This window comes from Convolutriloba macropyga, chromosome 13, assembly GCF_964194025.1.
Source record: "Convolutriloba macropyga chromosome 13, txConMacr16.3, whole genome shotgun sequence".
NCBI classification, from domain to species: Eukaryota; Metazoa; Xenacoelomorpha; order Acoela; family Convolutidae; genus Convolutriloba; species Convolutriloba macropyga.
This window is the reverse complement of record NC_134480.1, coordinates 37,253,055-37,376,244: the sequence shown is the minus strand read 5'-3', so window position 1 is coordinate 37,376,244 and position 123,190 is coordinate 37,253,055. Positions and strand designations below refer to the sequence as shown.

Genomic DNA, 123,190 nt, shown 5'->3' with positions numbered 1-123,190 from the left:
TTATTTTGCACGACGATTCGAGTCGTTTCCGGTATTCTACCGGCTATGTTTTTTTTATGCGATTTTTCGCTTGACCAATTTTTCGTCTGACGCTTTTGACTTTTCGTCCTCAAAAACGGGATAAACAGGTAGCGCCCAGCGGGCATTATGTGCTCTTAGAGCCTTTCATGTCTGTTTCAGCTCAAACTGTCTTGGAGACTTATACTTATACTTATGGTGTGAGGGGCGGTTCTTAGAGGTTGACACCCCCCCCCCCCTTGTTGACCCCCCCCCCACCCCCACTATTGGCTCCACCCCCCACCGCGCTTTTGCCCCCCCCCCACCCAGTGCTGCCCCCATCAGCCCCCGGTGCAACCCCCCCCCGTGGCTAGCTACTGACCAAGCCAACCGCTCGCCGGTCGTTTGAGAGCAATTCGCCCGACGTTAGTCGGTTATGTTTTTTACTGTTTTTTCGATTTTTTGGATCGGATTTTTTTCTAAATAGTTTTCCCAATCCATTCACAATTCATTCTGGACCTAGTTTTTGGTTAGAATCAAAATTACATATCTCACTAGTGGTTTTTGTTCTCCCTAGCAGCATTTTGACATTGATTTTCTGTTTTTTTTGTTTTTTTTCATCTGATTTTTTTTTAGAAATGGTTTTCCCAATTCACTCATTGTCCGTTCTAGGTCTATTTGTTTGATAGGTCAGTGAAAATTCTTTGAATTGTACGTCAGGACTTGTTCTGCTATGTTTTTTTTTAAGATCTGTTCACACATTTTCATGATTTTTGAAGTCAAATTGGAGTGGTGATTTTGGTCACGCCGAAACAGGAAATAGAGCGAAAAAGCGAGTGGTTTTGCGGCGTGAATTTTTTCGCTCTAATTTTAAAGTAGAGTGAGGAAATGGTGTTTGAACAAAAATTCGATTTCTCGGTGGTGGTTTTTTGTTCACATGCGTTAATTCCACTCTGATTTTTACTGTTTTTTCGATTTTTTGGATCGGATTTTCTTCTAAATGGTTTTTCCAATCCATTCATAGTTCATTCTAGGCCTTTTTTTTTCTTTGAATTGAATTTTCATTTCTCGCTAGTGGTTTTTTGTTCACATGCGGCATTTTGACATTGGTTTTCTGTTTTTTTTTCTATTTTTTTATCTGATTTTTTTAAAAATGGTTTTCTCAATTCACTCATAGTCCATTCCTGGTCTAGTTTTTCTGTTTAGTTAATGAAAATTCTTTGAATTGTACGTCAGGACTTGTCCTGCTATGTTTTTTTGTTTCGTCGTCTGACGCTCTTTTTTCGTTTTACATTTGTTCACACAGCAAAGCTGAAAAAGTCAAATTTTCTGAATGACTTCTTCCTCTCACTAACGGCATTTGCGCGCGTGACGTCATTTCTCACTCGCTTTAGCGAAAGTTTTTAGGTTATTTGCGTGATTAGATTTTGATCATACGTGACTTACCTCACTCAATAAAATGACTTTTGCACTTTAAAACTTAGGTTTAATTTGAATTTGTTTAAGGTCAAACGAACTCATTTGTGTAGTAAAGGACCCTAATAAGAGGCTTCTGTGGAATGAATTTTAACAACCTTTATTGATTTATCGCTGAATGTTTTTTAGCCTAGTTTTTTGAGTGGCGTCAATTTTTTTTTCAATTTAGATCTGTATCTGTTTCTATCTCTATTATTTGGCACGCAAGTCTATTCTTTCGCAGCTATTCCGCCAATCTGCCGGCTATGTTATAGAAAATTTTGCTTAAATTTTCGATTGACTTCCACATCCTTGAGTTTCTGAGCTTTGCCCTGTCTGATTTGTTCTCATTCGCAATTTTTTAATGCTTAGCTGAAATAATGGCCGTTTTTAACTGCAGGTCCAATATGGAGTGCGTCGAAATTGTTTTCGATTTAAATCTTACTATTGTCTATGATAACCGCCATCTGAAGAAATTGAGTGAATTGTTTGAAGCAGGTTACAATAGAATTGAGCTCCCGTCAGACGTTGGAAATCAATTCGACCGAGGTTTGTCGGTTATGTCTAAAAACTCAGTTTTCCTATTGGGTCTGCATAAGTATTGCATCTGATTTGCTAATTGTTCCGAAAATTTGCACTCTTTCCGCGGTTAAAATGTGCACAACCTACTTTTTTAATTTGTGATGAAATTTTCATAATTTTCTTGTTTATCTCATTCCATGTAAGCATTCTTTATTATCCGGTCTACGTAACTACAGAAATTATTTTGCTCGAAATTTTTTTGCTCACTGTTCAAAAATTGGCTTTGACGATTGAGGTAGACTTTAAACGTTTTAATAGTGTTCTTTATGGCTACTTTAAGTGGCTAGCAAGTTTATTGGCTTTCGTTCTACTAATTTTTAAGTGCTCTTTTATTAATTGAACTGAGAAGAGTGTAGAGCTGGATCGAACCTCGTTGTAACTAATCAATTGACTAAGAAAATTCATGATAGAGTGTAGTTTGAAGCGATCAGTTGAAACGATTAGTTTGAAGCGATTTCATTTTGGCCGGTAGGTTAAAGTACTTAAATTGTTTTTAAAAAATTTGCAATTTTTATTGATTATTTTGGTCTATTAAATGAGATTAATAGTCCGTTTAATATGTCTGCTGTCTGTGTGTAATTCCCTTTTTGGAACGACAATCAGCTAACTGCTTAACTGCCATATGATGCGGGACAACTAAAAAGTCCAAATATCATGTATTAAGTTTTTTTTCGATGACCGGCCTGATTTCAAATTCATGCGATTGCGTCAATGTAACCATCGTTGGAAACTTTGAAATGCCAACGCAAAAAGAAGTAAATATCTGTAGTTTCTTCCAAAATCTTTTGTCGGTTTCTTTGGCAGTGGGAGGTTGAATGGTCGAGAGGTTATTGGAGATATAAACAGAAAGGACTAAAACTCATCAATTCAACCATGACACACCCTAGGTAGACTATGACCCTCTATTTTTGATAAAATGTTCAATGTAAATTGCAATGAATAGCCATCTCTTGTTCTGCTATACAAGCCTATCATTGCAAAAGCAAGCCTTAGTTAAAAACATGGCAATGAAACCAACAATTTATTCATTGAAGTAAAGGAAAACGCTCGATCATTTCTGGTGAATGTTCAGTTAAATAATTACAAAAGAAATTGAAAAATTGACTGTTCAGAAATACGCAAATGGGAAAGTGGCAGTGAAGGGCGTCACTGTGAAGATGTTCGAGGGACAGACTACTGCATTTTTGGGTCACAATGGAGCTGGAAAAACGTCTACAATATCAATGCTGACGGGTACCTACAAGCTTTGTTAATGAAATTAAGAAAAGCACAGACTGTTAACTAAATTGAAGCATCTGCTCCAACAATTCAAACTTGTACCGTTGGAAAGGAACGTTGGTGGCTTCAAAAGTTATTTTTACCTTTAAAAAAAAACAAAAACGGAACCACTAATTTTGATTTTTAACATTGTACTAATTTTGTATATAACATTTTGAACTTGTAATATTTAACCCCTGGGTTATATTTTCAATTTACTTGTTTAAAAAAATTCAGATTAACTGGACTATTTGGAGTTGATGTTTTGAAAACTATTTTATTAAGCACGAAATTAAAAATATTCAACTGTTGATCTGTTAGCATCCAGGTATTAACTGGCCTACTTATTTTCAAATCATTAATTTCGTTTGTGTTTGATCCGCATGAAATTTATCGTTAATTTCATGCAATTGATTGATTGCCAAATTGTAGGTTTGTACGAGCCCACAGCTGGGACTGCCTTGATAAACGGACTGGACATTCGGGATGATATGGAGAGTATTCGGGAGAGTCTGGGAATTTGTCCACAGCATGATGTGTTGTATGACAATCTGACAGTATATGAACACTTGAAACTGTTTTGTCAATTGAAGGGAATGGAAGATAACAAGAAAATTCAGGCAGAGATAACTTCACTCTTAGATGATTTGAAGTTTGCAAGCAAGAGGAATGCGAAGGCTTCTGCGTTGTCGGGAGGCATGAAGCGGAAATTGAGTGTCGCGATGGCTTTTTGCGGAGGGTCCAAGGTAATGTCTCGTATGATATTCGGATACGAGATCTTAATCATTATTAATGGGTCAAATTCGCACCGAGAATAGTTACTAATATTTTGTGATAGTGAAGCTGTTATCAGCGACTGCTAATTCGAAGAGGTACGAAGTACACGAGTTTTGTATCTCCTAATATGGATAGCAATTGGAGCGAAAGTACCCATTGACGTTATTCTACTTCGCACAATCAGACTACTGCTTTTTGATAGCTCCATTTTGCTGGTGTCTCTCTGTGGCCTTGTTGCAATCGAGTCAATGCTTCATACAATTAAAAACATTAAGTTAATTAATTTGACTCTGTTTAAAGTACATAGGGAAACTGAATATAATTTTGTTGGCCTGGTTGCAGGTTGTAATATTGGACGAGCCCACAAGTGGAATGGATCCATCTGCTCGCAGAGTGACGTGGGATTTGATCCAGAAATACAGAAGAGGCAGGACTATCATCCTCACCACCCATTACATGGACGAGGCGGACTTCCTGGGTGATCGTATTGCCATTATGTCTAGTGGGCAACTTGTCTGTGCTGGAACGTCTCTCTTCCTCAAGAATAGATATGGTTAGTTTTTCCTCAATTTCTAGAAAGATACGGAACAATTTTAACCAACTGTAGCTTTGAGCATAATGATTTTGATTAAAAGAAGCAAATTGCAAACAGTCTGGTTATTACCGCATTTTTGCTCCAGAACGCAGCGCCCCTCGTTGAATAAAATAAAAAATCAAAGAACCTTACAACAGTGATCAAAGATTGGCGGATTTCAATTTCATAATCTAATAAGGATATTCGAAAGCTATTGCTGAGCGTGCTATGATTAGCTTCATCATTTTTTTATCTGCAAAAAGAGTTACATTGAACCGAGGTCATTAAGTGACTGAGAAGTCCTCTACGTGCGTTGGTGTTCTTTAAATTTGCGATTCACCGAAGCTGCTGTGTAAACATAAATTCACGATGTGTGCTGGGGAGTTCTTCAAAATTTCAGACCTCCCATTTTAGTGTGTAGGCGTGAATTCACGGTTTGAAGGGCATTTTTTTAGCTTTGATTCCCGTCCTTTACCTCATACACCTCAGCTCTTCTCGACTTCCCCGTTTCTCGACTGCCCCTGACTCTCACCTCAGCTAGTGAAGATAGGCTCATTCGGCAAAGTTACCGGTCACCAAAGCCAAGCGTTGGGCAGTTGTTGGAGGGCGATAGAATGTTTTTATTCGCTCTATACCATAGTTTGTAGCAATTACTTTTTAGTCCTGTTGGTTTTTTATATGCAATTTTTTATAGAGCGATTTTCCATCTGTCGAAAAAATTTGTGACGCCCATTTTTACCCCTCACTGTTTGGCCCAACATCTATTGCGGCTAGTGTTTTGAAGCTTACCCAGTCTACTATTAAAGCACTTTCGGCATAATTAAGACGTTTATCTCTCTTGACTTCTTATGTTTTGGCGTGATCATAATGGCTCCCTCATTCACAGTTTAGAGCAGCTGAACTCAAATGGCGACAAGTTACTGCTAAAAATCAAATGCGAAGTGGTTCAAAGTTTGTCCCATTTATTAAAGTTTGAGTTAGAATTTAATAGAATTAAGCATAAATTTATTAGTATTCGAGTGTACACCGAACATCTCTTATTGTCTCTTTTTATGTCGTGCTCTAAAACCCGGTGGACCCAGTCTGCCTAAATTTGAGTCAGCGACAACCAAAGGCAGCCCTGGGCAGTTGTTCGCGAGTGGTTTTCCTGCAGCAAATTTTTATGAAGACCTGTTGTACATAATGTTTCTTCTTTCTATTTTTTGTTAAGGGTTTTGATAGTGACTCAAGTTATTTCGTTTTTCGTCTCATACTACAGTCAGAAGAAATACCACAAGAAGTATAGAAATCAACGTGTTATTTGCAAAAAATATGAAGATGTTTAATAGCCGCGTCCTCAATTCTAGGCGGCTATTATAGCGCTCCTAATTTTTTTTTTACTTTAACAGATTTTTGTTTCGTCTTACCGTGACTACTTGGAATTGACTTTCCCAATGACCTACCTCACTCAAAAAAATGACTTCTGAGCTCACTTTATGAACATTTACTTATTAAAGGTCAATAGTGTGCATCTAAGTAGTGCCAAACATATGCCCTAAGTCTTGAGTTTTTGATTTCGAATATTAATTTTGGGATCTTTTCCGTTTGTGCCCCCCACCCAAATATTGCCTGTGCATCTGGGGGGTGCAAATAATATGCGCCCACTAAGCTGAGGGGGCACAAACGGAAAAGATCCTAATTTTGAAAAGCACTATTATGGATTTCTCCTTATAGAGCTTATGTATCTCATAAAAATGACAGTCCGAAGCTAACCCAAAAAGTCTAGTGGTCTATTAAAGGACTGGTGGTCGATCTGTCTATTTTATTTCTATAGTTGTTTCAGTTCATGTAACGCCACAAGCGTCTATCGTGGCTATTTTCCGGCAATCTGCCGGCTATGCTTTTTATTTTTTCAATTGCTCTCGAACGAAGTTTGAAGCATTTATTGTAAAATTGTCTTTTAAGGCAAAATTTTTGCTTGACCGTTCTCTTCTGAATTTTTCTCTCAATTTTACTTCCCGAGGAACTTTTAAACTTTGCTTCTTGGTTTATGAGTGATTTGAATTGCGCACATTCAGAAGTTAAGTCTGTTGTGAGAGATGACTGTACATAGAGCCCCGGATCTCACTCGAGAGGTCCCGAGTTTGAACCCCTTCATAGTCATTAGCTTTTGCAACATCCTCCTAAACGTGTCCGGACAAAGTGTCAGGCAAAGCAAACCCAGACAAAACAGTCCCAAAGGGCAAAATATTCCCCGGCAAAATAGTGCCGGATAAATACCAAATCAATTGTAAAGATAATCTACAAACAATTAACAAGCATAATCTATGAGTTAAGCATCTGAATGCATTGTTTTTAATTCATATGAATTAATATTAAACCAAAATTTGTTTCAAAATACATTTTTTGGCGAAATTTATGTTGTGATCAGGTTAATATTTGTTCAATGAACAACAGTCATATGAATAACTTTGTTAATTGGTGTGTATATTTTAATCTCTGTTTAGTTCAGACTATTTTGTCTGGGTCTGTTTTTCTGCTTCCTTGGGACTATTTTGTCTTGGACTGTTTGGTCTGTGAATATTTTGCTATTCGGGACTGTTTTGCCCGGGAATGTTTTGTCTGTATACCTTCTTAAATTGTCTGCCAATCGAGAGAACTTCATCTGACGTTAGTCGGATTATGGTTCCTTTGCGTAAACCAGATTTCATGGCTTTTTTTATAGAAGCGCTGAACACTTATCGGCAACTAGCTTTGAATTGTCGTCACGCTTTTGATCAGCACTAAATGTAAAACGTTACCAACAATCTGTTTTGCTAGCTTTTTTGCCATTGATAAAGAATTTGACGTGAATGTGACGAGTTAAGGGTCATTGGAAAGCAATTTTTGGATTACGTATTAATAGCCGCCCTCATCTTCTCAGCCGGCTATTATTGCGCTCGTATTTTTTTTTTTTACTTCGTCAAACTTTTTTTCGCTTTACCATTTTGCCGCTTTTTCGACATTTTGCGTGCAATCGTTTTGACTTCTCTAGGCTAGTTTCTCTCTTCTCTCATTCTGCTAAAAGTGAATTTGAACATCAGTTGCTAAGCAAAGCAATTCAAAATGAACAGAGTCAGTATAAAAAATTGAATTCAGAAATAGAAACGGGATAAACCCATAAAGCCCAATTTTAGATGCCCGCTATTTGAACGTCGTTCCTATAAGTCTTAGTTACCACCTCTAATGCTTATTGGTGTTGATAGTAGCCCCTGTAGCCTCTCTCTAAGAAACAGAAGTATGTTCAACTACGAAATGCCATCAAAATAAATCGGACTTAAAAAAATATTTTTGTACAAAAATCTTTTTTTTTTCAATATATTCTATTCGTTCAATCCCAATCATGCTTATTGGAATCAACGGCGGCTATTTTCCGGCAATCTGCCGGGTATGTTTTCTGATACTAACTGGGTATTTAGTATAAAACCTCGTGGCAATTATGTAATCCAAGCTAGAGGGAGAACTAAAAATCTGATTTAAATACTGTCGTTATCCGTCCCCTCGTAATACATTATTTTGGATGTCAATTTTTGGTGCTGTTAAAAGTTTCCGGTACTGCATGTTTGAAAAGTTGAACCAGTTGCTGGTACTGGAGTTGAACCAGTTGCTATCAACTTGAAAGCCTAGTGTTCTAAACCATAACAACTAAGTGTAGGCTTTGCCACCTCGTTCTTTTTTGTTTGCGACCCTGTTCCTTGAAGAAACATCTCTTAGGCCATGGTTGCTTTGTACAAACGGATTCTCTGTTGTGAGCTATGTCAAGTTTATCATTTGCACAATTTTATATTTGGTTGTACTTTTATTTTTGGCAATGTTATAGGTGTTGGTTACCACATGGTGGCTGAAAAAGTACCTGGCTGCAACCCGGAAGCTGTGCTTTCTTTCCTCTCCCGGTATGTGCCAGGAGTGGAGAAGGAGTCGGACATTGGGGCGGAACTCACTTTTCGACTGCCACAGGAATCTTCGCCGAACTTCCCCAGTGCGTATTTTAAGTTTGCAAGCTTTACATTCAAGACGCCTTCATCGCATCGCTTTGATAGTATATGAAAGACAACAGTTTATTTTCCATGACAGTGGAAACATGTATCTCCACAGAAACAAAGAAGTAAAGCTTTTTAATTTCTGCTCAAAGAATGCTATCTTGCAATTATTTGTTTAATAGCCGCGAAGCGATAGCGGCTATTATTGGGGACATCATGGTTTATCTAATTCGTCGTCTCCATTGATGATTCTTACGACCTCATTTCTTGGAATTTACTTTTCAATTTCAGTGATTTCTACTGCTATGTTCCTAATATCTGCTGTCATCGTCTCAGCTGGCTATTATTGCTCTCCCAGTTTACGACTCGATGGGGAATATTGGTAGAGCGTCTTTTCTTTCGGTCGACAATTTTGCTTGAACTCATTTGAAACAGCACGTGGAAACTAACTGCTGTGGTTAAGTTGCTGAAAATAATTGAATAACGTAGTGAAGAGAGCAGATTTTTTTCAAACGCATTTTTAAGAGTGAGCACAAAAAGTATGTCAAAAATTTTTCGCTGAGCGAGAAAATTTTTGTTCATGGTTGGGAGTTTTCAAAGCTGCTTTTTTAAATCAATTTTTCTATCCAAAACGTTTCTGCTAGGCTGCATCATAGTTTCTCAAGGTATGTTCAAAACGTTATGAGCATTTTAGGTAAAAAGTAGGGTTTTTTCCGATGAAATTTACCGTTTTTGAATGATAACGTTTTTTCAATTTTTGGCCAAAAATCAAATTAGGATCAAGTGGCAACGATATTTGTTTCAAGTAGGTTTCGGGATTGTTGTCATTTTCGAGGAAACGATCGCCGTCAGCTCATTTCATATGCTCTGATTTTTTTAAACAGTAGTAGTACGTGACGTAATAGGTGTGCTCAGCTTTCTACTTCAAGTCATTTCCGGAATTCTTCTGGCTGCTTTTTTTACTTAGTGAGCTTTTTGGCGTCTCCAGGCTAGTATACTATTGCTATTGATAATAATCCCTGTTTCCTTTCATTGAGAAACAGGATTGTGCTTAGCCTCAAAACTAAATCGAATAGCCCAATTTTGTTATTTTGTGTAAAAAAAAATTATTTTCCGTTATTGTTTCAAACCCCAATCGGGGGTCATAGGAATCAATGGCGGATTTTTTCAGCAACATTAATTGTGTGTTCTTCATTTGTGAGCTGTCACATGTTGCCATAGAATTTAAATTCTGCAATTTTTAGCTGAAGCAGCTTCTAAATTTTTTATTCTAATTCCTTGATCAGGGTGAAAATTAATAAAGTATTGTTATAAAGCATGATGATTTTCAAGGTAATGTGACTGCTTGGAAGTATTGTAATTTATTTCAGATCTTTTCGATGAGTTGGACAAGGATAAAGATAAGCTCGGTGTTGCTAGCTACGGAGTGTCAGTGACTACCCTTGAAGAAGTGTTCATGCGGTTAGTTGGCACGATATTCTTGGAAAAGTTGGAACTGTTTCATGCCCAGACCTATAATTGATATCCTACTTCCTATTAAGTTGCACGAGCCATTCGTTATGAGAGCATATGTGCCCACATGCATGGGTTTGAGAAAAGAAAAATATTCCTCCGGGAAGGTGCAGAGATCAGGGGTGCCCGAGTGAAAACGGAAGATATTGATGATCTCTTGCTTTGTAGTATTGATTTTCTGGAGTAATAGTCAAGTGAAAATGACTTGTAACTTAAAATGGTTCCGTTTAATTCATTTAAAAGAGATGAATTTATTAGAAAGGGGGTCTATAGTTCATTGGGGTAGTAAAATTTAAATACGCTCTAGGTAGAGAATGAAACCTGACACTCAGACAAATTTTTCTCTTGTTTCCATGCATGCATTCATTATATTTATAACAATGTGCGTCATTAATGCAGCATGTTTTAATTTAAATAATTTCGTGTATCGTTCTCTCACTCCAGCCCTTTATGAGGCTAAATGCTTGGCCAGTGATCGTGTCTAAAATCGAGGCCTGATAATCGGATGACTATTAATTTTTTTGTGATTCAGGGTTGGTCATTTGAACGAAGATGCTGAAATGGGCAGAGAGGGAGGAGGTGATGGCGAGGAACCGCCTCCCAGTTATTCTGCAGCCAATACTAACCAGGCAACACCAAGGTATAAATTCACTTTGAGCCAATTTTTAGCAATTGATAATGTAGATGAGTTGTTCAGAGACTCTATTCATGCCTATACCTTCTACTTAAAGTAAAACCAAACAGTTGTAAAAAATGGCGTTCACCCTATTCAAATTGATGCTGTTTAAAATAAGATTGAGTAGTTTTATTCAACACTGAAGTTAAGGCAAGACATTTTTTTTTACAAATATCCATTCCCATTTTTTGGTGGCTTTACATCATTTTAAGCTAATCTGTTCATTGTCATGCACTGTCAGTAATGTGTCGACGACGTTTTCAATAAGCTTGAGCTGGCAGCTGTGAAAACCAACTCCACGCCTGTTGTTTGAAAGCAGTTCTTCAGGCGTAGTCAGTTATGCTTGTTATAGCTCCGAAACTTGAATTGTATTCAAGCGTCGTATTCTTACCACTCGAAGAGGGTTAAAGGCGAGCTATTGTTTTTGTTGACATTACCGGATGTCAGTCAAATTAGTCAGTCTGTTTCACGCAAATCGAAAAAAAAATAATTCGCTTTTTGTTCATATATAATTTGGAGAGCGAGAGCGTGAGCGAGGGCGCGCGCGCGCGCGCGCGAGAGAGAGAGAGAGAGAGAGAGAGAGAGAGAGAGGGAGGGAGGGAAGGAGGGAGGGAGGGAGGGAGGGAGGGAGGGAGGGAGGGAGGGAGGGGGAGAGAGAGAGAGAGAGAGAGAGAGAGAAAGAGAGAGAGAGAGAGAGAGAGTAGCAAAGTAGGTGCGAAACTCTCTAAGAGCCTTACGTCCTAGGTCTCTTGAATATGAGAGATTGACCGAAACCTTTTTTCATGACAATGTCTTGGTCTGAATGGCAGTTCTTAATCTGAAAAGGTTGACCCCCTCGGTCATCCCACCCCACCCATCCACCCAAACCCACCCCCCCCCCCCCGACACCTCTCCCGTCCATCGTCCTCTAGTTGACGATTTGAACCCCCTCGTCCAGTGCTTCCACCACTTCCCTCCACGCTTCAACCCCCTCAACCCACCCCCACTCCGCACATACCTCCCATAAGGCTAGCATCACTAAGCTCAGCTGGCTACTACCGAAGTCAGCAGCTCGACGTTTGTGAACAATTAGCGCGACATTAGTCTATTCGAAGAGTATTTGGGTCACATGTGTGATAAGATTTTGTTTTTGAAACCATTTCTAGCTTTTCTCAGTTTGATATTTTTAATTTCTCTTGAACGAAGTTCATAGCAATTATTGTAAACGTGTGTGTCTTTTTTATGCAAAATTTTTCGCTTGACAATTTTGAGTTGTCGAGTGACTTTTACGCCCTTGACTTTTTTCCGTTTCGCGTCATCTAGAATTCTCTCTCAATCATAATTTCAAAGCAGCTAAAATCACAATTTAATACCCAAAGTCAAATGAAAAGTGCGCCGAAACTGGCGCCATTTTTTACCTTAAATCCTTATAGTAGTATATGTTAACCTCTAATGTGGTTATTTGAAGCCCACTATTGAACTTCCTAGTCCCATTTAGGCTCCTCCTCTCCTCCTCCTCCTCCTCCTCCTCCTCCTCCTCCTCCTCCTCCTCCTCCTCCTCCTCCTCCTCCTCCTCCTCCTCCTCCTCCTCCTCCTCCTCCTCATCATCCTCCTCCTCCTCCTCCTCCCCCTCCCCCCGACTGAAGCAGGCTGCAATTGATTAGAGCTCACACTAGTCGTTCGAGAGCAATTCTTCCGATGTTTTGTCGGCTGTGTTTTAATGGTTTTCCTGACGTTAATTAATAGCCGCGTCCTCAATTACAGGCGGCTATTATAGCGCTCCTAATTTTTTACAATGCAAAGAATTTGAATTGTATTGGTGCGCTGTGTTTTTTTTAAGATGTGTTCACACATTTTTCAATGACTTTGATCTTCCAATACTGGATAAACAGGTAAAGCCCAGCGGGCATTAAGTTTCATTAGAGGCCCAAAGTGGGCTTTAGTAGTCCTCCAAGTGCTTATAGTGGGTGGTGTAGCTGCTGGGATGGCCTTAATTTAAGGTTAAAAGGTCATTTTTAGGAGTTTTTGGGCTCAAAATGGTGCAATTTTTCATGTTGTTTGTTGAGGTTTTTTGTTTGATTTTGTCTCAGGTTGAAATTTTTAAAAGTTGATAAAAACTTTTTGCGAGACAAAATTGCTTGTTATGACCATTTTATGAGCTATATGTTTTGGTACTACAAACACAAACACGAAAAATGATCCTAATTTTCGCAATTTTCAGGTTTTTTGAAAATGTTTGTCATAATTTGAGTTTTTAAGACCTAGGTGTCAAGAAACCTCATCTAGAGTTTGATAATGGGTTTGATGATAGATTACTGCTTAGTTTCCAGTGGTAATGGAATGTTTTTCCACTTTTTGCCATCATGACTTTTAGCATTCTTTGACAAAACTTGCTATTTTTTCATAGTTTTTGACATTTATTGTCATTATTCAAGTTGTTTGAGTCCCAGGGGCAAGAAAACCTAATCAGTAGTTGGATAATAAGTTACTGAAAAGTTTTTAGTTGTCATGGAATAGGTTTTAATTTTTGAATATTTTTAGCGATTTTTTTTCGACAAAATTCGCATTTTTTCAGGTTTTTGAAAATTTTGGTTATTTTTCAGTTTTTCCAGCTTCAGGGACCAGGCAATCTCTTTTGAGGCTTGTTAATAGGGCACTGCATAGTTTCTAGTAACATTAGAATGATTTTTAACATTTTATTAACATTTTAATGTCTCCAATTTTAGCATTTTTTAATGAAATCTGAATTTTTTTAAGGTTTCCTCAAGTTTTTGTCAGTTTTTGATATTCGTCTATTCTCAAGTGCGAGAAAACATATTCCGCGTTCTAATAAAATTTTACTGCATGGGTTTTAGTTTCAATGGATTTGTTTTCAACAATTTAACCTTTCGACTTTTAGAAGTTTTTTTGATAAAATTTGCAATTTTTTCAATTTTTTTCAAAATATCTGTATTTTATTTATTTTTTCTTGCCTCAGTAGCCAGGTAACTTCATCCAGTGTTTGATAGTATCTTATTAAATAGTTGCTAGGGGGCAATTGAATGGCTTTCATTCTTTTAATAGAACGAATTTCTATTTTTTGAAAGTTGAAATTTTAGAAATTATTTTCTATCGATCTATGAGCCTATGAGTTTAAAGTTTGGAATTGGGTTACTGGATAGCCTCTAGAGACACAGAAATGATTCTGAAGATATTTATATCACGATTTTCAGCAACATTTCCTTATAATTTGCAATTGATTTCTTTTTTTATTTTTTTGGTCATTTTCGAGTTAATCGATCTTCAAGGGCCAATGAATATTTTTCAGGTCTTGCTAATATAATACTGGAACGATTTCAGGAACAAAAATTGGTTTTTAACATGTTTTTGGAATAGGTTTTTTTAAAGGAAAAACTTTTGCCTTAGGTTTAAAAGCTCAGAGTTTTAGCAATGAGTATATTTTTGTTGAGGTTCGATTCTTTTAGGTTCTCATTTTTATGAGATGATTTTGTTTGTGTTCTGGCTGAAATTGTTCAATTGATCTGCTGGTCAGGTAGAGTACGTCTGAGTTTTTTTCATTCAATTCTTTGAATTGTATTTCAGGATTGTCCTGCTGTGTTTTTTTACTTCGTCAAACAGATTTTTGTTTCGTCGACCACTTGGAATTGACTTTTCCAATGACCTACCTCACTCAAAAAAATGATTTCTGAACTCACTTATGGAACTTTAAATTTTATGAACATTTACTTATTAAAGGTCAATAGTGTGCATCTAAGTAGTGCCAAACATATATGCCCTAATTCTTGATTATTAGTCTTGAGTTTTTGATTTTGAATATTAATTTTGGGATCTTTTCCGTTTGTGCCCCCCCCCCCAAATATTGCACGTGCATCTCTGGGGTGCAACTAATATGCGCCCACTAAGCAGAGGGGCACAATCGGAAAAGATCCTAATTTTGAAAAGCCCTATTAGGGCTCTCTCCTTATAGAGCTTATGTGTCTCAGTCCGAAGCTAACCCAAAATGTCTAGTGGTCTATTAAAGGACTGGTGGTCGATCTGTCTATTATATTTCTATAGTTGTCTCAATTCATGTAACGCCACATGCGTCTATCGCGGCTATTTTCCGGCAATCTGCCGGCTATGTTGTTTTGTCGTCTGACGCTTTTTTTTTCGTTTTACAATTTGTTCCAGAACATTCTGCCGCTTCACGTTTTTAGTCACTCTTTCACGCTTGATTTCTTGCTTTTCGCGTGACCTAAATTGCTCGCAATCAAAATTTGTTCGTTGCTAAAACGAACTTGGTTGTAATATAAGACTGCATAAGGTTATTGTAGCCTAATGGTTAATGCAGCCGGTTCTTACGCCGGGGTTGATGGTTTGAACCTCTGCGTCGTCGAAAGTTTTTGCACCCAAAATTGTTTTGAAATGTACACCCCTTTGAATGAAATTTCGCCGCGATTTTTTGCCAAATATTTTTTATCTGTTTTTTACAGCACGCAAGTCTATTCTTTCGCAACTATTCGGGCAATCTGCTGGCTATGTTATCATAATTCTTGTCCTCCAATTTAGAGTATGAATTCAACTTATTTATCGAATCTAATGAAACTGATGGGCAAATTAGAATACTTTTTGACTTAAATGGCTGTCTATTATGCTCTTTTTTGTAACTGTTTTCATCCCAAAGCTGCTCTGTGGGGTCAGCAGTAGTTTTTGTTTGGCAATTTACCGGCATTATTTTAATGAAGTTTTATAGATGATGAATTTACTTTTTTTAACCTCTAAATCTCGGGTTCAAAATTTTGATCAATTGGACTCAAAGGTCTGCTCTAATTTTGATATTCAACTATTGTATTCTCAATCACTTGTGGACAAAAATTAGCAGTATATTTATTTGTTCTGCATAATTGTTTTGTGGGCAATTTGTCCAGGTAATTAATAGCCGCCGTCAGCCTCTCAAATGGCTATTATTTAGGCACTCTCCTTTCTTTTTGAATTCGCTTTACCTTTTTATTACGTTTTTCGTTTTCATAAGTCACGATTTCCTCACTCACTTGGCTTCTGACTTATTTCCTCACTCACTGTTTCAATTGAATGGACTTAAATTCTTTCACGTATTGAATAACGCAATGTGGTGAATACTGTCAATGTCAAAAAAAGCGAAATCAGAGAAACGGGATTAACATATAAAGCCTTAAGTCATAGTGCATTAGCTTATCAAAGTTCAATAAAGCGATTACTAGCTGGCTTTAGTATAAAGCTTAATTATTTTCAGCTGCGAAATATAGTTTTAGAATCTGACTGAAAGTACACATCGAATTAGAACACTTTTTGAAACTTAAGAGAAAATTCGGTCACTTTCTGTCACTTTTTCTTTTTCTGTTTCAATCCCGATGTGCATCAAGAGCGTCAACGACGGCTATTTTCCGGCAATCTTTCGGCTATGTTTTTTCAATAGCCGCCGTCAGCCACTCAAACGGCTATTATTTAGGCGCTATCCCTTTTTTAAATTTGCCTAACCTTTTGATCACGTTTTTCGTTTTACGTTTGTCACGATTTTCACGTTTGACTTCTGACTTACTTCATTCACTGTTTCAACTGAATTGATTTTAATTTCTTTCATGCATTGAATTACGCAATATTGTGAATATGGTCAAAGTCAAAAGAGCAAAATCAAAAGAGACGGGATAAAGCGAGAAAGCCTTGTCATTAAGTCCTTGGGAATTAGGTTATCAAAGTTCATTAGTGTTTGTTAGCTGATATCGGTATTAAGCTTATTAGCTTTCAATTTAGAAGCTGAATTACGTTTAGTTTTAGAATCTAACTAAAACTGCACGCCAAATTAGAACACTTTTTGAAACTGAAAAAAAACAACAAAATTCATCGAATTTGATTCTTCTTTTTTTCTTTTTCTGTTGCAATCCCGATGTGCATCACGCCTTCTAACGGCGGCTATTTTCCGGCAATCTGCCGGCTATGTTGTTTTGTGGTCTGACGCTTTTTTTCGTTTTACAACTTGTTCCCGAACATTCTGTCGCTTCACGTTTTTAGTCACTCTTTCACGCTTGATTTCTTGCTTTTCGCGTGACCTAAATTGCTCGCAATCAAAATTTGTTCGTTGCTAAAACGAACTTGGTTGTAATATAAGACTGCATAAGGTTATTGTAGCCTAGTGGTTAATGCAGCCGGTTCTTACGCCGGGGTTGATGGTTTGAACCTCTGCGTCGTCGAAAGTTTTTGCACCCAAAATTGTTTTAAAATGTACACCCCTTTGAATGAAATTTCGCCGCGATTTTTTGCCAAATTTTTTTATCTGTTTTTTACAGCACGCAAGTCTATTCTTTCGCAACTATTCGGGCAATCTGCTGGCTATGTTATCATAATTCTTGTCCTCCAATTTAGAGTATGAATTCAACTTATTTATCGAATCTAATGAAACTGATGGGCAAATTAGAATACTTTTTGACTAAAATGGCTGTCTATTATGCTCTTTTTTGTAACTGTTTTCATCCCAAACTGCTCTGTGGGGTCAGCAGTAGTTTTTGTTTGGCAATTTACCGGCATTATTTTGATGAAGTTTTACAGATGATGAATTTACTTTTTTTAACCTCTAAAGCTCGGGTTCAAAATTTTGATCAATTGGACTCAATGGTCTGCTCTAATTTTGATATTCAACTATTGTATTCTCAATCACTTGTGGACAAAAATTAGCAGTATATTTATTTGTTCTGCATAATTGTTTGGTGGGCAATTTGTTCAGGTAATTAATAGCCGCCGTCAGCCTCTCAAACGGCTATTATTTAGGCACTCTCCTTTCTTTTTGAATTCGCTTTACCTTTTTATTACGTTTTTCGTTTACATAAGTCACGATTTCCTCGCTCACTTGGCTTCTGACTTATTTCCTCACTCACTGTTTCAATTGAATGGACTTAAATTCTTTCACGTATTGAATAACGCAATGTGGTGAATACTGTCAATGTCAAAAAAAGCGAAATCAGAGAAACGGGATTAACATATAAAGCCTTAAGTCATAGTGCATTAGCTTATCAAAGTTCAATAAAGCGATTACTAGCTGGCTTTAGTATAAAGCTTAATTATTTTCAGCTGCGAAATATAGTTTTAGAATCTGACTGAAAGTACACATCGAATTAGAACACTTTTTGAAACTTAAGAGAAAATTCGGCCACTTTCTGTCACTTTTTCTTTTTCTGTTTCAATCCCGATGTGCATCAAGAGCGTCAACGACGGCTATTTTCCGGCAATCTTTCGGCTATGTTTTTTCAATAGCCGCCGTCAGCCACTCAAACGGCTATTATTTAGGCGCTATCCCTTTTTTAAATTTGCCTAACCTTTTGATCACGTTTTTCGTTTTACGTTTGTCACGATTTTCACGTTTGACTTCTGACTGACTTCATTCACTGTTTCAACTGAATTGATTTTAATTTCTTTCATGCATTGAATTACGCAATATTGTGAATATGGTCAAAGTCAAAAGAGCAAAATCAAAAGAGACGGGATAAAGCGAGAAAGCCTTGTCATTAAGTCCTTGGGAATTAGGTTATCAAAGTTCATTAGTGTTTGTTAGCTGATATCGGTATTAAGTATATTAGCTTTCGGTTTAGAAGCTGAATTACGTTTAGTTTTAGAATCTAACTAAAACTGCACGCCAAATTAGAACACTTTTTGAAACTGAAAAAAAAACAGAACAAAATTCATCGAATTTGATTCTTCTTTTTTTCTTTTTCTGTTGCAATCCCGATGTGCATCACGCCTTCTAACGGCGGCTATTTTCCGGCAATCTGCCGGCTATGTTTTTTCAAGCTAACTACGAAGTTAACAACTGTTTGGTCAGTGTATTTGTTAGATTTTTATCTGAAGAGATTTGGTAATGCAATCATTATTAGGTGAACAATTGCAACGATCAAGCTCTGAGGACTGAAATGGGTTAAGTATTGATTATTTTTCAATATATGACGTTATCTCCATGTAAGGTAATAAACAGTTAAAACTTTTTAATCATGAACTCTTGGTTTTCATCTTATTGTTTTCAACTTGGTATGGTTGTAGATTGATTTTAAATGTAAAAAAAAACATAATTGATGAATGACTGCTTTCAAGTACAGTATCTCATCATTAAACTGCTACCAGAAATTGTATTTCTTTTGTGTACGGAATGAAGTCATTATTTTAATAATTGTTTCGGGCCTCTAAATTTAAACTGCTATATCAGTAATTTTTTTGACGATGAACTCTGATCAAGTAGACAGGTTGATTATTCTACTGTTATCAGTAATTTGCATTTTATTTTGGGGAAGAAATTTCATGTTTGTTCTGACTGAGTTAATTAATTGTGATGTTTGTTGCTAGACACAATGGAGCGTACCAACAAGACTCGGTGGTAAATGCACCTCATGTAAATGAGAAAGGCAATGACGTAAGAGATGCTAATGGCAACAGACCTCAAGAGACCGCCAACGGACATGGGACTGGTAGCAATAATAATGGTTCTGCTACAACAACAGCAGTACAATATAATGGACAGGAAGTGGTTATAACTTCCACATACGAGCCCCAACGACGTTAGTTTTCAGCCTGCGTCACTTGTTGCCGCTTTTAAACTTGTTTGTGAGGATTTCTCCCGGGAAACAGATAAAGAAACTATTGTTTTAAATGTGTTCAACAAAATTTCATGGAAAAAACTAATGGATAATACCCTTTTGTTTGGGTTAGCTTTTCCCCGGTAAAAGACCTAATTAATTTTTTTAAAAAAGTGGTACAAACTTGCTTTATTGTCATGTGAAAAAATTTCGCAATTGATAAAACTGTTTTTTTCAGAGCTCAAAGTTGACCTTTAGTATTGTAATTGGTTATTTTGTCCACCATGTCGAGTCGTCTTTGAGGAGAAAGTATAGAAAGTTCATCCGTTTTCTGTCCAGAGCATACAACATTGTTGCGTCGATTATGTTTTTGTCGGACTATCGAACATTTCTCACTTTTTTGTCTCTTTCTCTCTCGTAACGGTAGTGATTCATTTTGAAACTTCGAACTAAAAAGAAATATTTAGTCCGTGTAAAGGAGGAAAAATTATGATTAGAAATATTATTTTTTGTCGAATGAAGCTTCCTGGTTACTTGACGTTATGCGTTACAGGAAATTAGTTTCATAAATGGAATGGCTTCACAACCCAATGTGTGTATTGTGGCAAGAAGCATCCGCTTTAGGAAAGGCTTAGCTTAATTAGACATAGGCAAAATTTACCTACTATATTTAAGGGTTCGAATTTGAAGCTTTCCTCTGTTAAAAACGGGAAACTACCGTTTTTATGCTGCCATGCACTTAAATGAACCGTATGCATGGCTGATTTGCATTTTGAAATGATGCACTTGTTAAGAGATATTTGATATGCGAAATAGATGAAGGGTATTTTTTAACCTCTTTTCACTTCAAATATACATACGTTTTTTTAATATTCTTCTGATCTTTTACAAAGCAAGAAATTGATATACATGCGTCTCGGAATCAATGGAAATCGCTTTTTATTTAGAGCACCATTGTTAATGTTTTCCAAAAATTTGATTTTAAAAAAAGATACAAATTCTATTTTTTGTGAATATTTTAAAATTTTTGCATTAATGCTGTAGTCTTCGACGCAGAATCGTTAAGCTGAGATTTAATTGACGTGGGTACAGAAAGCTGAAGAATGTGTAATAAAAAATATGCAACGCTTGAAATGTTTTCAAAAGTGAGCGGATTCACAATGCCGATTTTTGTCGCATTGTCTTGATGATGTTAGATGTAAACGTTCTTCTTGAAAGTAATTTCTGCAGATAATCTGTTCGGCCAAATGAATTGAAAGCAGTAATTGTATGCATAAATGCGCAAGGAAATATTCAGCAAAAACTATGAGAGGTAATATTAGGAAGCGCATGACCAAATAGGAACGTCAATAGATTTTTCATGTTCCGTTTTCAATGTTTTCCGAATTTGCTCCGTTGTCAGGAAATAATACAAAACTTCTGCTGTAGAATTTTCTTCGACGGTTGTTTACTTTTTTAGGGCCGGCTTCAAAAGTGGCACAATAATAATAATGAGAACCAATTACATTAACCAGTTTCAAAGGCTCATAATTTTTGTTTAATGAAAAACTTGGTGGCAGGGTCATAAAAACGTCGGTTGAGGCACCAAACCAGTAGATTACTTTACTAGAAACTGTATGTGAACTAGCATTTATGAGACTAAATTATAAATTGAGAGAAAAAAAAAGTGAAAAATTCAAAATTGACTTGTTATTTATGAAAGAAATATATTCAATGGCATTAAAACCATGAACTGTCAACTCAAGGAGACCTGTCATTATTCAGAATGTGTCAAACGACTACAACAAGATCATTGATTACAGGCAAAATTTGAAAACTAAGGAAAAAACGCGAGTGTCGAAGTCATTAAAACCGTACACTATCCACTGAAAATATTATATATGTGCAACTGAGCCGCATTTCGACAGCAACGGGAACTATGGTTTGTGTGATAATGTGACAAGTGAAAGAAAGGGAACCGCAAATTTGGACAGACAGTAAAAGGTTTTTGAATCATTATATAAACACTCAGTATCAAAATCAGAAAACCATTAGTTAAAGCATAAAGCGTTTTACATTATTTTTGCTTTACTCAAAATATGAACCATAAAAACCATGACCTTTACTCTGAAAAAATAATGTTTGTCCTTTGGGCCTCAATTAAACATAAATGAAAGCAAGCATGTCTGTAATTGGATTGTAAAAATTGCAAATGTTTTAAAAAAGACGGCGCCCGATTACAGTTGGAATTATTTTCATTGTAATAATCCTCGAAAAGACCAAAACTGGCCTTGCTATTGCTGCGCGGCAGATAAATAACGTAATGGTTACTAATAGATAATTTTTTGCGTAACAGATAATTTGGCATACGAAGTTCTTAATATATCAAAAAGAAATGACGCATTTTTAATTGCTCTCAAACGAAGTTTGTAGCAATCATATTAGTCCTGTCGGTCTTTTTTACGCGATTTTTCGCTTGACCGATTTTTCGTCTGACGCTTTTGACTTTTCGTCCTCAAAAACGGGATAAACAGGTAGCGCCCGGCGGGCATTAAATGCTCTTAGAGCCCTTCAGCTCTGTTTCAGCTCAAACTGTTTTGGAGACTTATACTTATACTTTTGGTGTGAAGGGCTGTTCTTAGAGGTTGATACCCCCACCCCACTTTTGCCTCCACCCCCACCGCGCAGTTGCCCCCAACCCAGTGTTGCCCTCCATCAGACCCCGGTGCCCCCCCCCCGTGGCTAGCTACTGACGAAGCCAACCGCTATCAAACTTATACTTATAGTGTGAAGGGCTGTTCTTAGAGGTTGAAGACACTCCCACTGTTGACCCCCCCATTTTGCCCCCCACCGTGCTGTTGCCCCCACCCCAGTGTTGCCTCCCCAATCAGTTCCCGGTGCACCCCCCCCCCCCCCCCCCTCCCATGGCTAGCTACTGGCGAACAACCGCTTGCTAAAAACTAAAAACGCAAATTTATACCATTTCGCAATTTTTTCATGCTTTTGAAAATTTTTGAAATTTTTTGTTTTATCAGCCCTAGGCGTCAAGAAACCTCCTCTGGGGTTTGATAATAGGTTACTGCATTGTTTCTAGTGGTAATGGAATGTTTTCAACATTTTAACACCACGAATTTTACCAATTTTTTGACAGAACGTGCAATTTTTTCAATTTTTTTCCACTTATTCAGGTCTTTCCAGACGCAGGGGCCACAAAACATCATATGGGGTTGGATAATAAGTTACTGACGAAATTTTAACAGTCATGGAATAGTTTTTCAACTTTTTAATGTCGCAAATTTTAACAATTTTTTGATAAAACATGCTTTCAAGTTTTTTCGAAATTTTTTGTCGGTTTTTAGATTTTTTAACCTTAAGAGCCAAGGAACCTCCTCTAGAGTTTAAAGATAGGTTACTGAATAGTTTCTAGATTAAACGGAATGTCTTGCAAGATTTAACATCACGAATTTTAGCATATTTATGTTATTTTTTGCCTTTTTCCAATTTTTTAACATAGTTATTATTCAGATTTTTTGAGCCTCAAGCGTCAAAAAAGCCTCGTTGGGGTTTGATAATAAATTACTGGAAAATTTTTCTTGGTCATGAATTAATTTTCAGCTTTTTAATATCACAATTTTTAGCGTTTTTTAAAAATAAAACTTGCCATTTTAAAGTTTTTGAAAGCTTTTGTCATTTCTTATTTTTCTTTAGCCTCACGAACCACAGAATTTCCTCTAGGGTTTGATAATATGTTACTGCATAGTTTATAGATTTAATGGAATGTTCTTCAAGATTTTAATATCACGATTTTAAGCAGTTTTGAAAATTATTTGCAGTTTTTCGTGTTTTTGATTTTTTTTTCCGGCAAAAGAGGCACTGGGGCCTCCTCCAAGGTTTGATAATAAGCTGCTGAATTGAGTTAATGGGAATGTGATCAACATTTTTTAATCCAGTTTTTGACTCAAATGGTTTTGTCTTTTTTTTGCGAAGTTGAAAATTTTTTAATTTTTCCTTTTTCAGTTTTATGATTTATTTATTAACAAGGTTAGAAAACTAGAAGTGGCAGTGTCGTATCCAATCATAGAATATATTCCGGTCTCCTTCTCTCTCTTTCGTTTGGGGTTCCTTTCCTTTTCTTTCTCGTTCACGTTTTATCTCTCACACACTCTCTCTCTCTCTCTCTCTCTCTTTCTCTCTTTGTTGGTTCTGCACTTCATGTACTGTTATGTGGCGTTATGTCGCCATCTCTGATCCTCATTATCAATGAGTTATAGTGGAAATGTTTTTTATCAAAAATGATCTGACAGGCACTTTTAGGAAACCGTTGTTAATTGCTCTCAAAAGCAATTTGTAACAAATATGTTAATCCTGTTTGTCTTTTTATGCAATTTTTCGCTTGGCCGATTTTTCGTCTGACTCATTTGACTTTCGTATTCAGAAACGGGATAAACAGGTAGCGACCTGAGGTCACTAAGCCGTGGCTAGCTGTTGACAAAGCCAAACGCTCGCCGGTCGTTTGAGAGCAATTCGCCCGATGTTAGTCGGTTATGTTTGATAAACCTGGTTTTAAATTAGCGAAAGGCCGTCAAATTGTTAGTTCCAGAACATTTTTTAGAGGCCGGTTGTAAAGATAGCCCTCATCTCGTTATACAAAGATTTTTTGGCACTTTTTAATTCTGTACTGCGGGAAATGTTTGAAAAGTGGGCAAAGGCAGCATATTTGTTCCTATTTTTTTAAATGAAAAATGGTGAAATTTCAAAAATTTATTGAATATTTATTGAGTTTGTTTACAATTCAGCAAGTTTTTTTGTCTTTTTATGTTAAACCAATAACACTATCGTTAACAATTTTTCAAATATTTACCAAAATTGATCAAAATTTGACCAAAAATTACGAAAGATGTGAATTCAACGAAAGTGTTGCTAATGTTCACAAAATTTAAACATCGATAGTTGATTGAAATAAGCAAAATGCGAAACTCTTTTTCATTCGATGCTCTATACTTGACAAGCCTTCTAATGATACCACTCACAACTCTGTGCGATGATTATATCGATCGGCGAAAATTGTTAAATGACTGGAATAATGACTGAATTATCTATGGCTTAGCTAAAAATCTCAAATTTGCTAGAAAACAAACATTTTTTGACCAGCTAACAATAACCGCCTTTTGACCATTCAAATCCAAACAAAGGCAGGACAGTAAGAAAGAATCGCAAATAGCTTAAGCTGACACCTACAAGCTAAACAGAGACCAGCTGCAAAAACCAGCGTAGAGACTGCCCCGCAACAACTTAAGGACATTAGGTTTCAGGAATCTACCGTCTAACAGTTTCGTTAGAAAAATGTTTCAACAGTTTTTACTGAAAGATTGAAAAAATTTATTCAAACATTTAAACTTAAACAGCAAAAGTTTCAATTCGAAAGTGAATAAAAAGCGCATAGCTGGATGTTGAGTTGCGGAAGAATGAAGCGGAGGAACTGTTCGTCTTCTATTTAAGCTAAGAGAAGTCAACTAAAATAAGTATCCCCGGTTGACGAAAACCATACACTCGAATATCTTGCGAGCATACAAAAATCTTGAGATCGTACAAGGTCATGAATGACTCCCGGTAATAATTTCAGGTCATAAATGATTTCTATGATTTACTAGTAACTATATTAAAAACTCATTGGTAGACAAAAACCGGAAATGTAGAGCTCCTCTGACCTGAAATAAGGTAGAAACGTGTTTGGCCATTTTTTCCAAACCAAATTAGTGATCATGGTGTACTTACTGCTCTCAAACGAAATTTAAAGCAATTATTGTAAACGTGTCTTCTATCTGCAAAGATTTTGCTGAGGCAGTTTTGCACTTTTGTCCTAAAGTATTCGTTGAATTTAATTTCTCAAGTTACTTTTTCACGCTTGATTTCATTTTTGCGTGATCTAAGATGCTCCTATTCAGAATTTGAGGTTGTTGCTAAGATAAAACCGATTTTAAGATAATGCTTTCCAAACGATTGATCGTCGAGTGGTTAATGCTTCAGTCTACCTCATCGGAAGTTAGTGCGCCTATAAAAATTAAGCCCGATTACAGCACCCTCTAAATTAAATTGCCCCGCCTGTCGTTCGAGAGTCAGTTTTTACGAAATTTGTAGCAATCATATTAGTCCTGTCGGTCTTTTTTATGCGATTTTTCGCTTGACCGATTTTTCGTCTGACGCTTTTGACTTTTCGTCCTCAAAAACGGGATAAACAGGTAGCGCCCGGCGGGCATTAAATGCTCTTAGAGCCTTTCAGCTCTGTTTCAGCTCAAACTGTTTTGGAGACTTATACTTATACTTTTGGTGTGAAGGGCTGTTCTTAGAGGTTGAGATACCCCCACCCCACTTTTGCCTCCACCCCCACCGCGCTGTTGCCCCCAACCCAGTGTTGCCCTCCATCAGCCCCCGGTGCCCCCCCCCCGTGGCTAGCTACTGACGAAGCCAACCGCTAGCCGGTCGTTTGAGAGCAATTCGCCCGACGTTAGTCGGTTATGTTTGTAAACATGTGTGTCTTTTTTATCCAAAATTTAGCTTGCTGGTTTTGACTTTTCGAGCGACTTTTACGCCCTTGACTTTCTGCGTTATGTGTGATCTAAAAATCTCTCATTCACAATTTCCAGCAGCTGAACTCAATTGGCGACAATTTAATACTAAAAGTCAAGTGATAAGTCCGCCGAAACTGGTGCCAGTTTTTCCCTTTAAATCTTAATGGTGGTACATATTTGAAGCCCCTACCGCTTTTCTTAGTCCCACTAGCCGTTCGAGAGCGATTCTTCCGACGCTGGTTGTTTTTTTTTATTTTCTGGTTTTCTTTTAATGTCAGTAATGACGGTTGTCATAGTGTTTTTTGAAAAAAAAAAAACATTTAAACTACTATTTCATGGTTTAAGCTTATAGATATACTTCTATCGATATTTGCTATCCAGAAGTAGCAGTTTTTTTAGTTATGACCGTACTTGTTAATCAATCTGTTTCGCAGTGTCTTAATCTGGCATATCTAGCGAGATTGAATCTGTTTAAAAGTTGCACTTTTTAGATAATGAAGTCATTAGTGCTAAAAAATAAGATTTCAGTGATTTTTGTTGTTGCCTTGTTCATACAACATTTTATGTATTTTCTATTGAGCAGTTTTTTATAATCTAAGGATTGGAAACAATAGTCAGGTATTATAATGAATTCTATGCCACTTGAGTTTTGTCTCCGAATTTGCTCTGTTTTTCTTTTCATGTTTAAAGACTCGGTGCATTAGGTTATTAAAGTTCCTTAGAATATAGTTTTAATTGCTATACCTCAAAATACTTGGTATAATACCTATAAATGTTCTTATTACTTGCTCTCAAACGAAGTTTGTAGCAATTGTATTAGTCCTGTCGGTCTTTTTTTTTATGCGATTTTCCGCTTGATCGATTTTTCGTCTGACGCTTTAGACTTTTCGTCCTCAAAAACGTGATAAACAGGTAGTGCCCTTTTGTCAAAATTTTGAGTTTTGTCAACCCTAGATGTCAAGGAACTCCTTCTATGGTTTGATAATAGGTTATTGCACAGTTTCTAGTTGTAATAGAATGGTTTCAATATTTCAACTTCGCGAATTTTTGCAATTTTTTGAAAAAACTTCAAGAGCCAAGGAGCCTCATCTAGGGTTTGATGATAGGATACTGTATAGTTTCTAGACGTAATGGAATTTTTTTCAAGATTTTAACATCACGATTTTTAGCATTTTTTTGAAAAAAAAACAGCATTTTTGAAAAAATTAGACTTCTTAATTTTTTTAACATTTATTGTCATTATTCAAGATTTTTCATCCTCAGGGTTCAGAAAGCCTGCTTATGGGTTTGATAATATGTGGCTGCATAGTTTTTAGTGGTAATGGAACGGTTTTCAACTTTTTAATATCACAAATTTTTATCGATTTATTTTTATAAAACTTGCAATTTTTTGACAATTTTTCTCATTTTATAGGTTTATCTAGCCTCAAGAGCCATGGAACCTCCTCTAGAGTTTGATAACAAGTTATTGTATAGTTTCTAGATGCAATGGAGTGTTTTTTAAAGATTTTAACATTAACGAGTTTTAGCATTTTTTTGAAAAGTTTTTGGCAATCTTCATATTATTTTGACATTTGTTGTCATTTTTTAAGGTTTTTCCTGCCTCAAGAGCCAAGAAGCCTCCTTCGAGGTTTGATACTAAGCTGCTGCTTAGTTTCTAGAGTTAATGGAATGGTTTTCATTATTTTAATGACTCGAGTTTTAGAAATTTTTTGATAAATTTTAATTTGAAAAATTTTTGAAATTTTTTTTTATCATGTTCCAAGTGTATGGATCTTTATGAGCCAGTGACACTGGTTAAGGCTTGAAATAGGCATACTAGATCTCTGAGACAATGGAATGGTGTTCTGAAGATATAAATATCACGAATTTTAGCAAGATTTTGTTAAAATTTGCAATTATTTTTAAATAAAATTTTTGAATATTTTTGTCCTTTTCTGAGTTTAACGATCATTACTGGCCAACGAAGCTTTTTGTGTCTTGCAGATGGGTTACATGACAAAAATCCAGAGACAAAACATGTTTTTGAACATTTTCTTTACTGCGAAATGTGGAAACTTTTCTTTGGAATTTTTCACTTTCAGTTACTTTCTATATGATTTAGTTACTAACAAGTTTAGAAAACTTGAAGTTAAAGAGTCGAATCTCATCATGGAAAAAATTCCTAGCTCTCTCTCTCTCTCTCTGTGTGTGTTGGCTGGCGTTCGTTTCCTTCTCCTCGCTCACGTTTAATTCTCTCTCTCTCTCTCTCTCTCCCCAGCACTTCAGCGGCTGTTATGTAGCGTGATGTCATCGTCTATTACCCTAATTTCAGGCCCCTTCAATCAAGCTAAAGCTTACCTTGCTAAACAGTGGCTAGGTACTGGCGAAGCCAACCGCTCGCCGGTCGTTTGAGAGCAATGTTAATAATTCTTTTCAAGTGATCTGGGCGAATATAAACTGAGCGATACCAAATGAAGACTGATTTGTTAATCCAAAATAGAAAATGTATTATATTGGCTCAAAATATTCGAGCGCTTGAAATTTGCTTTGTCATAGCCTCCGCTAAATTTGAGGCTGTTATTTTCAGAATTCACTGAGGTGAAGCGGAACACGTCAATTGTTCTCTTTGGACAACAGATGCAGGCTTTGTTCATAAAACGGCTCCTCAACACCTGGCGATCTGTGGCGCTCTCAATTGCACAGATCCTGGTGCCAGTGTTTTTCACCACTCTCGCTCTCAGTTTTACGGTAATACTTTTCTCCACCTAACTCGATTACGTACTCTTAAACATTTTCATATATCTTTGTCATTAGGCACCATGTAATGATACCTCTACCAAGTTTCAACGAAATTTCTGTTTTCATGATAAAACACATAATGATAATGATGGCTGTCGTCATTTTTAGTTTTTCACAAATAACTGATTTTGAACTGCTCTTCAATTCGCATAACCATTCAACCAGATTTGCAAATTCTGTCGTTAGAGAGCAATTTGTCTCAAATCAATTTCTCATTTTTGCTTCTTATTTGCAGAAAATCATATCGGATCGCGAGGAGTTGCCACCGTACACCTTCAGTCTGGAAAACTATGGCTCTGAGGCTCTCAAAGTGACTATTGATGGACCCGATGACCAATTCGAATCTCTCAAAATCAGCTATCGGCAGGCGCTTGGTGTGTATTAATGCATAGTCCTTTCACGTAGTCTGAAGTTGCGTCTCTTGCTAAAGTAGCATATTAATCAATATTAGTCAAAAGGTAAAAGTAGATTATATATTAATTACAATTAATCAGAAAGTAAAAGTATCCTATTAGGTGAAAAGTTGCTAGGAAAAAATTTTCTCAATGAAGAAATGATGCTATAGAAATAAATCAATGAAACACTGGAGCATTACACAATATTAATTGCTCTCAAACGAAGTATGTAGCAATTATGTTAGTCCTGCAGCAGTTTTTGGCTTGACCTATTTTTTTATCTGACCCTTTTAACTTTTCGTTCTCAGAAACATGATAAATAGGTAACGCCTGGAGGGCATTAAGATCTCTTAGAGCCTTACGGCTAACTATTCTCTAAGTATAAGATTCACTGTACCTGTTCTTCACCGAAAGGCAGTATGCGGTTGAGCAGCTCTCTTAGAGCCTTACGATTACTAGTCTCTAAATATGTGATTCACCAAAACTGTTGACGAGAGATGAATTCATAGTGTGAAGGGTGGTTTTTAATCTTAGGAGATTGACCCCGCAGTCAACCCCCATGCCTCCTCACGTATCCACTCTCCTCCCCCCACTCACGGCCCGCAGTCACTCCCACCCCCTCACTCCCTCTTGTCCTGCCCCCCATGCTTGCTAGCATTCCTAAGCCCCTGATGAGTGCTTCTAAGTCAACCGCTCGACGGTGGTTTGAGAGCAATTCCCCCGACGTTAGTGGGTTATGTTAGTGTATGCTGCGATCTTTGACTCATCCGACTTATTTTAGAAAATCTAGAGGGTTTTGTTGTTCTAGGTGGAACTTACCATATCAACAATGTGAGTGAGTCAGATATGGTGTCTTACTATGGAGAGAACGGCAGGAACAAAGTGGACGAGTTCAATCAGAATTGGGTAGTTGGTGAGTTTTATCTATTAATGTCCTCATTCGTGCTGCTAATTTTTTTAAATTTGAAGAAAACCTGATTGGCTGAACGAGTCTTATTTATTATTATTTGTTCTTAACAGTTTCTTGTAAACAATTTATACGCTGTTATTTTTTTCAATCGATGAGTACAATGAGTAATTAGTTGCTCTCGAATTCATTATTTGAAGATATTATTGCAAGCGTGAGCGGGACGGTTTTCGACCATGCTGCTTCCCAATATTTACTCCCATCCCTTCCCTTTATCTTCACCCTGTGCGGCTAGGCTTCATTGGCTAAGGCTAGCTGCAACCCTCCTTTAGCCTCTAATTCGAGAGCAATTTTTTAGGGGGTAGTCGGCTTATTAATAGCCGCGAAGCGATAGCGGCTATTATTGAGGACATCGTGTTTTTTTATTCGTCGTCTCCATCGACAATTCTTGCAACCTGACTTCTTGGAGTTGACTTTCAGTGATTTCTACTGCTTTGCAGTTAAAATTTGTGTGCCTGACGTCATTTGTTCTGCTTTCAATTGCGTGACTTACCTCACTAAAAAGATGGCTTCTGCACTCGCTTAATGAACTTTAAATTTTATGAACATTTACTTGTTAAAGGTCAATAGTGTGCATCTAACTAGTGGCAAACCTATATGCCCTAATTCTTGAGTATTAGAGTTTTTTATTGCTAATATTAATTTTGAAAAAGCTCCATTAGGGTTTTTCGTTATAGAGCGAATGTGTCTCATAAAAATGACAGTCCGAATCTAACCAAAAAGTTTAGTGGTCTATTAAAGGACTGGTGATCAATCTGTCTATCTTATTTCTGTAGTTGTCTACAAGCGTACAAGCGTCTATCGTGGCTATTTTGCGGCAATCTGCCGGCTATGTTGTTATGTTTTGTAGCTTCGAGAACCTAGTTTTGATTAATGAAAGAAGTTGCACTCAAACGACTTATGAGCAATTAGGTTCCTGAGTAGATAGCTGGGGCTCAGGGAGGTTAGCTTAAGTTTGTCTAATAGAGTGAGCTGAAAACGGAAAGGCTGAACTGGGAGGAATTGGCCGATTGGAGTGAGAGGTGTCGAAACGGCACCTTTCACTTACAATAACTGCCCCTCAGTTAACAGTTCTGTATCTCAGCAGTTTCTGCGATATCTACAATTAGAGACTAGCAGGGTTCTTAGGGAACTGCTTAGTTACTTAGTGCCCTCTGGGTTGTACCTGTTATCTTGTTTTTGTGGACAAATCATCAGATTAAAACTATCTATCAGACAAAAAGTCGCTTGTACGAAAAATTGCATAAAAATACCTACAGGACTAATATAATTGGTACAAAGTTCGTTTGAGAGCAATTGAAAATACCCGTTTTATAGCAATTTAAAAACTATCAAATATCCAGAAGGAAATATAGAAAGGAGCTGTACATTTGTAATTTGACACAAGAATTTGTAAGGCGAACCAAGTCCTTTATATGTTGAGGAGAAATGTGCATGCGAAAGTCAGAATGATCGTAAAATTGGGTCTCTATAAATCACTCGTTCGTCCGGTTCTACTGTACGGCTTTAACTGTGTCGCCGTCACGCAGAGATCTCAATGAACTTGAAAGATTTCGAAGAAAGGTATTGAAATGGATCACCGGAAAGAGAGAACTGAACTATATCAACCAATTGAGACTGTTATTCTTCCAATGCCCATGTTTCTTGAACTGTCTGACGTATTGCTACTTGTGAAGCTAGTAAAAGATAGTAGCTGCGATCTGGTTCTGCCAGAGATTGGACGAGGAGAGTCGACAGCACGAGATTTTCAAATTGCCGAAGAGACGAACAGAGCACGAAACGATTTTGTGTTTAGAACGTGCCCAGTCAGCAGTCGATTAGCCAAGTACACAGACGTTCGCTAGTCTGCAGGACTAAAAAGTCGCATGTGAAACAAACATCTGCACGTGGCATATCGGCTGCGACTGCTCAACGTGTAGAAACAACCGGACAATGTTTTAGTTAAGACGACAGGGACCAGGTCCCCTCAGCCGTGGCTGAAAATCCCCAACAACAACAAAATTGAGGTGACTAATTGCTCTCAAGCGAATTTTGTTGCAGTTATTTTATCCCCTTTGTCATTTTTATGCGATTTTCAGTACTACCAGGTTTTCGACTGAAAACACATTTCGTGCGTATTTGTCTTGCGAAACAGGATAAAGTGGAAAAGTTCGAGGGTATGAAGTTGCTGAGCAGTTCTCTAAGAGCCTGGATCCAACGAAATTATCGTTCAATGAAACTACTGTGTAGGCGTAATTTCACCTTGTAAAGGCTAAAACGGGCAATTTTTTGGATTCACCTCTCAGCCCATAGCCCTGCACTAATTCTTTCACCCACCCCCTTGTTGCTCACCACAAACCTCCTCCAGTGAATTGGTACACGTTAGCTAAAATTAAGTGACCGCCATAGCCACCAACCTCTCGACAGTTTCGCTCCGCTTTATTCAGTTAAAATTTTTACTTAGAAAACCGAGTACGAATGTCTTTAATTGCTAAGTATATATGTAAATGTGGACCTGACAAAAGTTCTAATTGAAAACTCTAAAAACTGCACAATTTGTCGAACAAAAAACGGTAACAAGTTTCAAAACAAATATTTACTGTCTGACGAAAAAAACTGCTGAAACGGAGTAACCAAATAAATGCTTAAAATTTGTTTTAAGAGCAATCAAAGTGCATAAAATTTTCCAGGAATTGTTTTGAAGAAAGTTGTGGTTGTCTTGATAGTTTTTGATCAATAAAACGAAACTAATTTCTTAAGTAAAATCTTTCGATAAGCAAAACTTTCTAGCATTATTTTCTTATGAGTTAAGAAACGTTCGAACATTACGTACTATGCACAGTCCCACATGAGTGCGCCTGATGTGCTTAACAGTTTTTAGCAGATAGCCGTAAAGTAGTTGTCATGATTTCTTTTCTGGCATTTCCTTGGCCCGAGTTTACGACGGCTTAGAGTTTTCACTTTTCAGGATCAATCAACAATATGATCAACTATTAATGGATTAGTTTTCTAGTTGCTGGGAAAAAAATTTTGAAAGGGAAAGACTTTTAATAGCCGCATCAGCTTCTCAGCGGGCTATTATTGTGCTCCCATTTTTATATTAGAATTCGATTTATATAAGAATTTGATTTGTATTGGGGCGCTGTCTTAAGATCTGTTCACACATTTTCATGATTTTTGAAGTCAAATTGAAGAAGTGATTTGGGTCACGCTGAAACCGGAAGTGGAGCGAAAAAACTAGTGGTTTTGTTGCGTGAAATTGTTTGCTCTTTTTGAAGTAGAGCGAGAAAATGGTGTTTGAACAAAAATTTCACATAAATTCATGCGATTTTTACTTCGATGTTTACTGTTTTTTCAATTTTTTGTATGTTTTAATAAGTACATCTGAGATCTTTAACAATCGTTTATTTCACTTGCTATTTTTCAAAATTTTCTTTCCTAAACTTTTTGGATTATTTAACGGCTCCTTGCTAATGTTTGTTTCGTTTAAGGGGTTTCCTTCGAAACCACAGGAGGTGGAGCCGAAAAGTACACAGTTTGGTTCAATGGTCAACCACTTCATTCGGCGCCACTCGCATTGCAGTTACTGATGAATGCTTTGGTCAAAGATAGAGTGACCGATGGACCAATGGTTACAGTTGTAAACAACCCTCTGCCTCAAACCATTGCGGAAAAAGAAGAGGAGGCGGAGGAACCGTTAGTCTTTTATTTAACTAAACACTAGTGAACTAAAATAAGGAACCCAGGATGACGAAAATCATACAGACGGATCATTCAGCGGTTCATTCAAAAATCTTGGAAATCATACCAGGTCATGTACATGTATGACTCCCGGTAATGATTCTAGGTCATAAATAACTTGTATGATTTCCGGGTAACCGTAGAAGGAATTTTTATAGATGTTCAATGAACCTCAAATATAAAGCTCTTCTGGCCTGAACTAAGTTAGATGCGAGTTTGGGGTCTAATTTTTCCCAACCGAAATAGTGTTAGTGGCGAATTTTGATAATGGTTGTATTTTGCTTATGAAAATGGGACATTTCGAATAGTAAAAGCATGAAGTCGCTGCTCTGAGTGAGTTTCAATCGTCTGTGAAGAGCACGTGCACTAAAAGTCATTGCAAGGCATAAATTTATCCTGTAAGGAAAAGTTTTGCATTCTACATTTTTTAACATCCTCCCGTTAATTTTATTCAACATCCTTCTGTTGTAGGTTTGAACATTATCTATTCATTGGAGGATGTACACTTCAAGTTTTTTTAAACGCTGAACGATCAACTAGGAATTCCTGTGGTCTCCAGTTTAAGCAAATTGGGGGCCATAGAATCGAAATAACCATTGCAGAGAATGAAAATAAAGCATTTGCAGTAAAACCGATACTTTCTCATTTTTTTCGGGTCTCGTTCTTTTTAATAGCCGCACAGCGATAGCTGAGGCTATTATTGGCCTTCTCTTGGTTTTTTTACGACTCGAAGAGGAGTATTGGTTTTCTTAAGGTTTTTTTTTTACCGGAAGTACTATTCGTTCAGACGATGTTTTGACCTAAAAGCGAAAGCGAGTAAAATTGCAGTGTGAACTAATTTTTTCTGAGCGAGAGAAGTTTTTTGATCATGCGCTGCGTTTAGTGAATGACTTTTTGACATTGAAAAGTAGTTTTTGACTGAATGGCACATATAGATAACCGTTTTTAGCCGTTTTTTCGTCTAAGTGGCCAAGTTTTTTTGCTTGTAATTTGGTTTTTTGTAGAAATAATTTTTAATTGATGCTATGTTGAAATGTAAACGTCGGAAATTGATAGCACAGTATTTTGCAAAGCCTGAAATTGCGTTTCAAATGCGAAATTGGCTCATATTTCTTGATTTTTTAGTTAATTTTTGTTTTTCTATTAATTTCTTCATCTTTGGACCTTTTAGCTGTTTTTTGTCAAAAATCAGTTGATATGGCAACTTCCCTTTGATAATTCATATACTCAATGCCTCTTTCTACCTCGATGTAATTTTGTTTCATAAAATTGTACATTTGCTAATCCGATTTTCGTAGTTTTTTGCCAATTTTTTTCAGTTTTTTGTTTGTATTTTGCTTTTAATTACTAGAAATAGTATTTTGGGGAACATGAGGAACTTTAATTTCGTTTCAAAAAAAATTCAATTATTTTTTGGTGTTAAGTTTTTGAAAAAAAAAACAGATAATTTTTTTCATAAATGCAGTCTTAAATATTTTTTGACCACTTTTTTGCAAAATGTTTCATTGTTTCGTATGTCTGAATTCTGCTTTTTCTTGTTTTATTCTGTTAAGCAAGTTGGATTTTTGTCTCGAATGACTCGTTGTCTTTTCTATGTCTCGAATGGTGATCAATGAAATGTACTCGTTTTTCTTGATTTTTTTAAATTTGATTTTTAACTTTCAAAAATCAAGAATTGGTCTTTTTGTTACGGTGTTCCTAACATTGTGTCCATATTCTTCACATTCTCGTTTGTATCATTCTGGTTTTGTCCTGGCACCTACTTTTATACTCGTTATATTGATTTTTTCAGTTGTTAAAATATTGAATGAATTCGGCTTTTTCTTAGATCTTGGTATCTTCGGTTTGCAATTGATTTAATTCAAAATAAGGCAGTACTGGGACTTTGCTAGAAAGTATTTTCCAACATTTCTATTTATTACTATTCATTGCAATTTTCTTCCGGGCTTGGTATTGTTTCTAGACGATTTTTTGCCTTTGAATATTATTCTGTTGCTTTTGTTTTTCTATGATTAATTTAATTTTTGAATTAGCATGAAATCATGTTGTCTTGCATATATACAACAAGGAAGAATCATGTATTATTTTTATCTTAATTGCCGTGATTAGAAATCTAATTGTATTGGTTCTCTGATTCTTAAGTTTGAGCACTCTTTTTTGAATAATTTTGACTTTCCTGTCGTTTTGAAAAGTTTTTATCTGCCGTTTGCTTTCGCGATCTTTTTGAGATTAGAATCATTAATTATCTGAGGGCAATTGATGGCCCTGTCAGATTTGGCAGGCTATCAGTTTTTTAAACTTTTTAACGTTACCAAACGTTTTCAATAATAAAATTTTGCTGCATTTTCTTTCTCTTGGTGACAGTGGTTTAAATTTCACCGATTTTTAGATCAGACCCGGGGAGGTAATGAGTTAATGGTTTAATACAAAAGGTATTGGCTTCAGCTTTTCGTGAAGTTTTGGTGCTTCGAGTCGCTTCCGGAAATCTTCCGGCTATGTTTTTTATTTCGTCATGATTTTTGTTACGACCATATGACGTCACAGCCACTTTTTGTTCATTCGTTCATGCAATTTCAACTGAATGGCATGTGTGACGTCATTTTTCGCTCTTAGTGGAGCGAGTTTTTTTGTTCATGTGCGTGATTAAATTTTGGTCACACTTGACTTACCTCACTCTCAAAAATGACTTCCTCACTTTAAAATTGACTTTTATTTACTTTAATTCAAAGAGATAAGGTCAAATGGGTGTGTGTCACTCTAAATGAAGGTTATTTGAGATCAGCTAATAGAGGCAGCAATAACTTATACAGATTTTTAATCAAAATATAACAGAATTTTTTGGTCTGTCTTTTTTACCGTCTTTTTTAAACTGCCGATCTACGAATCTATTGCGGCTATTTTCTGGCAATCTGCCAGCTATGTTCATTGATATTTTGAGACTACATATCTACAAACCGATTGCGGCAGTTTTCTGACAATCTGGTGCCTTCTAGAACGTTTGTTATCTCTCGAGCGACTTTACGTCTTCAAATGCAAAATTGGGATAAATTGGTAAAGCCTGAGGGCACCATGTTTACTTTTAGCTCTCTTAGCGCTTCAGCAATTTTGAAATAATCAAGGCTTCGGACTCCTCTTCCCCGCCCAATTTCTGCTATACCTCCCGCAGACCACTGCAGCTGGGTCTAAGCGTACGCTAGCTACAACCAAACAAGCCAACCCCTCGTGTTTTTCTCGTTGTCAATGCGTACGACAGTAGTAGGTTTTGTTTATTCCAAACTTTATGTAGTAGGTTAAGGGTAAATTTTATATTGTTTTCTATAAATTTTGAATAGCCGCCGTCATCTCAAATGGCCATTATTTAGGCAGTCTTTTTTAATAGGATTTTTGCCTGGTTTATGTTTTCCGTTTTACGCAAGTCGTTTTAGTGTTACTTCTGATTTACTTGATCCACTGGGTCATATGAATGGATTTTTATTAATAGCCGCGTCAGCAATTCCAGGCGGCTATTATTGCGCTCCTAATTTTTTTATTTCGTCTAAGATTTTTGTCTTACCCTGACTTTTTCAATGACTTCAGTGACTTCTGCTTTGCAGTTAAAATTTGTCTGCGTGACGTCATTTCTCCTTTTAGGTTGATTGCATGACTTACCTCACTCAAAAAAATGACTTCTGAACTCACTTATGGAACTTTATTTTATGAAAATTTACTAGTTAAAGATCAATAGTGTGAATCTAAGTTGTGCCTAATTTATATGCACTAATTCTTGAGTATTAGTCTTGAGTTTTTGATTTCGAAAATCAATTTTGAAAAAGCTTTTTTAGGGCTTTTTCGTTATAGACCATATGTGTATCATAAAAATGACAGTATCTAACCCCAAAAGTCTAGTGGTCTATTAAGGGACTGGAGGTCAATCTGCCTATCTTGTTTCCCTAGTTGTTTCAATTCATGGAAGGCCACAAGCGTCTATTGCGGCTATTTTCCCCCAATCTGCCGGCTACGTTTTAATAAGCTCACCTAATCAGGCAATGAGCAGTTAGAAATAAGTCCGAAATTCGCAAGTTTCTGAATTTTCTTGCAACCTTCTGCTCTTTTTTTTTTTGCTAATTTTCGATGCTTTTTCTGCTGAATTTCGTACCTAATTTTTTTATTCCTGCTATGTTAGTTAGAGTTTTAATTGCGCGATTCGTCTTTCAATTCGAAATATTCTCAATAAACAACTGAGTTTTCATAGCTACCATCGTCCTCTCGAAGGCTATTTGTGTGCTCTCCTTTTTTGTATAATTTAATGTTGCTGTCAAATGTTTGTAGTCAAGTCATAAGGCCATTCAATTGGGTTGTATTGGGGACTTCTCTTGTTGTTTTTTCTGTTTCGTCTGACGCTCTTTCTCGTTTTATACTGAGCGACAGAAGTAAGTTAGCATCCCCAGTTCTAAAAACAACATTTTTTGAGGCAGTATTACTGCAATTTAGATTCAATTAGAAGACGTTTTTATACCATTGATCCCCTGCACTAGTCTCGTCTACCTACGAAATTCAGATAAAATGCAACTTTCACATACCAGAAATCCAGTGTAAAGCTGATTAGCTCCACTCAAGTGTCATAGTAAAAAGAAGGATGTCACAAGATATGATATCAGATTTGCATAACTATAGCTAAGTTTGACTTTGTTCAAAATGTGAATAAATTATAATCGTGTAACAGTCTTTTACTTTCTGTAACAGGATTTTCTGGTAAGTGAATGTTGCATTTCATCTGAATTTCATAGGTAGACGAGAGGACTAAAGTAGGGGATCAATGGTGTAAAATCAGCTTGAGCAATACGATTACAATATGATTCGAGTAATAATGCCTCCAAAATCGAATTGTCATGTAAAACTAGGAGTTGCTGACTTACTTTCTCGTTCAATATAAATTTGATCGCACAGCAAAGCTGAAAATATTCTGAATGATTTCTGCCCCTTACTAACGGCATTTGCGCGCAACGTCATACCTCACTCTCTCTAGTAAAAGTTTTTTTTGGTCATTTGCGTTATAAGATTTTAAACTTAATTTTTGCTTTTCCTTTCGTTCAATTTCCTGTTTTTTCTGCGTTCTTCTTTCTTTTCTGTCTCTAAGTAATGAAGATGACTTGTAATCTTGATTTTTGCATAAGTTATGTGTGAGAGTTTTTGTTGGATATTTGTTCGGAATTGAGTGTCTTATCAACAGTGAACTTCAATTTTCAATTTGTTTTTGCTGAATTGTTTACCGACGTTTCATCAAAATTACCTTATGCTGAGTTGCTAGTTAAGCTTTTTGTCCTGATTTCAGATTCAAAAAAAGTGACGCAATTTTGCGAATTCGGTCAAGAGCAACATCAAAAACGGCGTAGACCTATAAAGCTCACTCATTGTAATAATGTATTAGAGCTCAAGATGGCAATTCGTAGCTGGCACTAGTATTGTACTTTATAGCCCTCAGTTAAGGGAGGAGCCGAATAAAGGTTTTTAACACTTACAAAAAAGCCTGTCTCTCAGATGTTTCATCCCGGATGGGCATCAAAAGGGTCTGCGACGGCCATTTGCCGGCAATCTGCTGGCTATGCTTCAAATAGGCTCATTGATAGTTCATCAACAACTCCAACAGTTCAGATTTTTAATCTGCGAAGCTCTATGTTGAGCGAAGGCATATTGCGGGGCTCCTGGTTTTTCCATTTTAAAGAAATTGAATTGTATTAGTGCTCTAATTAATTGCTATCAAACGAAGTTTAACAATTATATTAGTCCTGTCGGTCTTTTTTAATGCGATGTTTGTTTCTCTTGACCGATTTTTCGTCTGACCCATTTGACTTTTCGTCCTCAAAAACGGTATTAACAGGTAGCGCCCAGCGGGCACTAAGTGCTATTAGTGCTTTTCAACTCCGTTATTTCCGAGTAGGTGATTCTCAGAAACTGTTCTGACAAATTATACTTGTGGTGTGAATTATACTTCATCAAAATATAACGTCTCCGCTTTTTAAAAAAACGTATCTGTTCGTTCTTTCTTTTACTATCGTTTTGAGAATGCAGATCTAAGAAGCTATTGCGGCTATTTTCTGGCAATCTGCCTGCTGTTTTCTGATTTACCACTTAATGTCATTATTAATAAGTTGTTTTTGTTTTCTAATCTAATTAAGGACACGTCTAACTGACCGCTAAGGGGGACTTAGTCTTTTGATGTAATTGTTTCGTTTCAAGGATAAAGCTTTCCCTGACTTTGACACTAATTGTTTTCGAGAACTATTCTCGCATTTTTGTTTTGGGAGTTTTTGTTGTACTTAAAGTTGTCTTATCATTTAAATCTCATTATTGACAGGTTGCCGATGAGGCTTAAAATAATCGATTTAGCCTTCTCAGTTAATAGCTAATGCTATCTTTGACTTGTAAGCTGTTCATTTGCAAGAAATATTTTACCAAATGGCGAGTTTTTCTGGTAATTATTGTACTTATTGCTCTCTTGTCACACAATCTAGGTAATGATAGGTATCATCGGTTGTTCATTAGAATTTCAATTGGAATAATTGTTTTAGTTCTTAGAAAATGCTTTCTGTAATATGTAACGTTTCAAAAAGTATCTAATTTTTTTTTCTCGATAATTTGTATTTTCTGTTGTCTTATCACTATCTCATCGATTAGTTTTCTTCGGCTGTAAGTGAGATAGTAAAGCTAAGTATCTGATTGAGGTCCTAGCAGTCGTTTTTTGATTTTGGCACTTTTTTCTCCAAAATTTGATTTATTATTCTTCGTAGATTTTTGTTCTTGTGATCTTATCGCTTATTCTCAAAAATATCAGACCTCATGTTCGCGTAACCTTATGATGCGGGAAAGTTTTCAGTTTATTGGCTTTAACTTCTACTGATGTTGTCATTGAGTGAGATACGTTTGTTTTCTAAATGCTAAAGTGATTTTGTGAATCTTGCTTTCTTTTGTAGTTCTATTAGTAGTAGAACTGGCTTATATTTTCAAAACGTCTAATTTTTTCAATAGCCGCCTCAGCTTCTCAGCCGGCTATTATAGCACTCCTCTTTTTTTTTTACTTCGAATAAAAATTTTTTGCTTTACCTCAATTTGCCGACTTTTCGACATTTTGCGTGAAATCTTTTTGACTTCTCTAGACTAGTTTCACTCTTCTCTCATTCTGCTAAAAGAGTTTTTAGACAACAGTTGCTCAGCAAAGCAATTCAAAATGAACAAAGTCAGTTTAAAAAAACGAAATCAGAAATGGAAACCGGATAAACCCATAAAGCCCAATTTTAGATGCCCGTTACTCGAACTTTGTTCTTTCTTTCCATCTCTAATGCTTATTGGTTTTGATACTAGCCCCTGTGTGGTCTCATTACAAAACAGGAGTACGTTCAGCTCGAAAATGAAATCAAAATAGTTCGCACTTTAAAATTGTTTGTACAAAAATCATTTTTTCACTAGTTTTTTCTCTTCTTTCAATCCGAATCTTGGTTATGGGAATCAACGGCGGCTTTTTTCTTTTTTTCCGGCAATCTGCCGGGTATGTTTTGAATGCTAAGTTATTAAGGAGAACACTATTTTTGGAGAACACTGACTTCCAAGTTTTCACTTTGTCACTTAGTCAGTTTTTGACGTTTTCGGTTTTCTGACATTGTTTCGCACAATCGTTTTGTATCGCGTACTCTCTGAAAGTATATTGAGCCAATATTGTCATAAAGTATCATTGGTTTTTCTTTGCGAGGACGTTTTTAATTGCTTTATTTTTTTGTTCAGTGTTGCGCAAATAGGCTATTGGGCTTTGTTGACTGTTTTACTTTGATGTTGCTGTCCAGATGTTAATTGTCCGGTCATTAAGCCATTAAATTCTTTTGATTTTAGTTCATGACTAGTGCTGCTGTTTTTTTTCGTCTGACACCCTTTTTCATTTTATACTGAGCTACAAATGTAAGTTAGCACCCCTAGCTTTACAAGTAAAAGTTCGATTTTTGAAGCAGTATTTATCAATGTTAGATTCATTTAGAAAACATTTTCCCCTTCGCGATGTCATTGATCCCCTTCACTAGTGTTCTTGTCTACCTGTGAAATTGAGATAAAATGCAACGTTCACTTGCCAAATGTCTGAGAGTCAAGTTTATTAGCTCAATTTAAGTTTCACAGTAAAAAGAAAGATTTGACAAGATGTAATATGTTTTCAAGTGTGTTCAATTATGGCTAAGTTTGCAATTGTGTTAAACATTGGAGAGAAAAATGCGAATATGGTGTGATCTTGTAACAGCAATTTTTCACTGTAAAGCATGGGGTGCTTATCACCTTCACATTGGTATTTCTGGTACGGGAACGTTGCATTTGATCTGAATTCAACAGTTAGACGAGAAGACTAGTGTAGGAGTCAATGTTGTAGAAACAGTTTTTGAAATATGAGTTTTAGGTTTTAAGGTGGAGTAATATTGCCTCACAAGATGAGTTTTTACTTCTTAAAACTAGGGGGTGTTACTTAATTTTGTCGTTTATTATTTGTTCGCATAGCAAAGCTGAAAACGTCCAATTGTCTGAATGACTTCTTCCTCTCACTATCGGCATTTTCGCATTAGGTCATACCTCGCTCTCAAGTAAAAGTTCTTAGGTTTTTTGCGTGATCAGATTTCTTCGAGTGGATTATAACAATCCTTAATAATGAATCTCTGAATGTTTTTTACATATTTTAATTGAGCGCCGTCGATAACTTTTTCAACTTATATCTGTATCTGTTTCTATCTTTATTATTTGGTACGCAAGTCTATTTCTCAGCTATTTGGACAATCTGTGGGCTATGTTTTTAACATGAAAGGGGGTAACAGTTGATTTAATTTTGAAACTTTAAAAAATTGCCTTTAAAGAGGTTGCACTGTTTGGGTTTTCTTGTTCTTTTCTAACGCGATTTTGCTGGATAGTTTTTTTTCGTCCTACGTATTTGACTTTTTGGCGAGAGACACCGGATGAACTAGTGAAGCCCGACTAAGTGGAGTTGTCTTAGAGTTTATATAATCTCGTAACTCCATAGACGGCGTAATTTCATAGTGTAAAGGACTCTTGGTAGGTTTGGAGCATCCACAAATCACCGAGGAGCGCTCCTCTCACCCCGTGAAAAAAAGTTTAAGCTAATTGAACTAAAGCAGTCACAAACCAGACGTTTTGAAGCATCTTGCCCGTTATTAGTTCGTTACGTTATTATCAGGAGTGCTCTTTATAGATGTTATATTTATCGTTCCTTTTACAGGTCGGCTGATGCGTTCCTTCTTGCCTTCTATATGGCTGGCATGGGCCTGGGTTTCCTGATGGGTAGCTTTGTGGTATTCCTGGTTAGGGAGCGCGCAGTGAAATCCAAACACATCCAGATGGTGAGTGGGGTTAACACGTTTACTTACTGGCTCTCCACTTTCCTCTGGGACTTCAGCAACTATCTCATCACCGCTATTCTGTTGATTATACTGATTGTGGCTTTTCAATTGGAAGGATGGAAGGACGAATTGATGGGTAAGAAAAGATTGATTTTTTGAAGATTGCAATCACTTGGCGAAGTTTGTTTGTTTTTTGGCATTTTGAACTCTCATGCTAAACTCTACACCAGTAACTGTAAAATAATTTGTTACTTTTTTTTTGAGAAATACTTTTTTAATTCCTCAGCAGTTAAAAGGCAAAAGTTTCCCCTTTAAACAGATCTGATTCCGAATTAGACGAGAACATCTCGTCTAAAACGGAACCTATTTCAATGCCCACTGCATGGAGCAAAATTTATTAAAAAGCTATGCTCAATCGTATAGCCTCTTACTTTAATGATTTTTCTTGCTTTATCGCAAGAAATTTTGGTTTTTGCAGCAAACACAGTACCTTTGATGCGCTTATTGAATTTACTGAAAAAATTAGGTTTTACTTGGATAGTAAAAGTTCAATTGCTCTCAAACTAAGTTTTTTTTAGCAATTATATTAGTCCTGTGATCCCTCCTTTCGCGATTTTTCGCTTGACTGACCTTTAGAATTTTTCGTCCTCTAAAAAGGATAAACCAGTGAGGCCTGAAGAGCAGTTCTCTTAGACTATTACTAGCAATTGCTAGTCTCTTATTATTTTCTTTGATTTAAACAATCTTCAGACACAAAATCTTCATCGACCAGAGGTTGCTGACTAACAAGTTGATTTGTTTTGGTATCAGGGGAACCAGTTTGAGATTGTTTGAATGCTATCTTTGAAAACGAGTGCAATGTGTTCTTCTGAACGGTGATTGATCTAGTTGGGAAACAAACACGTGTGCGGCCCACGCCACGACTATTTATCTTCGGACCACTTTTCTTTACTCTCTACAAATGATTTACCTTCAGCATGCAAAACGCTCGAAGTTGTTTCTTGTCGATGGCATGAAGCGAACGGTTGGCGGAAAACAAGAATATGACGTTCAGGAAGATCTGAACGTGAAGGAATTACTTCTTAATTTAATTGAATTGGTTCATAATTTGGATAAAGTCCAAATTAATAGCGCTTTTTTTAGATTCAAAAACCCTAAGAGAATCTGTTTATCATTATCTAGGATTACACTTTGAATGGAAACCCATGCTAATGCACATATTGAAGACGTAAGAAGAAATTAAGCAAACACTTAGGCATCGTCCAGACACTTGACTATATAGAATTTTCTGAAATTTTATAGCTTAGAAAATAATCAGACATTTGTGAAGACATTTTTCAAAAGCCCTCAATTTTTAAAGTTTACGACCTTCATGTGACCAACTACATATTTTTGAGGGCTCTCAGAAATCCTCATAGCAAAAACACCCTGCCAGCAAAATAAATATAAAACGTTGTTATATCGAATTTTGTGTAGCAAGTTTGTTAAAAGTGGACGTCAGCCTTTCGAACAATTTTTAGGTGCTCGGCTTTTTCAATTTTTTAAAAAAATTTTGTTATACATAAGTCACCGCTTTTTACTCTGAACTCAATTTTTCCACCGAATGGAATTGAGAGTTTATTCACCAAATTTACGTAGTTACGTTCCAGTTCAAAAAGCGGAATCATAAGAAGAGGGTTTAGAGTTTAGATGGCTAATTCTTGATTAATAGCCGCCTCAGCTTATCAGCTGGCTATAAAAGAATTTGAATTGTATTGAGGCGCTGTCTTTTTTAAAGATCTGTTTGCACATTTTCATGAATTTTGAAGTCAAATTGAGTTGTGATTTGGTCACGCTGAAACAGGAAGTGGAGCAAAAAAAGCGAGTGTTTTTGCCGCGTGAAATTTTTTGCTCTAATTTTAAAGTAGAGAGAACGGTGTTTGAACAAAAATTCGCTTTCTCGCTAGTGGCTTTTTGTTCACATGCGGCGATTTCTATTTGATTTTTACATTTTTTTTCGATTTTTTGGATCGGATTTTTTTCTAAATGGTTTTCCCAATTCAGTCATGGTTTATTCCAGGCTTAGTTTTTTTTTTGTTTGATCCAAATTTACATTTCTTGCTGGTGGTTTTTTTGTTCACATGCGGCATTTTGACGTTGATTTTCTGCTTTTTTTGTTTGCATCTGATTTTTTAAAAATGTTTTCTCAATTCACTCATAATCCGTTCTAGGTTTAGTTTTTTGTTTAGTCAATGAAAATTTTTTGAATTGTACGTCAGGACTTGTCCTGATATGTTTTTTACATGTCGAATTAAAATTTTTTGCTTTACCTTAGTTCACAGCTTGTTTAATATTTTGCTTGAAATCTTTTTGACTTCTCTAGGCTAGTTTCACTCTTCTCTCATTCTGCTAAAAGTGGATTTGACAGCAGTTGCTCAGCAAATCAATTAAAAATGAACAGAGTCAGTATCAAAAAACGAAATCCGAAATAGAAACGGGATAAACCCATAGAGCCTATTTTTAGATGCCCGTTTCTCGAACTTGGCTCTTATAAATCTTAGTTACCATCTCTAATGCTTATTGGTATTGATACTAGCGCCTGTAACGTCTCCCTATGAAACAGGAGTATGTTGAACTACAAAATAACATCAAAATAGTTCGCACTTTGAAATTGTTTGACTACAAATATCATTTTTTTTTCATTATTTTTTCTCTTCTTTCGATACCAATCGTGGTTATGGGAAGCAACGGCGGCTATTTTCCGACAATCTGCCGGGTATGTTTTTTATTGCATCTACTGAAACTGCAGACCGAGTGTTTGAATACTTTTGAAACTTAGAAAAAGTTTACGGGATGTCGTCAATTGATCTATTTTTCTCTAACTGTTTTAATCCCGGCATCGGTCGCTGAAGCAAACTGCTTCCGTTTTCCGGCATTCTGTCGGCCCTGTAATAAAAGTTGAATTTAAATGGAAATGATCCAGGAAATTATCAAAAATTTCGAATTTTTGCCATAATCTGGACCACTCTATTGTGGTTTCTTCACAATCTTGCAAAGTATTTGAATTTTTTATTTTATGTTTTTGTTTAATGTTTGCTTGTTTCAAAACGTCTACTTAAAAGTAGGAGGTTTCAGTTCAGAGGTTAATTACTTGTTTGTGATAATTTTTCGTTAACTTTTCTGAATCAAGCTCGAGAACATCTCAATAGCTATTATTTAGGCGGTCTCTTTTTTAAATCCGTTTTTCTTTTCGATCACATTTTTATTATTTATAGCAGTCACTATTGCACGACTTTCACTATTGACTTTGTCTCACCTCATAGAGTATGTTGAATCCCGTTAAAGTCAAATGAGGAAAATCAAAAGTAACGGGATCAACCCATAAAGCTAGATCAAAGTGCATTAAATTATTAAAGTTAAGAGTGTTTGCTAGGCTTCATTGGTAGTAAGAGCCATCATTTTAAAGCTAAATAAAATATATTTATATAATCTAACTGAAATTGCACTCACACAAAATTTCGACACATTTTCACACTTATAAAAAGGCTGTCCGTCTGTATCTTTTGCTCTGTTTCAATCCCGATGGCCGACAAGCGGGTCATCGAAAGCTATTTTCCGGCATTTTGCCGGCTGTGTTGTTTGTAATTTCATTAATCGGAGAAAGTGATTCTTTTTCCTCTTTATAATCTTTTAGCATTAAGTAGAATTTAGTTGTCATATACTCAACCATAGTAATTAAGCCAGAAATCAAATGTTCAAATTGAGGATTCTATTTTAAAATTTAATGCAGTTTTGCTTCGAATGAAGTTAGGCGAGAGAAGTATTTAACTCATGGAAACTAGGATGCCTGTAAATAGGGAAATGTGAAAATAATGTGCTAATTCTATATCCAAAGCAGAATATTGGGAAACAATCCATGGTTAGGTTACAATTAGAAGTGCTTTCCATGTTATTTTTTTAAAATATTATATGATTTAATAGACTTCAATAGCATTCAATTACTAGAGTATTCATTTGTAGCAACTAATTACGAGAGCATTCATCAAGGGTAACTACGATTCACTTTTATAATGGTCGTTTATTGCGCTTTCATTAAAATTGTTACCTCCTAGCATTTATTGCAAACTAAATGATGGCGAACATAGTTCAAATAGAAGGTTATAGGTCACAAGTCTTGTTGATTGTCTCAGTTGTATCCTTTCTAATCTTTCATTCTTAGCTCCAAAGAAAATTGACCATGAAATTTCCGTCGTTAAAAATAAACAAACAGTTTTTGTGACGCTGAAGTACGAGTCATTTTCCTTCAACGCAACGTTTTCATGGATATATAAGCGTTCTTCTAATGGAGAAATCTGTTCGAATTGGAGCAAATCTATTACGGGTTTTAAAATAGCTCTTTTTCCAAAAACTTAGTTTGCTCGTTTCAGGTGTGTTTATTGTGACTCTGATCATGTACGCGTGGGGGATGCTGCCAATGATGTATTTGTTGTCGATGGCAAGTACTGTTCCAGCTAATGGCTTCCTGGTCCTGGCTCTTCTCAACATTGTAGGCACTATAGGTGAGTTCTTAAACGTTATAAACCTAGGCTGTTACTTCTGTTCAAAAAGAGAGAATAAAAATTTTAGGTTGTTACTGCGATTAAAACTGCTTAGTTGCCCTAAAATTAACTTTTTAGCAATTGTAATCATGCAATTAATGTTGGCTTCTGATTTGACTTATGTGCTAGAATGTTCGCAATGCTAATAAGGCTTGTCGGGTAAATCAAGAAATGCGCAATTACCGAGATTTAAATACGGCACTTGCTCAGGGCCAATTTGGTTCCTAATTATTTGCAGATCAAACAAAGATTTTTCAATGAATGTTCCTCATTCCTGAAATGCTATAATGCTGTTGTTTAGGGTGCTCCATAGCATACTACATAATGCAGGCCTTGGAGACTAGTGGCGTGAGTGTGATCCAAACAATAGCGGTCCTCTTTCCACAGGCAGCTATCGGCTGCTGCTTGATTGACGCCAACCTTGCATACAACAGGAACCAGTTCTTGAAGGAGAGAGGTAAGACCAAAGGTGTCAATAAGTAATCGCAGTTTTTCGGCATTGGTGCTTCGTTGTATAAATGCTGCTGAATGTATGTGGTTGATTTTATTGCAATTTTTTGTTACGTCTACTTACGACAGTTTAGTGCAGACCTGAAAACTAAGTTTTTGATTTGCAGATTGCAATTTTTCTTCCAATTAAGTTAGGCAGGAAAGCAGTTGATTTAAAACAAAGTTTTTTGCAATTATATTATTTCTGTGATTTTTGACTTGACCGAATTTTCATCTGATGCTTTAAATTTTTCATTCCCAAAAACGGGATAAAAAGATAAAGTCTGGAGGGCATTAAGTGGCCGAGAAGCTCTCTTAGAGGTTTATGCCTAGCCTTAATAGTCTTTAAAGTATGCGATTCACCACAACGGTTTTGAGGAGACAATTTTAGGGTGTTATGGAGTGGTTCTTAGTCTCAAAAGTTTGATCCCCTCGTTTGAGAGCAATTTGTACACCTTAGCCAGCCATTTTTTTCCACAATCAATTTCATTTTTGAATAGCTCTCAAACGAGTTATCTATTATCTTACTCCTAGGGTCTTTGTATGCAGTTTTTTCGTAACCGATTTTTTGGCTGAACCGTTTGACTTTTCCTCAACAAGGAGATAAACAGGTAGCGTCCAGAGGGCACTAAGGGTTCTTAGAGCCTCTTGTTAAATTCCAAGTATGCAATTCAACTAAGCTGTTAAATTCAGTGTGTGAAGAGAGGTTCTTGTAGTTTAACCCACCTCACTTCATCCACCGGCAGTTAAGCTAAAGCTAGCCTCATGAAAGCGTACCTAGCGAATGTTGAAGCTAAACGTTAGGCAGTCGTTTGAGAGCAGTTCGCGCGACGTCAGTCGGTCATGTTTGTTTTTCTGTTCCTACAATTTCAATCGGCCTAATGGGACGCTGTTTTCCGGCAATCTCCTGGGTATGTTTGATTAATTACCGAGAAGCGATAGTGGCTATTATTGGGGACATCGTGGTTTTTTTTAATTTGTTGTCTCCATCGATGACTCTTGCGTTCTGACTTCTTGGAGTTGACTTTTTCGATTTCAGTGACTTCTACTCCTTTGCAGTTAAAGTTTGTGTACGTGACGTCATTTTTTCTTAACGAAGGTCAATTTAGTGACTTACCTCAATAAAAAAGACTTCTGAACTCACGCAATGAACTTTAAATTTTATGAACATTTACTGGTTAAAGATCAATGGTGTGCACCAAAGTAGTGTCCAACGTATATGACCTAATTCGTGAGTATTAGTGTTTTTCAATCTGTCAGTTTTTTGTTTTTAATATTAATTTTTGAAAAAAACTCTATTAAGGCTTTTGCCTTATAGAGCGAGCGTATGTGTCTCATAAAAATGACCGTCCGAATCTAACCCAAAAAGTCTTGTGGTCTTTTAAAATAATACTGGTGTTCAATCTATCTTTTTTCTTTAGTTGTTTCAATTCCATGGAAGGCCACAGGCGTCTGTCGTGGCTGTTTCACGGCAATCTGCCGGCTGTGTTTGTTTTCTAAATGTCAGATTACAGCTTAAAGGCAGCACACCGCTATTTATATCTTGGAAGATTGATAAATTAACTATTGTTCTAGTGCATTGTGTGCTTGCATTCATCGCTGTCTCTAGGCTTCATAACTGAGCAGCCAATGTAGTTTGATTCCTCTTGCTATGAAGTAGTCAGCGTAAGAAAAACGTTACGTGCAGTTTTTTGACAATACGTGACGGCTCCTACAGACTCCCTAAGCAAGAACAGAAGGAAACTTACGCTTTCAAGAAATAAAAATGGTCCTTCTTTTTTGCTCCCAAACCAATTTAGTAGCAATTATGAATTGCCCTCAAACAAATTTTGTTGCAATAATATTAGTGCTGCGGTCTTGTTAATGCATTTTATCCTTGATCAATTTATGCTTGATTGTGTGACCCGTCTGACTTATCGTCCTCAAATACAGGATAAAGAAGCAAATCCCGGAGGGCATTAAGTTCTCACTCTGTGGCTCACTAAGTATGATATTGACTGAAGCAGTTTACCTGACATAAATTTATTATTAATAGCCGCGAGGCCATAGCGGCTATTGTTGGGGACATCGTGGTTTTTAATTCGTCGTCTCCATTTATGTATCTTGCGACCTGACTTCTTGGAATTGACTTTCAATCCAATTAGTTTCTACTGCTTTGCAGTTGAAGATTATGTGCGTGAAGTGCTTTGTTCTGCTTGTAGGTTAATTGCGTGGCTTACCTCACTCAAAAAATGACTTAATCAACTTAATGACTTAATTAACTTAATGTTTTAATGAAACCGCCTAATGAACTTTAAGTTTTGTGAACATTTACTAGTTAAAGATCAATAGTGTGCATATATGTAGTGCCAATCGTATATGCCCTAATTCTTGAGTGTTAGAGTGTTGAATTTTTGATTTCGAATGTTAATTTTGAAAAAGCTCTGTGTCTCATAAAAATCAGTCCGAATCTGACCCAAAAATTCTAGTGGTCAATTGAAGGACTGGTGATCAATCTGTCTATATTATTTCTTAAGTTGTTTCCTTTTATGGATTGTGCCAAGCGTCTATTGCGGCCATTTTCCGGCAATCTGCAGGCCTTGTTTGTTTTTTTAAATGGCATATTAGATTGAAGGCAACACTTAGCTATTTTTTTTACCTTGGAAAATGATAAACTATCTATTTTTCTAGTGCACTGTGTGCCTGCTTTCATAACAGTTTCTGGGCTTCACGTCTGAGCAGCCAGTGTAGTTTGGTTCCTTATGCTTTGAAGTAATTTGTGCGTAAGAAAAACGTTAAGTGCAGTTTTCTGGCAATACTTGACAGCTCTTGCAGTCTCCCTGAGGAAAGTCAAGTGGAAACTAAAAATGGTCGTTCTTTTTAAATAGCCGACCTTATCTTCTCAGCCGGCTATTATAGCGCTCCTAATCTTTTTTTACTTCGTCGAACAAAAAAATATTTCGCTTTACCTCATTTTGCCGCTTTTTCAACATTTTGCGTGAAATCTTTTTGACTTCTCGAGGCTAGTTTCTCTCTTCTCTCATTCTGCTAAAAATGTTTTTGAACATCAGTTGCTCAGCAAAGCAATTCAAAATGAACAGAGTCAGTATAAAAAATTGAATTCAGAAATAGAAACGGGATAAACCCATAAAGCCTTATTTTAGATGCCCGCTATTTGAACGTCGTTCCTACAAGTCTTAGTTACCATCTCTAATGCTTATTGGTATCGATAGTAGCCCTGTAGCCTCTCACTAAGAAACAGAAGTATGTTCAACTACGAATTGTCATCAAAATAAATCGGACTTAAAAATGGTTTTTTACAAAAAATCTTTTTTTTCAATATCTTCTATTCTTTCAATCCCAATGATGCTTTTTGGGATCAACGGCGGGCGGCTATTTTCCGGGAATCTGCTGGGTATGTTTGCTCTCAATCCAATTTGGTGGCAATTCTGAATTGCGCTCAACCAAATTTTGTTGCAATAATATTTGTGCTGCAGTCTTGTTAATGCAGTTTTATCCTTGATCAATTTATGCTTGGTTGTGCGACCCTTTTGACTTATCGTCCTCAAAAACAGAATAAACGAGTAATGCCCGGAGAACATTAGGTTCTAACCCTGTGGCTCACTATGATATTCACTGTAGCAGTTTACGTGACATAAATGTTTTTTAATAGCCTTGAAGCAAGCGGCTATAATTGGTGACATCGTAGTTTTAATTCGTCGTTTTCATCGATAATTCTTACGACCTGACTTCTTGGAATTGACCTTTTCAATTTAAGTGATTTCTACTGGTTTGCAATTAAAGTTTGTGTGCGTGACGTCATTTGTCCTGCTTTTAGGTCAATTGCTTGTCTTAACTCAGTCAAAAAATTGACTTCTGAACCAGCTGTTTTAAAAAATGGTATTTTTGTGTACTTTTCATGAAGGTTTCTGTGTGCTTCGGTTGAATAATTTTGGAGTTTCTTCATATATTGCGTAAATACAGCAGTGTCACCTACTCAGCAAACTATGTTGGGCTCCTATAATTTCTTAGCTGAGTTCGATTATTTGCACTTGCACAATTAATGGTGAAAAGCGATCAACAAGATAGGCGGTTTTTCCATTTCTGCCCCCAGGTTAATGAGTGTATACTATTTGCAACCCTCGAGCAAACTTAATTTTGTTTTGATTAACTGTGCTTCAACAACGGTTGAAGGAATTATAAATTGCTCTCAAACTAAGTTTGTAGCAATTATTGTCCTGCGGTCTTCATGCTATTTTTCGTTTGACCAATTTTTCATCTGACCCTTTTGACTTTTTGTCCTCAAAAACGGGATGAACAGGTAAAGCGCTGATGGCATTAAGTGGCTGAGCAGCGATCTGAGAGCCTTACGCTTTACAAGTCTCTTAGTATTCAGTTTATTAATAGCCACACAGCGATAGCTGGGGCTATTATTGGCCTTCTCTTGGTTTTTTTTACGACTCGAAGAGGAGTATTGGTTTTCTTAAGGTTTTTTTTTTACCGGAAGTACTATTCGTTCAGACGATGTTTTGACCTAAAAGCGAAAGCGAGTAAAATTGCAGTGTGAACTAATTTTTTCTGAGCGAGAGAAGTTTTTTGATCATGCGCTGCGTTTAGTGAATGACTTTTTGACATTGAAAAGTAGTTTTTGACTGAATGGCACATATAGATAACCGTTTTTAGCCGTTTTTTCGTCTAAGTGGCCAAGTTTTTTTGCTTGTAATTTGGTTTTTTGTAGAAATAATTTTTAATTGATGCTATGTTGAAATGTAAACGTCGGAAATTGATAGCACAGTATTTTGCAAAGCCTGAAATTGCGTTTCAAATGCGAAATTGGCTCATATTTCTTGATTTTTTAGTTAATTTTTGTTTTTCTATTAATTTCTTCATCTTTGGACCTTTTAGCTGTTTTTTGTCAAAAATCAGTTGATATGGCAACTTCCCTTTGATAATTCATATACTCAATGCCTCTTTCTACCTCGATGTAATTTTGTTTCATAAAATTGTACATTTGCTAATCCGATTTTCGTAGTTTTTTGCCAATTTTTTTCAGTTTTTTGTTTGTATTTTGCTTTTAATTACTAGAAATAGTATTTTGGGGAACATGAGGAACTTTAATTTCGTTTCAAAAAAATTCAATTATTTTTTGGTGTTAAGTTTTTGAAAAAAAAAACAGATAATTTTTTTCATAAATGCAGTCTTAAATATTTTTTGACCACTTTTTTGCAAAATGTTTCATTGTTTCGTATGTCTGAATTCTGCTTTTTCTTGTTTTATTCTGTTAAGCAAGTTGGATTTTTGTCTCGAATGACTCGTTGTCTTTTCTATGTCATTTTGGCTTTGGAGTCAGTTAATGTAGAATGACTGTTCTGTTTCGTTAACAAATCGAAGTGACATTATTAATAGGCGCCCTCATCTTCTCAGCCGGCTATTATAGCGCTCCTATTTTGTTTTTTACAATTCAAAGAATTTGAATTGTATTGGGGCGCTGTCTTTTTTTACAATTCAAAGAATTTGAATTGTATTGGGGCGCTGTCTTTTTTTAAGATCTCTTCACACATTTTCATGATTTTTGAAGTCAAATTGGAGTAGTGATTTTGGTCACGCCGAAACAGGAAACGAATCGAAAAAGCGAGTGGTTTTTGTGGCGTGATATTTTTCGCTCTAATTTTAAAGTAGAGTGAGAAATTGGGGTGTGAACAAAAATTCGAATTCGCTTTCTCGCTACTGGTTTTTTGTTCACATGCGGCAATTTCACTTTTTTTACTGTTTTTTCCAATTTTCGGGATTGGATTGTTTTCTAAATGGTTTTCCCAATCCATTCATAGTCCGTTCTAGGTCTAGTATTTTCGATTTTTTAATCGGATTTTTCTTCAATTGGTTTTGCCAATCCATTCCTTGTTGGCCTAGTTTTTTTTGAGAATCAGATTGACATTTCTCGCTAGTGGTTTTTTGTTCTCGCTAGCGGCATTGTGACATTTATTTTTGTTTTTTTTTTTGTTTTATCTGATTTTTTTTGAAATGGTTTTCCCAATTCACTCGTAGTCCGTTTTAGGTCTATTTTTTTTAGTCAATGAAAATTTTTGGAACTGTACGTCAGGACTTGTCCTGCGATGTTTTTTATTTCGTCTTTGCGATTTTTGACGACCATATGACGTCACAATTTCTTCAAATCTGTTTTCTGTTTATTCATTCATTCAATTTAAACTGAAGTGCGTGCGTGACGTCATTTTTCGCTCTTAGTGGAGCGAGTGTTTTTGTTCATTCACGTGATTAAATTTTGGTCACACGTGACTTACCTCACTCTCAAAAATGAGTTTCTGACTTTGAAATTGACTTTTATCTACTCTGATTCAAAGAGATAAGGTCAAATGGGTGTGTGTGTCACTCTAAATCTATATATTAATTCAATGTCGACATAAAAGGCATCATGTTTAAGCTCCTAATCTTTACATGTTTTAACAGCCCCTAAACATGCTTTTCGGCAAAAAGATACTGGCAACAGTCGGATTCGAACCGGGGTATGTGAGTTAAGAGTCAAAAGCGCAATGAATTGAGCTAAGAAACAGATGAGCCGCGTATTTATCGTGATTTTTGTCCATTAACGTCGCATCCGTTTCTACTTGCTCCTATTCCCTCCTTTTTTCACAGTTTTTTGTGCTCCATGCCTTTCCCTCACTATCTATCTTGTATCAATCTACATATTAAATATAATTCGAATACCTATACCACCATATTCAAGCTCCTAATTTTCACATGTTTTAAGGCCTCTTAAATATGCATCAAAGCGTTTTGATTCGCATGTATTTTGAAAAAGGTCGATGACCGAAAACTTGACCTTGCCAAAAAGTAAATGACCGAAAAGTTACCTATGCCGTAAAGGTCAATGACTGAATACTGAATGTAAAAATGGTTCATTGTTCGAAAAGGTGCCGATGACCGAAAAGCTGTCATCTATATCTATATATTATTTCAGTGTCGACATAAAAGGCACCATGTTTTAGCTCCTAATCTTAACATGTTTTAGCAGCCCCTAAACATGCTTTTAGGCAAAAAGTGACTGGCAACAGTCGGATTCGAACCGGGGTATGTGAGTTAAGAGTCAAAAGCGCAATGAGTTGAGCTAAGAAACAGATGAGCCGCGTATTTATCGGGATTTTTGTCCATTAACGTCGCATCCGTTTCTACTTTCTCCTATTCCCTCCTTTTTTCACAATTTTTTGTGCTGCATGCCTTTCTCTCACTATCTATCTTGTATCAATCTACATATTAAATATAATTCGAATACCTATACCACCATATTTAAGCTCCTAATTTTCACATGTTTTAAGGCCTCTTAAATATGCATCAAAGCGTTTTGATTCGCATGTATTTTGAAAAAGGTCAATGACCGAAAACTTGACCTTGCCAAAAAGTAAATGACCGAAAAGTTACCTATGCCGTAAAGGTCAATGACTGAATACAATGTAAAAATGGTTCATTGTTCGAAAAGGTGCCGATGACCGAAAAGCTGTCATCTATATCTATATATTAATTCAGTGTCGACATAAAAGGAACCATTTTAAGCTCCTAATCTTAACATGTTTTAACAGACCCTAAACATGCTTTCAGGCAAAAAGTGACTGGCAACAGTCGGATTCGAACCGGGGTATGTGAGTTAAGAGTCAAAAGCGCAATGAGTTGAGCTAAGAAACAGATGAGCCGCGTATTTATCGGGATTTTTGTCCATTAACGTCGCATCCGTTTCTACTTTCTCCAATTCCCTCCTTTTTTCACAAATTTTTGTGCTCCATGCCTTTCTGTTACTATCTATCTTGTATCAATCTACATATTAAATATAATTCGAATACCTATACCACCATATTTAAGCTCCTAATTTTCACATGTTTTAAGGCCTCTTAAATATGCATCCAAGCGTTTTGATTCGCATGTATTTTGAAAAAGGTCAATGACCGAAAACTTGACCTTGCCAAAAAGTAAATGACCGAAAAGTTACCTATGCCGTAAAGGTCAATGACTGAATACTGAATGTAAAAATGGTTCATTGTTCGAAAAGTTGCCGATGACCGAAAAGCTGTCATCTATATCTATATATTAATTCAGTGTCGACATAAAAGGCACCATGTTTAAGCTCCTAATCTTAACATGTTTTAACAGCCCCTAAACATGCTTTTAGGCAAAAAGTGACTGGCAACAGTCGGATTCGAACCGGGGTATGTGAGTTAAGAGTCAAAAGCGCAATGAGTTGAGCTAAGAAACAGATGAGCCGCGTATTTATCGGGATTTTTGTCCATTAACGTCGCATCCGTTTCTACTTTCTCCAATTCCCTCCTTTTTTCACAAATTTTTGTGCTCCATGCCTTTCTGTTACTATCTATCTTGTATCAATCTACATATTAAAAATAATTCGAATACCTATACCACCATATTTAAGCTCCTAATCTTCACATGTTTTAAGGCCTCTTAAATATACATCAAAGCGCTTTGATTCGCATGTATTTTGAAAAAGGTCAATGACCGAAAACTTGACCTTGCCAAAAAGTAAATGACCGAAAAGTTACCTATGCCGTAAAGGTCAATGACTGAATACTGAATGTAAAAATGGTTCATGGTTCGAAAAGGTGCCGATGACCGAAAAGCTGTCATCTATATCTATATATTAATTCAGTGTCGACATAAAAGGCACCATGTTTAAGCTCCTAATCTTAACATGTTTTTAGCAGCCCCTAAACATGCTTTTAGGCAAAAAGTGATTCGAACCGGGGTATGTGAGTTAAGAGTCAAAAGCGCAATGAGTTGAGCTAAGAAACAGATGAGCCGCGTATTTATCGGGATTTTTGTCCATTAACGTCGCATCCGTTTCTACTTTCTCCTATTCCCTCCTTTTTTCACAATTTTTTGTGCTCCATGCCTTTTTCTCACTATCTATCTTGTATCAATCTACATATTAAATATAATTCGAATACCTATACCACCATATTTAAGCTCCTAACTTTTGTATTTTGAAAAAGGTCAATGACCGAAAACTTGACCTTGCCAAAAAGTAAATGACCGAAAAGTTACCTATGCCGTAAAGGTCAATGACTGAATACTGAATGTAAAATGGTTCATTGTTCGAAAAGGTGCCGATGACCGAAAAGCTGTCATCTATATCTATATATTAATTCAGTGTCGACATAAAAGGCACCATGTTTAAGCTCCTAATCTTAACATGTTTTAGCAGCCCCTAAACATGCTTTTAGGCAAAAAGTGACTGGCAACAGTCGGATTCGAACCGGGGTATGTGAGTTAAGAGTCAAAAGCGCAATGAGTTGAGCTAAGAAACAGATGAGCCGCGTATTTATCGGGATTTTTGTCCATTAACGTCGCATCCGTTTCTACTTTCTGCTATTCCCTCCTTTTTTCACAATTTTTTGTGCTCCATGCCTTTCTCTCACTATCTATCTTGTATCAATTTGCATTTTAAATATAATTCGAATACCTATACCACCATATTTAAACTCCTAATTTTCACATGTTTTAAGGCCTCTTAAATATGCATCCAAGCGTTTTGATTCGCATGTATTTTGAAAAAGGTCAATGACCGAAAACTTGACCTTGCCAAAAAGTAAATGACCGAAAAGTTACCTATGCCGTAAAGGTCAATGACTGAATACTGAATGTAAAAATGGTTCATTGTTCGAAAAGTTGCCGATGACCGAAAAGCTGTCATCTATATCTATATATTAATTCAGTGTCGACATAAAAGGCACCATGTTTAAGCTCCTAATCTTAACATGTTTTAACAGCCCCTAAACATGCTTTTAGGCAAAAAGTGACTGGCAACAGTCGGATTCGAACCGGGGTATGTGAGTTAAGAGTCAAAAGCGCAATGAGTTGAGCTAAGAAACAGATGAGCCGCGTATTTATCGGGATTTTGTCCATTAACGTCGCATCCGTTTCTACTTTCTCCAATTCCCTCCTTTTTTCACAAGTTTTTGTGCTCCATGCTTTTCTGTTACTATCTATCTTGTATCAATCGACATATTAAAAATAATTCGAATACCTATACCACCATATTTAAGCTCCTAATCTTCACATGTTTTAAGGCCTCTTAAATATACATCAAAGCGCTTTGATTCGCATGTATTTTGAAAAAGGTCAATGACCGAAAACTTGACCTTGCCAACAAGTAAATGACCGAAAAGTTTTCTATGCCGTAAAGGTGAATGACTGAATACTGAATGTAAAAATGGTTCATTTTTGGAAAAGCTGCCTATGACCGAAAAGCTGTCATTGTCAAAAAGTCGGTGACCGAAACGTAATTTATGCAATAAAGGTCAATGACTGGATAGCCGCGGATGTTTTTAATCGGAACTTTTTACGCTGAATGTTTGCGTGACCAATTTTTAAACAATCTTTTTGCTTCTTTTGTTTTCAGTTTTGCTTGATCTCAGTCTCATAAATTTTTTGAACAACTGAAGTCTAATTAACTGAATCTTTTGTTGCCAGTTTTTTTTTTTCAAATGTTAGGCTGTAAATTTGGTCTATTTTTCTTTTTTACTTCCGAAGGAAGATCTTTTCTCTGCCGTTTCTTTCTTTCTTTGCTCTTCTTTTTTTATTTTCTCTTTCTTTTTTCCTTTGCTTATCTCTCCTTTTCTTTTGCTTTTCTCTCTTTTTTGTCGTTCTGCTTTTTTTCTGTCTTTTTCTGTACTTCTCAGCGTTTCTTTTCTCTTTTCTATTCTTTCTTTTCTCCTTTTAGTTTCTTAATGGTTTTTCTCTTTTTCGTTCCTCTCTTTAGCTTGTCGTTCTTTCCTCTTTCTTTTCTGTCTTACTGTACTCTTTCTTCTCTGCTTTTCTTTTCTCTTTGTTTTCTCTTTTCTGTTGTTTTCTGCCTTTTTTCTCATCCTTTCTCTCTTTTGTTCCTGTTTAGCTTCTCTCTTTATTGTCTCGCTCACATTTCTCTTTCTTTTCTCTTGCTTTTCTCTGTCTTTTCTTTCTTGGGTTTTTCTTTTCTCTCATTTCTTTCTAATAGTATTTTCTGCCTTTTTTCGTTTTTTGTTTTTCTTTTCTGTCTCGTTCTCTTTATTGCTCTGTTCTTTCTGCTTTCTTCTCTTTTTTGCTTTCTGGCGTTTTCCTTTTTCTTTTCTGTATTTCATTTCTCTCTTTTCTCTATTGTTTTTGTCTGTTTTTTTCTGTTGTTTTCGTGCCTTTATTTGTTTTCATTCGTTTTCTCTTTCGTTCCTCTGTCGTTTCTCTTTATTTTCTCGTTCTTTTCTCTTTCCTTTCTCTTTTTCTTTTTTCTACTGCTCTTTTGTGTTTTTTCTGTCTTTCTTTTTTCTCTTGATTTCTTTTTCTTTTATGTTGCGTTTCTCTTTCCTGTCTTTCAATTCTGTCTCTTTTCTCTCTTTCTTTTAACTCTTTCCTTTCTGTTCTTTTTTCCATTCTTTTCTCATTTGTTTCTTTCTGCTCCCTCTTTCTCTTCTTTCCTTTCGCATTTTCTCTCTCTCTCTCTCTCTCTCTCCTGTTTTTCTCTCTTCTCTCTTGCTTTTCTCTTTTCTTGCTTTTCTGTCTTTTGTCTCTTTCTTTTCTGTCTTTCGTTTCTCGATTTATTTTCTCTCTTTTGTTTGGCTTTCTTTTCTCTTTCTTTTCTGTCCTTTTTTTCTTTTCCCTCATTTCTCTCTTGCTCTTTTTTTCGTTTTTTTTCTTTCTCTGTTTCCTTTGCCTTTTTGACTTTTTCCTCTTTCGTCCACCCGTCTTTTCTCTTTTGTCTTTTTTTCGGTCATTTTTTCTCTCGTTTTATCTTGCTTTTCTCTCTTTCTCTTCCTTTCTTTTGTCTTTTTTCTCTTTCTTTTGTCTTTTCTGTCTTCTTTTCTCTCTTTTTCTGTTCTGTTTTGCTGCCCTTTTTCTTTTTTCTGTCTTTCCTTTGTCTTCTGTCTCGTTTCGCCCTTTCGTTTCTTTTCTCATTCCTTTCTGTCTTTCTTTTCTTTTTCTGTTTTCTCTCCCTCCATATCTTGTTTCTTCTCTTTTTTACGCTCCTTAAAAATGCAGCCTAACGTATTACATGCGTTACGCTACGACACCATGTAGAATTTCGTTATCTGTACAAGTCTTAGCGCTCCCTAATTATAAGGGTCAGCAAAGCCGAAAAAAGTTGAACACAAAATTGCTGGGACTTGGAGGTATTATACTAAACCAAACACATCGGTAACGTAACGTAATACCTACGGTTGTTGAACGAGGGGCATGTGTTCCAGCCCTGGGTGGTAGAAATACTTCTATTTTTCAAATGATCTTGTTATACTTTTGCGGGCCTGCTAGTGAAGGTTATTTGAGAGCAGCTAATAGAGCCCTCTCCATTCACACAATGCTAGAATCAACACCCCCACCACAAGCTACTGGAGCCCCTAGAAAATGAGCCACCGTCTTTAGAGATCACATATGCGGTTATTTTAAGCAATCATCGTCAGGTGTATGTTATAACAAAAATCTTAGTCGCCTGAGAGACTTATTGCCCTTACACGAGGACGCTTGCGCCCGTGTGCTGTGCACAAGGGGGCTAGGATTCATGTTATAAGGTATTTAGAAAATATACAGATAGGTTAAAGGTTAGGTTGTTTTGATCAACACTGTCAAATGTGAGATTTTGATGGTTCGACTAAGTAGATTTTGAGAGAGCAACTAAGTAGGACAAAAAATAGATTTAAGAGCGTAACTATAAGAGGAACTTTACTTTCTTTTCTAAAAACATTCTTTCCTAAAACTTGTGAATTAATGGACGAAACTTTGCAAATTAATGAGGTTTGATTGGTTAAAACCTTGTTAAAACCCTTGATTGGTTAAAAAAAATAGTCAAGCACTATTTAACGCTAACCCTAATTGGTGTCAGGCGCGGACCCACTGGTCCTCCCGTATAAAACCAGGCAAAGGCAAACTATCAATTGCATGTAGTGTTGGCGCCACTTCAAATCAGCTACAAAAGCCATCAGACAGCAAGAAATAACGTTTGAAACTGAAAAAACTTGAAATTTGTCAAAACTCAAAAATGGTCAAAACTGAAAATTTTTACAGGTTGGGACCGAAAATTTGTACACCCCCCCCCCCCCCGATTTTTGGAAGGCAAAACCCGAGCAACCCGAGGTTATAGCAGACGGCTAGGGTTACCTCTGAACTACTAATGGACCCAACGAACGTTATTGCATCAGACCTACAAGTGTGGCTATTAGCACTTATATGGTGCAAAATTGGCATTTTTCGATATTTTGTTATTTATTGTAAAATTTAAGTTCATTATTTTATGATACTTTAGGTGATCATTAAAGGTCAAATACCGTACATTTGAGGCATTTAGAGCCACGTAATAACCATCCGTGCTTATGTCAACAAAAGTAAATATTGCAGTAATTTGACATTTACTATGTAAACAATGACCTAAATCATTTTCTTGATTAACCAATTAGAAACAAGTAGCGATGTTATAAATGATAAATATTTGATTATTTACTTTAACCCAATTGTTTGTTTAGTGAAACCGAATTGTATTTATTACCATTAGAAACTGTTACCAAGAGCAGTTGGCTCTCAGATTAGACTAAAATTTGATTCTTTAACAAGTTCAAGTCTTTTTTGCTAAGTTTTGCTAGATCTTAAGATCTTGCGAGTTTTAAGTTAGTTGAGCTTACTTGACGAGAAGTTAGCAACAATACTAGCTACTGGCTGAAGCCTTACAAACTTCAGCACGAGATTGAACATAGATTATCACTTAGGATTTTCTTAACTTCAATCAACAGAATTAAAGTTACAGTCCTTTCAATACGTCCGAGCGACTAATTATTTCTGCAAGATTGTTAGTCAATCGAACCATGTGAAGTACCAGGCCGGCGTGAAACTCGAGAACCAGGCTGTGATATACCGGTTCCGCTGAGATTCTTGAGCAGCCGCAACACTTGGTCCGCCGACCCGGACATCAACAATAACACGAACAGCAACGAATCTTCGATTCATTTTGGTGGACCAGAACGAAACTTTACTTTGACTGGAAAAAGCCCCGATAGACATTGGAAAACGGCTGACTACAAGATGTCAGGCCAACTCAAGAAGCTAGAAAGTGAGCAAGCTGATTTGCTCAAAACATTTGACGGACACCTTGCTGATTTGAAAATTCAATTGGCTCAGAAGAAAACAGTATCTGCAGAAAGAGCATTTCAATGTTTCTTCGAAACTTACGATGATCTCGAGGAGAACAGAAAACAACAGAAGTTACTATTAAAACCAAAGTATTTTGAAATTTTGGACAGCGACACCAAGCGTATCTTAGAAGAAAAGAGTAAAGTTTTGCGATGGGTAGTTGAAAAAGTGCCATTTCTCCGAGACATTGAAAATTTGCGCACTGAAGTCTTTGACTGTCGGAAAGACACTTTGCGGCTCTACACAATGTTGAAAAAGGTGAATCGTTTAACAGAGAAGCAGCGAAATTGGGAGAGGATTTGGGATCAGAAAATTTAGACGACTCCCGCAAACAAGCTTTGCGCAGTAAACTGGAACAGCTTGTAACGAAACTAGACTCAAGTCACGCAGCAATTTTACAAATAGTGAAGTCAAAATTTGCTACGGATTGGTTGACAACTTTAAGCAATAATAAAAAATGTCAAGACCTACTAAAACAACTTCAGCCAACCGCAGAGAGTGGAAACCAAACATCGTTAGTTTAATGCACATCGGCTGGTGATAAAGACCCAAACGAGACTGTAATTGATACAGCAAATAGAGCACTAGAAAACTCTGAGGAGAACGTCGAAGTCTCTTCCAGGCATTCTGCTACACAAGGAAGCAGAAAACAATCAAGTATCGCTAACTCGCGATCATTGAGAAGACGACAGATCGAAGAAATGGAGCTCAAAAATTTAAGAGCTAAAAAAGAAACAGAGCAACGACTATGAGAGCGGCAGTTTGAGTTGGAGCATGAGCGTGAGGAAATAGAACTTCGTCATCAGCAAGAAGAATTACGTTTACAACAGCAACAACAACGAGAACAAGAGTTACAACAACAGCAACGAGAACAAGAGTTACGCTTACAACAACAACAACAAGAACAGGAGTTACGTCTAAAGATGCAACAAGACGAACTGCCCTTGAAAACGAAAGAAAGAAAGCAGAGGCCGAAGAAGAACAAAGACGTCTGAAACTTGAGCTGACCAAAGGAAGCTCAAGGGCATCTGGATCAGTGGCAGATGAGATAGAAAGTGTTGGATCAAGACGCAATCAATAAAGAACAGCAGGGTGGGCAGAATCAGTGGCTCAACAGTCTGTCCCTAGTCGGCCTCTATCTCCAAACGTTGTGATCGACCCTCCAACGAATGTCACACAGGACAGAGCTGACAAAAGTTTCAGGACCTACCCGAAAACTACCCCACTGTTCCAACCGGGTGAAGAAATTTTCTCAACGCAACTGACAGAACCGAGCATTCTCAAGAAACCGGAAATCCGTAAACCAATTAGAGTAACGGAACCAGCACCGCCGTTGACAAGGACGACGTTTCAGCTTCAGGGAACGTCAGCAGTTCAAGACAGAAACAGGAGTCAGAGTCCCATTAACAACTCTCGAAACAGGTCTGCCGAGAGCAGAAACAGGAGCACAATGAATCAAACCACTCCCCAAGTCATCGACCAACCAGTACCAAGCAGTGGTGCCAGTGGCTTGCCCAAACTAAAACTGACTGAGTTTTGAGGAGCTCCTCTGGAGTGGCCAGAGTGGTCAGGTCTTTTTGATGTTGTTCATCAAAAGCCAATCAGCGATACGGAAAACATGCAATACCTGAAGACGAGTCTCACGGGTCAAGCAAAAGCAGCAATATCGGGAATGGGATTCAGCTCACAATCATAATATCATGCTTGGGATATACTCTGTGAGAAGTATGGCAGATCAGATGTCATAGTCAATGCTCATTTCAAGAAAATACATACTCATTCTCCCGTTCGGCATGACGATTCTACGAGTATCGTTAAGTTTGCAAATGTGGTTACAATTGTGGTGAACACCTTGACTCAACTTGGATACACATCCGACCTAGAATCAGAACGAGGGCTAAGTTCAACAACGACAAAACTTTCTCCGCAACTGAGAGACCACTGGTTGCAGTATATGCAAGACCGTCGACTACTGAGAGGCAACCTGTTTGTTTTGAAAGAGTGGCTTGCCTCCAAAGCAGTAACTCCTGAGAACTTGTTAGCACAGACAAGCTCGTCGTTTGACAGAAATAAATTTCAAAGCCGTGATAAAACAAAGACGAGTACCTTTGCTTCAAACGCTGAAGAGTCAAGCAAACCCAAGAACTTTGAATGTCCCTTCAAAGACGGACAACACCCCATTTGGACGTGTGAAAATTTCAAATCAATGAAAGTAAATGAACGTCGAGAAAATGTCCAGAAGTTCCGACTGAGTTTCAATTGTTTGAGACCAGGTAACATGTCAAAGGACTGCTAAAGCAAGACATGTAGTGTACTCAGCTGTGGAAGGCGACACAACAGGCTTTTGCAAAGTGACCTACAGAAGAAGGAAACTACAAAGAATGTCTCAGATGCTACAACGGCAGTAGCAACTAACATCACCCAAGGAGGACTCCCAGTTGTACGAATCATGCTGACAGAGACCTAAGCCTAAATGTACTAGCAATGTGTGATTCAGGATCCTCAATCTCATTTGTGGACAAATCAGTGGTGTCAAAACTACAACTCTTAGGCCGAAAAGCATCTTTATCAGTAGCAGGGATCCATGGATCACAGGATGTAAAGACTGAAATGGTGCCGATAGCTGTTTCAGCGCATGAGAAGTCTCGACCATTGACAACAGTGCAATTCTACGTACACGAAAAACTGAATTTGGGTGACCAGACAGTAGAGGTGCAAGAGTTGAAAGATCGTTACTCACATCTGAGGAACTTGCCAAATCAGAGCTACAATCTAAACGATGTTCAAGTGATTCTTGGACAAGATTGTTACGACATTCACCACCCTTTTAAATTCAAGAAGTCAGAAGACAGAGCTGCACCATGGGCAGTGAAATCAAACATCGGCTGGGCCCTAAGTGGTCCGCTACCAGCGAAGCAGGCAGCAACTCTTGCCACAACAGCAACATCTATTGCAGATGACAAACTAGCAAACCAGTTGAGTAAGTGGTGGGATATCGAGTTCTACGCTTCCAACTGCGATGTCACCGGTCATTCGAAAGAGGATTAACGAGCAATCAAGACGTTGGAGCAAACAACGCGATTCAACGGTGAAAGATATGAAGTAGGACTTCTGTGGCGAGAGGACGAAGTGAAGTTACCGAACAACTTCTACTCTGGAATGGGGCAACTCAGGTCCCTAGAACGGCGCCTGCATAATGACGAAACCCTAAAGAAGCGCTACCAGGAAACCATTGACACAGATGTCAATGCTGGATACGTTCGGAAAGTTGATCTAGCTGAACTGAATGAAACAAAAGACAAACTGCAGTGGTATTTACCACATCATCCTGTCATAAACTCGCATAAACCCGAAAAAGTCAGAAGGTTATGCAACGCAGCAGCAAAGTATCAAAGCGTAGCCCTAAACGACAAACTTCTATCCGGCCCAGACCTGCTGCAGAGGCTGATCGGATTTATTTTTCGCTTCCGAGAACACCAAATAGCTCTATCAGCCGACATAGAAGCGATGTTTCTGCAAGCTGCTGTCCCAAACGAGGACAGCCGATGTTAACGATTTCTCTGGCGAGAATATCCAGAGCAGAGAATGGAAGTTTACGAGTACACACGACACGTTTTGCAAAAAGCTTGCCGACTTGTGCAAATTACTAAGTGGCGAGAGATAATGCAGTCAACGACGAAAGTATTGTCAGAACGGTTCAGCGAAACTTCTACGTGGACTTCCTAAAGTCAGTCAGAACCCTTAAAGAAGCAATTGAAATCTACTAGAAAGTCAGAGACATCCTCATAAAAGGTAGATTCAAATTGACGAAATGGATAACAAGTGACGATGAAGTCAAGTCACACATTCCAGAGACAGACAGGTCAACGAAAGTTGTGAAAAACTTTCGAAGCAGAACCACAATCATCTTCAATCCTAGGACTCAACTGGATTGTGGACACAGACAGTCTCATTGTCTGCCGTGGAACTGAGCAAGAAGTTCCGGCAAAAATAACTCAGAGAATTGTCCTATCCTTTGTCTCAGCAGTGTTCGACCCACTTGGGTTATGTTCATCCTTCACCATACGAATGCGGTTTCTACTCGAAAGCATTTGGGACAAGCATGGGACAAGGAGTTGTCAGCAGAACATCACAAACTGTTCATTGATTGGTGCTCTGAGTTGAGAGAAATAAGGACAATGTCAATAAATCGACTTGATTTCGAAAATAGATGTTCAAACCCAGACTTCATTTTCACTGACGCGTCAGAAGCAATGTGCATCGTGGCATATCTGCAAGACGAGGCGACGTTAAGACTCACCTATGTGATAGGGAAATTTCGCGTGGCACCCATCAGACGTATGAGGATACCGAAGTTAGAACTTCAAGCCGCAGTCTACGGAGTTCGTCTCAGAAGGAAGATACTCAATGAACATGTCAGAATTGAAAAACTCTATCATTGGATCGACTCATCAACAGCGCTACAGTGGCTACAAGCAGCCCACGAAAAGCAACAAGTGTTCGTTGCGAACAGAGCAGCGGAAATACTAGAAAACTCATCGATGGATCAATGGAGACACGTCAAAGGTGTCAAAACCCTGCCGACATCGTAACCCGAGGAATGTTTCTCGAAGGCCTCAAGGAGTCCGTATGGCTAAACGGGCCGGCATGGCTCCAGGCAGATGAAGAAAAGTGGCCAAAGCCGTGGTGCCAAGAGAACGAACTCGATCCCGAGCAAGCTACCAGTACTGTAGCCACAGAAAATAATCTAGAACAGCTATTTGACTGGAGACGATACAGTAGCTTCAATCGAATTAGAAACTTCATTGCCTACTGCATGAGGTTCAAGACGAAGCAAAGGGGCACCCTCAAAGCAGACGAAATTCATCAAGCAGAGCAAATACTGTTTCGAGTTGTTCAAAACGAAAGCTTCCCGAATGTTTCGAAGTCAATAGCAAACAGCAAAGAAATCTCAAAAACATTGAACATTGCCAAACTGTCACCATTCATAGAAGAAGATGGAACAATTAGAGTGAAAGACCGACTGAAGCATTCAAACCTAGATTACAATGCAAAACACCCAATATTATAAACCGCGAAACATCCTGTTGTACAACTTCTGTTGGAGAGAGAGCGCATCGAGACAACCTACATGAGGGCACAGAATACGTGAGAAACATGCTTCAACCAGAGTACCGGATCATTGGATTCAGAAACGAATTAAGGAAAATCAAGTCGAGATGTATCAAATGCAGACACAGGAACGCCAATCCAATTCACACACCGATGGCAAATATACCCCGAGAACGACTTGATGAACATGTGTTCCCATTCACCCATACCGGAGTCGACTACTTCGGACCCTTTAAAGTGAAGTTCCTACGACGTACCTTGAAGAGATGGTGCTGCCTCTTCACTTGCCTGACAACCAGAGCAGTACACATCGAAATCACACAGTCATTGGACACCGAGTCATGTCTAGCTGCAGTGACAAGATTCATTGCAAGACGTGGCTACCCGAACACCATCATCAGTGACAACGGAACAAACCTTGTTGGAGCAGCCAATGAGCTGGAAGCATTCATGAACGAGTGGGACAAAGCTAAGATTGAAAGTGACTTAGCACCGAAAAAGATTGTTTGGAAATTCAATCCTCCTGGAGCCCCACACTTTGGTGGAATCTGGGAAAGACTGGTTCAAAATTGCAAGAAGGTCATTATCGCAATCTTGGGCAACCGGAGCCTCACCGACGAGGTACTCAGCACAACAATTTGTCTTGTGGAACAAACACTCAAGGCAAGACCACTGACAGCAGTTAGTGATGACCCTGAAGATTTTACGGCACTCACACCAAATCATTTCTTGCTGGGACGAGAGAACGCGAGGAAACCATTCATGCCATCCAGTGAACGCTACAATGACCCGAAAAAATTTTTAAGAGCGGCTCAAGCATATGCCGACATGATCTGGAAAAGATGGAATATCTTCCACAATGGAACCAGAGATCGAAGTGGTCAAAAGAACATGTGCGAAACCTGAAAGAAGGCGAGTTAGTGTGGCTAGTGGATGACTCTTTGAAACGCTGCGAGTATAAACTGGGACGAATCATTGAGATCTTCCCTGGCAACGACGGAGTTGTGAGGTCAGCGAGAGTCAAAATTGCACATGGAGAGCTAAACCGGCCAGTCGTGGAGTGAGCGCCAGTATTCTACGATGGTGTTTCCGAGATCGAAAACAGGGCCGGCGATGTTTGCACCACTTCAAGTCAGCTACAAAAGCCATCAGACAGCAAGAAATAACGTTTGAAACTGAAAAAACTTGAAATTTGTCAAAACTCAAAAATGGTCAAAACTGAAAATTTTTACAAGTTGAGACCGAAAATCTATTCACCTCCCCGATTTTTGGAAGGCAAAACCCAAGCAACCAGAGGTTATAGCAGACGGCTATGGTTACCTCTGAACTACTAATGGACCCAACGAACGTTATTGCATCAGACCCACAAGTGTGGCTATTAGCACTTATATGGTGCAAAATTGGCATTTTTCGATATTTTGTTATTTATTGTTAAATTTCTTAAGTTCATTATTTTATGATACTTTAGGTGATCATTAAATGTCAAATACCGTACATTTGAGGCATTTAGAGCTACGTAATAACCATCCGTGCTTATGTCAACACAAGTGAATATTGCAGTAACTTGACATTTACTATGTAAACAATGACCTAAATCATTTTCTTGATTAACCAATCAGAAACAAGTAGCAATGATGTTATAAATGATAAATAATTGATTATTTACTTTAAGCCAATTGTTTGTTTAGTGAAATCGAATTGTATTTAGAACCATTAGAAACTTTTACCTAGAGCAGTTGGATCACAGATTAGACTAAAATTTGATTCTTTAACAACTCTGATCTTTTTTGCTAAGTTTTGCTAGGTCTTAAGATCTTGCGAGTTTTTTGTTAGTTGAGCTTATTTGACGAGAAGTTAGCAACAATACTAGCTACTGGCTGAAGCCTTACAAACTTCAGCACGATATTGAACATAGATTATCACATAGGATTTTCTTAACTTCAACAAAATTAAAGTTACAGTCCTTTTAATACGTCCGAGCGACTAATTATTTCTGCGAGATTGTTAGTCAATCGAACACTGTGAAGAACCAGGCCGGCGTAAAACTCGAGAACCAGGCTTTGATATATCGGTTCCGCTGAGATTCTTGAGCAGCCGCAACATGTTGTCTTTGCTAATTGTTCCGACCACTGTTGAGGGGGGAGGAGCTATATGCTAAATGGTTTTTTTTTGTTCAGACAATTTTCACCGATCGATATTCTATCGTAGAGTTGTGAGTAGTTTCGTTAAAAAGCCCCACCAGCGTAGAACATAGAACTAAAAAGGTTTTTTTTTAAATTTCGTATTCTACAGGGAGTTATCGAGGTTCGAAGTTTTGCGAATAGTAGACGGACTTCCGTTGTGTTTATTCACACTTTCCGGAGTTTCGCCTAAAATTTCCTCGATTTTGCTAAAATTGTTAACAATAGTTTTGATGATTTAGTTTAGCGAAAAAAAAGTATTGTTGACTGTTTTGATTTGATTTTTCTGGATAAAATATTGGCTGAATATTTCAAAATTCAGCCTTTTCAATCAAAAATTGCCCGAAATCAGCTTCTTTAGACCACTTTGATTAAATTTGCCGGAATTACATACCCAAAATCAAAAATACAATCTTTGTAAACTACAAAGGGATATAGTTGTACTTCCTCTTCCATTGAGAGAAGTCTGGAATCAAAGTTTTGAAGTTTTTTGCTAACTTTACTCTATGATTCTCAAAAACGCAGCTTTTATTTTTAATCTTTTAACTAACAATTTATCTAGATCTAAAGCATTCGAAACAATTGAGTGTTCTAATCTCTAATTTGACGAACATTAATAGCGGGGCTGGTTTTGGTCCAATCCTGGACTTAAAATCGAAAAATAATTCGGATTGTAATCAGTCGGTCTTTTTTAAAAAAAATTCGAGCTTTGTTATTTTAATTACAGAACAGAACAATTCACATCAAAGCTCACTGTTGATAGTTATAAATGGCTCCCTAAACAGTTCCAAATTAATCTGTTTGTTTTCTTTACTCCAAATGTTATTGTCTTTTTGACTTTTAAAAATGTTTGCTTTTTAAATAAACAATGGCTTATTGAACTTTGCCACTATTTATCTCTATATTTGGTCAACTTGTAACTTAGTGTCAGCAAAGAAAGAATGCGTCTTCTTTCTCTTCTCTCTACTGATTTAAATTTTAATCTTTTTTGCGGTTTTACGCGTTAAGTTACGGTTTTCTGGCTTTGATACTACTAGATGTCACATTTTTTTTGTTTTAGGTATTGCCCCCCTTTTTCACATTTTTGTTCTCGTTTTGTCACGTTATCACATTATTGGCGTTCGCAAAAAGGCGCAACTAAACATATAATAGTCTTAATAGTTTTTAAAGGCATAGATTATGGTTTTAACGGCTTCGACACCCCTTTCTCGAAGAAGTTAATTGAATTTGTTACAATTGTCTTTAACTGTGGTTTTTACTTTGTCTTTTTAGTCGTATGAAATTACCTGGATAGTGACAGGATTCATTGGCATTTTATGAAGGAATAAATGATTCTTTGTTTGGATTTGAGTAGATAGCTGAAGGCTTTCATGACTTTGAAAACAATTTTTTTCGAAAATAAAAAAAACTCTTTTAAATGTTGTTCAACTTCGCCTTTTTCTTTTTTCTCTATTTGTTACCCAGTCTCGTAAATTACAGGTCACATGTGACCTTATTGTTTTCGAAGGAAGGTGCAAGTGTGCAAAATGTAATGTTTTTAAGGAAGTCTTTATGAATTTACTGGCTTCGACACGGGTTTTAGCACAAAAAAGTAAACTATTTTTTTGTTTTTGTCTATTTTTAACGTCCTCGTTGTAGACGCAAGACATATTGTGAATAATAACAGGTCTCAAGCTCTTTCTTTGGACGAATAGGTGTACCTATTTAATTGGTTTTGTAGCTAATGCCTTTCATGACTTTGAAAATATTTCTTTTCGAAAAAAAGGGTTAATTGTTTTGGCCCCTTTTTCTCTTTTTTGGTCTGCTTGTTACCTATTCTCATTAATGAGAAGGTCTATATCATATTTTTGGTGTGCGAAGAAGGCTATTGAACTTTTTTGGGGGGTCAAATACGGCTTTACGGCTTCGAAAGCGTTTTCTCGCAAGTTTTAACTGAATTTTTTTGTTCTGTTTGTTGTTCTTTTTGTTACCGCATAAAAATTGATTAATGGCAGGTCTTAATGCCCTCTTATAGAAGCATATGTAATTATAGCTATATTTGATGTTTTCAATTGCCATCTAATGGTTTTCTTACTTTGAAACTAATGGTTTTTGAAAATGTTAAGCCACTTTTTTCATCTTAATTTTTACCGAGCCTTTTTATAGAGTGGTCCCATATCTTTTCTAGTGAAGCACAAGTTGTTTTGTTTGGTTTCAGGTTTATCCGACGCTATTTTGAGCTTGTTACTAAGTTTGTTTAAAGTGGACATTAAGATTTGGATGTAATTAATATTTGTTGTTATTGTTGTTTGATTTTGTTGCTGGTCTTGACTTGCTTTCTTAATAATGAATGATCTCATGAATCTAATGTGGCATTTTTTTTTTACTCCAGTGAGTTATTTGCGTTGGTGGCGATCTTTGTTCATACACATTTTTTGAAAAATATTTGAATTTTTGGGGTTTTCTATTTCCTCATTTGGTAGACATTATGCCAAAAATGTAGATGAGCGGGGTCGGAACTTTATGTGCGAACGCACATTACCGAGCCTCTTGTTCTTTTTACAGCTGCTAATGATAATATTTTTCTAAACAATTTCAATTAGGGACTCTGTTGCATTGACCGCTAGCGCCCGTTAGGGTCATCGAGTGAAACCCCCGTTTTTTGCTTCGGTCACTTGATAATACTCTGTATCATAATAGCTATTTATCATATCAAATGAGTTTGTTTCGCTGCTATATTCGGCTATCTTGTGACAATGTGTGCAGCTTGTTCTTCTATTTTGGCATTTATGCTTCTTGTAGGTTTAGAAGAACATGACTATCTCAAGACGGGTGATCCGGGAATTGGACGCTTTGTTGGCTACATGTTTTTGGATGGTTTCATCTACTGGTCAATACTCTTCATCATAGAATATGGAGCCATCAGTTTCCTTTTCTCCCTCTGCACAGCGGTACGTTCTTTTCTGCACCTGCGGAGTTTGAATTTCTGAACCAGCAGTAATGTCTGTGTTCATCGGTTTGAGATCAACCCCTCAAGGAGTGAACAGAGAAATTGTATCGTGTTTAATAGCCACGCAGCAGTTCCAGGCGGCTATTATTGCGCTCCTAATTCTCACAATTCAAAGAATTTGATTTGTATTGGGGCAATGTCTTTTTTATAAGATCTGTTCACACATTTTCATGATTTTTGAAGTCAAATTGAAGTAGTGATTTTGGTCACGCCGAAACAGGAAGTTGAGCGAAAAAGCGAGTGGTTTTGCGGCGTGAAACTTTTTTGCTCTACTTTTAAAGTAGAGTGAGAAAACGGCTTTTGGACAAAAATTCGCTCTCTCGCTAGTGGTTTTTTGTTCACATGCGGCAATTTCACTTTGATTTTTACTGGTTTTTCGAATTTCTTAATCGGATTTTTTTTCCAAATGGTTTTCCCAATCCATTCATAGTTCATTGTTGGCCTAGTTTTTTGTGAGAATCAGATTGACATTTCTCGCTAGTGGTTTTTTGTTCACATTCGGCATTTTGACATTCATTTTTAGTTTTTTTTTTAAATTTTGATTTTTAATAGCCGCCCTCTTCTCAGCCGGCTATTATAGCGCTCCTATTTTTTTTTTACTTCGTCGAATAAAAAAATGTTTTGCTTTACCTCATTTTCCCGCCTTTTCAACATTTTGCGTGAAATCTTTATGACTTCTCTAGGCTAGTTTCTCTCTTCTCTCATTCTGCTAAAAGTGATTTTGAACATCAGTTGCTCAGCAAAGCAATTCAAAATGACAGAGTCAGTATAAAAAATTGAAGTCAGAAATAGAAACGGGATAAACCCATAAAGCCCAATTTTAGATGCCCGCTATTTGAACGTCGTTCCTATAAGTCTTATTTACCATCTCTAATGCTTATTGTTATTGATGGTAGCCCCTGTAGCCTCTTTCTAAAACAGAAGTATGTTCAACCACGAAATGCCATCAAAATAAATCGGACTTAAAAAAATGTTTTTGTACAAAAATCTTTTTTTTCAATATCTTCTGTTATTTCAATCCCAATGATGCTTATTGGAATCAACGGCGGCTATTTTCCGGCAATCTGTCGGGTATGTTTTTATTTTCATGATTTTTGAAGTCAAATGGAGTAGTGATTTTGGTCACGCCGAAACAGGAAGTTGAGCGAAAAAGCGAGTGGTTTTGCGGCGTGAAACTTTTTTGCTCTACTTTTAAAGTAGAGTGAGAAAACGGCTTTTGGACAAAAATTCGCTTTCTCGCTAGTGGTTTTTTGTTCACATGCGGCAATTTCACTTTGATTTTTACTGGTTTTTCGAATTTCTTAATCGGATTTTTTTTCCAAATGGTTTTCCCAATCCATTCATAGTTCATTGTTGGCCTAGTTTTTTGTGAGAATCAGATTGACATTTCTCGCTAGTGGTTTTTTGTTCACATGCGGCATTTTGACATTAATTTTTAGTTTTTTTTTTTATTTTGATTTTTTTATTTTCATGATTTTTGAAGTCAAATGGAGTAGTGATTTTGGTCACGCCGAAACAGGAAGTGGAGCGAAAAAGCGGGTGGTTTTTCGGCGTGAAATTTTTTGCTCTAATTTTAAAGTAGAGTGAGAAAGCGGCTTTTGAACAAAAATTCGAATTCGCTTTCTCGCTAGTGGTTTTTTGTTCACATTCGGCAATTTCACTTTAATTTTTACTAAGTTTTTTTCAATTTTTTGGATTGGTTTATTTTCTAAATGGTTTTCCTAATCCTTTCATATTTCATTCTAGGCTTAGTGTTTTGTTTGAACCAAAGTTTTGTTTCTCGCTGGTGGTTTTTTGTTTTTATGCGGCATTTTTACGTCGATTTTTTAATTTTAAATTTCATCTGATTTTTTAGAAATGGCTTTCTGAATTCACTCATAGTCCGTTTTAGGTCTAGTTTTTTGTTTAGTCAATTAAAATTCTTTGAATTGTACGTGAGGACTTGTCCTGCTATGTTTTTTACGATCCAAAGAATTTGAATTGTATTGGGGCGCTGTCTTTTTTCTGTTCGCAATTTTTATGATTTTTGAAGTCAAATTGGAGTAGTAATTTTGGTCACACCGAAACAGGAAATGGAGCAAAAAAGCGAGTGCTTTTACGGCGTGAAATTTTTCCGCTCTAATTTTAAAGTAGAGTGAGAAAACGGTGTTTGAACAAAAATTCGCTTGCTCGCTAGTGATTTTTTGTTCACATGCGGCAATTTCACTTTCGTTTTTACTGTATCATCGATTTTTCGGATCGGATTTTCTTACTGGTTTCCCGAATCCGTTCATAGTTCATTCCAGGTCTAATTTTTTGTTTATTCAATGAAAATTCTTTGAATTGTACGTCAGGACTTGTCCTGCTATGTTTTTTACGATCCAAAGAATTTGAATTGTATTGGGGCGCTGTCTTTTTTCTGTTCGCAATTTTTATGATTTTTGAAGTCAAATTGGAGTAGTAATTTTGGTCACACCGAAACAGGAAATGGAGCAAAAAAGCGAGTGCTTTTACGGCGTGAAATTTTTCCGCTCTAATTTTAAAGTAGAGTGAGAAAACGGTGTTTGAACAAAAATTCGCTTGCTCGCTAGTGATTTTTTGTTCACATGCGGCAATTTCACTTTCGTTTTTACTGTATCATCGATTTTTCGGATCGGATTTTCTTACTGGTTTCCCGAATCCGTTCATAGTTCATTCCAGGTCTAATTTTTTGTTTATTCAATGAAAATTCTTTGAATTGTACGTCAGGACTTGTCCTGCTATGTTTTTTTACTTCGTCTAACAGATTTTTGTTTCGTCTTACCCTGCATCCCGCGTTTCTGTTTTTTAGGTCAATTGCGTGACTTACCACTCTCAATGAAATGACTTCTGGACTCAGTTATGGAACTTTGAATTTTAGAAACATTTACTAGATCAAGATCAACAATGTGCATCTAAGTAGTGCCAAACATATATGTCTTTTAAAGGACTGTTGGTCATAGCCACAAGCATCTATCACGGCTATTTTCCGGCAATATGCCGGCTATGTTTATAATTGACAGTCACGAAGCGATTGTCAAGGAAAGAATTCTCGAAGTTGAGAGATGCTTTATAAAAAGGCATTTTTTTGAGAATATAGCTGACTTTGCGGCCCTTTCCCCTGATGTTTTGTCGTGCTCTCTTTGAGTGGCTGTGTGGGGCATCAGGATCGTTCTTGTTAGGGGCATTTGAAACATATTTTGACTTCTCAATGGCACCTGTAAATAGTTTAATACGTGTGTTTTTGTGCAAACTTACTTCGCAGTTATTCGCAGAATTTTGGACTGTTGTTTCAGGGAAGAAAAGGCTCCGGTGATGTTTTGGGCAATCCAGTCTCCAATTGCTTCACGAATGACCAGGACGTGTTTGAGGAAAAAGAGCGACTGGTCAAGAATGAAGTTAGACCTAATGACGTAATGGTGGTTAAGGGAATTGAAAAGACTTACCGGACATTTTTCGGCGAAACTATTCACAAGGCTGTTCACGGGATATACACTGGAGTCGCCAAGGGAGAATGTTTCGGACTCTTGGGAGTGAACGGGGCAGGTTGGTTGATGAATTAGTAATTGCTCTCAAACATAATTTGTACCAATTATGTTAGTTCTGTTGGTTTTATGCAATTTTCTGTACTACCGATTTTACGCCTGACCATCAAATTTCCTGGCTCTTGTACTTGAGAAAAGAGATAAACATTAAGTCGCTGAGCAGTCCTGTAAGAGCCTGACCAGTCCCTTAGCTTAACAATTCACCGAATCTGCTCAGAAGCGAAAAATTTTTTGATAGCCAACCAGTCGCGTAGCTATCAACTACAGTCGCTTGAAAGCAAGAGCAAGTAGCCAGAACGTTAGTCCGATATGTTCACTAACATCGCAATTTTGAGGAGGAATTTCGGACGCAGCTGGAATTCAATCAATGATCAGGGACGAATTTGCTTGGAACTGTTTTCTCTTTTTCCAAAACTGAAAATGCAGATAATAGAATAATGTTTACTGTTATAGCCCTATGACGTAGTACCCTATAGGAAATAGTCTTCTAACAAAACTATTTAGTCTTAGCAGCTCGTTTATCAGTTAGTAAATCATCTTGTTTGTGATTTTTGATGAAGTAAATATTGTTAGGTCTTTTACGAATAGGCAAATTCTATAATTTGGCGTAGATTCTACTTTTTCTCTTAGGCAAGAGCACAACTTTCAACATGTTGACTGGAGACTTGTTGATTGATGCAGGATCTGCACACATCCAGGGCATCAACGTCGCCAAAAATGTCACCGCTGTTAGTTAACCTCAGTTGCCTCAGTTCGCCATTTTACTTGCTCTCGAACGAAATTCAAAGCATTTATAGCTAACCTTTGTCGTTTTTTATTCAAAATATTCCTTGACCGTTTTCTTGTAGAATGCCTTTTGCTCGGTTGAGCGATCGGACTTTTCGTCGAAAGAAACGAGATTAACCGCTAAACCCCCAGGGCATTAAGTCTGTTGGGCAGCTTTTTAGAAAGCTCTTGAGTGTACGAATCAGTGAAGCTGAAAAGTGAAAAGCAATGCTTGAGAAGGCAGACTAATGGTTCAAATGACAATTCATGGTATCATGAATGCCAGGTATCTTTTTGTCTTGCTGCTTAACTTTTTCTCTTAAGAATTCGACAATAAGTTACCAAATCTTATGCAGAATTCATGGTACCTTGATGATGAGCAGGAACGGATGAGGAGCTCTGTGAATCATTAGAAATTTTGTCAACTCATGGTAACAGGTGTGGCCCTGAACTCAGAAGAGACAAGTGCGAGTTGTGGTCCACCACGCATATTAATGCTGTTGATAGCAGGATAAAGAGAAGCAGCCAATCAGGAATCGAATTCTTGGGCGCAGCAATCGGAACACACACTTTTGTTGCATCTTGTTTAGAAAAACAGGTTATAAAACTCGAGAACGTATTAGACAATCTAGGCTATTTAGAGGACCCTCAGTGAGCTCCTGGAATTTTGCGTAGCCGTATGGGTGCGCCCAAATTGGTGTATTCTTTCTGATGCAACACTCCGTCCTCTGAGAGTAAAAACAGGAGCTGGGGTTCGACGTTCTTTGAACCAAATCAAAGCTGCTTATGTTGGTTCCATATCTCAGTCAGCAAACATAGTAGGACAAATTACTGGTTTGAACCCAACTCACGAAAGTAGTTTCACAGATTTAGTGGAGGAGGTTAGCACTTTGGGGATTCCTCATTTGAGGCAACAGAAAATTCAAGAAGAATTTGACAATACGGCTCTAAGCAACCTTCTTGAAGGTCAAACCTCCACCAGAGAAAAGGCTAGATTGTTATCTCCTTCCCTGCTCAATCAGGATCTTAATTGACGGCAGCACCCATCCTGCTCTTGGATTACAACTTCAACCTAACGAGTTCCGAGCAGCTCTAAAATACCGTTAAGCAATTCCACTCTGATTCGAAAAGGAGATGTCCATACTGTAAATCAGCTAATTTGGACATATTTGGAGATCATGCCGTTTCATGGCACGGGCGTGGCGATATTATTTCCGTCATGAAAGAGTACGAGACACAATAATGACAGCTTGTTCGTCGGCTAATCTTTCCTTCCCCTGTACGTGAGCAAAAACATCTGCCGGAAGACAATTCAAGACCAGGCGATTTGTATTTGCCCAGTTTTATAGCATGACAACCCGCAGCTTTAGACGTCGCCATTACGTCCCCACTGCAAGCCAGTCTTATCTCAGATGCGGCGAGGACATGTGGTTTTGCTCTAACCCTAGCGGAAGACAAAGATTGGGCATTATTACCGGAAGTGCATCGATATGGGCATCCAGTTCCTACCATTGGCGTTAGAAACTTTCGGCGGACTATCCGAAACAAAGCGGAAAACATTGAAAAGAATAGCCCTTTTATCTGATAACAGAGGTTTCCAGCCCTCAGGCCTCTCAGTAGCCTTCAATCGCCTCACTTAAGCGGTATCAATAAGTGCCATGCGTGGCTCAGATACAATGTTGATTGCAAGAGATTCTCGATTATGAGCCGGAAATGATGGGGACTCTGGCATCCAATTACGCCGTTATTCCTAATGAGAGGGTCAAGAAAGTCCGGTTCAAGAACTCACTAACCTCAAGTGATATCGGACTCACTTTATGAGAGGGGAGCCCTTCCTTGTTTTAATGTCATCCAATGAGTGGGGACTTCAGTTAATTTTACTAGTTTTTGTCCTCATCCATCAGCAGCGAGCTACAAAATATTCAAATGGAAGAATTCAGTTTAACCTCTACGTTTTTGATGCAGAAAAGTGGAAAATTGGCGTTGCGCAGTAAAGTTGTGTTTAGCAATTGTTATAATCGGACCTTGAGGGATTGATTTAATTTTTTATGGTCGTTGATCAAAACCAAGATTAAATTTGTTTAAACTACGCTGTAGTTAATAAAATTTTTAATTTCTAAAAAAATTTATTGAATTGAAATCGGCTATTTATTAGTTATCCAATGGCACTCTAGCGATCGTATTTGATGCTTATTTTTTTATAGCCGCGTCCTCAATTTTAGGCGGCTATTATAGCTCTCCTAATTTTATTTTTTTTACTTCGTCTAACAGATTTTTGTTTCCTCTTACCGTGACTTCTTGGGATTGACTTTTTCAATGACTTACCTCACTCAAAAAAATGACTTCTGAGCTCACTTATGAAACTTTAAATTTTATGAACATTTACTTATTTAAGGTCAATAGTGTGCATCTAAGTAGTGCCAAACATATGCCCTAATTCTTGAAAATTAGAATCTTGAGTTTTTGATTTTGAATATTAATTTTGGGATCTTTTCCGTTTGTGCCCCCCACCAAATATTGCACGTGCATCTGGGGGGTGCAAATAATATGCGCCCACTAAGCTGAGGGGGCACAAACGGAAAAGATCCTAATTTTGAAAAACCCTATTAGGGCTTTCTCCTTATAGAGCTTATGTATCTCATAAAAATGACAGTCCGAAGCTAACCCAAAAAGTCTAGTGGTCTATTAAAGGACTGGTGGTCGATCTGTCTATTTTATTTCTATAGTTGTTTCAATTCATGTAACGCCACAAGCGTCTATCGCGGCTATTTTCCGGCAATCTGCCGGCTATGTTTAAAATTCTAGACAGAAAAGTTCAACCTAGCATTGGCTCTGAAATTAGCGGTGATTTTTGTGTAACCTCTAAGGAAACTTCTCTTATCAGGCTCGAAAATTGATGGGTTATTGTCCGCAATTTGACGCTCTGCTGGATAATCTGACTGGGATTGAGACACTGCACATGTATGGCAGGATCAGAGGCATCCCTGGATATAAGTTGGATCTGGTCTGTAAGGAACTGATGGAAGCTCTCCAACTGACTGTGTATGCGAAGCAGAGAGTAGGAACATACAGGTAAAGTTGATAAGGGAAATTTGAAAAGATCTTCCATGCAAAATAACTCAGACCGATTTAAAACAGAACATTGTTTTCATTTCTGTCAATTTTGGTATAGAAGTTCAAACGGTAAGAAAATTATATGCAATCAGGTTTTGCTTTGATTAATATCCACAGTTTTGATTAGCTTTATGTGTCTGCAAATTTAGCTCTCGATTTCTTATTTCTCGAATTTTGGTCAGTCAGGTTTTGATCAAAGATTTTAACACAAAGCTTTATGGGAAATACTTTGTAAATAGTTAATTTATCCTCGTTGTCAGGAACTAGCCCTGGTTGACATGTATCATTGCCCCTAAATTGAGGTTGTGTTAATCTGGACTATTGACTTTTTAATGCACGTTCTATTTGATTCTTGGTCACAACAAAATGGGTTTTTCTCATACTTAATTACCTAGCAGTTCTCCGCTATCGTATTAGTCAACGAGAAATCTGTTCCAGTGGAGGCAACAAGCGCAAAATGAGCACTGCAATCGCCCTAATTGGGTCTCCCCCTCTGGTGTTCCTGGATGAGCCCTCAAGTGGGATGGACCCCGTGACCAGACGGAAACTGTGGAATGTTCTCTCCAGTGTGAGGGAGAACGGACAGTCCCTTGTTATCACGTCTCACAGGTGAATCTTCTCAGATATATCAACGTCTGTGTTGAGAATTAATAAATTGCAATAGATTGAAAATTCCACTTTTTTATCCCTATTAACTGTTCTGGCTACTGCTTTCTTCAGTTCCAAGTCAGAGGAAGAGGTGAAATTTATGACTATCTGTTCAGGACGACTTTGTTTTGCTGCACGCTTTTCAATATACGAGAATATAGGTTGCTAATAACGGCAAAAAGTTATGCTAAAATTCAGATCAATTCAATCAACTCTCGCGGTGCGATAATTACAGTTGCATGCGTGACCGATCAGATATATTTTGAACACCCGATGGATACTTTTTTTTAAAAAAAATACTTTTTTAAGTTGCAAAAAACAAACTTGAGGTTGGACTACGAAATTCCGCTACTCTTTTGTGGCCATTTGTCATATATGAACAGTGACGGAACTTCTATGACTAACTAATATGTAAGAAGTTGATCAAAACCCAGTGCCACTCGTATGTTATGGCTTTCTCGAAGTTGATCAATAACTCGCCGTGGGCACATAGTTTCTAGCAATTGCTGTAATCTTGCGTCTTGACGCATTTTTTTCTTGACCAATTTAAGTTTTGGGCGAACTTTTTACTTCTTTAGTTTTTCGAGATGTAAATTTAAATGGTTGACAACAATAAGTTGACGAACTCAATCTGGGACAGTTTTTACTTAAAAATAAGGAGAGAATTCCGTTTGTGTTGGTCGGCGTGGAAGTCTCAATAACATTCGTTCTTTTTGAAGTAAAATCGTTAACATGCTATCAGAAGAGCTCTCTAAATCACAGAAAAAAATTAGTGCTGATTATCGATGAATCTTTATATTTGGCGACCGTTTTTCGATCAGAATTTTTATTTCAAAAATTCTCCTGGGTATAATTGTACTCCTTTGTACAGTTTCGATATTAGTTAGGCTCTACAGTTTAGCCTCAATTTATTGCACGACAATTCAATTAATCGATCTTTCAGTTTGGGTTGACTTTTTGAATTCTCCCGGCTTTAACAGATCGGTCATGTGTTCTATTTGCCTTTTAACGTTGTGCAACTACCAGAAATTTTCACCTTTATGCATTTCACCGAAACTATTTAGAGGACATTAATTCATGGTGTCCCCCTGACGCGCCGATACCCCCATAAAGCTCAGTACACACCCCCCTAAGGATCAATCCACGCACAGCCCCTTCAATTAAGCTAAAGCTAGCCTCCCTAAACTGCACCTACTGACAAAGCCAACCGCTCGCCAGTCGTTTGAGATCAATTTGCACGACCTTAATTGGTTATGTTTGGGTCATTGTATTGTTTCATTGAGTTCATTGATAATTCAATCGAAGTCTGTCCTATGTGAAAGAGTAATTGATAAGTGGAATACCATCCAGTAGAAACTACATAATGCAACTTATCCAGAATCTACGCAATCCCATTAGATACTATTTTTTTAAAGACATAATGTTTCTTTTCATACTTCTGTTTTCTGGAGAGCGAGTTGAGATATGGAATTTTTGTACGGGAAATTTTTTAAACAGTCTTTAAGACCTTCACTGAGCTGTATCAATGATAATAAGGCTGTTTGCTGTTTGGCGTATGAATGTTTTCTTGTTCCCACCCCCACTTTATTTAGTCTTTAAATCAATTATTAATCAATTTAGTCTTAAAATCAAAATTTCCATTTTTAGCTAAATTGAAGCTTCTAATTTTTTTTTTGGGTTTTTCGCTATTCTGGCCCATTAATATTGTTGCTTTAGCGAGGACTTGAGAGGATTGTTTATCTCAAATTATTTTAGTTGCATAATGTTTACAATTTTAAGTTGGTAAAAATGAGTTTGTTTAACGTTAATTTTTTTCAAAACTCAATTTCTTGCTTTTTCAAAATTTCCTTCCAAGTTTAAGATTATTTGAGCCTAATATAGCCTGCATTTTTTTTTTATTTTTTAAATATTAAGAATTGCATGAGCCGGTAAGATTGGATGTTTGTTCTCTGCCCTTGATCTACCTTACTAGTCAAAGTTGGCTCTTCCAGAGGACATCTTTTTTTTAGCGAAGACGATTCTTCTTCCGGTTATTTTTTAAAAATCGGTCAAGTCATCTCAGACGGGATGCAAAACGCAATGCTGTAGGTATAAGAATTTTTATTTTTTTAATAGCCGCCGTCAGCCTCCTAAACGGCTATTATTTAGGCGCTCTACTTTTTTTTTACAATTCAAAGAATTTGATTTGTATTGGGGGCGCTGTCCTTTTTTATTTTTTAAGATCTGTTCACACATTTTCATGATTTTTGAATTCAAATTGGATTAGTGATTTTGGTCACGCTGAAACATGAAGTGGAGCGAAAAAGCGATTCGTTTTGCAGCGTGAAATTTTTTCGCTCTAAAAGTAGAGTGAGAAATTGGTCTATTTTTTGTTCAGTTAATGAAAATTCTTTGAATTGTACGTCAGGACTTGTTCTGCTTTGTTTTTTAATTCGCTTTACCTTTTGATCACGTTTTTCGTTTTTTATAAGTCACGATTTTCACGTTTGACTTCTGACTTACTTCACTTACTGTTTCAACTGAATGATTTTTAAATTCATTCACTCAATGAGTTATGCAAGATAGTGAATACAATCAAGGTCAAAAGGGCAAAATCAAACGAGACGGGATAAACCGATAAAGCCCGGTCATTAAGTCATTGAGAAATAAGTTCATTAGAGTGTTTGATACATATACCATGGAAAAGTACTGAAAGTTGTGTGTGTTAGCATGGAAGAATGCGAGGCGCTATGCACACGTATGGCCATAATGGTCAATGGCCAGTTCCAGTGTCTGGGAGGACTGCAGAGACTCAAGTCCAGATATGGCAGTGGTTTCACACTCATCTGCAAAACCCGAGCACCGGAGGGATCGTCGAACCAGCCGTCCTCGGGGCAACAAGGTGGGCAAAATGGAACAGCAGATTCTGTGGATAACAACCGACCCAGTACTAGTGGAGAGGAAAACGTTGATGCTGTTAGACTCAAAAATTATATCGAGTCCTCATTCCCAGGTTAGAAAGAACTGTAATTTGATTTAGAGGCTCTAGTCGAGAGCGACAGGTTATATTGGGATAAGAATCCATGTTTATCTTGTAAGATTTTGTTAGATGTATTTGCAAGAAGGATGAATTTTCTCGAAAGTCCATTCCATTGTGCTTCGTTTTAGTTTATTAATGCTTTGGGGATAATTAGCATTTTGTTTGTCTGCTCGTGAGAGTAATTCGAGCAAACTTCAGCACTTTTGGTTCTAGGATTCTTAAAATATTCGTCCAGTGTATCAGTGAACGCAGTTTTGAGCTTGTTTGAGATTTTTCCAAAATTTGAAGAAGTTTGCAACTGATGAAGAATGGCATCAGTAATTTTCTGGAGGTTTATAAATTCATAAAAAGGTTTGCAAAGCGTGGAAATTGAACATATATTTCGAGCATTTGTGTCATAAGTATAAGAGTGAGTTACTTCCTGGTGCTCAAAATGAGGCATTGGAATAGGCTGGCATTAAAACCCGATGGAGCTTAAATTAAGGAGAATTTTGAGGCCAACTGTACACCAGCCTGTGCAATAAGTTAATGTTAGTTCTCATTGAGTAAAAATTTTCTGAACATGAAAACATGAGAACATGAGCCGTAATGTACATGAAAAATCATAACGTGCATAATTTTGATTTTTGACTCTTGCCCATAAAAGCTAAGTTGCACTAGAAGTCATGGAACTTATTTGGGTCCACCAAGGGAAACCCATTTTATTTCACCAAAAGTAACTGCAAAAGCCCGGTTCTATTTCAGGTTGTCAGCTGAAAGATGCACACATGACGGGATCAGTCGGCTACCTGCACTATGAACTGAACGGCCAAACATACAAATGGTCACAGCTGTTCTCGGTCATAGAGACTGCCAAACCCATGTTCAACATATCAGATTATATCATATCGCAAACTACCCTCGAACAGATTTTCCTCAACTTTGCCCGATACCAGGGTGAAGCTTCGCCTGCTTAAAATGCGTGAGGCCAATGCACATAAGTTTGTGTTAACCCGATCACTGCTAATTAACTTGCGGTCATTGCTAATTAACTTGTACTATTCTTAGTATTAATTTTTCCTTATTCTGTGTCATTAATTTCTCCTCATCTAACCTCCCCGTCTCATCTGATATTGCTAAATGTGCTACTTAGTAGATTCGAAGTTTAGCAGTTACCACTTAAGTAAGATTATTAGCTGCTGATTTGTAATGACGATCACATTAATTGCTATAAACGAGTTCTGTTTTTGTGAAAATATAACTAAAAACTTACAGATTTTTCGCTTTGGATTAATAAATAATATTTTTGAGCAACGTATGAATCACAGTTTTTCCTGTCTATTTTTCAAGACAAGTATTAAAATGAACATTTTTGATTTAGCGGTCTTCAAAATATAATAAATTCTCTAAATTGAAAAGTGTGAAGCAATTGATCTGAACTTTATGAAAAAGTCGGCCTTGTCTCTATCCTTAATTTCGAAACTATCAAAATAAGTGCCACTGTATGATGTCAAAGTTTCCCTTTCAAACATTACCATTATTGTGTCAAATAGTAATTTTAGTGTAAATTTTATTATTAATTTGATGCCAATGCTCTGTGCTTTGTTTGCAGTCATCGTGTAAAATACTTATAAGGATTCATTTTCATTTTGTTAGCAGTTTCATTTCCCTCTATCTCCATAAATTCTAATAATGTAGAAAATTTAGCATTTTCCGCTCAGTTGTTCTTTGCAGTCGCGGCAATGATGTTATCTACCTGATTAACTGCTTGATGATGCAATACATTTTCTCCTCTCGCATGAAAATATGATTTTTATCGCGGCCAACATATCAAAATTGCTTATCCTAAAATATAAATTCTGAAAAGTTTCCCTATTTTCGTAGAATAGATTAATTAATATTTGATAATAAATCCCTTTAATTCTTAATTCAATTCTTTTGCTCCTCTTTTCTTGACAGTTTGAGCTAACATTGTGTGTGTGTTTGTGCGTGTGTGCGGTAGGTACAAGATCATGCTCATTTTTTGAGTAAGTGTGAGGGTCATCATGCATTATTAATGGTAGTTGTTGAGGTGTGTAGACTTTATTTGGTCACAGCACACTGGGTAAAAAAGGGGCATCTTGAATTTGTCTTTCAACTTTCTATTACTTCCCTGATTGTGGTACCGAAGCAGTTTGGTTCCGCGTTAAAAGATTTTTTCGATTGTCTGTTTACTACAATCGTTTACTGCAACTAAGAGCTCAGACTAAGTTAATAAACTTCGTACCTTTTGGAATAATTCGTGAGAACACCCAAATTATAAGTATACTTTTCCTTTGTTTATCTCTTATTGTTCCAACTAGATTGCTGTTAATATGAAAGTTAGTTGCTCTGTGGATTATTTATGTAAGACAGAATTGGTTTGAAAACATATGTATGACGAAGTTAAGAATTTTCAAATCAGGTCATTTTTTTTATTTTCAGAGCTCAAGTCGTCAATAGAACGTTTTTGAGCTGCATTCATGCATAGGTTTTATCATTTTAGTTTTGGTTTTAGATATTGATACCAAGACGCTGTAGCGAATCTTCATTATTTTTTGCTAATTTCAATTTTCCAATTGTTTGTTCTTTTGACTGCTTCTTGCCAGTTATATCATGCAGGTTTTGCTTTCATGTCATTTTTTTATTTTTTCCGCTGATTTTTTTAAATCGAAGCTTTGGTATTCGGGGCTTTGATCCGAAATGTTTCAACAATTCAAATGCTATTATTATACTCTCAATTTTGAAACAATTTTAGTCAGTTTGGCTCCTGATTTACTGTCTGTTCTTTCTTTTGATCCAAAAAGTATCTAAATTTTAAATGCTGTTTTTATATCTCAGTATGTGAAAATTCTGTTGTTTGGTTCGTAATTTTTGTCTGTTTTACTTTATATAATGAAACAGTTAATAGCTGGCTGGCAACGACGGTTAAAATCCTGACCTTAATGAGGAAACAAACAATTACATATTAGATTAAAAGTTTGGTACACAAGGCTTTGCTCCGTCTGTTCAATTGGTCTGCTGGTCAGGTTGAGATTTATTTACTTTTTCATTCAATTCTTTGGATTGTATTTCCGGTCTTGTCTTGGTTCACTTTACTTTAGTTCACAGGTTGTTCATCATTTTTCTTTTTCTCAATCTGCTCAATTTAAACAAAAAAATTGTATTGAATTTTGCAATTTTATTTTTTTTTTGTAATTTCTTGTGTCATTTGTATCGGAGAGGCCAATCTAAACAAAAAAATGTAGGGAGTTTTGCCGTTTTTATATTTTTATCGAAAATTTTTGGTATGCTTTTAGTTCTTCGACGTTTACAGGCCAATAAAGCTTTTTAAATAGTTTTGTATGTGGGTCAAGGTGTAGATGTCCAACGCTATAAAATTTGGTTTTGAAGATATTGGCTTCAAGACCTTAAGAAACTTTTTACTACTTTTGACTAATTTTCCAAGTTTTTTAATTTTTGCTTCTTGCCTCCGTTAGTCATGTCTACGTTCAGCCAGATTTCTCTTGTTCTCTAGGTTTTGGCGAGAACTAATTGGTTTTGATGTCACAAGTACGAAATTTGACAACTACGCAGTTTTTAATAATTTTTAATTAGTTTTGTTGTCATTTTCTTAATCTCTGAGGTGAAGGTGTTCAGAATTTTTTTTAGTTTGGCACGCTTTCTTCATGAACAGATTTTTGTAGTGCAGTTTTGGTTTTCAAGACAATGACAACTGAAGATCTAGCAAATCTTCAGTCATTTGTGCTAATTTATAGTTTTCGATATTTGTTGATTTACCTTCCATCTGCTTAGATGCCCAGCAAGTTTTGTCTCAGATGCCTAATTTTCTGTTATTGGTTTTGCACATGTTTGATAGAAGATCTCGTTTTTTTTCGCTGATCCAAAAATTAGCTATAATTTGAATGTTTTTGTTTTTCTCGGAACGTTCAATTGGTCTACTGGTCAGGTCAAGACGTTTTTAGTTTTTAAGTCATATCTTTGGATTGTATTTCACGTTTTTCCTGCCGTTTATCGTTCTACCTTTCAATCACTTTGTTCAGTTTACGTAAGTCACAAATTCGACGTCTGAACTACTCAACAACTGTTTCAACCGAATGGACTTTAGAATTCGTTCAAACAAATCTATGCATTATAGTGAATACGGTCAAGGGTCATTGCGAGCTGGCTGTAGTATTAAATTAATAGCCTTCAATTTAGAAGGCGAATTAAGTATAGTTTTGTGTAATCTGACTAAAAATTCACATCAAATTAGAACACCTTTCGACTCTTGGAGAATAAATTTGGTCAATCCGAATGTGCGTCAAAGGGGTAAACTGCGGCTAGTTTTCTGGCTATTTACCGGCTTTGCTCTTTTCGTAAATTGGGCACTAATGGTCCGAGACGTTTTGAACACTGACTAGTAGTCTGCCAAATTTGGAAGGAATATTATTTGCTTGTTATTGGGACTTAGTTTTGATACTAAGTTTCTTTACAGGACTGTAATGAGTTCTGTTGCCCGTGTAAAAAATATCCTTGATTTGCCCAGTCATATAATTCAGCTTATTTGCCAGCACCTCCTTGATGATCCTCCTGAAATTTATTACATAGATTCCAGGTTGCCAGATGGAGTAAGTCACCTCATGAAATTGCGCGCTACCTGTTCTCAGTTTGATCAGCTTGTCAGAGAGAGTTATTTAGAGTTTACATTCAGGTTCCAATTCCAGCTGGAGACAGCTATTGCAACAGATATCAACACGATGACCACAATGCTGTTAATTATAAGCTCTCGTTTTAACTGGAAATGTACGGGTTTTGAATTACCTTGGATGGATGGACAAATCTGGCCGTATCTTCCGAGGTTTTTGATCCAGTTAGCATCTTTTTCAGTTTTCTCCAAGAAAGTTAAGTTTTTGAGACTCAATAATTCCAGCAATCGCCATGGGCACTGGGAGTCTAACAGTATCCAAGAAAAATGTGAGATTTTGGAAATCATGTCTCCAATTTTGTCACCTGATGTCGTTATTGAAACACGCATGGGTATTTGCGAATTTTCACCCGATCTGTTCATTTGGGCTGCCAGAGTTGTGAAACTGTATGTGGATGATGACTTACTGTGGGATATCGCCCCAGAAACCAAAGTTATTAGGCAATTTTACCTCTCATTTCCTTCTGTAGTTGAAATAAATTTACCAAGTCTTAGTTTCCTTACGCCAGAATTGGCATGTTGCAGAAATTTGCGCAGTATTTGTCTTAAAAAAATCAGCAGACATCATTATTTCAGACCTGAATCCTTAGAGGGAGCCTTGTTTGATAAAGTTAAGACCCTAAAACTGGGTACGCTGAGATACCACGTTGAAAGATTTGATGATTACCTGATTAATTTCAATTTGAAATTTATTTCAAAGACATTCACTAATTTGACCTCACTGTCTATTGGGTGCATCATCAGCCAAGATTATGAAGGCTTTCAATTTGATCTTCCAGCCTCGTGTGTTACTGTCGATATACCTTTAGTGTTGCTTAAATTTGCAGTGAAATCGCGTTATGTTAAGGACTTGATGGTTGCTATGGATTCCAGGCAAGACTTCTCAACGATGCCATTGACCAAAACCGTCATCCAGAAATTCGAATGTCAATTGGAAACGTTTGTCTTGATTTGCAATCAGATTCAAAATGTGAGCTATGATGATTACGCAAACGAGATATTATTGCCTTTACTTGCATTACAAACCAAATTGAAAATGTTGTCAATTTATTTCAACAAAGAAGGGGATCTGTTTCGTTTTACTAGCTGAGATAGTTCATGGTGGCTTTTCTTGCTTTTTTGGTTGACCATAGCCTGACCAATTTTGGCTGCAATAATGATACTACGTGAAAGTCTTAGACAGAAAAAAAGTGGCCATAGTCAACAAATATGAGCTTTCATGCTCTCAAAATTAACAGTCTGAGATGTGCGGAATTATAGAAAAAGGACAGCTGAGACGCAGAATCAAAATTATTTTTTTTTTTACATTTTAAAGAATGCGAATTGTTTTTCGAGCGCCGTGCTAGCCATAACACTGCTGGCGTCTTTTTTCAACTCTATACTTCCCTGGCGTTAGATTGATTATGTATCACAGAAATTAGTGGAAAGAGTAACTTTGAGTGAATTTAAGAAGATTTGTTTTTTGATAGCCTCCCCTCATCTTCTAAACAGGCTATTATTGCGCTCCTAATGTTTTATTACATTTCAGAAAATTTGAATTGTATTGAGGCGCTGTCTTTATGATCTGTTCACTTATTTTCATGATTTTTGAAGTCAAATTGAGATTATTTTGATCACGCCGGAACAGGAAATGAATCAAAAAGGCAAAAGTTTTTGCGGCGTTAAATTTTTTCGCTTTAATTTTAAAGTAGAGTGAGAAAATGGTGTTTGAACAAAAATTGGCGTTCTCGGTAGTGGTTTTTCACATGCGGCATTTTGACATCAATTTTACGGTTTTTGTCGAATTTTTTATCTGATTTTTTTCTAAATTGTTTTCACAATCAATTCATAGTCCATTCTATGTGTTGTTTGATGGTATTGATACTAGCCCCTTTATCCTCTCATGGAGTAGCAGGAGTATGTCCAACAACAAAGTGAAATCAAAATAGTTCGCACTACAAAAATTTTCTTACATCAATCAGTTTTTTTTTCCTTTTTTGTGTTCTTTCAGTCCCAATCGAGGTTATGAGAATCATTGGCGGCTATTTTCCGGCAATCTGCCGGATACGTTTGGTGTTTGCGTGATCTAAATTGCAGGCTTAATTTTAAGCACCTGAACTCGATTGGTGACGATCTATAATTTAAATTAGCGCGCCGAATTTGGTCTTTTTTCACATTAATTTTACTATCGACCTTAAGCACATTAAAACATCTTACCGCTTTTTAAACCTAATGTGCCTAAAGCTAAACTCGGTGCAATTTGCTCATTTTCTGAAACGAGGATATCAAATTGTTTATAGCCAAGTGGGGTACTGGATATGAAGCGTTATTTTCGCTGAAAGCGGATAAATTATCCCAGCGTATTGTATTTTCTGCAATTTTCTTAGAAATCAGCTGCTCGCAATATCGAACCTTGTGAAGCACATACTGAGCTTGCGCGAGTGGTATAGATATAGTATGTCAGTCTCTTTAATACAGGTTTCCAGCCAAATGCAAGAGCTCACAAAGTTAATACAAGAGCTTTTTTGAAGTTAAAAATGCCTCTTAAGCGATGAAAAGTCTCTGAGCGATGAAACAAACATCTCTTAAAAGTGAAAAACATGCTCAATCGAATTGTTATTTGGTTGAGTATGGTTTTCTGTTTAAGAGATGTTTTTCCATCGATCAGTGACTTTTCAGTGGCATATCAAACTTCACAAGTGTTTTTTGCATTAATTTTGAGAAACATTTTGCCTATAGTTACAATTTGGCAAATTAGCACTAATTTGACAAAAAACACAATTAAATTTTGACGAAGAGTTCAAAAATCTTTCTGTTAGGTGCCCATATAAAAACTGTGTAAGGTATAATGTATAAAAACGAAACATTTCCAGCCCCCAATGCAGTTGCCATGGGGCCCCCGAAGACATCACTCATATCAAAGAAGTGTTGAGTCAGGAACTAAACAACCCGGCAAATGGTTGTCTTTTGAGTCAGTTCAGAGTGCTAGATGTTTGTGGTGCGCAAGATAGGGTCAGGCGAAACATTGCAAATTCTATTTGTGCCATCGAAAGAAAATACGGCTGGTCAATTCAGTCAGAGAGATGTTTCGATATTTCACGAGCGATAGAATTTAGATGTAAATTAGATAATTAGTGATTTAGTTAGTTAGTGACTAAATTAGCGAACAAACTGGTAACAAAGTTTGACATATTGGACTTCTGTAAGAGTGAGTCAAACAAATTATTTATTTTCTTTTGGTCGTTCTAATTGTATATCGAGCTTCTGACGTATCTAAATTTTGGTTTTCTTAGTTCACAAACAACTTTGATTATGATCTTTCATTTCCTAGCACGATATGGTATTGCATAAATCTCAAATCTCAAAGCACTGCCCCAATGAATCTCAGCTACAACGCAAATGACCAAGTAAATTAGGAATGTCAAAATATATCACATATTTAAATCAATTAGAAAAACAAACAAGGAGGCTCGCTAATGTGGAATAGCACATAATGTTCGGACCCGCTCATGCACAATATTTTCTCAATTGTCTACTAATTGCAGCAGAGATATACTGCCTTTAAAGAAGAAGTTCATACTTTGTTATTTTTTAAAAAGACAGACATTAGAGGGTTCATACCAGTCAGATCAGATTTCTTTATTTCACTACAATGTATGCTCCAACGATCGAAACGACAAACATGAAATCAACTCCAGTGAAATTTCTCAAGTAGAAAATTGAATAATTTTATCATCAACAAAAAACATATGGGATCCAAAAATCGCCATCTATACCGTTTTCAATCTTAATTTTTGATGTCTTTTAAGTAACAAGGGTCCTTTATTTATTTTCTATCCGACTTCTCAATTTAGGCTTTTAAGTGAAAGCAGAATTTGAAAAATAAAACGACCTCTCCACTAGATTCTATATCTAAAATGAAGGCAAAAACAGAGAATAAATAGAGGTTACCCAAGCTATATAATCAAGAAATAAGTCACGAGTGAGGTGGTTTATGTTTGCCCTTAGAACATGTATTACGATTTTTCTAATTACGATTTCTAAGTGAAATTTCTCAAGTAGAAAATTGAATAATTTTATCATCAACAAAAAACATATGGGATCCAAAAATCGCCATCTATACCGTTTTCAATCTTAATTTTTGATGTCTTTTAAGTAACAAGGGTCCTTTATTTATTTTCTATCCGACTTCTCAATTTAGGCTTTTAAGTGAAAGCAGAATTTGAAAAATAAAACGACCTCTCCACTAGATTCTATATCTAAAATGAAGGCAAAAACAGAGAATAAATAGAGGTTACCCAAGCTATATAATCAAGAAATAAGTCACGAGTGAGGTGGTTTATGTTTGCCCTTAGAACATGTATTACGATTTTTCTAGCAAATTGGTTATCAATTCATAGAAACGCACATGCGATAATAAACAAAATGCTGTTCTAATTTCTATGAAAAACTTTGTCGCAAAACCATATACAACCTCACTGAAAATTCCAAAAACAAAAACGAATGAGCACAATCACACAGGTTTCATTATGAAGGAGCTATGAGATAGTTAATGAGATTAGTTTAGGGACCGACAAAGCAATAGCTACTGTTTTTTTTAAAACTTGAAACCTTTCGTTGTCAAATGGACACATTCAGAAAATTGCTTTAGAAAACTAATTAGACTTGTCAGAAATCAAATAAGTTTATATGTCCAATTAAAAATAATCAAATATAACAAAAAAGTGTCAAAGCTTGAATTTAGACAAAACTTAGTTCTCAGATTAGTTCAAAATTATGTAGCGACTTTTTTATATCTATGATTAGCTATCATTTGAAAACAAAGTTTAGATTCATACATTGCTCATTTTTAACACATGAAGGCTCTAATTAATAGGATTGAAAGGTAAGACAAAAACTTTAAGAACTGGACATTCGCTTTTAAAAGAAATGAGTGTCCAGTCTCAAAAACTATAGACTACGAAGTACAGCTATTCATAAGCTGCATCCATGCTACAAATGCACTCATTTAGGTCTTCCAATAATCGAATTGTAAAAATACTACAAAAAAGTCTAAATTCCCAACCGAAATATTTAAAAAAAAATTTTACTGAAACGAACTTTGATGTAAGAAATGCCAGAAACTATAAAAAAGACATCATGTTGGGTTATTAAAACCAGTTGGAACTTCGACGAGACTTCTCAACATTGCTTTTCCACAAAACAACAAAAAATGGAAGAAATTTACAGTTTTTAAATGAAAATACAATGTCAAAATCAACAATCATTAGTTGCCCATAGTTCAATAAAGACAACAGCAGCTATGCCCCAATAAGACAGCGTCATCGCGTTTTCTAGACTCAGTATTCCATGTTTTTAAAATTTAAACATATATTCGTAAAAACGTGAAAAACTTGATTATAGAGTGAATATCAGTGAGATCATTCATTTTTATTTGACTAGAATGAACTCGTGATCAAATGGAAGGGAAGGTATTGAAATGCTTCTGATGCATTTTTTAAATTACTTTAGGACTAATTTTTAAGTTATCAATAGAAAAAAATTTGAAACAAAGTATAAAACCATCTGCTTTCAAGTGGACAGCTTCATAACTCTGAATAATATTTCCATGGAAAGCCGCTTGATTTTGTAAAGAGGGGTAATCTCCGCTCTCCCGAGTCCAAACATGAAGAAAAGATCTTTGTTGACTTTATAAAAGTATATTTAATGAATTCGGGGGTAGAAACGAAACTATTGATGTAGTTATGAGTGGACACAGAAAGCTCTGTTATTGTAATACCCGATTTATTATGTCGGAATCCTTCCATAGCAAGAAAAACTGTTCGCAGTTCCAAAATTCCAATAAACTGAACAAATCTCTTGAAAGCCTTCACATAAAGACAAAAAGCTATGCCTGCCACATGACCAACATACTCGTTTGTGACACAGAAAGCCGAAAGCATAAACTGGTTCTTTTTAGCTGTCTTCAAAGACGAAACCAGAAGCATCACGTAAATGAGCATGCAATCTCAAAGTTCTGAAAGATTTGAATTATTTATTGAGGGTTTAATTATCAATCCCCAATGAGACCACCATGGGGTCGTAATTTTAACGCAATATCCAAATCGAGATCAGGATTTAGTTAAAAACAAGCTGCTAAGAAATAAAAACTCCTTTTGTTGTACTCTGAATATCCCTTTTTCACTTCCTGATATATCTCGTGAATGCTTTTCAAATCTTATGGTTGCCATCGAGCACTCCTTCGAAATGAAGCTTCATGCTTGACCCCCAGTGTTTGTAGTCCAGGGAACTGACGAAAACAGAGAAAAAGAAGCATATTAATTCAAACTTCTTCCAACTTGAGTTAACCCCTATATTCCAACAAAATTAAAGTTCTTTAGGATAACCCGCGACGGATAATCACCTCATGTATTTCCTTGTTCAAGTATATTGATGGTGCACACTTTGGATAACCATCTGTATTCCCAAGTATTGTAAAAAAAATACCCCCGTAATTTAATTCTCTATTTCCCTATGTTTAAGTATCGTAAGCAGACCCACTTAGGATTACCCCTACATTCCCATGTTTAAGTATCCCAGAAATGACCACTTACGATTACTCCCTATATTCCCATGTTTAGTTTTGTAGGAATATCCCCCACGCTCCTAACGCTCTTATTATATCTTACTGATATTCCTGCATTTTTAATAAGTTGTCATCAAGTTGCTGAGTCTCACTTCATTTGAGTTGTCACGCAGCTGCTGAGTTCTCACACGCAGTTTTCTGTTTCACAGTAGTTAAACGTGTCTGTGCTGGATGCTTTTCACTGTTACCATCTTATTCAAGTGCAACGAATATGTCACTTCTCAATGGTGAAAGTTTGGTAACTTTTTTTACTTGGTTTGACCCAGTTGTCAGCGGCACATGGTCTAAGATACACGGGCCGAGGTGTCAACGCTAAAAACGCAAAATTATGTAAGATGGGCGGTGAATGCGCTGAATTTATGTACAGTCCTTGGCAAAAGTAAACGCACAAAATGCTATTCTACATGGTAAAATGCCTGTCCTTGAAGCCAATTGTAGTCAACAATATTAGTGGTTTCTTTTGTTTTTTATATCAATCGGCGCATAATCATCAGACGTTTATTTGATATAATTCTAAATATACTTACAAACTTATTTCTAGAGGAAGTCCAGATAGAAGTAGGCTAGTTGCTCATAAAGTTCTCGAATTCAGAATGCGAAATCTTGTTTAAAAATTTGGAGGCATGAGCAAGTTGAACAGATTTCACTTGTGACTTGAAATACAGCTAACTATGGGTAACTGGGCTACTTTATCTGGATTTCCTCTGGTAGTAAGCTTGTAAGTTTATTCAGGACTATATCACCTAAACTTCTGGTGATTATGCTTTGATTGATATAAAAAACCACCCATATTATGTTGACTACAATTGGATTCAAAAACAGGCAGTTTACCATAAAAAATTGCATTTTGAGCGTATACTTTTGTCAATGGCTGTACGCTCGAGCGTTGATCGTTTATAATTGTGCATCGAATTTATCGTTGATGTTACAGAATTCTGCGATGAAATTAGAGTTGATCTTCACTAATTTTGCGTTGAATTTAGCGTATATCCTACATAATTGTGCGTTGAATTTTCACTAATTGTGCGTTGAATGTAGCGTAGATCTTACATAAATCTTTGTTGAATTTACGTTGATCTGAAATAAATTTGCGTTTCTCAGCGTAGATCCTTCATAAGTTTGCGTTTCTAAGCGTAGATCTTACATTAATTTGCGTTTCTAAGTGTAAATCTTACATATTTTAGCGTTGAATTTAGTGTAGATCTTACATATTTTTGCGCTGAATTTAACGTAGTTCTTATATAAATTTACATTAAACGTAGCATAGTTCTTACATAACTTTGCGTTGAATGTAGCTTAGATCTTACCCGTTGACTAATTTAAGAGTCGAAAAACGAAAAATCTACCATATAAGTTATAATTTCTTGACACAAATTCAGCATTACAACTTATATGGTATATTTTTCTTTTCTCGACTCTTCCGTGAACAATGTTGTCATTAATTCGTCACTAATCTCCAACCAAATCACTTTTGCCGAATTGAGGTTAAAATTAATCTATTAATGGAAACAAGGGACGGCTATTTCTAATTCTGTATACTTGAGTCAAAATATTTCGCACGCACTTAAAGCTCCCTACCCGTGCCAAAACTATGTAAGACAAGCGGTAACTAGCGCTGACAAGACAGAAAACTCACCGCAGCTTTCTTCAAAAATTTTGCTGTGAATGCGTTGAATTGCGCATTTCTAAGCGTAGATCTTACATAGTTTTGCGTTTCTAATAGATCTTGCATAATTTTGCGTTGAATTTAGCGTAGCTCTTACAAAAATTCAACGCTTAGAGCTCTGTCTGTGAGATTCGAATTACTGACCTGCTGCGTGCTTTTCGCTTCTTTTCACTTTGTTGTACCGCATTACAACTTGGCTCTGTTTATTTTCTCGCCACTGAGTCTAATCGGTTTGCATGCGTGTACGGTTTCACAAGTTTTATTGGAAATTTTTTTATTCCACTAATTTATTCAATATAATCTGGGGCCACGGTTTTACCCTTATACAACCGCTAAGCACGAAGTTTTAAGTCATATTTTTTCATTATCCAAACTAATGTTTTTCCGGATATTCAAATGGAGCCACCATGCACTTCATTCAAATTCTATCAATCAAACCGTTCGTAAACCAGATTTTTTATTGTCTGTACACTTATTTGGAAAATTGCTGCTTAATTAGTTATTTTCACCCTATTCAACCAATTCATCGCTTACAGTTTTTCCAAGAAGCAATTTTTTTATAAACTAGCGTATAACTTGCATATCACATTCATCGCTAAATTATGCAAGTTCACCGCAATCAACATTTTTTTGCGTGTGTGGTCACAAAATCTTAGCTTCAGTGGCAAATTCTAAGAATGATTTTGAAGCACTACCAAAAACGCACTCAAGTGAATATTGATCAGTGTTGCAGAAGGCGAAACCTTTCAGCAGTCGCCTTCATTTTTGGCTTTTTTGACTTTACAATTACTGCTTAACTTCTCGGAAATCACTGAATCAAATAACTGCTTCCTGCCACAAAGTATTAGTTAATTAGTGTTATAAAAAATCAATAAAGATGGATGTCCTGTGACCATTCTAAAGATTGAATTGGATATCAAATCAGCCTACTTAACAATTCCCGCAAAATTTTGGACAGAAAAGATCTGCAGAAATCATCAGTTCATAAGAGCATAATTTTCTCATAGTCTTGTATGTGTTACGAAAAGACCTTGTCAAATTGAATCTAGTTTTTCAAAATGGCTTTAAAGCTGGTCTTCTTTTTTGTTTTAATTCTGAATGGACTTTTTTCGTCAGAGAGTGAAAAAGATCTGAAAGATGCAGTTTTACATTTCCACAATGAGCACAGGCAACTTTTCCGTTTCACCCCCTCCTCCTTTTAACCCCCACATATCACATTTTTAAAACTATAATTCTAGATTTGATTGGTTTAATAACTTCAATAACCCTGGTTAAAAAATATACTAAGGCATTATACCACGGTAGGGTACTTATGGTTAAATTAGCAATCATAGGAAAATATTCATGCGATTTTTAATGTAAAACTCGGGGTAATTTTCCGGTATTTTAGGTTAAACTACGGAAAATAGAGTCTTAACTAAATTTGAATTTATTTAAAAGTTTTCTAGGCGAATTGAGCTTCTGCGTGTTTGGTAACGTTGTGGGGTCGTAACGGAAGAGATGTTTTAAGAATAAATGCTGGGCTAATTACATTAGAATGGAGCTCAGACTTGGCAAAAAATGCCACTGAATATGCGCTGGAAGTTTCCAAAAGAACCAACTGTGGTCAAGTTACCAAAGATGTCCAATCGGAGAACCTGTGCACTTTTAGAAATGAGTCAATCAACGCTACAGATGCGTTTATTGGGCTGTATTGTTCTAGAACATTCTACAGCCAGCTGAACAGGTACAGTTTCCCAGGTGAGAGCAGGTCGTTTGACGCGTGTAAAAACAGTGGGTATATGGCTACTGCAACGGGGTATGCGAAAGTGACCCAAATGATGTGGATGAGCACTACTCAAGTTGGCTGTGGAATACAGGCATCTTTCTGTTTTTGCCATAACAATGTAAAATGATCACTCCACTGTGTGGGTCAAAAATCTTCCTCGCTTTGAAGCTTTTATATAGTCTTAGTCCTTTGATTTAGTTTTGTATGTCTCTGCCTATCAAAAAAGCAGTTGGATTTGAAGTTAAATATTTTACTCATTTTTACCGCTATAGAAAAATAAAGGAGCACGAAAGAAACTTTCAGATGTTTGTTCAATCCCTCAAATTTATTTGGTGTTGGGAACTTTTTTTTTGGAAAGTCAATTTTGGCGCATCAATATCTTCCCGCGAGAAATAATACAAAAGTAGTATAATTCAACATACCGACTAATGTCGGGCGACTTGTTCTCAAACGAACGGTGAGCGGTTGGCTTCGTCAGTAACTAGCCAAAGTTTAGTAGGGCTAGCTTTAGCTTAGCTGAAGCGGCGTGAAGTGAGCGCAGCGGGTGGGGGTTTCATCGGCGGCAACGGTGGGAGGGTTTTTGGCTCTCAAAAGACCGCGAGCGGTTGGCTCGACCAGTAGCTAGCCACGGTTTAGTCAGGCTAGCTTTAGCTTAATTGAGGGGGTGTGAGGGGAGCGCAGCGGCGGTGCATCGGGGAAGGGGGCAACGGACGGTGGCGCGTGGGGTCTTTGGCTGTACTGGGCCGCGGACTGAACGATGCACAGGGGTTGGGATGGTGGAGTCTGATGTGGGAGAGGGGTGAAGTGGGGGTGGGGTGTAGGGGAGTCTACCTTTTAAGAACCCTCCTTCACATCATAAGTGTAAGTCTCCAAAACATTTTCTGTGAATTGCGTATTTGGAAATTAGTGAGCTGAAATGCTTTAAGAGAACTTAATGCACTCTGGGCGCTAACTGTTATCTCATTTTTAAGGACGAAAAGTCAAATGGGCGAGGCGAAAAATCGGTCAAGCGGAAAATGGCATAAAAAGACCAACAGAACTAATGTAAATACTACAAACTGCGTTTGAGAGCAATTAATTTCTGACATATCGTCCTCAAAAGCAGGATAAAGAAGTCAAGCCTGGAAGGCATTAAGTTCTGACCCTATGGCTCACTAAGTATGATGTTTACTGAAGCAGTTTACGTGACATAAAGTCATATTAATAACCCCGAAGCCATAGCGGCTATTATTGGGGACATGGTGGTTTTTAATTCGTCGTGTCTACCGATGATTCTTGTGACCCTCTAGATAAATCAGTAGTGTGCATCTTAGTGTAAAACTTACATGCCCTTTTTCTTGAGTATTAGTCTCGAGTTATTGATTTCGAATATCAATTTTGAAGAAGCTCTTTTGGAGGAATTTTCCTTATAGACCGTATGCGTCATAAAATTGACAGTCCGAATCTAACCCAAAAAGTCTAGTGGTCTGTCTATTAGAGGACTGGTGGTCGATCTGTCTATCTTATATTTTTAGTTCCTTCATTTCATGGAAGAGCACAAGCGTCTATCGCGGCTATTTTACGGCAATTGCCGGCTATGTTATTTTGTTTCCAGAGAAAATAAGCCTTGAAGTTTTCAGCAATTTCCAAAATATTTGATTTTTGTTAATCATATGAGCCTAAAAATATGTAGTTTATATTTCTCGGACAGATCACTCAGAAATGGCACTTGAAAGATGCTCCAGAGAAAGGGTTACTTAAAAATCTGAGAATCTAAATGGCGCAGATCTTTTTATCACACAAAATTAAGTTAAATTTTAAAAACCTACTTTTGATTCTGGAGATTTTTTCCTATAATTACACATTAATTAGACATTTTTGCATTGTTGATGCTTACAGGGAGGGGGAGGGGAGGTTACTTGCGCTTCATTGGCTATAAACAATTTTCAGCGCTACACTATTGATCTCAGTTTTATGTTCCAAGTTCATGTCTCCCCTCCCTCAAACGTAACGCTTCTCAACTCCGTGATCAAGTTCTCGTTAAATAGTATTCGAGGCATCTGTATCGTGAACAAGGGTCACCCGAGTTTGATTTAGTTCACAATTGTTAGTTATGTATATGCGCTGCATGAGCCACAGTTGCAGTATATTTTCCATGTGCATTTGTTGAGGATGTCAAATGATTGAAGAAAGAACTACCAGAAGCTTTCACTGTTGCTTTTCTTGTTCAATGAATCCTCTTTTTTCTTGTTTTTTGAGGACGAAAAGTCAAATAAGCTAGGCCAAAAATTGGTCAAGCAAAAAATGGCATAAAAAAGACCAACATGACCAATATAATTACTACAAACTGCGTTTGAGAGCAATTAATTTCTGACATCGTCCTCAAAAACAGGATAAACAAGTAAAGCCTGGAAGGCATTAAGTTCTGACTATTTGGCTGTACTGGGCCGTGAACTGAAAGATGCGCAGGGGTTGGGATGGTGGAGTCTGATGTGGGAGAGGGGTGAAGTGGGGGTGGGGTGTAGGGGATCATACCTTTTAAGAACCCTCCTCCACACCATAAGTGTAAGTCTCCAAAACATTTTCTGTGAATTGCATATTTGGAAATTAGGGACCTGAAATGCTTGAAGAGAACTTAATGCTCCAATAAGAATTTATCGTCAATTTTCGGTTTTGAAAAACTAAATGAACTTATCCAACTATTGACCTTTTTGGCTCAGTGACAACTAGTTCAAAAGTGAGTTTGAACTATTAAAAGTAGATTTCATGGGAATTTCAGGCCCAAAAATTTGAAGAACGTTTTTTTGAATTTCTATTTTCAAAAACTTTTTTTGTCTAATTTTGTTTCTGGAGAGCTAATTGAAATTATCCAAATATTGACCCTTTTGGCTCACTAACAACAACTGCAAAAGTGAGGATAACCTATTAAAAGTAGATTCCATGGGAACTTTGGGCCAAAAATTTAAAGATCGTTTATTGAATTTTGGATTTCAAAAACGTTTTTTTTTTCGTCAATTTTCGTTTCTGAGTCGCTAATTGAACTTATTCAGTTATTGACTTTTTAGCTCTCAAACAACAAGTGCAAAAGTGAGGTTAAACTATTAAAAGTAGATTCTGTGGAATTTCAGGAAAAAAATTTAAAGAACCTTTTTTTGGATATTCTATTTTAAAACGTTTTTTTTTTGTCTATTATCGTTTCTGAAGAGCTAATTGAGATTATGAAATTATTGACCTTTTTGACCCGCTAACAACAAACGCAAAAGTGAGGATAACCTATTAAAAGTAGATTCTATGGGAACTTTAGGTCAAAAATTTAAAGAATGTTTATGGAATTTTTGTTTTCAAAAACGTTTTTTTTTTGTCAATTTTCGTTTCTGAATAGCTAATTGAACTTATTCAATTAATAACTTTTTTGGCTTACTAACAACAAGTTCAAAAGTGGGGATAAACTATTAAAAGTAGACTCTTTGTGAATTTCAGTCCAAACATTTTAAGAACGTTTTTTGGAATTCTGTTTTCAAAAACGTTTTTTTCATCAGTTCCTGTTTAGGAACGACATCTCGCACTAAGAATTTGCCTGCATTCAGTTAATTTTGACAAGTGTAAATCAAAGAAAGTTTGTCTAAAAGGGCATTGGAATTTTGATTAAAGGGGACAAATTTCAGGTTTTGCTTTTTTTTTCTCTTTTTTGACCTGTAGAAAAATTGATTTTTGGATTGATCTTACGGGGGAACAGCACTTCTTGAGGTGACGTCTGAGGCCTCGGGCGATCAGCGACGGTGACGTCGTAAACCGTAGTCTGTGTCTTTAGGGCCATTGTTTTTAGTACTTTGATCTTTTCTGTTCTGTATTTTGTGCGTCGCACAGTGTGTGGGCCTCACGTTTTTGCTGAGACAGCTGTTGGGTGATGTCTTTGTCTTGTGCCAAGCACACAAAGTAGAACTTTGGGGAGACTCATTTAGGGATGTAAAAGAAGATTCTCTTGAAGAAGGTCCCCAATTACTTCTATGTATACAGAAACAAGTTCTTCAGTGAAAGAATTATATTCAGTGAAGGTTTTTTTTTTAGTTTTTTGATGATTACAGATTTGCGGGTAACCGTTTTCAACTTGTTCAAGGACTTGAGTCAAGTTCCCATGCGCTGTCACTCTTGACTTGATTGTTACACAGCAATTATTGCAGACACCTATTTAAGTGAATTGCATAAAATTGACGTTTTTTTTTCACCAAAAAAGCGCAGATACAGAATTTCTATTCTCCAATTTTAGATAATTCTTAAAATATATAGATATTTGTTCCAGCATTTTTAATCGGCTTGGTGAAAAAAGCGAAGAGAAAACAGCTCTCAAATTGATCCCATTTTTTTAAACCGGACTACAGGTCATTTCACCCCGCGGTATGAGCCGCCAATTTGTAAAATGATATTTACCTACTCAGAAATCCATCACAAGTCCTCACATACTACCCTATTGGACTCCATTTTCAGATCGTAATTTTTCACCTGGGGGATCTCTCAAGTCTTCAAATTGTTTCACATAACAGCCCCGCTTTTATATCATATACTCTCTCCCACCCCCCCCCCCCCCCCCTAGCCTACTCTAACAACAGAAGCGGAATTTTGACCCAACACAATAAAATAGCAATTAAAAGGCTACCTTAAAAGTTCTTTAGAAAAGCGATTAAAACAGAAAACATCTAATCCAGAGATGCAACAACTTCAGTGCCGTTCTGGTTTGCTATTACGACCCTCCTGGAAACGTAAAAGGCGCTCCTTTGTTTTTGGATGAGAACTATCGAAGAGTCAAAGGCAAAGAACCCAAAGAATGGTCATCATGTGACGACAAGCTGCGAGCTGTAACTCCCGTTGAATCTTCGCTCAAATGCAAAGATATGGCCCTACCAGAACCCAGAGCTCTGGTTACTGCACAACCCACAAGTCGGATTACTAAAAGCGACTATTTGAGCAATGTTACACTTAGTCCGACGTTGTTGATCTCCGTAGTCTTGACATACCTACAATGAAATTAAAACCTCCAGGTTTTCTGACTGGATACAATTGAGAGGTTATTACAAACTCGTTTTTTAAACAGCCGCAGTGCGATAGCCGGGGCTATTTTGCGCCTTCTCTTGGTGTTTTCACGACTCGAATAGTATAGAGCATTGGTGTTCATCAGGAGCGAAAAAGATTAAAAACCCCGTTTAGACTAATTTTTTGGCACGAGAAAAGTTATTTCATTGTACGCTACGTTCATTGATCGACTTTTCGACTTTGAAAAGTGTTTACGAGACAAAGTATATAGATAACCGTTTAACTACTTTTTCGTCTATTTGGCTTAATTTTTCTTTGCTTGTCATGCGTTTTGTAGACATAATTTTGATCAGAGTTGCATTAATATGTAGCCCACTGAAATTGATACCATGTTTTTGCAAGCCTAATAATGCGTTTAAAGTGCAAAATGGGAACATATAATTTAGTAATTTTTTCGGCTTTTTAATTAACTTCATTGGCCTTTTTACATTAGTTCAAAAAATCAGTGGCAACTCTCATTAACAAGTCATGCATTTTAACGTGAAGTGATTTTGTTTTTTCTAAGCCTCAAATGCTAAACAATGAAATGTCCTTTTTCAACTTCATTTTCTCAATTTGGCTTTCAACTTTTTATTTAACTGAAGAGTTCTGAAATTTTCGTTTATTTCGGGACAATTATTAGCCCGGTACGTTTTTGAGTTTATCAGTTTTTTCCATCCTATTAATTTGGCTGTTTTTCAACGTTATCAGATATGATTCTAATAGCACGAAAAAGTGACAAGATTTGTGTGCTGTATTTTTGCATGGTTTCTGAATGATGTAATTGTTTTCAGTTTCGCTTGTTTCAAGGATGTCAATTCTGACATTTATCTCGTTACGACCAGGGTTTAAATCAGAAGCAAATTAAATTGCCGGCAAAGAATAATGGTTTTGGCTGCAGTTCCGGATTTTTTGGTAAGGTTACCTCACCCCACTTTCAAAATGACTTTACCTTATTTCAAGGAGATGAAGTTTTTTTGAGACTGGATATCTATGAAGCTATCGCGGCTATTTTCTGGCAATCTGCCAGTTATGTTTTTTCATTACTTGATGTGACTGATATGTTTAATACTGGAGACTGTTTTTGATTCAATAGATTGCGAAAACCGTAAAAACAATCATTTTTATGAAGTGTAAAAGCCAAAAACAAAATTGTTCTTCGCCGCACAGAAAATTATAGCAACTAAGGTAACAAAAACTGTGTTATACCGAGGGTGGGGTTGTAAAGCAGAGGTTGAGGTCTCAGAACGAAAAAACTTCTGATCAGACCACCACAAGTGTACACCTGTTAATTCTGCACTAAAAATTGCAGACTCCGGGCAAGCTTAACAACGCAGCATAATCTATCTGATCAGAGGAATATGTGAGAGCGTGAACAACTTTTTTTCAACGCACTTGAGGTTGATTAGAGGTCATTTTGTTCTGGAATTACAACAGTTGTATGGCAATAAATCTTTACACAGCATTGAAAACAGAAAGGGCACCAAATCTCAAGTCCAGCATACATTCTTCCGAGAAAAAAATGATACGATTTGAAAAGAATTCTATTTTGAAACAACAACAAACTTAATAAATTAAAGAACGAAGATATCGTAATCAATTACTTTTAAGGAACCGGTTGCTGTGATAAAAGCTCCAAGCCCACCGATTGCACTTGTTTAAATTGTGTTACTTTTAAGTTAAATTTTGCTTAATTTTTTGAAAAATAGCTGTTTGGGCGTCGTTGTTGCAATGTCAAATGTATAAATAAATATATTACCATTTGTAGTAACTTAAATTATAAATATAACTTTGTAATTATTTTTAAATGTCTAAAAACCTTTCAATTATCATAGTTACAACTCAAAAAGGAACGTTGAGTGGCAATAAGTCACTGAAATCATGTGCAAAAGTATGGAAGATACACAAAAGTATAACTTCGAGCACACACCTGAGCTCAAATTACATAGTCTGGCAAGAAAGTTCTAGAGCACGAAGGAAGGTCAGTACAATGGTCTCTGCATGGTCTGATCAGAGGTCATTTGGGTCTGGGGCCTCAACCTGGTTGGCGGACAAAATTTCTCGGCAACGATTCAATGAGGTAGGCTAAGTCGCCAGAAGTACAAAAAAATCAATTTATTCGGAAATTTGTCACTAAGAACTTGGATTAAAGCCTTATCAGCGGTTGATGTTGGCCTTAACCAATAATTAATAATCAGCACATCACTTCTTAAGTGATAAGCTAAGTATTGGTTCAGACAAACCGAGTTCTTGCAGACAAATTTTCGAATAAAATGATTTTTTGTACTTCTGACAAGTAAGCCTACCTCATTGAACCGTTGTCGACCAGCAAAATAATTAAACTGGTTTCATCAAAGAAACCAATCGCTATTTGCTTTTGCCAAGCAATTTTTTCCTCCACCCAGGCTTAGACCCAGACCCAAATGTCGCCATTTTTCTACTTAGTCCGTCATTCTGTTTAACTTTCATTGGAGAAAAACAAACCCATTATATTGCCGGAAACAGCTGCCATTGATTCTCATAACACCGATTAGGATTGACAGAACAGAAAAATGGAAACAGTTGTTCGAGACACTGAAACATTTTTAAAATGCAAACTATTTTGAATTCAATTCGCTAGTAGACATAATCTTGCTTCTTGTTGAAAGGATACAAAGGCTAGTATCGAATCCATTAAGCCTTAGATTTGGTAACTTAGACTTATAAGAAAAGATCAAGTAGCAGGAATAAAAATTGCGTTCTAAAAGTTTAAACCGTTTTTAATTTTGATTTCGTTTTTAATAAGGATGCTGTTCAGCTTAGATTGCTGAGCAAATGCTGTTCAAAAACACTTTAAGGAGAATGAGGGAAGAATGAAACTAGTCTAGGACAGACAAAAATATTTGATGCAAAATGTCGAAAAAAGCGACAAAACCCGGTAAACAAATTTCTATTTGACAAAGTAAAAAAACATAGCAGTACAAGTCCTGATACTCAATCAAAAGTAACATAATTACTGCAACAACAAACTAAGACAATCAACAAAGCCCGCCCGTAGCATTCTCTATATGCAAAAGTGAACAAAAGATCAGCATTTTGAAAGTAACAAGTAACATCAGTTTAAGACAATCAACAAAGCCCATTACCCACACTATGAGCAGAAATAAACAAAAAAGAATATGTGCTTCCGACAACACCTCTCATAATTGAAATAGGTACACAACAGCACAACATTGCAGCAACAAATGACAAAGAGCAAAAAAGAGGCAAAAACTAAAGAAAGTAAAGAGTCAGTGGCGTCAAAGTAGGGGAACGTCATAACTACAGTCCAAAATTCATAAACCTTAGCTAAATGTGTTAGAACCAAAAAGAACTGTATTTATTGCAGACTAAGCGAAAAGTACAGTGAAAAACCCTAAAACATGCAAGAAAATCAGCTTTTATTTTTAGAAAAGAAAGTGCGAAAATCAAAAAAAGAACCCCTATCCTAAATGCTATGAACTCCATTAACTGCCTATATTCATTTATTCCCTACTATCAACCGATTAAACCTGTCATTATTGAGACTAGATGTTAAAGCAACTAAAACACAACCAACTATTGCACAACTCGTAATTTTACAAAAACTTTTTGAGAACACAACGTCACACAAAACTTCAGCTGCTGTCTGAAAAAATTGATTTTTATTAGCCAACGATGAGACCTGCTATTAATAAGATTATTTATAAGACTACTATAACTATATTTTTTGAAAACAAACAGCGTTATTCATAGACAGCATTAGCTTTGAAGTGAAACAATATAATCAATTATAAAAACAATTTAACGGAAAAGTATTGTCAATCATAGTTCTTGATACGATCTAGTGGATTGATACAGAGCAATGCAACTTTTAATAGTTGCACAGAAAGTTCAAACAAAGCTACTGCTCTGGGTTGGAATGGTCTACTGCAAACTGATCAGAAAATTTTAAGGGAGATTTTGTCACAGTTTTCTAAGTCAGAGCTATCAAATAACAGAAAAATCAACACTGCATTTACCGATGTGCTGGGATTGAAATTAACAGTTAGAGGCAGTGAATGAACTTTGAGTCTTAATCATTATAATAAAGCACCCCAACGTAGTTTAATTAAGTATCCGAACAAGAATTGAACAAAAAATAGCCCAATGAAGAGCGTTTACATTACGTTTATTTCAAGAAAAATTCAAGTCATGCGAAAACACGTTTGCATAATTTTTTATTAATTATTAACAAGGAACTCGTTAAGAACAATTATTTTTGATTTTTTCTGGAGAAACCTGTAGCCAAAAACATTAAAAAGTTCTGGTAAACTTTTTAATAAACAGGGTCCTTTTCTGGTAAGGCTTTTTCACCGGAATATTTGTCGTTATGTTTATTGATTGGACACTGTAAAGGTACTTCTTGTTCTTTTTTTACTGACAGAAATTGGTACTTGGCGAACACAACCCATTAAATTGTCTGAAGGGAGGTTTCTGGCCGTGTTCAACTAATTTTCCTTTACTTTTAGATCACTAAATCGTTCAAATTTGGAGCAATGATCTGCATAGCTGTTTTTTTTATCTGCATAGCTGTTTTTTTTAACAATTTAAGAATCAGGTTTCTTCTATGGTGCCCAAAAAAACTTACGGTTACATAAAGGGCTGAGGAGTTGATCAAGAGAGAGAGAGTTAACTCGACTCCTAGCTGATCAATTTTTCTTCTCTAGCCAAAAACTATATTGTTTTGTCAACATTCGGCTTGCGAGAATGTGATGTGAGTTTTGGACCGTTTCTTCAATAGAAACTTCGACTTCAAGAATATAAAAAAATTGATTGTGTTAAAATTACAGTACCATCAGCATATTAATAATAATATTGAATTGAATTCAACCAAACATGGTTACAACCAGCTTGGTAGTCCCCAGATTAGGGGAGAAATCAAGTTTCAATAATTAAAATTTCTCGAAAACTTTCCATCCTGAAAGGTAACTTTTATATTTGAATCTTTTCAATGCCTCCCCTTCCAAAAAGTTCTTCACTTCTCTTCGAAACTGACATGGATTTTTGTGTTGTGAATAGTTAGCAAAACTGTTAAGTTGAGACAAAGAATTATTGAATCGGGCTACTCTATTAAAGTAATTATCTTCAGAACGTTTCCGAAATGTTTTTCTCGCTTCAATAAAAAAAACTTTTCACTTGATCTGGTCTTTGGACAACCAAAAGTTATTGGACAACCAAAAGTTTTGAAATCGTTTGCGTGCAGATTATACAGAAATTGACCAAGTACTTAACCCTTTGTTACTACCTGATAAAATTAATTAAATCAAATGTTTCATCACGAACAATTACTCTTTGTACTCGACTCTTGAGAAAGCCTGACATAATTTTGACTGACGAAGAGAAGCCCTAATATGTGAGTAGCAGATCTTGGTATGAAATGAGAACTTTTATAGATCTAAAAAGGAGCAAATGGTGTAATCTTATTCCTTAACGCACTTCCTAATATGTTCCGTTAGATAAACAAAAGCGTCGATTGTCGAATATTTCTTTCGCTCAAATTGACTGAAGAAGATTCTTTAAGACTATATAATCAAAATTTAAATTTTGATTGCATTATTTTTCAAACAATTCGCCGATTAAATTCCCACGCGCCAATTATATACACAGAATTTCATTCACCTAATTATTCAATTCGTAGCATAGCTAAGTTTTGCTTCACAACAAAATTTTATTTGCGGCTAACCCTTGCTTAGTTTTCTGAATGTTTCCATGTTTTCTGCTATCGAGGATTAGGTACTCAGCGAACGGTTAAGCAGGCAACAGGGCCTAAAAGATTGTTTAGTTGCTTTTATATACTAAATTGGGTGGTGCAGGCGAATAGCCGAAAACTAGTTTAGACGAAACCAATTTTCATGCCCATTAGCAAAGCCTCTATAAAGTCATCCCAGCGGGAAAATATGAAAATTAATCAGATTCGGTTAACAATAACATTAAGAAAAACATCAGAACTAATTTCTGTAAAATTACTGGTGCGTTCGCATCTTTCTGATTGTTGTTTGTTTTACTCTTACGTTTTGTTTACTCTTGCGTACAAAAACGAGAACAGCTGAAAGTCGAATCAACTGTTCTCTAACAATGACGTGGGCTCGATTGTATTGTAGCCTGCATCAGAAAGGAGGAAAAGTGTAGTACTGGGGCATCAGGTTTACTAATGCGCTTATGTTATTTGATCTTGTAACAATCAGAATGTAACAAATAAAAACTATTCACGTCTTTCTTTTTGGTTGCTTTGCAGGGTGCGTAGCATCTAAGGCAAAAACTCTATTAGGACGAGTCAATTTTGCAGTCACGCAGCAAAAATTTCCAATGAACGTTTTTGGGGAAATTATGCAATTTGCAATAACTTTAAATGAGGGTCTTAACCGTTGTCTTTAAACAAACATAAACCGACTAATGTCAAAAAAATTGCTCTCGAACGACAGGCGGGTGGAAGAACATTTGACACCACCAGGATTCGAACCATTTCATAACCATATGCACTGCCGACTGTGCTACTTCGCTTGTTTTTTGCTATGCTGCAACCGACTTTATATTAGCAACAAGCTTTACTTCTGAGTGAGAGCAATAGAGATCACCCACAAATGAAGCACGAAAGCGTGAAAAAGTCACTTGAGAAGTCAAAGAATGTCCTAGAAGAAAAATATATGGCCAAGCAAAAAATTTGCATTAAAAAAGATTAACATGTTTACAATAATTGCTATGAACTTCGTTCAAGGGCAACTAATAATAGCTTACAAAAACATAGTTAAACGTTTTATAAAACTTGAGAATTCGCTGCATTTCAGAAAAAGTACATCCCCAAATTATGCTCAAAGTTTTCAGCAATCCCATCGCTCTGAGCTATTTAGAATAACCAAATAAAATTGTTTGCCATGTTCCCCATTCTTTACTTTTATAGCTTGCCAAAACCAACTTGTCAAATGACTTGTGAAAAGATTTATATTTTACAAGCATTGCATTTTTTTACTCATTTGCATGTCACGGCAAGGTTCGGGAAAGTTAACTTTTTCTGGCGTGAATTTGACGTACAGCCTATGTGTTATTATTGGCGTCCGCCTAATTTCATAAAATGTGAATTGAAAACTTTGTCCTAATGGCTTTGCCTAATCAAACTCGTGGCTTGCATCCCATCCTGACACTTTTTTTTGATTTCTCAATTTTCATTTTCTCGTGTTCGTCCATCAAAAAAAGTTCCATGAGACGCAGATTAGGAATCCAAAAATTAGTTTTGTTTTAACACGAAAAACGTGAATTTAGTCTTCGAAATTTAATAAGGTAAATAATTTTGGAATAAAGTAATTGTTGTTTCATCAAACAGTCACAAAATTTGTAATAATATGCCAGGACCCACCAAAATATAATCAAGCAGTATGATAAAAAAAATTGTTGGCGGTAGTATATATTTCTAACTATGAACACTTTTATGATTTTTAGCATATTGCATTGCCTCAGCGAATTTCATTATTAGGAGATTTACAAAATTACGAAAAATCGCCTAAATTTCTGGATAGTTAAAAGTTAAATCTGTAACCCTGGGCTTGAATTTTGTAAAGTAAAATTAAAAATACTATTTTCTAACATAATTAAACAAAATTTAAAGGTGCCTTGCTATCGTATACAATTGTAGAATTCGTTAAAACCTTTAACGTTCTCTCCAGAGGAAAAAACTTGAACCGTGGAAAAGTAATCGCTGCTTTAACAATCACTTGAAGTGATTCTATAAGATATTTGAAGCGGACCATCCTAGCTTCGAGTTGTACCCCCTACGCAAAAAAGTGTTGAATTTTAAGAGTGACCTAAGTGTCGCATACCATTCCGTTTTCTCTAATAACTTCCACAATTTTCCTCAGAGGTTTTCATTGGTACAATAAAAGCTTCTATGACAGTCAAAATGAAATTCAGTTGCAATTGAAATTCAATTGCAATTGTTTACTAAAGATGCCTTCCACCATTTTTTAAACTAAAAATGCAAGTAATCTTACTTTGTTCATCTTTATGAATCTAATCAAAATTTGGAAATATCAGTTGTAATGCCCACCCACTGAGGTATGCTTACCGATTTCAACTTGTTTTTAAGAAGCACGATTCCTCTGACGTCATAAATTTGTTAGAAAGATTACCTTCGAGTCACAGAAATTAACAGAGTAGACAATAAAAGCCCATACATTAGATGTGACTTAGAACAAAAAACTACTCAGCTTTAATAGTAGCAGGATTAATATTAATACCTACAGCTATTGTTCCATGGCTTTTAAAAACAGTTTCAGTGTAACAAATCTGCCAGAACGTTTAGCGACAATTCTTACACAACTTTTTTAAACTTATATATAGCTAGTTTACTAATCATATCTGAAATATTTGTGAGCATGAATATGCAATCGTCTACGGGGCTGAACTAAGAATGACTAAAATGTACTCAGTTTGGGCTGAATTGTTCAAATGTTGCACATTTATTTGCTTTCTTCCCTAAAAACATTAAATAATGAGTTCATGAAGACCTATTTAATCTGCATTTTCAAGGTGATGGTTCTAAAACTCTCAATCAGTTCTTTTCGCTGGTCATTGTTGTAAAAATATCTCCTTTCGACCTGAACGTTCATTTACATTGTATAAGTTTGTCAAACATGTCTTACGATACTTTGTATTATTGGCGACTTGTTGTTATTGCCACAATAAAATTAGATTCATAATAAAAGAAACGGACTAATACATCTGATAAAACATCTCTTGATTCTTTATGGCATAACTTTCTTTATGGCACAACTGTTTCATTCATTCAACAATGTCAAACAGCAAACGTTTCATTGCAGAAGGCAAACGCAAAACTAAATTGATCTTTGTGTATTTATGTTGACATGTGCATACTTTGGATGCGTTAAGTCTTTTGATGGACTTGTTAAGAACGCACATCGCAAACATAGTTGGGTGTTGACCTATGTCCATTTTCTAAGTCAGCCATAGTGGAACGTACAGTGAATCTTACAGATACTGTCACTTAATGCAACGGCGTACATAACAAAGTATGACAATGTCAGAACACGTCCTAATTTAGTTGTTTGAGTAGTCTTCAAACAAATGAGATTTACAGAAGCGTTTAAGGAAAAGGGTTTCAGCAGAAAGGTCATCCAGTGAATCATGCAAGCGTGAAACCTCTCCGTCTATATTTTTGTTTATATACGTTGAGTTCTTATCACGTACTTAAGTCAATGCAGCTTAAGTGGGCTAAAATTCCAATTACATTATTAATTTCAATAGCAGAGCCGGCGGATTGCCGGAATAGCAGCAAAATAGACTTGCGTGCCCTTTGATACAGAGAGAAATAGACAACGAAATAAAATGAAAATTTTGTCGACGGTGGTCAAAAAAGTAAAAGTTTTCGCGATGCATCAATAAGGCTTGTTAAAATTCACTCCACAAAAGCCTTTTTATTATGGGCCTTTATTACAAACATGAGTTCTTTCGATTTTATACAAAATCAAATTTAATTTAAGTTTTGAGGTGCAGTCAATTTATTGAGTGTGGTAGGTCATGTATGATCGAAATCTGACCAAGCAAATGAAATAACTTTTAACAGAGAGAGTGGGAAATGAAATCACGCGCACGAAAACCGTTAGTGAGAGGAAGAACTCATTCGGAAAATTTGAATTTATCATCTTTGCTGCGTGAAAAGTAAGTCGAAAAAAGTCAGACGACGAAAGAAAAAGATAGCAAAAGAATTCTAGTCAATTCAATTTTCATTGACTAAACAATGAATTGACTAAACAATTCATTGACTAAATCAATTAGGAAAGTATCAGCTACAAAAATCGAAAAAAACAGTAAAAATCGAAGTCAAATTGGCGTATATGAAAATAAACCACAAGCGGAATTATGATCAAACAACGTTTTCTCACTCTAATTCAAAATTAGAGTGAGAAAACTTCGCGCCGCAAAAACTCGCGCTTTCGCTCCCCCTCCTGTTTCGGTGTGACCAAAATCATTACTGCAATTTGACTTCAAAAATCATTAAAATAGCCGGAATAGCTGCGAAAGAATAGACTTGCGTGTCTTATAATAGAGAAACAGATACAGATATCAGTTGAAAAAGTTATCGACGCCGCTCAAAAAATTATGTAAAACAATTCAGCGACAAATTAATAAAGCTTGTTAAAATTTATTGCGCAAAGCCTTTCATTAGGGACCTTTATTCCACATATGAATTCCTTTGAACTTGGACTATTTCAAAATAAACTTAAATTTCTAAGTGCAAAAATGAAGTTTTATTGAGTGAGTGAAGTCACTTCTGATTAGAATCTAATCACGCGAAAAAACTTTTGCTACAGTGAGTGAGAAAAGACGTCACGCGCGCAAAAGCCGTTAGTGAGACAAAGAAGTCATTCAGAAGATGCGTGAACAAATGTAAAACGAAAAAGAGCGTCAGACGACGAATTAAAAAAATTCAAGAGCAACGCAACATAGCTCCGCTCAGCTTACAGCTTTGCAGCTATAAAAATCTGAGCAATCTTTAAAAAAGTACAGCATACAAATCAATTTCTTTAAATTGTAAAAGGCCAAGAGCACAATATGGCTACAATCAGCTTACACCTTCGCAGTTACACAAAAAAAATCATGATTAAGATTTCTGGTAATTTTTTTGGTCTTCAGTTCAGCGCGCACGGTATGGACATAACATATCAAATCTAGAAGATGCAAGCAGGCAACAAGCAGCGTCAGACGAAATGATTTCTATTGCATCAATAGAAATCAAAACTTTCTGTTGACAGATTTCTTTCCGTTTTAAAACAAACAAGGATGCTCGTTAATGTGCGTTTACACATGATGTTCCGACCCGAGGTCATCTAAACTGACCTAATTGTCAACCAAATGAATAGATAATAAAAATAGATGTTTGAGTTTAAAAAAACGTTCAAAAACCTAACTACTTATTGAATTAAATAAAGCCAAGCCCCATTAGAGCGCTGACGAGATGTTTCAGTGAGAAAGCTACGAGAAAAAAAAACAAAAGAAAAGAAGCAAAAACAAAAATTTCACGGCAAAAACTAAATATCCGAATTTGAACGCACTTAATGACAACGCCAAAATGCAATCGAATAAAACCTTAACTGCAAAAACTTACTTTGTTCATACTATACAGCAGATGGCGATTTTCCTTAATGAGACTAGGTAACATAGTCGACAAAATGAAATAAGGCCAAATCGAAAAATCAATCAACATTTTTTAATCCAAATAATTTCTGAATCTTAAAAATCATCATCTTTTAACTAAATAATTACTAAAAAATTTACTAAACAATCACTATGAAACCAATAGGACCTGTCGTTGGTAAAATTAATCCATAGGAATGGACTACAGAAGCAGAAGAACTCAAAAAATTAAACAATTTGTGAAAACACAAATTATTGAAGCCATTAAAATCATTAGCTATTATCTGAATACTATGTATTCTTCCTTCCATTTTCATTCAAACTAATGCAACTAAAATTATACTGAAAGATTAAATAAGTGCATTTGGGCCAGATTTGAAATCATTGGTATCTGTTATTACGCGAATGTGCTAAAAGAAGAGAAAAAAACACAAGTACAAAACTAAAACTTTTACTTAAACGCATATGGTCCACAAACAAAACATCAGTTACGAAATGCTATTGCTGGACAATTAAATTTTCCGAATACAAGAAATTGAATGCGACCTCTCAATGATGAGAATAAGCTACAAGTTGACAAAAAAAAAACAAAACTGAAGAGTTTAAAAAATCATAAAATGCATAAAATTACAAACTTTGAGACTATTCGCTATAAAATGACTGCCTCGGGTAACATCAATCCTTGAAAACTTAATTACAAGCTTTTGAGATCGTTCAGCATTTTACGCCTACCTAAAGAAGGCAAAAACCGCTAATTCAAAAAAAATTGAGCGAAAGAAGTGTCGAAGCCACTAAAAATATTTTTTCGGTAATGACTTTTCTATCATCCAGTATTTTCTAACAACAGGGGATCCCTTTTTTCAATATGACTTCAAAATATCAATAGATATGAACAAAAACATGAAAACTACGAAATTTCTGAGAAAACCGTTAGTATCAACGCCATTAAACTCAATTGCTTTCAGCGAAAGGCAATAAAAGCTCTCGATTAGAGCATAAAAGTTATGCTTCGATGGGACGAGAAAGATATTTGTCACTGACAACTCATCGATACGATAAGCCATTACAATAAGTCATTGAATAAGAAAACAACAACAAATACAGGCAAAAACCAAAAACTCAGTAGAAAAGTGCGAGAAGAAAGTGTCGAAGCCATTTAAACCATAAGCTTTTCTTTGAAAACTTCGTTTGTGATCCATTGAACGTCAATTCTAAGCCAATTGGAATTAACACTAATAGGATAATGAGATGAGATTTCAGAAGAACCAAAAACAAATTCAAAAACTTTCCAAAAGTCCAAAAAAATTATAAACTCGCGAATCGAACTTATCAAACCAATAGTTACAAGATGAAGCCGCAAATTAGATTATTTTTGTTGAACTGCGAAAGAAGAAGTTCCGGCAATTACTGAGACATTCATACAGTTCACGAAGATAAAATTACGATTGGTTAATAATCAAAAAAAACTTTCGAACTTTTTCTAAAGTCTTAACAGCCATTAAATTCAAAAGCTTTCAACAGAAGTCAAGAAATACACTCAGTCATGACTCCATCGAAAGACAAAGATGTTTGTCATGCATGGTTAATCAATAAGATATCAAAATCGGTCTTATGACTATGAGAACAAAAACATACAGTAACCAATACTTCATTAGAAAAGTGCGAGAAGAAAATGTGGCAGTCATTTAAACCACATCCTTTTATCTGAAAATTTTATCTATGCTCCATTTAACATCTTCTCAAAAACAATGGCAGCTATCAATATTAGGATAATGTGATAAGATTTCAACAGGAACAAAAAATACAAATATTCAAAAATTTAAAATTTTTTTTTGGAAATCCTGTTGCATCGAAGCCATAAAACCAGGAGTTAGAAAACAACGGTGACCAAAAAATTTAGATTGATTTAGAACAAAAGGAAGGAGGTCTGGTCATTACTGAGAATTTCTTACAAATCATGAAACTAAGTTTAAAATTATTGTTTTTTGAAAAATTATTTTTAAAGTCTTAACAGACAATAAGTTCAATAGCTTTCATTAGAAGTCAATAAATACGCTAAGTCATGACTCGATAGAAGGAGAAAGATGTTTGTCATGCATGTGTAATCAATAAGATATCACAAAAACTCTTATGACTATGAACACAACAACAAGTACAGGCAATAATGAAAAAATTAGTAGAAACGAGCGAGAAGAAAGTGTCGAAGCCATTTAAACCTTAAACTTTTACTGAGAAATTTCTCTATGATCCATTGAACGTCTTCCAAAAATCAACAGGAGCTATCCAAATTAGAATAACGTGATAAAATTTCAAAAGTATTCGAAAATAAAAAAATATCCGAAAATTTTATAATTGTTTTTGAAATCTTGTGGCATCGAAGTCATAAAACCAATATTTAGAAGATAGTTAAAACCGCTAAACATATTAGTTTTGGCTGCAGTAGAAAGGAAGTGGATCCTGTCAGTACTGATGTTGACATACAGTTTACAAAAATAAGTTTATGATCGGTTCATGTTTAAAAAAAAATTTCGAAAAATTATATAAAAGTCTTAACAGCCATTAGCTGTCCAATCAAAGCACTGAATAGCTTCACTAATGCTCATTACAAGACCCATTTCACTGTTAGTCAATAATTCTATGCCACAGGGCTCCAAAAATTGAAAAACCTCAAATAGAAAATCAAAATTTCATTAAAAATTACAAAAGCTCAGAGTCGAAGCCATAAAAAACATGTTCTATTCCTTGAAAACGTGTTTTTTGTTCATTAGGCGTCATTCAAATGTAAATCAGGTTTATCATTAACCAAACATCGATATGAAAAGTGGCAAGTCTCTAGGTGCCCTAAAAAATATGAAGTTTTCTAAAAAAAAACAGCCCTCAGATAGAATTCGAATTTTTTTTTAATAGTAAACTTCCGTGAGACCAGAACTAGTCTTTTTATCACCTTTCATGTATTAGGAATACAAAATTGATTCATTTTGTGGCGTGAAATGTAATTTTATATGAAAAATTTTTAAAGAAAGGGTCATAATTTGAAGAAAAATTCCAGTAAAAGTGAACGAAATCATACCAAATATGACGTGTTCACACAAAACTTCAATCTGCGATAACTCCTCGAAAAAAAAACGAAATTCAAAAAAATCGTTTTAATTTCAAACTCTAGGCTGGACGAGCTTTTTAATGATATCACCCACATTTTTGTACGATGAATATATCGATCGGCCAAAATTGACTGAACAAAAAACCCATTTGAGTATATAGTTCCTTCCACCACAAGTGGGGTCGGAACAGTAAATTTTTGTATAATTGATTTCTAAGTGATTTCTATTGTAAAACGGAAAGAAATCTGTCAACAGAAAGTTTTGTATTTAAATTAAATAAGTTTTTCAATAAGGAGAAAAGTTAATAATAAGTAGTTCACCTGAAAAAAAAAATGCCACTCAGTATCATAAAATATTAGTATTTTGAACTCAGTTTTTGAACTATCCTCATTTTGAACTATCCACATCTACAAACATTTGAAAAACATTTAAATTTTGTACTGGAATTTTTTATATTACCCCCAAAATGCTTTTTAAAATTGTACTCTAGCGAGCTCCTTAGTAATTTCAAATTTAAATTTTGAGGCACTTTTTCAAAATCCAAACAGTTCAGCAATACAACGGATAAATTGACATACAAACCGGGGAATCTAAAAATGTTAAATAGGAAAAAATGAGAGTTCAAGAGATCTTTAGTGAAATGACATATTACCAGCACAATTGCTAATCAGAATTGCTAACTGCAAATGCAGTTTTTCTGAATTAACAAGTGACATTTTAGGAAACACATTAATTACTCGACAAATTTTGTAAAATAAAACCCTTCTAGAAGCAGGCAAACGTCCCCTAGGGCAAAACCTATTCTAATACGGAATAAATTTCTCCCTAAGATACTTCAAATAAAACCAATGCTTCAGCGATTCAAAATTGTACCATTCAAAAAGAAAAAACTGGCCACTTCACAAGTTATTTTCGCTCAGCGGAGTACAGAACCTCTAATCCGGTTTTGTATAAAAAATAGAATATAAGTAGTTTTGACTTTTAAACTTTAACCAGCTGGTTATACAAAAAATCACTTGTTTTAACTGTAATACTGTAACCAAAGACAACACTTTTGCTATCGACAAGGGCAAATTTTTTAAACAGATAAAAAATAGGACCGGAAATTTACACAATGTTGAACATTTTTGAGATTTTGAATTATAAGCTGTAGCTCCATTGAAAAGTGCATTCATCTTAAATTTAACGCGGGGCTGATGCCTAGTCACAAGCGTCTAGTTTTAGAGGGGATAAAGTGCATTAAAATTAAAGTTTCTCCAGTAAGATGCGTCTTTTCTCCTCGGCGAATATTATGCTCACTTTTGTGCACCGAAAGACAACTGAATATCTTAGAATTTAGATGTTCTGCGTTGAACTGGAGAGCTGGGTTTTAAAGACATTTAAAAAATCGGCTAGCAAGTGTTTTCCGGCCAATATTCGGGCAAATTTATTGACCCCCTTTCAATTACCTGTCCACTATACATCTTTTTGACCAAAAAAGTCACCATCCCAGCATCCAGGGCAATATCGGAAAAAATAGGCAACAAAAAAACAACGATAACGCTGCCAATGATATTTTGGTTTAACTTCGTACACTTGAATATTTTGCCCGTGACAATTTGGCTTGACCAATTCTTCACTTTCGTATATGTCTCAATTCAGATATATATAGACATTTCTGCGTCAGTCAGGGCAGTATCGCTAGCTAGCACGTTAGTTTTCATAAATGCAACAACTTAAATTTTCTATTCGATTTCTACAACTGAAAAATGAGAGAAAAAAAGAAGCAGCTGTTCAAGAATTTAATTGGACACGATTTATAGCCAAAACTAAAGTAACCAAAACACAAAATAATTCTACTCGGTACAAATACCAAAAAATGATCGAACTAACAAAGTATACAGAAACAGTACACATAATTGATTACTACACATAAGCAGATATTACTACTGAAAAGTAAAACATCTGGTTGCTAAGTTTGATTGGTTTATATCCGTTTGGTAATAAATAAAGTTTTATAAATGATCTTTAACTGGAAAAGCTACAGATACGAATAGACCAGCTAACAGTACAGTGAAGCCCATGAAATAGTAGAGTAATTTAAGGCATTGACATTGGAAAGATACAAAGGACACGTATCGTGCAAAGAAGTCACGACTAGTTTGAGTTACGAAGTTCGGTCTGTTTGGTTGTTGAGGGGGAAGCTCGGATTCCCTGACGTCTGATGAGTGTTTAATTTGAATAACATCTTCGAATGCTACTTTAGTAGACTCGAACATTTCATCCGGGAGGTCTTCGGACTCGTCAACTAGAGGTAGAGGTTTATAGAGTTCGGGTGACGAAACACTTGCAATGTTCGAGTTGATCACACTTAAACTGCCATTAGTTTCAAATGGATGTTCTTTGTCAGAAACGACTTTCAAGTTGTTGTTAGATCCGAGAGGATTTGAAAGCTGAACTGAAGATTGATACTTCAATCTGTCCTGACTGAATTTGGCAAGTGATAGAGCACTACCAGCTCGACTTGGTTTGATTAAACTATAATTTGACAGAACTCTGTCTGGCTTGCGAATGCAATCGTTATCAGATCGTTTTTGAGCCAGCTTTACTTCCTTGTTCCAGTCCAGTTTGTAAATTGCGATTACTAAGATAAAGGCCTGTATTGAAGACCCGATGCACAACCCTAGCCAATATCCTTGCAGTTTTAAGTCGGTTAGAAACATGAGACATAAACTAAGAGGTAAAGTAATGATGTAGTAATTGACGAACGTGCCCACAGCACCAACAAACTGTCTGCCGCACCCACTGAGAATTCCGATGCAGACGGCAACAATGCAATCAGTGATGGAGCACCAGGAGAGGTAAGGCACCAGCAGTGAGAAATGAGACGCTACGGCATCTTCAGATATGATCAAGTAAGCTAAACTGTCTTTGAATATGAACACTAAGGCAGACAACATAATAGACACAGTGCATGATAAAACAATTGAACATATGACAGTCCTCCTAGCGGTTCTGAAGTCGCCAGCACCTAATAAATTACCAACTCTAATACTTGCGGCGTAAGCAACACCGATACCCCACATGAAAAGACAAGTCGAGAACTCGTAAAGGATCCCCTGTACACTTAAGTTATGCGAATCAATCATTCCTGCTAAAACCGATCCGATTTCAAATATCACCATATCACTGACTACCATGATAGTTCCAGGAATGGCTAACTTGATGTAAGGAGTCCAGCCATAAACTACCGACCAGTGAAAGCCAGGCCAAGTCTTTTTGTGCAAATCGTAATAAATAATTATACAGTAATAAACTACAGCTAAGCTAGTGAGAGAGATAGCGAGAGCAAGGCTAACACCTACAATACCGCCATCCCAAACATAAATGAGAAGGTAACATAAAACTGCATTTATAGCATTGGCGATAATATTTGCAACAACTGACGCTTTTACGTGACCCTGACATTGCAAAAATTTGCCCAAAACTATTGACAACACTTCAGCGGGTATTGATATTGTATATATTTTAAGGAAAAGGCCTGTCAGGACGGCTGTCTCGACGTCAAAATGTAAGGCAATTAGAATCCAATCACTGATTAGATATAAACCAGTACAACCCATTGCATAAGGTAAAATAATAAGCACCGATTTTTGGAGCACAAAACCCATCTCTTTGAAATGTTCACCACCATGATATTGAGCAAAAAGCGTATCAACAGCAGCGCTGAGCCCAAGTATAACAGCAGTTCCCACAATATTACCAAACGAAGTTGCAGCAACGAACGCAGCATAAACTGAGCTGCTTGAATGCCCACAGAATATGCTAGCAACAAGCTGGAACAGGGTTTGCTCTAAGAAGGAAGACAAGCATATTGGCCATGACAAAAAGAACAACACCCTCAGTTCTTTCAGGAATATTGAACCGCTGGCTGGTGTGTTCATTTCCGTTCCCAGTCTGCTTGGAGTATCGACATTAACGACTGGTGGATCTGATCGCCGCGCTGTCACTAGAATGTCCTCACGTAATTTGTTTTCATATTCACTAAATCCGGAAGACACGCGCGAGGAACTGTGCTCCTCGGAAGAGTCGTGAGAATCGTGCACATGTGCATGCATTTCATTTTACACATGCACAACCTAGAAACAAACATAACCGACTAACGTCGGGGGAATTGCTCTCAAACGACCAGCGAGCGGTTGGCTTCGTCAGTAGCTAGCCACGTGGGGGGGGGGGGGTGCACCGGGGGCTGAGGGGGGGGGGGGGACAACACTGTTGGGGGGGGGGGGGGGCAACAGCGCGGTGGCGGGCGGAGGCAATAGTGGGGGCGGGGGCAGCAGGGAGACGGGTGTCTCAACCTCAAGAAGTTTCAACCTTCACACCATAAAAATAAGTATAAGTCTCCAAAACAGTTTGAGCTGAAACAGAGCTGAAATGCTCTAAGAGCACTTAATGCCCACTGGGCGCCACCTGTTTATCCCGTTTTTGAGGCCTAAAAGTCAAAAGCGTCAGACGAAAAATCGGTCAAGCGAAAAATCGCATTAAAAAAGACCGGCAGGACTAATATAATTGCTACAAACTTCGTTTGAGAGCAATTAAAAATACCACAAGTTCTCATTGAAACGCCAGCTCTACAACAATCCGGCGGATCACTTCCGTTTGTGACAACTCCCCCCTCCCACCTCAGTTCATATGAATGAATTGAATTTCTCCGATGCATAATCAAAAGTTTTACAAAAAAGATCTTACCAAATTTAAAATATAGCACCGAAGTTGACCCTCCAAAGCCAAGAGGCTGCATGTGAGTGCCCTTGGGGGGCAAACAGTGAATAATTAACATATAACTCAATAAAAAAAATAGATTACATGAACAGTCTTTCAAAAACCATTTCATTTCTAATTATTGTAATCATTATACGGTCTGTTAATTTCTTAAGTGCAAATTCAGATAAATTAATTTTAAGGGGCGGTATTGCATTTTGATCTAACAAACAATTTTACAGAACCGGACGTCTGTACGTGAGTTTTTTAGCATTATTTTTAATCTTAGGTATTTTAAGTTTACCTGCTGTTCGATGTTGTAAAACAAAACGTATTATTTTTAGAATAATTTTCAGTTACTTTGCTAGTTTCAACAAACATCAGTGTAAAAGAAACCAATTTGTCAAATTAAAATTACTTCCAATACTTAAAACAAACGTTTTCGAACTTTACGTTCATCGTCAGGTTAAAACTGTTTTACAAATTGTTAAAATATAAAATGAATATGTATTTACATTTGTCTGAGATGACACTTAAAACAATTCTAGGAAACATTCTAAAAAATTCAATCGAAAATTTTTCCTTATATACAATATTTAGCCTATTTACAACACATATTTACATCTGTTATCAATTTACTTAAAAACATTCCTATTCCGGATTTTTC

General features: G+C 36.4%; 4 protein-coding genes across 4 annotated transcripts; 3 read left to right on the top strand and 1 right to left on the bottom strand.

Annotated features, from left to right (window-relative positions):
* The first annotated feature begins 3,125 nt into the window (after positions 1-3,125).
* On the top strand, positions 3,126-85,656 carry LOC142352048 (phospholipid-transporting ATPase ABCA3-like). Its single transcript, XM_075404395.1, has 21 exons — positions 3,126-3,267; positions 3,724-4,037; positions 4,411-4,621; positions 8,481-8,639; positions 10,011-10,101; positions 10,685-10,792; positions 19,151-19,362; positions 28,498-28,658; positions 28,945-29,083; positions 29,913-30,017; positions 33,542-33,746; positions 43,030-43,286; positions 47,557-47,688; positions 48,029-48,184; positions 72,435-72,583; positions 75,936-76,185; positions 76,815-76,912; positions 79,834-80,021; positions 80,502-80,672; positions 83,420-83,703; positions 84,475-85,656. Exons 1-21 carry the CDS (start codon positions 3,192-3,194, stop codon positions 84,684-84,686), a joined length of 3,678 nt encoding a protein of 1,225 aa, XP_075260510.1. The 5' UTR covers positions 3,126-3,191; the 3' UTR covers positions 84,687-85,656.
* A 2,369-nt stretch (positions 85,657-88,025) lies between these two features.
* LOC142351536 (uncharacterized) lies at positions 88,026-89,790 on the top strand. Its single transcript, XM_075403609.1, has 2 exons — positions 88,026-88,337; positions 88,421-89,790. Exons 1-2 carry the CDS (start codon positions 88,333-88,335, stop codon positions 89,502-89,504), a joined length of 1,089 nt encoding a protein of 362 aa, XP_075259724.1. The 5' UTR covers positions 88,026-88,332; the 3' UTR covers positions 89,505-89,790.
* Positions 89,791-97,474: 7,684 nt separating this feature from the next.
* LOC142351781 (uncharacterized) lies at positions 97,475-103,547 on the top strand. The gene is made up of 3 exons (XM_075403949.1): positions 97,475-97,852; positions 98,195-98,543; positions 103,135-103,547. The coding sequence occupies exons 1-3, from the start codon at positions 97,743-97,745 to the stop codon at positions 103,450-103,452; spliced, it is 777 nt and encodes a 258-aa protein (XP_075260064.1). The 5' UTR covers positions 97,475-97,742; the 3' UTR covers positions 103,453-103,547.
* Positions 103,548-119,549: 16,002 nt separating this feature from the next.
* Positions 119,550-121,898, bottom strand: LOC142351549 (multidrug and toxin extrusion protein 1-like). The gene has a single exon (XM_075403632.1). It carries the CDS (start codon positions 121,878-121,880, stop codon positions 119,778-119,780), a length of 2,103 nt encoding a protein of 700 aa, XP_075259747.1. The 5' UTR covers positions 121,881-121,898; the 3' UTR covers positions 119,550-119,777.
* Positions 121,899-123,190: the final 1,292 nt, after the last annotated feature.

Coding starts and splice junctions, on each gene's coding strand:
- LOC142352048 (XM_075404395.1), top strand. CDS start 3,192: ATGTTCGAGGGACAGACTACTGCATTTTTGGGTCACAATGGAGCTGGA. Junction 4,622..8,480: donor CTTCCTCAAGAATAGATATG/GTTAGTTTTTCC, acceptor GCAATGTTATAG/GTGTTGGTTACCACATGGTG. Junction 76,186..76,814: donor CTTGGGAGTGAACGGGGCAG/GTTGGTTGATGA, acceptor TTTTTCTCTTAG/GCAAGAGCACAACTTTCAAC.
- LOC142351781 (XM_075403949.1), top strand. CDS start 97,743: ATGGCTTTAAAGCTGGTCTTCTTTTTTGTTTTAATTCTGAATGGACTT. Junction 97,853..98,194: donor CATTTCCACAATGAGCACAG/GCAACTTTTCCG, acceptor AGATGTTTTAAG/AATAAATGCTGGGCTAATTA. Junction 98,544..103,134: donor AAGTTGGCTGTGGAATACAG/GCATCTTTCTGT, acceptor CATCTAATCCAG/AGATGCAACAACTTCAGTGC.
- LOC142351549 (XM_075403632.1), bottom strand. CDS start 121,880: ATGCATGCACATGTGCACGATTCTCACGACTCTTCCGAGGAGCACAGT.